Source organism: Daucus carota, chromosome 5 (assembly GCF_001625215.2).
Source record: "Daucus carota subsp. sativus chromosome 5, DH1 v3.0, whole genome shotgun sequence".
Classification (NCBI taxonomy): Eukaryota; Viridiplantae; Streptophyta; class Magnoliopsida; order Apiales; family Apiaceae; genus Daucus; species Daucus carota.
The window spans coordinates 14,037,594-14,181,772 of record NC_030385.2 but is presented as its reverse complement, the minus strand read 5'-3'; the positions used below and the strand labels follow the sequence as shown (position 1 = coordinate 14,181,772).

The 144,179-nt window shown below is 34.6% G+C and overlaps 10 protein-coding genes and 2 long non-coding RNA genes across 20 annotated transcripts; 7 read left to right on the top strand and 5 right to left on the bottom strand.

Annotated features, from left to right (window-relative positions):
• The first annotated feature begins 30,510 nt into the window (after positions 1–30,510).
• LOC108222847 (uncharacterized) lies at positions 30,511–36,182 on the top strand. 2 transcript variants are annotated; one of them, XM_064093722.1, is made up of 9 exons: positions 30,511–30,887; positions 30,972–31,067; positions 31,856–31,966; positions 32,227–32,536; positions 33,067–33,157; positions 34,105–34,432; positions 34,959–35,107; positions 35,423–35,956; positions 36,061–36,182. In XM_064093722.1, exons 1-8 carry the CDS (start codon positions 30,612–30,614, stop codon positions 35,931–35,933), a joined length of 1,872 nt encoding a protein of 623 aa, XP_063949792.1. In that variant the 5' UTR covers positions 30,511–30,611; the 3' UTR covers positions 35,934–35,956; positions 36,061–36,182. The 2 variants fall into 2 exon arrangements, with proteins under 2 accessions (XP_063949792.1, XP_017252270.1); XM_017396781.2 differs by having other exon boundaries at positions 35,423–36,182.
• A 662-nt stretch (positions 36,183–36,844) lies between these two features.
• LOC108222849 (zinc-finger homeodomain protein 6-like) lies at positions 36,845–37,984 on the bottom strand. The gene has a single exon (XM_017396786.2). It carries the CDS (start codon positions 37,876–37,878, stop codon positions 36,997–36,999), a length of 882 nt encoding a protein of 293 aa, XP_017252275.1. The 5' UTR covers positions 37,879–37,984; the 3' UTR covers positions 36,845–36,996.
• A 949-nt stretch (positions 37,985–38,933) lies between these two features.
• On the bottom strand, positions 38,934–51,752 carry LOC108222848 (alkylbase DNA glycosidase-like protein mag2). Of its 2 annotated transcripts, none has more exons than XM_017396783.2 (2): positions 50,534–51,752; positions 38,934–39,253 (listed from the first exon to the last, which is right to left on the bottom strand). In XM_017396783.2, exons 1-2 carry the CDS (start codon positions 51,643–51,645, stop codon positions 39,232–39,234), a joined length of 1,134 nt encoding a protein of 377 aa, XP_017252272.1. In that variant the 5' UTR covers positions 51,646–51,752; the 3' UTR covers positions 38,934–39,231. The 2 variants fall into 2 exon arrangements, with proteins under 2 accessions (XP_017252272.1, XP_017252273.1); XM_017396784.2 differs by lacking the exon at positions 38,934–39,253 and adding an exon at positions 39,809–39,955 and having other exon boundaries at positions 50,534–51,742.
• Positions 51,753–60,337: 8,585 nt separating this feature from the next.
• LOC108221380 (protein ALP1-like) lies at positions 60,338–61,849 on the bottom strand. Its single transcript, XM_064094797.1, has 3 exons — positions 61,359–61,849; positions 61,027–61,252; positions 60,338–60,937 (listed from the first exon to the last, which is right to left on the bottom strand). The coding sequence occupies exons 1-3, from the start codon at positions 61,812–61,814 to the stop codon at positions 60,417–60,419; spliced, it is 1,203 nt and encodes a 400-aa protein (XP_063950867.1). The 5' UTR covers positions 61,815–61,849; the 3' UTR covers positions 60,338–60,416.
• A 1,207-nt stretch (positions 61,850–63,056) lies between these two features.
• On the bottom strand, positions 63,057–65,898 carry LOC108220072 (uncharacterized). 4 transcript variants are annotated; one of them, XR_010292070.1, is made up of 6 exons: positions 65,554–65,898; positions 64,509–65,467; positions 64,244–64,326; positions 63,935–64,148; positions 63,607–63,684; positions 63,057–63,525 (listed from the first exon to the last, which is right to left on the bottom strand). It is a non-coding gene; the product is annotated as an uncharacterized LOC108220072 (long non-coding RNA). The 4 variants fall into 4 exon arrangements; XR_001806660.2 differs by lacking the exon at positions 63,935–64,148 and having other exon boundaries at positions 64,509–64,705; positions 64,889–65,467; positions 65,554–65,889; XR_001806661.2 differs by lacking the exon at positions 63,935–64,148 and having other exon boundaries at positions 64,513–65,467; positions 65,554–65,893.
• A 353-nt stretch (positions 65,899–66,251) lies between these two features.
• LOC108223413 (uncharacterized) lies at positions 66,252–77,370 on the top strand. The gene is made up of 26 exons (XM_064093360.1): positions 66,252–66,604; positions 66,692–66,853; positions 68,290–68,455; positions 68,570–68,686; positions 68,785–68,912; positions 68,999–69,158; positions 69,809–69,879; positions 70,297–70,392; positions 70,528–70,643; positions 71,444–71,618; positions 71,702–71,809; positions 71,888–71,966; positions 72,049–72,192; positions 72,306–72,419; positions 73,089–73,210; positions 73,280–73,362; positions 73,438–73,562; positions 73,641–73,761; positions 73,897–74,034; positions 75,198–75,294; positions 75,418–75,543; positions 75,873–75,965; positions 76,088–76,193; positions 76,297–76,439; positions 76,726–76,812; positions 76,908–77,370. Exons 1-26 carry the CDS (start codon positions 66,449–66,451, stop codon positions 77,028–77,030), a joined length of 3,156 nt encoding a protein of 1,051 aa, XP_063949430.1. The 5' UTR covers positions 66,252–66,448; the 3' UTR covers positions 77,031–77,370.
• A 379-nt stretch (positions 77,371–77,749) lies between these two features.
• On the top strand, positions 77,750–84,133 carry LOC108220788 (ADP-ribosylation factor-like protein 2). Its single transcript, XM_017394649.2, has 5 exons — positions 77,750–77,978; positions 78,059–78,169; positions 78,272–78,434; positions 82,076–82,156; positions 83,769–84,133. The coding sequence occupies exons 1-5, from the start codon at positions 77,914–77,916 to the stop codon at positions 83,904–83,906; spliced, it is 558 nt and encodes a 185-aa protein (XP_017250138.1). The 5' UTR covers positions 77,750–77,913; the 3' UTR covers positions 83,907–84,133.
• Positions 84,134–88,023: 3,890 nt separating this feature from the next.
• On the top strand, positions 88,024–98,009 carry LOC108223119 (vacuolar sorting protein 39). 2 transcript variants are annotated; one of them, XM_017397212.2, is made up of 13 exons: positions 88,094–88,645; positions 88,966–89,177; positions 89,761–89,892; positions 90,018–90,161; positions 90,244–90,356; positions 91,037–91,466; positions 93,144–93,473; positions 93,882–94,103; positions 94,222–94,464; positions 95,411–95,863; positions 96,583–96,681; positions 97,411–97,459; positions 97,567–98,009. In XM_017397212.2, exons 1-13 carry the CDS (start codon positions 88,204–88,206, stop codon positions 97,638–97,640), a joined length of 2,943 nt encoding a protein of 980 aa, XP_017252701.1. In that variant the 5' UTR covers positions 88,094–88,203; the 3' UTR covers positions 97,641–98,009. The 2 variants fall into 2 exon arrangements, with proteins under 2 accessions (XP_017252700.1, XP_017252701.1); XM_017397211.2 differs by having other exon boundaries at positions 88,024–88,645; positions 97,411–98,009.
• Positions 98,010–102,885: 4,876 nt separating this feature from the next.
• On the top strand, positions 102,886–104,410 carry LOC108222154 (uncharacterized). Of its 2 annotated transcripts, XR_010292075.1 has the most exons (3): positions 102,983–103,186; positions 103,699–103,764; positions 103,850–104,410. It is a non-coding gene; the product is annotated as an uncharacterized LOC108222154 (long non-coding RNA). The 2 variants fall into 2 exon arrangements; XR_001806913.2 differs by having other exon boundaries at positions 102,886–103,186; positions 103,699–104,410.
• A 1,034-nt stretch (positions 104,411–105,444) lies between these two features.
• On the bottom strand, positions 105,445–116,964 carry LOC108223370 (uncharacterized). 2 transcript variants are annotated; one of them, XM_017397578.2, is made up of 16 exons: positions 116,584–116,964; positions 116,175–116,336; positions 115,418–115,597; positions 115,188–115,245; positions 113,114–113,164; positions 111,936–112,018; positions 111,304–111,391; positions 108,929–108,970; positions 108,775–108,849; positions 108,597–108,665; positions 107,824–107,939; positions 107,348–107,460; positions 106,498–106,577; positions 106,188–106,308; positions 105,791–105,857; positions 105,445–105,702 (listed from the first exon to the last, which is right to left on the bottom strand). In XM_017397578.2, the coding sequence occupies exons 1-16, from the start codon at positions 116,823–116,825 to the stop codon at positions 105,573–105,575; spliced, it is 1,677 nt and encodes a 558-aa protein (XP_017253067.1). In that variant the 5' UTR covers positions 116,826–116,964; the 3' UTR covers positions 105,445–105,572. The 2 variants fall into 2 exon arrangements, with proteins under 2 accessions (XP_017253067.1, XP_017253068.1); XM_017397579.2 differs by having other exon boundaries at positions 116,175–116,380; positions 116,584–116,723.
• A 2,327-nt stretch (positions 116,965–119,291) lies between these two features.
• On the top strand, positions 119,292–121,743 carry LOC108221379 (uncharacterized). The gene is made up of 2 exons (XM_017395261.2): positions 119,292–121,490; positions 121,560–121,743. Exon 1 carries the CDS (start codon positions 119,582–119,584, stop codon positions 120,752–120,754), a length of 1,173 nt encoding a protein of 390 aa, XP_017250750.1. The 5' UTR covers positions 119,292–119,581; the 3' UTR covers positions 120,755–121,490; positions 121,560–121,743.
• On the top strand, positions 120,854–121,747 carry LOC135152749 (uncharacterized). The gene has a single exon (XM_064093838.1). The coding sequence runs from the start codon at positions 120,854–120,856 to the stop codon at positions 121,745–121,747; it is 894 nt and encodes a 297-aa protein (XP_063949908.1).
• The last annotated feature ends 22,432 nt before the right edge of the window (positions 121,748–144,179 follow it).

The following is a 144,179-nucleotide window of genomic DNA, read 5'->3' as shown; positions in this document are numbered from 1 at the left end:
ATGAGTAAACCACAAATTTGCATACAATATTCTTAACAAAACACCAAAATCCTCATGCTAGGGTTCCATAAAAATCCCAACTTTATACAATTAGTTCATACTCAAAATCTCAAAATCAACCAAATATAAAGAGAACATGTTCATGATAACAAGAGTTAAGGAGAGGATTCTAAACAAAGAGATGAAGAAACAAATCCACTGAATGTCTTCAATGGCTGAAATCTCTTCCGTCTCGCTTCTGCTTCCTCTTCTTGCTCGAGCCTCCACTCTCTATTTCGTACCGTGTCTCTCTCTAATTAGGTCTCAATATTAATCCCTAATATCTCTATTAAAAGTATTTTTTAATGAATTAATGAAAATACAAGGAGATTTCCGAATCAGAATAGAATTCCCAAAAGTGGAAATTCGCAGTTGACTTTTTGACTCTGATTCTGGGCTGATTAGACTGGGATAAAAATGCAAGTCCACCTCTGAATTAAAGGCCTTGTTCTAAGCTTCGCGTGGGCTCTTAAATCGCCTGATTTGGACTTCTAGAACTCTAGATATGGCCCAAACAGTGAATGCTGCGCAGCTAGCTTCAAAATCCGAATTTTATTCGAATTAATCACCAATTGTTGCCACTTAAACTCCAATCCATATTTATTTAGAATTCCTTGCATCCTACAATAAAACATTAATATTTATTAAATAAAAATCCAATTAAATACAAAATAACTAAAATACAGGGACAATATTAGGATAAAATGCACGCTTATCAGCAGTTATAAATGCTGATTACACGTTCTCCTATTAAAATGTTTTTGATGTAAACCCACTAACAATACACCCGTTTGGAATACTCCCTTCATATTCTCTGAATATTTGAACTCCTGAAATGTATAAGAGTTTAGAAAATCAAGATCAAATCCCTCGAATTTTAAACTCTGAGATTTAAATTAAAAAGAATAAATTCTAAATACCTCAGAATAAAGACATGATTTTTAGAAAATTCATCAAAAAATCAGAGTTTGTCATAGAATCCATAGCTCAATAATGTGTTTGTGAAATAATGTGTGTGATTGAACATATGAGATCAGAGACTTAAGAATTTCACAATTTCGTAATTATAAGGTAGACAAGAATAATTTATTTAAACTCTCAAGACATAGACAAAAGACATACTCTGATGGAGAAATATATAAAATAAACTAACCCCCCCCCCCCCTTTTTTTTTTTTTTCAAGGACGCTTTTCAGTGTAAATGAATCACGACCTTTAAATATTATTTTGCAACAGTATTTCTCCAGTAATCAGAGATTGTGACTGGTCACCATAGATAATAAAATCTTGGCAATCACTTAATACCAGTAAGTGTTTGGGTCTTCCCAGTCACTGTCATATAGACATCTAAGATCTCAAAGGAATACTATGCTTATTTGCAGGGGTATGTATATAGCATCAGAGTTTATAATCACTGTCTAATTTTCTGAGAGAAAATGCAAATTAGTTAGTCTCACTTATAATTAAGATATGTGAAGTAATAGAGTCTCAATGATATCAACATGCATATAGTGTAAAGTAGTAGCATAAAATTGAGATCAAGATTAAGGAACTGAACTGAGATTCATGATTACTAATTCATATCATGCTTCATAGTATCTTCACAGGTTTGTTTTCTCAGAGAAATAAAAATGAGATCATTAATCAAGATTCAGAGTTTACAAACATCAGAGAATATCGTCAGAGAATGACGATCAGAGAATATCATCAGAGTATAGCACACAGATCAGAGTATATCATGGCAAATTTGTGAGCAATACATATGGTAATTTGACAATTGAAATTTGAAAGATCTGACCAGTATGTTTACTCAGTTCCTGATATCATTCCTAGCTCATTCACCAGTCTAGTGAAGGTTGCTTCACTTAGTGGTTTGGTGAATATGTCTGCTAGCTGCTGTTCTGTGGGAACAAAGTGAAGTTCAATGGTTCCTTCCTCCACATGCTCCCTTATAAAATGATATCTTATACTGATGTGCTTTGTCAGAGAATGTTGAACTGGGTTTCCTGTCATAGCAATAGCACTTTGGTTATCACAATAAATAGGAATTTTAGAAAAGGATAACCCATAGTCCAACAGTTGATTCTTCATCCAAAGAATTTGAGCACAGCAGCTGCCTGCAGCTATATACTCTGACTCTGCTGTTGATGTTGAGATGGACTTCTGCTTCTTGCTGTACCAAGAAACAAGTCTTCCACCCAGAAATTGACAACTCCCACTTGTGCTTTTCCTGTCAATTTTGCAACCTGCAAAATCTGCATCAGAGTATCCAATTAGACTAAAATCTGATTCTCTAGGATACCATAATCCCAATGATGTGGTTCCCTTGAGATATCTGAATATCCTCTTCACTGCAATCAGATGAGGCTCTCTTGGATCTGCCTGAAATCTTGCACATAGACATGTGGCATACATGATGTCTGGTCTACTTGCAGTCAGATAAAGCAAAGATCCAATCATTCCTCTATAGTTTGTGATATCCACTGATGCACCAGTGTCTTTGTCTAGTTTGGTTGCTGTTGCCATAGGAGTAGTTGCAGCTGAACTGTCTTGCATACCAAATTTCTTCAAAAGATTTCTGGTATACTTGGCTTGATTTATAAAAATCCCATCTTCAGTCTGTTTAACTTGTAAACCCAGAAAATAACTGAGTTCCCCCATCATGCTCATTTGGTACCTAGACTGCATGAGCTTGGCAAATCTTTGACAGAGTTTAGCATTAGTGGAGCCAAAAATAATGTCATCAACATAGATTTGAACTAAAAGCAGATCATTACCATGATTCAAATAAAACAGGGTTTTATCTATGGTATCTCTAGTAAATCCACTTTCAAGAAGAAATTGAGCCAGAGTTTCATACCATGCCCTTGGAGCCTGCTTTAGTCCATAAAGTGCTTTGTCCAACCTGTAGACATAGTCTGGATGTTTTGGATCCACAAATCCTGGAGGTTGTTCAACATATACCTCTTCATCCAGTTTTCCATTCAGAAAAGCACTCTTGACATCCATCTGAAATACCTTGAATTTCTTGTGAGCAGCATAGGCCAGAAAGATTCTGATTGCCTCCAATCTTGCAACTGGGGCAAATGTCTCATCATAGTCAATACCTTCCTGTTGTGAGTACCCTTTTGCCACAAGCCTTGCTTTATTCCTTGTAATGACACCCTCACTGTCAGTTTTGTTTCTGAACACCCATTTTGTACCAACTATGGATCTGTCTTTAGGTCTTGGTACTAGGGTCCATACTTTGTTTCTCTCAAACTCATTTATCTCCTCTTGCATTGCTTGAATCCAGTCAGCATCTTGAAGAGCTTCCTCCACCTTTTTAGGTTCTGTTTGTGACAGAAAGCAATGATGTAAACATTCATTTGCTGTAGCTGTCCTTGTTTGCACACCTGCTTCTGGATCTCCAATTATTAAATCAGGTGTGTGAGATTTTGTCCACTTCCTAGCATGTGGAAGTTGACTATTTTCATCATTGGATCCTCCCCCTTGATCCATGCTCTCCTGATTCTGTTGATTATTCTCTGTAGCTCCCCCTGCATTTGTGCTATCAGAGTTTGAATCAGTATTCTCTGATGAGTTTGAGTTAGCATTCTCTGATGAGTCTTGGGTAGAGTCTGAAACATTCTGATGCTCCCCCTCAGCAAGTGCTTCATCATCATGAACTTGTAAATTTTCATCAGAGTTTGCTGTATTTTGTTCACAGTCAGAGTTTGACTGTTCATCAGAGTTTGTCGAATCAGAGAATATTTCTTCATTTTCAAAATGCAGTTTTTCATGATCATCCATATCTGTTAAGCCCATAATTCTTTTGTCATCAAATGACACATGGATGGATTCCATGATCACCTTGGTTCTTAGATTGTAGACTCTGAAGGCCTTTGTTATCAGAGGATAACCTACAAAAATGCCTTCATCAGCTTTTAAATCAAACTTGGTAAGCTGTTCTGGATGAGTCTTCAATACAAAGCATTTGCACCCAAATATATGAAAGTACTTCAGATTTGGCTTCTTTTTCCTCACCATCTCATATGGGGTCTTGCCATGCTTATTAATCAGTGTTGCATTTTGAGTGAAACAAGCTGTTTGAACAGCTTCTGCCCAGAAATAAGTAGGCAATTTAGCCTCATCAAGCATAGTTCTGGCAGCTTCTATAAGAGTCCTGTTTTTCCTCTCAACTACACCATTTTTCTGTGGTGTACCAGGTGCAGAAAATTGTTGCACTACACCTCTTTCTTTGCAGAACTCTTCCATTGTTGAATTTCTGAACTCAGTTCCATTATCACTTCTAATGATCTTCACTTTGTCTTCAGATCCATGATCCAGTTGTTTCACATGATCCATCAGATGCAAGGTTGTTTCATCTTTAGAGTGAAGAAAATATACCCAAGTGTATCTGGTATACTCATCAACAATGACAAGAGCATATTTCTTCCTTGCAATGGATGGTACATTAACTGGTCCAAATAGATCAACATGTAGAAGATGATATGGTTTCTTTATTGAGAATTCAGTCTTACTCTTGAAGGATGTCTTTCTCTGCTTGGCCTTTTGACATGAATCACATAATCCATCAGATGTGAGTAGTGATTCAGGGAGTCCTCTCACAAGCTTTTTCTTTATAAGCTCATTTATAGAGTTGAAATTCAGGTGTGAGAGCTTCTTGTGCCACTTCCAACTTTCTTCTGCAGAGATTCTTGTAGATAAGCAAATTGCTTTTCCTTCAGAGTTTGTAGGCAGGTGGATTTCATAAATATTTCCATGTCTGTGAGCAATCACTGCCACCTTGCCTGTTGACTTGCTTACTATCTCACTGTGTTCTCCATAGAAATCAACATGATATCCTCTGTCACAGATTTGACTGACAGAGAGTAAATTGTGTTTTAGCCCTTGAACAAGAGCTACATTTGATATGATGACATTTCCAAGATTGATGTTGCCATATCCCAGAGTCCTTCCTATGTTGCCATCTCCATAAGAAACACTTGGGCCAGCCTTTTCCACAAACTCTGACAGCAGGGACTTATTTCCAGTCATGTGTCCTGAACATCCACTGTCCAAGACTAGAATATTCTTCCTGTTGCCCTGCAATCACAAAGACCACTAATTGTTAGTTTTAAGGACCCAGACTTGCTTGGATCCCTTGGCCTTATTAAGTTTGTTAGCTTTTGCAGCGGAATATTTATTATTATCAGAGTTTGAGCTAACAGACTTTGCAACAGAGTTTGTACTAGAAACAGATTTTGTACTTGCAGAGCTTTTATTAAACTTCTTCAAAGAAGGTTTCAATTGATAATAATCATAATACAAACTATGATATTCTTTGCAAGTATAAATAGAATGCCATAAACTACCACAATGAAAACATGGATCCTGTGGTTTATATCTAATACTACTTTTTCTAACTCCAGACTTTGTAGGTAAGGAGTTAATGTCTTTGTTCTTCCTGCAAATATTAGCAAGATGATTAGTATTTCCACAGTTATGGCATGTCTTCCTAGGTGCATTTGGAACAGGCATGTAGTTATTACTCTTGTCTATTCCAACCTTGCCATTTCTATTTTTCCTAGGCTCCTTGTCTTTGCTATCAGACTTTACTTCTTTAAGCTTATGCTTAAGCTGTTTCTGAGTCATCAGTCCTATGTTAACCTGTTTGGGCTTATCAGATTTTAAATTGTTGTTAATCTCTGATTCTGGTCTAATCTGTTTAGACTTAGAGGATTCAGCAACAAATTTAACAGGCTTAACCTTAGGTTTTTGAGTTTTAACAACCTTTGCTTTTGATGACTCAGCTTCTGAGTTATCAGTGTAACCTAGTCCCTTCTTCCAGTTTCCACTACCTAAGATATCCTGAGTAGTTTTGCCTGAATTAGTCCATGTCTTAATGATCTCCCTTTCCTTAGCAAGTTCTGATTGAAGAGATGCATACCTCTTTAATAATTCATCTTTGACAATGACAGCATCATCTCTTTCTTTCTGAACTTCCAACATCTGAACTAATTCTTTTTCTAGATAATCATTCCTTTTCTTTACACTTAGAGTTTCAGATTTTAATCTTTCATTTTCTAAAGTCTGATCTCTAAAGCTGATATGCAAAGTTTTAAGAAACAATCTTAACTCAGTTATATCTTCAGTATCAAAGGCAAGAGTAGAATGAGGTACCTTTGCAGTAGATTCAGAGTTGTTGTCAGTGTTTGCCATCAGAGCATAATTGACTTCTTCTTCTGAATCAGATGTATCTGTCCAGTTTCCTTTCTTGGTGATAAAGGCTTTTTCTTTTTCCTTCTTGGCTTTCTTGCATTCAGATGCAAAGTGACCCTTTTCACCACAGTTGAAACAGGTATACTTGTCAGCTTTTCCAGCTTTCCCTTCCTTGCCCTCATTCTTCTTGAAGTTCTTCTTATCATAAACTCTGTCAGAGTTTCTGTCTTTCCTTGAAAAACTTTTGCCTTTGTTGAACTTTTTGTAGGCCAATTTCTTGAAGCTTTTCACCATCAATGCTGCTAACTGCATCATTTCACCATCACTGTCATCAGAGTCTGAGACATCAGAGTTTGAGTCATCAGAGTTTGATGACTCAGTGTCAGACTTTGTGACATGAGCTTTTCCTTTGCTCTTAGCAGCTTCCTCTTGAACTTTCAGAGCAACAGACTTTGATTTGCCTCCATGACGTTTGCTTCTTTGCTCCATCTCAAGTTCATGGGTCTTCAGTCTTCCAAAAACATCATCAAGAGACATTTCTCCAAGATCAAGATTGTCCCTTATTGTGGTGACTTTCAAATCCCACTTTTCAGGAAGAGCCAGAAGGAATTTGAGGTTTGAGTCTTCAAGATCATATTCCTTGTTCACCAGAGATAAGTCATTCAGCAGTTTGACAAATCTGTCATACAGATCTGTCAAGGACTCACCAGACTTTGAGTCAAAGTGCTCATACTCCTGTGTAAGGATTGTTTTTCTATTTTTCTTTATGGCCTGAGTTCCCTGACATCTGGTTTCCAGAGCATCCCAGATTTGTTAAGCAGTTTTGCACCCAATCACCCTATTAGACATTGCATTATCAAGGGCACTGTGCAGAAGGTGTTTCACCTTGGAGTCTTTACCAATTGACAGGATGTCCTCAGGGGTATAATCTTTCTTTTCTTTTGGAACCATCTTCTGAGGTTCATCAGCAAGCCCAACAGAGAGCTTGGTGGGCATATGTGGTCCATCAAAGATCCTGTCAAGGTATTCTGGATCAACAGAGTCTAAGAATATTATCATTCTCTCTTTCCAGACTGGATATTCAGATGCCTTAAGGATTGGAACTCTAAAGGATGAAGCTTGTGATTTTTCAGACATGATTGTGATTAAGATCTCACTGTAGTAATCTTAACAGAGCTGGCTCTGATACCACTTGTTGGGTCCTATTAACTCACTATATAATATGATATAGTGATCACAATCTGTAACACAGTATGACAATATGAGAGATTGAAAGTAGTAAACTGTTATATTCACAAAGCTTTGATGGTTACAAAAACTCTCTCAGTGATTTATATTGTATCACTAAGAGCTGCTAGGGTTCTTAACAATGTACTCGATAACTCAACCCATCTAGAGTAACCCTAATCTGTGTTTATATAGACACAGTTACAAAATCAATCTCTGATTGATATCCTATAAATCAGCTATGAATTCTATCAATCAAAGATTGCTCCAGTTTTCTGTTTAGTTTCCATAGCCAGTAAATCACTCCTCCGCTTCTATCCTTCCTTGAAGTATATCCGCTTCTGAGCTCTTTCCACGTGTAAACTCTGACGAGTCTTGACTATGTAAACTCTGATCAGACTTTATCAAACTCTGTCAGACTTTATCAAACTCTGTCAGACTTTACTAAACTCTGATCAGCTTCCAGATTAAACTCTGATGATTCCTGTTCTAAAACAAACTTTAAGAACATTAGTAATCATCAATTATATCTAACATACTATATATGACATATGTTAATAAATAATTAAAAAAATAGAGTGCGAATTGATTTTAGATGTGCTATACTTTAAAAAATGCATTACACATTTAAAACATATAAATCGTTATCATATTTACCAACTTTGACAATGTAAAACATATAATTTTATAAGAATCATACTAATAAATTTCAAATTAATAAAATCAATTAAAATTTGAAAAAATTTCTTTATTATTTGCATATGAGTTATAAACAGCCTAAATTCATGTATTTGAATATTTAAAAAGTCTGATATATAAAAACTTCTTAAATAGAAGTTAAAATTGTGGAGTGAAAAAAATACTTTACTAATCAAAAATAAAAACTGCACAATACGAAAAAAAATTGTAATAATATATGCTAAAATTAGTGAAAATCAAATTAAGTTTGATTACGTTTTCTTGTTTGCATATGTTTGCATATGAAAATAAACTTTTTTCAATGAAAGAATTTCCTTGTGGCAGCTATTGTATTCGATACAATTCATCTACATGTATGTAGACCCTGACAAAAAAAAATCCTTATCAAGAGATAAAATTGTGGAGTGAAAAAAGACTTCGTTAATTTGAAATTCTAACAAAAAATTTAGATCTGAAAAATAAATATAATGACTATGAAAACCACTACATATTATACAAAAAAAAGATTGTAATACTAAATGCCAAAATCTTTGAAAATTAAATATATTCTGACTACTTTTTCCTATTTACATATGATTTATAGTAGGCTAGATTCATGTATCTAGACGGAAATTGCGTCATATTTATTCTCGGGGACTCAAACAAATAATTGATAAATAGGTTAAGAAATAATTAACCTCAAAGAAATTCATCAATAAATGAATACATATGTAGTCATTATTCAGTTCCATTACTAAAATTATATGCTACACTTAGTGCTTATATTGAAAATTGATAATAAAAAGATATACGCGAAAGATATATATAACGGGATAGATTTTATATTGATTTTATAGCGGAAAATATTTTTCATTAGTATCATTAATATTATCAAATATTTAACATAATAATAAAAAATATTAGGTAATTTTTTTCTAAAATATTTATAAAAGTCATGAAAATAGTAATGATTATATAATTAAAATTTCTCGGCGTCGCCTCACGGTGACGCCTCGTATCTTAAATAAAATAACAAAAATTTATAATAAATTGTATGTAAAAATTTTTACTGTTAAGTTATTTAAATGAAAATACGCTCATTTATAATAATTTTATTTAAATAAAGATATGCTCATAGCATTTTGGCCCGTGCTACGCACACGGTACGATTTTTTTTTTTATCTAGATAACCTATATATTTTTTTTATTAACAAACAGTATGATGATATAAGTTTTGAAAAACAACGTATGTAAGATTCAAAATACTCAAGTTATGTTATTTGCGATCAGTACGTTGTAGATGTTAAAATGTAATATATATACAAATGTCGATTAAAAAAAATAAAATCACGTAACAAAAATTATAACGACGCGGACTATATAAATCTTTGTATTTATAAACATAAATAATTATAAACTTAACCAGATTATGCAGATTATAAAGCTTTCATCCATTCCTTAATTAAAGTGAATATGCTGATGATAGACTTTCCTTCCGACCTTAATAAAAATTGATAAATACATTAATAAATAATTAATCTTAAAAGAATTCATCAATAAAGGAATACATATGTAGTCATAATTCAGTTACATTATCGAAATTATATGCTACAATTATTGTCTATATTGAAAATTGATAATAAAAAGATATACGTGATAAATATCTATGATGGAATAGATTCTGTATTGATTTTTATAACAGAATAGATTTTTCATTAGTATCATTAATATTACCAAATATTTAATATCTATACTATACTATAAAAAGCCAACATAGGTATAATTTGTAGTCGTACAAAATTTTGGTTCGGTACTCTCCTCTAAAACTAAAAGTCTACAAGTAGATATCTATTAAACAGTTTCATATACTAAAAACACTCCTTATATATACTAATATCTTTTTAAATATAATTTATAATAATTAGTTAAAAAAAGGTGAAACTACTGTTAATAACATATATTAATATTAAAAATTACTTATGGATAAACGTATAACTAATTATAAATATACAATTTTGAATATCTTTTGTCTAAAATACATATAAACAATTAAAGACGCTACTTTTTAATTATAACGTATTCTACTCGAAATTTAACACTTACGTATTCTATTTCATTACAAACACGAGCCATTACGTAACATATGAAGATATATGAAATATGAAAAATTTGATTTAAATTGAATAATAAACTGTCACATATTAATATAGAAAAATATTTATAGATAGATAATAAACTGTGAAAGCTAAATTTCCGTTAGAAGATATAACGAGTTGGTTAATATAATTTAACTAAAATCCAATTTATTAATACTAAAATACTAATAAAATGGTGTTAAAAATTAAATTATAATTAATAAATTATGAATCATATACCCGCCCGTGCTTTGCACGGGGTTAAAGGCTAGTAATAATAATATTTCATGTTTCGAATAAAATTTATAAGTTTGTGGATCTATTATCAAATCATTATTTGTATAGTTAAAATAATAAAATATACTATGTAATTTTTTCTAAAATATATATAAAAGTCATGAAAATAGTAATGACTATATAACTAAAATTTCTCGACGTCGCCCCGTATCTTAAATAAAATAACAAAAATTTATAATAACCTGTATGTAAATAATTTTATAGTTAAGTTATTTAAATGAAAATATGCTCATTCATCAAATTTTTATTTAAATAAAAATATGCCCATTGCATTTTGGCCCGAGCTACGCACACGGGTATGATTTGTTTGAAAAATCTTGTATATGAAAACTTTCTTCTCAAAAGCTGAAATTATGGAGTGAGAAAGGACTCCATTAATTTGAAATTATAACTAAACTCTTGATTTGCTTATTGAATATAATGTATACGGAAGACAATACATTTTATATAAAAATGGATTGTAATAATAAATGCCAAAATCATTGAAAATCAAATAAACTTTGACTATGTTTCGTATTTTCATATAAGTTATAGCAAGCTAGATTCATGTATCTGAAAATTTAAAAGTCTAATATATAGAAACTTTCTTATCAAGATTTCTAATTGTGGTGTGAAAAATACTCCATTAATACGATATTATAACAAAAAGTCGATTTAAAATTGAATATAGTTAAAATAGAAACCGCACAAATTATAAGAAAAAATATTGTAGTAATAAATGCTAAAATAAGTGGAAATCAAAATATATGTAACTACATTTCCTTACTTGCTATGAGTTATAGCATATGCCCATGTATCGAAAAATATAAAAAATTTAATATATAAAAACTTCACTATCAAGAGTTAAAATTGTTGTGTTAAAAAGTGTTCCACTGATTTGGAATTATAACAAAAGTCTTGATTTGGAAATTAAATGTATTTAATTTGGAATTCAGTATATATTATACAATAAAGGATTATAATAATAACGGTCAAAATCAGTTAAATCAAATAAACTTTGATTATTTTTCCTTATTTACATATGGGACCCATGCATCCAAAAAATTTTAAAAATCGAATATATAAAAACTTTCTTATTAACAGCTAAGATTATGGAGTGAAAAAAATACTTTATTAATTAGAAATTATGACAAAAAGTCTTGATTTGAAAATTGAATATAATGAATATGGAAAAGACAAAAATTAAATGAAAAAACCTTTTGGTAATTAACGTCAAAATCAGTGTAAATCAAATAAAGTTTGACTTCCTTATTTGCATATGAGCTATAACAGTCTAGATCCATGTATCTGAATATATAAAAATCTAATATATAAAAACTATCTTGTCAAGAGTCAAAATTGTGGAGTGAAAAAAGACTCCTTTAATTTGAAATTATAACAAAAAATCTAGATTTGAAAATTGAATATAGTGAATATGAAAACCACTGCATATTATACAAAAAAAGATTGTAACAATAAATGCAAAATCATTTAAAATCAATTATATTATGACTACTCTAATAAAATATATTATGTATTTTTTCTAAAATATATATATATAAGTCATGAAAATAGTCATGAAAATAGTAATGACTATATAATTAAAATTTCTCGGCGTCACCGCCTATCTTAAATAAAATAACAAAAATTTATAATAACCTGTATGTAAATAATTTTATTGTTAAGGTATTTAAATTAAAATATGCTCATTTATCAAATTTTTATTTAAATAAAAATATGCTCATTGCATTTTGTCCCGTGCTACGCACACAAGTATGATTTTTTGAAAAATCTTGTATATGAAAACTTCCTTCTCAAAAGCTGAAATTATGGAGTGAGAAAGGACTCCATTAATTTAAAATTATAACAAAACTCTTGATTTGCTTATTGAATATAGTGTATACGGAAGACAATATATTTTATATAAAAATGGATTGTAATAATAAAGGCTAAAATCATTGAAAATCAAATAAACTTTGATTATGTTTCCTTATTTTCATATAAGTTATAGCAAGCTAGATTCATTTATTTGAAAATTTAAAAGTCTAATATATAGAAACTTCCTTAACAAGAGTTCAAATTGTGGAGTGGAAAATACTCCATTAATCGGAAATTATAACAAAAAGTCGATTTAAAATTGAATATAGTTAAAATAGAAACCGCACAAATTATAAGGAAAAATATTGTAGTAATAAATGCTATAATAACTGGAAATCAAAATATATTTGACTACATTTCCTTACTTGCTATGAGTTAGAGCATCTCCAACGGCGTTGGCTATAATCGTTGGCTAAATTGGACCTGTAAGACATTATGTAAAATTTGCTGAACCTGTAAGACATTTTGCTTTAATGGTATTGGCTATATTGGTTGGCTATAATTTAAAAATAGTATGTTATTAATATTTAGATTGTTATAAATAGAATATATCAGTTTAACATGGTAATAAATAATATGTAATCAGCGGGAAGTAGGAAAATAAATTGCGGGAGATGACGTGGAATTCGCTACAGATCTGTAGCGGATCGACAAATATAGCCATCCATAGGAGGATGGCTATAATTATACCTAAGGGCTTGTTGTGGTTGGAGTTACTTTTTTTGTGAATATTGGCTATAAAATTTAATTTTAGAAAGCCACGTGGACTTTTAGCTAAGGGCTTGGGAGGGTTGGAGATGCTCTTATAGGATATGCCCACGTATCGAAAAATATAAAAAATTTAATATATAAAAACTTCACTATCAAGAGCTAAAATTGTTGTGTTAAAAAGTGTTCCACTTATTAGCAATTATAACAAAAGTCTTGATTTGGAATTAACGGGGGTGTATTCGATTGGGATTTTAATGCATTGTTTTTAGTCTATGGATTTTAATGGATTGTATGGGATTTTGATTTTGTGCGGATTTTTGATGAAATGTCACAGAGTTGATAGGATTTAGGTACAATGCTTCAAAATCCCATTGAATTTGGTGGGATTTCAAAAAACTTAAAATACACTGAACAATGCCACAAAATCCATCGTTTTATGAAATGAAAAAAAATCCATCAGCATTTGAATACCATCAGATTTTAATGGATTTTAAACAATCCCAATTGAATACCATCGGATTTTAAAGCATAATTTGAAATCCCAATTGAATACCACCAGATTTTGTAGCATAATTTAAAATCCCAATTGAATACCTCAAGATTTTAATGGATTTCAAACAATCCCAATCGAATACCCTCGGATTTCATGAATGCAAAAAAATGCTTTAAAATCCCAATCCAATACACCCCTCTAAATGTATTTAATTTGGAATTCAGTATATATTATACAATAAAGGATTATAATAATAACGGTCAAAATCAGTTAATCAAATAAACTTTGACTATTTTTTCTTATTTACATATGGGTCTCATGCATCCAAAAAATTTAAAAAATCGAATATATAAAAACTTTCTTATCAATAGCTAAGATTATGGAGTGAAAAAAAAAATACTCTATTAATTAAAAATTATGACAAAAAGTCTTGATTTGAAAATTGAATATAATGAACACGGAAACGACAAAAATTAAATGAAAAAGCCTTTTAGTAATTAATGTCAAAATCAGTGGAAATCAAATAAAGTTTGACTTCGTTATTTGCATATGAGCTATAACAGTCTAGATCCATGTATCTGAATATATAAAAATCTAATATATAAAAACTATCTTGTCAAGAGTCAAAATTGTGGAGTGAAAAAAAACTCCTTTAATTTGAAATTATAAAAAAAATCTAGATTTGAAAATTGAATATAGTGAATATGGAAACCACTGCATATAATACAAAAAAGGATTGTAATAATAAATGCAAAAATCATTGAAAATCAATTATATTATGACTACTCTAATAAAATATATTATGTAATTTTTTGTAAAATACATATAAAAGTGATGAAAATAGTAATGACTATATGATTAAAATTTCTCTGCTCGCCGCATATCTTAAATAAAATAACAAAAATTTATAATAACCTGTATGTAAATAATTTTATTGTTAATTTATTTAAATTAAAATATGCTCATTTATCAAATTTTTATTTAAATATTAATATGCTCATTTCATTTTGGCCCGTGCTACGTACACGGGTATGATTTTTTGAAAAATTTTATATATGAAAACTTCCTTCTCAAAAGCTGAAATTATGGAGTGAGAAACGACTTCATTAATTTGAAATTATAACAAAACTCTTGATTTGATTATTGAATATAGTGTATACGGAAGACAATACATTTTATATAAAAATGGATTCTAATAATAAATGCCAAAGTCATTGAAAATCAAATAAACTTTGACTATGTTTCCTTATTTTCATATAAGTTATAGCAAGCTAGATTCATGTATCTGAAAATTTAAAAGTCTAATATACAGAAACTTTCTTATCAAGAGTTCTAATTGTGGAGTGAAAAATACTCCATGTTATTTTACACCAACTATGAGAAAGATTGTAGAAGGGGGGGGTTGAATACAATCTTTTACAAATTTAAAAGATTCAAGGATGATACACTAAAACACAGTAAACAGAAAAACACCAAGTATTAAAAATACGGGTGGATTGAATGATCCACCCGTGAGATTTTATATAGAAGAATCTGTGGATTGTTTACAATTCGCACAGCTGCTGGTTCATCACTCAACAAGTTCTAACTCTCAGATTTTTCTCTCAAGTAATTTGAACAAGTTCAACTGATGCTACTAACTTGGTTATATACTCCAAGTTTTACAAAGCTTCTAGCTAGAATACAAAATGCACTCTAATCTAAAAACAATGCTGCACAACTTTGTCTTATGCATGCTTTCTGAGATGTCTTCATCTTTGACCATCATCTTGATTTGATCCAGATTGCACTGCATGAGATAAGTATGTTTCTGCTTCTTCTTTATTTTCCTAATTAGGCTTCCATGTCTATTTTAGTGTAATTCGATCCATGTGATTTGTCAGACTTAAGCTCTAGTCACTTTCAACTGCTCTTTGCTTCATCAGTTGAAAGTTCTGGTTACTTTCAACTGCTCTTGACTTCATCAGTTGAATGCCCGGCTCATCAGTTGAATGAATTACAAACTTCATCAGTTGAATGCTGTTCCAGTCTCATCAGTTGAATTCCTCAGCATCATCAGTTGAACACTTTGTCTTCAGTTGAATGCTTGATTTTCATCAGTTGAAACATCATCCAGTCTTCATCAGTTGAATAGTTACATCTCATCAGTTGAATATCCTTCACTTAGATAAAATTACATGGCATTGGATATTTACAATTAGCCATCCTATTCTACCCATCCGTTGATAATTCCCAAAGACAAGAAACATAACAATTACAACTGAAATTTGATAAAGGTTCTAAGTAAGACATGTTACAAAATGTTTATGTTATCATCAAAAATTATTGATTCCTAACAATCTCCCCCAATTTATGACTGGAGAAGATGCAGACATAAATTCTACACTTGATGATAACAAAAACATTAATAAAATAAAATGCAGAATTTAAATACAAGAGTTAGAAAAGATTACAGATGATTATGCTCCTCTAGACTGAGCAGTTACTTGTTCCTAGAAGATCTTCTTCTTCTGGACTTAAGTTTTTCTTCAAGAATATTAATTTGCTTCTGAAAGATCCTGTAGAACCATTCTTCATCACTATCTTGTCTGTTGAGCTTGGATTGGAGAGTCTTCAGAGTATTCAAGCTAGCAACCTTGAGTTGATCTTTAGGTCTGAAAAATCTCCTAACACCTTGATTGTCCCTAAATTCCATAACTGGAGTAGGTTCATGATGAATTTTCTTTCCAGTGTAGGGAATTTTCAGCCTTCTTTGTAGACTAGCATCTGAGTTCCATTCCTTCCTGATCTCAAGGATTCTCTTTAGTACCATTTGCTTTGCAGGTGGTGTAAATCCTCCAGTCCTCTTCATAGATCCATATATTTTTGTTAGAGAACTGAATCCCTCAGAATTCAGAACTCTGTGAAGAGGCCAGATGACATCACCCTTGTTTTTGTAAGAGAATACCAATCTTTCAGGTAACTTTGAAGTTGCTTCTATTCCTCTTACTTCTTGAAGATCATCCAGCTCCAGATCCAACTCAGAAATTTCTTCAATGTTAGCAATGATGAGATAGTCATCAGGGTTCTCAGGTTCTTTTGGAGGTTTAGGAGGGTTAGCCATCCTTTTAGCCACAGATTTGACTTTCTTCTTTGGCTTGGAAGGTTCTTGAACAAGAAAAGCTGGAATTGGGATATCTTCCAAGTCAACTGGCTCCTCCTTTGGCATTATTGGCTCATCATGGAAGTTGACATCTGGATGTACCACTGTGGTGTCCTTGATTGGAGAAGAAGGCTTTGAGATAGGCTTTTCTGGCACTTCTTCTCTTCTCTTGGCTGCCTCAGGCATCTTAGTCTTAGATTTGACTCTCTTTTTCTTTGGAGAAGATTCAAGAGGCAATCTTTCCTCATTTAAAAGCTCAGCTGCCAACTCCTCTTCCAGCTCAATAGCATACCTTTCATCAACCTCTATTTGATTTAAAGTGAGTTGGGATTCAAACTCCTCTTTTTCACATTCTCTGGCCACCTCTTCAGCTTTTGCAAATGAGTAGTGAGGATGGCCAGTTCCAATAAACAGCTTCTGGCCTTCTCTATGGATGATGGCAAAATGAGCCTTTAAGGCCACATCTGCACAGTCTTTATAACTTTTGATTTCTTGGCCCAAAAGCTTGTATTCATTTTTGTCAGGCCTGGCTAGTGGAAAGTAGATTGAGCTTGAGTCTTTTCCAGGCCTGGAGTAACCACAATTGTTTGGAAACAGAATTGGCTTGAACTCATTCAAAAATGATGGCTCACCCTTTTCTGTCTTGGAGGGAATAACAATCTCAGGTGTGATTACCCTGAGAATTGTGGTTGTGGTTGGAAAAGAGATTTGAGCTGTGGTGGCTGTAGAAGATGTAGATGATTTCTTGCCCAATTGAGCCACTCTCTTTGCAATGGAGTCCAATTCTTTCATCCTTTCAATCTTTTGCTTTTCCCTTTCAGTGTGGAAAGGAGGAGGAATTTGACTGATCAATTCTGCAGGAGTTGGTAATTCTTTCTCCCCCTTTTTGTTAGCAGCAAGTGTAAGGGATGGACTGGGAAGAGAAGCACCAGAGGCAAGAAGAAGATGTTGAAGGAGTCCAGTCTGAATTCTTTGATGCTGCAACATCTCATCCATTCTAGAGTTTAAGATATAGACATTGCCTTCCAGAGCTTCTACTTGCTTTTCCAATTGCAGTTGTTTTTGCTCAGAACCAGAAATAGCTGATTTGACCTGAGCTGGAAGCTTTTCATCAATTTGTTTGGTCAGATCAGTCTTAACAGAGGCAATGAGACAATTGAGATGCTCTATCTCTTTCTGAAAGTGGAGAGATTGATATTTGTGAAGCTTGAGGTTTTCCAGAGCTTGACTGGCAATGGTGGCAGAGATGGCTTGAGAGGAGGATGAGCTTCCAGGTTGTGATTGAAGAAGAGTGGAGGCTTGCCTTTCCAGCTCCATGCTAACAACAATTGCATTGGCAGACTGCATGGAGAGCCATGAAGGCAGAGAAGTTGTAGGTTGTTCACCAAGAGATTCCTCAAGAGCATCATTGAGGTCTTCATCACTATCATCATACTGAAAATCATCTCCAGCATTGGCAGGCAGAGCTGTAAATGCCTCCTTTGCTCTAAGCATGGAAGATGTAGTGTGAATCAGATTAAGGTGCCTCTCAGCTGCTTGATTATCCAATCTTGCAAAATCTTGAATGGAAGACATTCCATGAGTAAAAGTCTCAGGGTCTAGTGAAACACTATCCAATATGGATCTATATTCAGCTTGAATCTCTTGTTCACTAAACCCTTCATTGACACCTGCATTTCTCTCATTATCTCTCTTTTCTTGCATCAAGGGCTCCCCTTGGCTCACCACACAACTCACCTCTCCCTCACTTACCCTTACTAAAGGGTCACTCATATCCTCTCCTTTTTCCTGGCTAGAAGAAAATGCCAGACTCTCCACACCCTCTCCTTTTGCCAGCTCACTAGGCTGCCTCTCCACTCCATAGCTCACTCCACTCAATCCTAAAAGTGTTTGTGCTACCATGTGATCAACTGCTGTAGAAGAAGGTAAAGTAATTGAAGTAGTAGCAGTTGTCAACTGATGAGAGACATCAGTTGAAACATGAGTAAAGGAGGCATTCAACTGATGAGAGCTGTTAAGCAGATCAGTTGAAGGACAAACACTTGTCAACTGATGAGAAAGATCAGTTGAAGAAAATGAAGAAATAGGTTTAGAGGCTGTGATAGTTGAGTCTGTGGTGATTGATTTTAATGGTATATCCACAGAGCACACTTTCACAAAAGAAGGAATTGGAAGAGAAAGATCCAACAAATCATCAAAGTGATGATGATCAATCTCAGAGGGGGACTTCTCCATGAAATCTAAAGATGGAGAATTTACAAGTGTGGTGTGAATCAATTCCACATCCACAGAAGAGGTTGGGGATTGTGTTTGAGTTGTAGAAATAGTAAGATCATGAATATGGGTAATTGGATTTACTGAAGAAGGGGGCTGTGACTCCACATTTATTGGAGTCACATCAATCTGAATTTGAGAAATGACAGGAATACATTCCTGTGTGTGTGCAGAGTGCTTTGATTCATCACTTCTTTTCTTCTTTCTCCCATAGGCTTTAACAGGTGAAGAAGTGGTGTCCCTCCCCCTTTTTGACTGTGTCCTTGGCTGAGGACTGTTTTCAATAACAACATCCTTTTGGGAGGATGCTGCTAGGGATGTGCTTAAATCCATATTAACATCTACAGTCTTTTGGGAGACTGCAGAGTGGCTAGGCTGGTTAGCACTCACCTCTCCATCCTTATCCTTAGGGTTTCTTTGATGATCACCCTTTCCCTCCCCCTTACTTCCTCCAATCACACTCCCCTCAGGCTTGTGTTTCTTAGTTTTTACAACAGATGCCTTTTGGGAGGCATCTGAGGTTGGTTTAGAAGACTTGGTTTTAGAGGGTTTTGCTACTTGTGTAGGCTGTTGATGGGCCTCTTCAACAGCCCTGATAGCAGAAAGCAAAGAAGTTGAGGGTTGAGAGAGAGTAGTAGGAAAGCCATGTACCTCTTTGTGCTTTCCAGCCTCCATTGTTGGCAGGTACACCACCTCCAAGGAGGGGTATAAATTCATCCTAAAGAGGTCTTTAAAGACTCTCTTTTCCTGCACAAAACTGGGAAGCTTGGCTTCCTTGTTAGTAATAACTAGCTTATCATTGAGATGATTAGCTAGCATCATAAGAAATCTGACATAATATATATTCCTAGGTCTATCAGTTTTATCACCTAGTTTCTCCCCAATTTCTTGGATCATCAAACCACCAAAGTTGAAATATTCATTAGTCAGGTACATGTAAAGCATTTGTAAGATCTGGGAAGTAAGAGCATTGAAATTACTAATCTTACCAGAAAATGCCTTAATAAAAGCATCACATAAATAACTCCATTCTCTCCTAAGACCCCTTCTTTCTATTTTACCTAAGGCATCAGTTGGCAAAACATAATTCATGGCATAAAGTAAATTAACCAACTGATTATCACTAGGCAAAGATAAAACAGTATTTTCAGGAATCTTAAAGCATGCTTTCATAACATCAGCATTAACAGAGTAAGATTTATTATTGACAGAGAAAGTTAGAGTTTCATGCTCACTATTAAACTCTGCAGAGGTCCACATTTCCTCAACTATTTCATGGTAGATGATGGGAGCTTCAGTCATAGCATAAGAGAGCTGGCTTGACTTGATGAACTCCATCATCCTGTGATACTCTTTCTCCTCCACAGCCTTGGTATCCACAAATGACGCAAAGTTGTTCTTCTCATAGATAAACCCACTTGGTGCAGTGTACTTCTTCATTGGTGCCATTGCAGTTACAGAGAAAGCTTGAAGAAGAATTAGAACTTGTTTTTGCACAGAGAGAGAAGAGAGCTTTGAGAATTCGAAAGAGTAAGATGAAAAGAAATGAAAATAGATTAAAACACTTAAATACTTTCTCAGAAAATTGCTGTGATTGGCTGAGAAATTACCGTTGAGAAGAAATTACTCTTATTGAACTCTACAAAAATTACACACACGATCGTGTGTATAAAGTAGGTGAGAGACAAAAGAAATTTCAACGGCTCAGATCTGATAATACTTTCAACGGATGAAATAAGCGCCTCTTTAAACTTCCTATTCAACTGATGAAGATCAGTTGAAGGCGTCTTCAACTGGTGTCATCAGTTGAATGAAAAACAGCGCAGGAGGATATTGTGTCAAACATCAGTTGAAACAATTTCACTAGTTCATCAGTTGAAATATTATAGATTTTATCCAGAATTATAATTAATTCAATTTTGATAAATCAAAATTAATCAAATTCTGGCTGCCAAATTACAGAAAAATTCACTCTAAATTAGGAGAAATTTAACATACCTAATTTACTCACCAACCTTGTGAATGTGGATTCATCAAGAGGCTTTGTGAAGATATCTGCAATTTGTTCTTCACTTGGAACAAAATGCATTTCAACAGTACCAGCCATCACATGTTCCCTTATGAAGTGGTATTTGATGTCAATGTGCTTGGTTCTTGAGTGTTGTACTGGATTTTCAGTTATAGCAATAGCACTGGTGTTGTCACAAAATATTGGGATTTTTGAGAGGTTTAATCCATAATCAAGTAATTGATTTCTCATCCACAATAATTGTGCACAACAGCTTCCAGCTGCAATGTACTCAGCCTCAGCTGTAGAGGTTGATACAGAATTTTGCTTTTTGCTAAACCAAGAAATCAGTCTGTCACCAAGAAATTGACATGTGCCTGTTGTACTTTTTCTATCAATTTTGCATCCTGCAAAATCAGCATCTGAATATCCAATTAGATCAAATCCAGAGTCTTTAGGGTACCAAATGCCAAGATTTGGTGTTCCCTTAAGATATCTGAATATTCTTTTTATAGCAATAAGATGTGATTCTTTAGGATCAGATTGAAATCTAGCACAGAGGCATGTAGAAAACATAATATCTGGTCTACTAGCTGTCAGATATAAAAGAGAACCAACCATGCCTCTATAATTAGAGATGTCCACAGATTTCTCATTAGGACTTAACTCTAATTTGGTGGCTGTTGGCATGGGAGTCTTAGCTTCTTTGCAATCCAATAAATCAAACTTTTTAAGTAGATCATAGATGTACTTAGTTTGATTTATGAATATACCTTCCTTTACTTGTTTAACTTGTAAACCAAGAAAGTAGGTGAGCTCTCCCATCATGCTCATTTCATACTGACTCTTCATAAGATTAGCAAACTTCTTGCAAAGTTTCTCATCTGTAGAACCAAAAATTATATCATCTACATAAATTTGAACCAGAATAAAGGCACCATTTACATTTCTGTAAAATAGTGTTTTATCCACAGTTCCTCTGGAAAAATGATTATCTAATAAGAATTGAGACAGAGTGTCATACCATGCCCTTGGTGCTTGCTTTAGTCCATAGAGTGCTTTTAATAAAAAGTAAACATACTCTGGAAATTCTGGATCTTCAAAACCAGGAGGCTGACTGACATATACCTCCTCTTCCAGTTCACCATTTAGAAAAGCACTCTTGACATCCATTTGATAAACTTTAAAGTTGGCATGAGCAGCATAAGCTAGGAACATTCTTATTGCTTCCAGTCTTGCAACTGGTGCAAAGGTCTCATCAAAATCAATTCCTTCAGATTGAGAGTATCCTTTAGCAACAAGTCTGGCCTTGTTCCTGGTGACAACTCCATTCTCATCCACCTTGTTTCTGAATACCCACCTTACTCCTACAATTGTTTTATTTTTAGGCTTAGGCACCAGCTTCCAAACATTGTTTCTCTCAAATTGATTTAATTCTTCTTGCATAGCAAGAACCCAATCAGCATCTTTGAGAGCATCTTCTATGACTTTAGGTTCATCCTGTGAAAGGAATGCACTGTACAAACACTCATCTTGAGTTGCTCTTCTTGTTTGTACAGATGCATTTGCATCTCCAATAATTAGCTCAAAAGGATGATCCCTTGTCCACTTTCTTTGTGGTGGAAGTGATTGTCTTGATGATGTGGCTTCATTGTTGAAGTTCAGGTTTCCATGTTGGAAAGCTCCCCCTAAATTTGACATCTCATTATTTCTAGACTGATTGAAACTTTGAGACATTCTTTCAACTGATGATCCTTGAGGTGTTTCAACTGATCCCTCCAATGTAGTTTCAACTGATGCTTCAGTTGAATTTCCAGTTGCAGTTGTTCCTTGCACTAGAGAGTCATCAGTTGGAATATTAATTCCAGGATTAATTCCAACATTTTGAATAATGTCATCATCATCATCACTGTCATACAGATCACCTTCACCTTCATTTTCAAATCTGAGATTATCATGAAATCCTTCATCTGAGAATCCTTGAATCTTCTTATCATCAAAAACCACATGGATTGATTCCATAACAATGTTGGTTCTCAGATTATATACTCTAAATGATTTTCCATCAGAGTATCCAACAAAAATAGCTTCATCTGCCTTGGCCTCAAATTTTCCAAGATTTTCACCTTGATTTCTTAGAACATAACACTTGCATCCAAATACATGAAGAAAGCTAGTTGTTGGCTTCTTTCCTTTGAAGAGTTGAAAGGGAGTTAGATTATGAGGTTTGGTAATTAGTGAAATGTTTTGAGTGAAGCAAGCAGTGTTCACAGCTTCAGCCCAAAAATAGGTTGGAAGTTGAGCTTCATTAATCATGGTTCTTGCAGCCTCAATAAGAGTTCTATTCTTCCTTTCAACAACACCATTTTGTTGTGGAGTTCTTGGTGCAGAGAACTCATGAATAATTCCTTCTCCTTCACAAAATTCTTTCATCACAGAATTCTTGAATTCTGTCCCATTGTCACTTCTTATCCTTCCAACTTTGACATCTGGATTGTTGTTTAATGCCTTGATATGATTGATGATGATTTTCCCAGCTTCATCCTTAGAATGCAAGAAGAAAGTCCAAGTGAATTTTGAAAAATCATCAACAATCACTAGGCAATATTTCTTCTTTGAAATAGACATGATGTTGACTGGTCCAAACAAATCCATATGCAAGAGCTGAAGGGGCTTCACAATTGATGAAAGAGTCTTGCTTTTGAAAGAGCTTCTCTTTTGCTTTCCTAGCTGACAGGCTCCACAAAGTCCATCTTTTGAGAATTCCAGCTTTGGTAGACCTCTTACCAAGTCCTTCTTTACTAACTCATTCAAGGTTTTGAAATTTAGATGAGACAATCTCTTATGCCATAGCCAACTGTCATCTGAGCTTGCTTTGCTGAGAAGGCAAGTGATAGATTCAGACTTGACAGAATTGAAGTCAGCTACATACACATTTCCTTTTCTTTGTCCAATCAGAACCACATTGTTGTCATCTCCTTTGGTGACAACACAGGCTGCAGGAGTGAAATTGACTTTGTAACCTTTGTCACAGAGCTGACTGATGCTAAGCAAGTTGTGCTTAAGACCAGACACCAATGCAACTTCATCAATGATGACATTCTCTTTAGCAATCAAGCCATATCCCATAGTATATCCTTTGCTGTCATCTCCAAAGGTAATGCTAGGGCCAGCTTTCTCCACAAACTTTGTGAGCAGGGAGGAATCACCAGTCATGTGCCTGGAGCATCCACTATCCAAGTACCACAAATTCTTCTTGTGGTTTCCCTGCACACATTTCACAAACAGATCAAGTTGATTTTGGTACCCAAATTGCTTTGGGTCCAGATTTGTTAGTCTTAGCAACCTTTTCCACCTTCTCAACCTTTTCCTTGGATTGAATAGGTTCAATCTTTGGTTTTGGTTGAGAAACTGGAATATCAACTTTGTTTTCAAACACAGGCCTTTGAGGCATGCATACATTGTTCATTCCATGCAAGTTTGAATGAAATTGAGGCATGTTAAAGGCATTGAAATAAGGATTGAACATATATGGCATGTTAGGCTGAGAATAAGGATTGTGAGGCAATAAACCAGGCATCATATTCATAGCAGATAAATTCATGTGAGGAACAGATGTCATAGGAATAGGCAAAGACAAATTAGGAGCAATCACAGTTTTACAATTAGCAGATAAATGATTTACACTACCACACTTACTGCAGGTTTTCCTAAGAGCACTAGCATGGGGAGTGTAATTGGTGTGCTTGTTAACTCCTATTTTGCCATTTCTATTTCCTTTCTTCTTTTTAGTCTCCTCAGATTTATGCTCACTAGTATCCAACTTCTTCTTGTTCTTGTTACTAGAATGAAGAGTGTTATTAACACTATCACTGGTCTCAGAAGAACTATTCTCACCTTTAACAAAATTCTTTTTAACAGGACCATATTTCTTGTTAAGCTTCTTGAGAACATTCTTGTCAACTGATGAGTTTTTGTTCAACTGATGACTCTCATCAGTTGAGACTTTGTTCTTCAACTGATGATCATCATCAGTATTCTCATCACCTGAACTGTTCTCAGATATCTTAAGCACTTTCTTATTCCTCTTCCATTCATTCTCCACAAAGGTTTCTCTGCCTTGCATGTTAATGATATTGGTGGAAACATCTCTACCAGATTTCCATTTGGCAATGATCTCTTGTTCCTTATCAAGCTGCTTTCTTATGACCTCTTCTCTCTTCAGAACAACCAAGAGATCATCCTTGGCTGTCTGACACTCAATCTTCAGCTTCTCAAATTCAATAAATTGAGCTTCTAAGGCACTGTTTCTATCACTAAGAAAGGTGTTAGCTTCCTTAATTCTACTGTTTTCCTTAGTAAGAGATTTTAAAGAAACATGCAAATGATACAGTTCAGTAGACATTTCATTAATGGTAGCATTGCATTCATCTTTAGTTAACTCAACTAGGTTTGTAGTGAATACCTGACTACTGCTTCCAGTGTTTTCTTCTTGATCTGTGGAGTTGGCCATTAGAGCTAGATTGACAAACTCCTCCTCTTCATCAGAATCATCTCCAGCTGCCCAATCATCCTTTGTGATGAATGCTCTTTCCTTTTGTTTGAGAAGTTCATAATATTTCTTTTTGTAGTCAATGTTTTCACTTGACTTCTTCTCAACTTTAGGCTTTCTGCACTCATTTGCAAAGTGACCTGCATTCCCACAGTTGAAGCACTTGAATTTTGATCTGTCTACCATGCTTCTATCAGACTTGGGATTGCCTTTAAAAGATTTTGCAGAATTAAAATTCTTTTTGAATTTCAGTTTGGAGAATCTTCTTGACAAGAAGGCTAGATGCTCATCAATTCCATCACTTTCTTCACCAGAGTCAGCTACTTCTTTCTCCTTTCTTCTTCCTTTGCTTGACTCTGAGCTCTCCTCTTTGACCAACTTCTCAGTTTCTTCAACTTGAGACTTTCCCTTGTCCTTGACAGTGTCCTCCAGAGATGCAACTAGAGCCACAGATGAATGCCCTTTCTTTTGGCTTTTCTCAATCTCTTCATCTTGTTCCATTTCAAGCTCATAAGTCTTTAAGGTTCCATACAGTCTCTCTAGAGTATAGTCTTTAAACTCTTGTGTGTTTCTGAGAGAGACTGTCATGGGTTTCCATTCTTTGGGAAGAGCTCTTAAGAATTTCAGGTTTGAATCCTTAACTTGATATACTCTTCCAAAGAGCTTTAGACCATTTAACAGTTTTTGAAATCTGTTAAATGTATCACTCAAACTTTCACCAGCCTTGAAATGGAATGACTCATATTGTTGAATCAGAAGCTGCATTTTGTTCTCTCTTACTTGCTCATTCCCTTCACAGATGGTCCTGATGGTGTCCCAAACTTCTTTGGCACTTGTGCAGCTAATAACACTATCAATCATTTCTTGATCCAAACCATTGAACAGAAGGTTCATGGTTTTCTTGTCCTTGTGCACCTCCTCAGTATCTTCTTGAGAATATTCATGGACAGGTTTTGGAATCATCTTACCTACCATGTCTTCACCATCAGCTCCCATGCTTGTGCAGACCTTCATGGGGACATGAGGTCCTTTTTCAATGCAGTTCACATAGCTTTCATCAATGGACAACAGATGCAGATGCATTCTCACTTTCCAGTGAAAATAGTTGTCTTTGTCAAGAACAGGAATCTTCACTCCAGCATCCTTCTTTCCCATCTTTCTCTAGCAGTGTTGATCTTTTTCCCTGTTTGTTGGGAACCTGGCTCTGATACCAATTGTTATTTTACACCAACTATGAGAAAGATTGTAGAAGGGGGGGGTTGAATACAATCTTTTACAAATTTAAAAGATTCAAGGATGATACACTAAAACACAGTAAACAGAAAAACACCAAGTATTAAAAATACGGGTGGATTGAATGATCCACCCGTGAGATTTTATATAGAAGAATCTGTGGATTGTTTACAATTCGCACAGCTGCTGGTTCATCACTCAACAAGTTCTAACTCTCAGATTTTTCTCTCAAGTAATTTGAACAAGTTCAACTGATGCTACTAACTTGGTTATATACTCCAAGTTTTACAAAGCTTCTAGCTAGAATACAAAATGCACTCTAATCTAAAAACAATGCTGCACAACTTTGTCTTATGCATGCTTTCTGAGATGTCTTCATCTTTGACCATCATCTTGATTTGATCCAGATTGCACTGCATGAGATAAGTATGTTTCTGCTTCTTCTTTATTTTCCTAATTAGGCTTCCATGTCTATTTTAGTGTAATTCGATCCATGTGATTTGTCAGACTTAAGCTCTAGTCACTTTCAACTGCTCTTTGCTTCATCAGTTGAAAGTTCTGGTTACTTTCAACTGCTCTTGACTTCATCAGTTGAATGCCCGGCTCATCAGTTGAATGAATTACAAACTTCATCAGTTGAATGCTGTTCCAGTCTCATCAGTTGAATTCCTCAGCATCATCAGTTGAACACTTTGTCTTCAGTTGAATGCTTGATTTTCATCAGTTGAAACATCATCCAGTCTTCATCAGTTGAATAGTTACATCTCATCAGTTGAATATCCTTCACTTAGATAAAATTACATGGCATTGGATATTTACAATTAGCCATCCTATTCTACCCATCCGTTGATAATTCCCAAAGACAAGAAACATAACAATTACAACTGAAATTTGATAAAGGTTCTAAGTAAGACATGTTACAAAATGTTTATGTTATCATCAAAAATTATTGATTCCTAACACTCCATTAATCTGAAATTATAACATAAAATCGATTTAAAATTGAATATAGTTAAATAGAAACCGCACAAATTAGAAGAAAAAATATTGTAGTAATAAATGCTAAAATAAGTGGAAATCAAAATATATTTGACTACATTTCCTTACTTGCTATGAGATATAGCATATGCCCATGTATCGAAAAATATAAAAAATTGAATATATAAAAACTTCACTATCAAGAGCTAAAATTGTTGTGTTAAAAAGTGTTCCACTGATTAGGAATTATAACAAAAGTCTTGATTTGGAAATTAAATGTATTTAATTTGGAATTCAGTATATATTATACAATAAAGGATTATAATAATAATGGCCAAAATCTTCACACGATGAGCATCCGACAGTGGCGTGGATGAAGCATCTCCATTCAGCAGCTGCAAGGAAAACTCAATAACAAAAAAAGCCTCAATAAATACAGTGCTGGAGAACATATATGCATCATAATCACTATCAATACGAAGGGAAATTATGCAAAAATAATGTCATAAAAATTTACAAATTATAATGTCATCTATACAATATAAAAAAACTCAAAAACTGGAGCAGGAATACAAAAAGGAGAACATAGACCAATGCTAAGCGACAATCCCATATGTGTAGGTCGATCGTATCCTTTCATCGGGTTTTCATTAGTTCTTTTTTCAAGTTCCTGGAAATTGAAATCAATAGAAATCGTGAGGACATATCTCTCAGCTTTTCTCTGTAGCAAATTATCAAACACGCTATATACAAAATCATGTATTGATTACGATACCTGCAGCGTTCAAACAACAAACTTCAGAACCTGTTCGAGATTGGAGCCAGGAAAAGTAACACTGCTTCAGAATCCGTCCGAGATCGGAGACGCGGTTGAAAAGCCATAAGACGCATAAGATTCAAAAAACGCCAAAAAGAACAGCATATACCGCTCTTCTAGTTTGAAAACCAGGATTCTTAAACTGATGTCGTGATCAAAGGCGTTAAAAATGGATTTGTGTTCATTCTTGATAGAATCAGTAAGAACACTAACTTTTTTTAACATTTGGTTTCCTTCCACAATCCTTTGATACCAAACCATGGATGTCGTCGAACAAACCATCAAATACATGGTGCATGTGCTTTCTTTTGATTCTTGAAAATTGTTTCAACACTTGAACCACATCCTTTCCTTTTCGCACCTGCAGAAACAAAATTTTACGATTATAATCGAGGATTTCGATACTGCAACATGACCTACCATAGAAAGGATTGCAAAACTTGTTGACGATGTTGAATCCGTCTTCATGCTAAAAAAACACGACCACCGTTATCACTACAATATAAAAAAAAAATGTTAGTACAAACACTCTGCAAATCGAGAGAGAAAAAATGATCAAATGATTACAGATGCAAGCAGATTATAAGAATTTCGAATTTTAAATTTTAAAAAAATAGCAGAGAGCATAATGGAGGAGGAAGAGATTGATTATGATAATTAAGCATGGATTTGTTATGATTAACTATCATGTTTGAATTTGAAATCAATCAGACGTAGTAATGAGTGCCATGATTGGAGGAACCGAATTTAATGCATTTTTCAAACTCTCATATGGTTGGAAGATACTATGAGATCCAACATTATCTGGGTCGGGTTACATGAATATCCGAAATTTGAAATTATAGTGTTAATTTGAATAAGGAAGATGCTGGGTCGATCCGGAGCTTAATGGGTTGATCCAAGAGAATGTGAAATTACTAAACCAGCCTTAAAAAATGACTCATGCTTTAAGAATTATATAGATGTAATAAGAGTTAATTGCAATTGGCACCCTTTTAATTTCAGCATAATGCACATTGCACCTAATAGTTTTGAAAAATACACTTTGCAACCCCAGACTTTTAACCCGTAGACACTTTGCATCCTTTCCGTTAATTTCTGCCGTTACCGTTAACTTTTGCAGGGGTATTTTGGGAAATTTAATTATATTTAATTAAAATTAGACCTTTATTTAAATTTTCTGACCATCTAAACAATATTTTTCGGAAAAGCTTAAAGAACGAAAATCGTAGAGAATAAAAAGATCTTCTTAGAACTATAAGGTTCAAAATTTTCGTAATTCTTTTTATAATTATTCTAAAAAAATTCAAAAATTAGCAATCTTGTAAAAATGAACAATCATTTTTAAATAATTATTTAAATTTTGAACCTTATTGTTCTAAAAAGATCTTTTTATTCTCTACAACTTTCGTTCTTTAAGTTTTTCCGAAAAATATCGCTTAGATGGTCAAAAAATTTAAATAAAGGTCTGATTTTAATTAAATATAATTAAATTTCCCAAAATGCCCCTGCAAAAGTTAACGGTAACGGTAGAAATTAACGGAAAGGGTGCAAAGTGTCTACGGGTTAAAAGTCTGGGGTTGCAAAGTGTATTTTCCAAAACTATTAGGTGCAATGTGCATTATGCTGAAACTAAAGGGGTGCCAATTGCAATTAACTCATGTAATAAATAACTAGGTATCACTTTTTATGTAAAGTTTTTTTTTTTTTTTTGTGTCACAGTAAAGTTTTGTTGTTAAAATACTCCAATTCAGAAATAAATACTGGGCCAACATTGATTGAAATCAAATTTACAAGGCCCAAATGAATAAGGTCCAAGCTAGTTGGGGTCACACTCACACCGTTACAGTAACCTTTCGCGCAAGCAAAGTAGCTAAACCCCTGCCCCTCAAAGCCCAAGGGTTTATACAATCTTCTATCAATGTCTCCAATTCTGAAGAATTAAACGAAATTAAAACACTCCATTAATGGCGGCCTCAAAGCTTTCTTCACTAGCTGCTATAGCTGCTGCAGCTACTTCCTATTCTTTATCATCATCATCATCATCGTCTAATCGTGCTTATGCCGACGGTCCGTTCCGATTCAATCCGTTTTCTTCTCCGCCGCCGCCGCCGCCGCCTGAAGCTTCCGATTCCGAGCCTAAGTCTGAAGTTGAGGTTTCCAAAGGCGGTTTCGATGCCGAGTCGCTGGAGAGAGGCGCTAAAGCTCTAAGAGAGATTAATAGCTCTCCCTATAAAAAACAGGTGAATTTGTTATTCCTGAAAATTAGATTGTTTTCAGTAATTAAGCTTAAGTGTACGTGTGTGTGTGTTTGTAATTGATGCCAGGTGTTTGAAGTGATGGGGAAACAGGAGCAATGTCGTCTCGCGGAATTGGAGGCCGAGAAGATTCATCACAATGCTATCCAGTCGTATGCTGATATTGTATGTACCTAGTTTTTTTAATATTGTTGAACTGCTCTGTTATTTGAAATATTTTATTTCTTAGCAGTTGTAGTTTAATTTTACCGAATTGGTATGTTTAGGACGGAAAAAAGTCTCATTTTAACTTGTTAGTAGCATCCATGTGTTTGCAGGGCCAGTTATTGACGATTGTATGGAGTTTAAGAAAGTTATTGACTAATTACGAGACAGTTATATTGTCACTACATGCTTGACAATGTAAAGCAGTTCTCTAATAAATAATAATCATTTAATTGATATGCCTTAATTAAATTCTATTGTGGAATCTATCATAATTCATAATCTTGTTTTACATGTACTACGGCCTACGGGGTAGCTTGGCATATCTTAACAAATTTATATCTGACTTGGAAGTTTCTTTCCTGACATATTAGTAGAAGCAATTTTTGTTTGTAAGTTATTGGGGATGCTTGGATACTTTAACTGACAAAGTACAATGTGCAAGTTGTAAAGGTCACTCAAAAAGTTCCTCTTTTCTGCTTCAAAGTTTATTACATTTAACACCAATCAGTTTGAAGTTGTAAATTCGACATACAGTTGCTAAATGCAGAAATGTAACTTTATCTTGTTTTTATTTTGAACTTATAAGTCAGCTAATAGTTAAACAAACAGGCCTGGGCACTCTTATATGTAATATATTACTTTTCTAACATTAGCTAATGATACGAGAACACCTTATTGACTAATATTATGGTTTCTTTGCAAGTTTCTATTTACTTCTTTATTCTGATTGGACATTGCAAATGCAGGAGAGGCAGAGAAAGCTGTCCGAAGAACAGAGGAACTTGGTACAACAACAATCTCAGAATAAGGCCCAAATGTTGCGGTATGAAGACGAATTGGCTAGAAAAAGAATGCAGGTCTTTTTTCCCTTTTTCCCATTGTTGTTGCCAATTTCCTATTTAAACTCGACTAGGAATCAGATAATTTAAAAACCAAATTACCAATTGTTTTTGACGGTTTTCATATTTGATATCTGTATCATACAGTAAATGCTGAAACTGGGGTCGTTTGTGTTAGAACCCCAAAATTTTGTAATGGATATTATTAGACTTCCTTGAACATTTTGAGTTTTACTTGGATAACTATCTAACTATTGCAAGGTGATGGCTGACTGCAGACAGATAATGAAGCTCAAAGACACCATAATGCTGAGTTAGTTAGAATGCAAGAACAGTCTTCTATACGAAAAGAACAAGCTAGACGAGCAACTGAAGAGCAAATTCAAGCTCGGCAAAGACAAACTGAGAAAGAGAGAGCTGAAATAGAACGAGAAACTATTAGAGTAAAGGCAATGGCTGAGGCCGAAGGTCGGGCTCATGAAGCTAAACTGACTGAAGACCATAATAGGAGGATGCTTCTTGAAAAGGTGAACGGCGAAAGAGAAAAGTGGCTTGCTGCAATCAACACAACTTTTAGTCACATTGAAGGTAGACACTAGTTAAGTAAATTTTGCAAATCTTTCGTGTTTGGGTAGCATGAACCTAGCTTTTATAGATATTGTGGTACAATCATTTGAACATCTAAACTGTGTGCAAGTTGACTTGGATACATCTTTGTTGAAAACATTTTTAAAATTTGTATCACATCAATCATTAATGTTTCTCTTCCAGAAAATAAAAATACAAGTACTAGCCAAACTTATGGACCATTACTAAGTGCTTCCATAAGCATTGAGTTGTCGATCACATAGGTTTTCCTTGCCAACTTGACAACTTCATGTGCTCTTCCCATCCTGCACTTGAATTAGTATTAATCTCTTGTCGATTGACATGATGTTTGCAGCGGCTTTGCTATATAAAACTGTTTAACTAGTTGATGCAGTCATTTTTGAATCTGAAAGGGTACTGCTGACAGCATTTATAAAGCTATGGTATTTTATAAATTTTTAAGTATGAACTTCTGAAGTCAAATTAAAGACGACATTCTGTGTGTAATTCTTGATCTTGTTAATATTCAGGGGGCTTCAAAGTCTTGCTCAACGATAGGAGTAAACTGATCATGACGGTCGGTGGTGCAACTGCATTGGCTGCAGGAGTTTATACAACAAGGTCTGAAGTATGACCACCTATTGCAATGAATTATTCGGAAACCTATCAAGATGCATGACCAACTAATCATTAAAACCTATTAAGAAGAAGATATTTTTATATTGAACACTTTGATACCTGGACACTTGTCAGACAATGTCATGGAAACTGTTTACTTGTGAGTTGGTCAATTAAATGATATTAACTTCTTTGTTATATACTAGAGTCAATCTGGTGATTGGTGATAGTCATTAGATTAACCTAGTAATTCTGAACTAGTTTTGTTTATGGCAGAAGTCTCAATACCATAAAAAGGAACTCAGTATCATAATATTGTCAGTCAGTATGGTTTCCGTTTTTTTGTTGTATTGCCCTGTCTGCAGCATTGAATTTGACTGGAACCACATACTAATGTGATGAATAAAAGAAAAGTCGGAATTAGGAATATAGATCTACACTGGAAGGCAAAATCATAGAAGAGGAAATAAAAAATAAAAAATATTCTTAGCCGGTTTGTAATTTCCCTGTTTACAGTTCCACTCCAGTAGATGTACATATAACCAAAATTAAGTATTCTATTGTCATGTTATTCAATGTACTTGATGAGGTAACAAAAAGCAGCAGAGTCTTCAGCAAAGAGCAATTATATGTTTAAAATATTTCTGATATGTTCCATGCTCCACCTTCATAATTATATAGATATTTGCCTGACCTATTAAGCTTCTCTGCCTAATCCACAAATTGTATATGGTTTTTGTTGCGTCACTTTGGCCAAGTAAATAGAAGCACTTTTGGGGTCTTCCCTCTGCCCCTTTGTTTGAGTCATTTATTTGGAAGATAATTAGGCATTCATTAATTTGGACAGTTTTGTTTTTGCTTATACACAATATTAACTTTCCTAAGTTAAGATACCAGGTTGAAGGTTGCCTTATGAATCTCACTGTTGTATATCTCAAATATATATGCAGGGAAGGAGCAAGAGTTACTTGGGGTTATATTAATCGGATACTTGGCCAGCCATCACTGATAAGAGAATCATCGATGACAAAATTTCCATGGTCAGGCACGGTATCCCAAGCAGCACGTAAAGTTTTTAAGAAAACAGCAACGCCTGGCGAAAACCAGTCTAAGTTTGGGAATATTATACTTCACCCTTCACTGCAAAGAAGAATACAACATCTTGCTCGAGCTACTGCAAATACCAAGTCTCACCAGGCACCTTTTCGTAACATGCTCTTTTACGGGCCTCCTGGTACGGGCAAAACAATGGTGGCTAGGGAGATTGCTCAAAAATCGGTATATAGATTAACTGTGATTTTTCTATGGTCTCCCCTTTAATTTTGTACACAATCAATTAACTCGTGATGAATAATTATAAAAATATATCCCTTAAAATTTATTTTTTAAATTCTATATTCTTTATTAGTATGAAATGTTAACATAAGTTATACTTGATTGTGTTACAACAACTCTTCTTTTATTAATAATGATTTTGGTTTATGAGGTAACATTCTGTTTAAGGTGTTTATGACATAGTACAAAATGAAGTTCTAAAAATTATATTTATTTTGGCTATGTAAACCCCATGTTAACCAGTCTATGAAAATTGCATGTTAATTAGGAATAATTTTATGGATTAAGTAATCTAAACTCTGGAACTAGAAATAATTACAGTAATATAAATTTGTGTAGTAAAATTACCTATTAATATAACCTTAATATATACCCCTAAGTGATCCCCTAAATGGAAACATATCTTCTCTTTCACTACGAACTATAGTATTCATTTCTGTGGGGTCACAACTTGCTGAAAAATCTGCAGGGTTTGGATTATGCTATGATGACAGGAGGAGATGTTGCTCCACTAGGTGCACAAGCTGTTACGAAGATCCATGAGATATTTGATTGGTCTAAAAAGTCGAACAAAGGTTTACTTCTTTTTATAGACGAGGCTGATGCATTCTTGTGCGAGTAAGTGTTCAGTCTTTTGATTGTCTACCTTACTTTTGTATACCTTTTTTAGAGCTTTATTATTATTATTATTATTGATTGCATTACTTTTTCCTATAAGCTTGTCTTTTGCTTTGTATGAGACCCAACATAACCTTTTTCCAGATTTCGTGAATGTGATTATACTACAACTTAGTCTCTTGAAGATGTATTTTAAACAGATTTCTGTAAAGCAGATTAATTTACTTTGAGTTATTTGGACATTTTTTATGTTATTGAAGTGTCACAGAAAAGTTTCCCCTTTCAAAAATGCTGATACATATGGTCTATCTATAGGCGTAACAGCATACATATGAGTGAAGCCCAGAGAAGTGCTCTCAATGCTTTACTTTTCCGAACTGGTGACCAGTCAAGAGACGTGGTCCTTGTACTTGCCACAAATAGACCAGGTGATCTTGATAGTGCAATCACGGATCGTATTGATGAAGTGATTGAGTTCCCACTTCCTCAGGAGGAGGAACGCTTCAAACTCTTGAATCTGTATTTGAACAAGTACCTATCCAGTGAAGATGTCTCAACGTCGAAGTGGGGTCCCATATTTAGGAAGCAATCTAAGAAGATTACTGTAAAGGATTTGTCTGAGGATATTATCAGAGAGGCTGCCAGGAAGACAGAAGGGTTCTCTGGTAGGGAAATAGCAAAATTAATGGCCAGCGTGCAAGCGGCTGTATATGGCCGCCCTGATTGTGTATTGGATTCAGAGCTGTTTAAGGAGATAGTGGACTACAAAGTTGCAGAACATCAACAGAGAATAGATCTTGCAGCTGAAGGTGGACTTCCGGTATAGAGTGAGGATCTGAAAAAGAGAAGGTTAGAGTAGTTACTGAAATTGAAATCTTAGAGAGCTCGTTTTCTTTGTTTTGGTAAATTAAGATGTTTAAAAATTATATAATGTGGTTCATTTTCTTCAAAAGGCGTATTACTTTGCGATATAAGGGACCTGATTCCTTCTTCAAATCATACTAAACTGGAATCTCTGCAAGTAGTCAATTATGACCTTTTCTTATTCATCAACGAAGTGGTATATTTTAGTGTATTTCTACCAATAAGTACTGATTGTACTGAAGGCGGATCTTCCTTTCCTGTTTTCTTGGAAGAATTTTTGAATCTTATCATCACAAAGAAAAATTCAAGTGGAAAGTTGACTGACAAATGAAGTGCAAAATTTTGTATGATAAAGCTTGTGAGGAAAATGATTAGTAAGGGAATGGAAATTGTATTTGTGTACTGCTGACACAAGTACCAATTTATTGTTATCCGCTGCTTTTATTTACTACACAGCTAAATACAACATGAGAGACTTCAACATAATATTACAGGTTTCAGAGTTTTGCTTTGTGTAAGCTTGCAGCTTTTTGAACATGTCTAAAAAGAAATTGACAGTTGAGGACTTCCTACTTACTTTATAGCTACAAAAAGAAGATTTCCCATTAATATCTTGGAAAACAGTACTAGTTGAATCACGATCATAGCTTGTACTTGGCTCACAGAAATTCCCCTTCAAAAATCTTGGGACACACAAAATTCATACCCTTTGCCGGTCTGAAACTACAAACCCATATTCAGAGTGAACTAGGTTACAAATTTTGAACACTATTTGAACCAATGAATATGCTTGTGTTGGGATATGAATAGTTGTAGAAACTTTCACGGTAAATATAGATCTGCTTAGTTGAAACATTTTTACTATTTTTGCTCCTGAGAATCGCACAGAATATAATATGTTAGCAACAGCCTCATTGGCACTGAGAATTAGAATGTGGATTTCGGAATACATATCACCTAAATAAGCTCTGAAGAGTTTATTACCCTAGTACCTGAGCTAGGACAAGATTTATCTGTCAACTTTATCATGGTGTTTGCTTCTGTTTATTGTTGTGCATCCAAACTTTGAACACTGATCTCTTTACCCCCAGTTCATGACACAGTTGTTCTACTTGTTCTTCATCTTCATTCCTATGAATCTTCCATCCCAATTCCTCTGCAAGTTGTTGCATTCTCACTTTCTGTTCCCTGCTAAATTTTGTCCTAAATCTCTTCTTAGACGATGGAGCCTTATCCGTCATTGTTTTCTCTCTACCTTTCACATTTACCCGAAACATATTCAGATCTTTGCTGGAAGAGTCTTTGGGCCCATGAAAAGCCATGATCCCTGGACCTCTATGTGAACCATGATGATGAGTCGGAAGCATTGATGGTTGATAAAATTGGGTTTTTCCTGATCCTCTAGTCCCGGTGTTAATCTCATTTCTGCTGGGATGCTGAGGATAGTTGTATTGGTTGTTTGCTAGGACTATCAACTGCTGTGAACAATCTGCGTCTTCAATGTCTCTCCTGTGGAAACTTCGATGGCATTGACAAGCTGCGCATTTAAGTGCTTGTGCAGTTCCTTCTTCCCCACTTGCCATGAACTCTCCGCACCCATCCACCACGTACCTTCCTATACTTGCCGCGTGATTCTTCTGGCATTCCCGATATACATGTCGAGACCACGATGCATCGCTTGCCAGTGGTGGTGCGTTGTTAGTCTTGGTTGCAGTAGTACTTTCCGATATATCCTGGTCGGATTTATCTCGTGTTAGCTGCCTATTTGATTGGTGATACTGATGATCTAGAGTTTCTGAAGGCCCGAGGATTAGTCCGCCACCTTGATTAGTACATATTGGCAGTTGCTTTGAAGATGCATGTTGTGGTTGGATTGAAATAGTGGTATAATCAATTGAGTTTGACATTATTGCAGTTTAGTTTGCTGCTAATCCCTCCCTAATCCAAATCAACTCCAGCTACAGGGTCTGATTTTATAACCCAAATCCTCACTTAAGCTAATAATGTAAGATGGTTAAGCATTTATTTACATAATTCTAATATTATGTAAACAATTTTCTCATTTTGCATAACAGATGGCTGTCTTTACTATTTATAAATCTTAAAAATTCATAAACATCACTTCGGAAGTTCTTGTAATTTAGTATATATGAATAATAATATGAATATAAATATATGAATTTAGTTTAATTAATCTAATTTATAACTCGATTCAACGGACCATCAAAATATCTGACTCAAGTTGTAACTTCGATGTCTTAATTCATGTAATTAGGACATCAGGTGGCAAATCACCCGCCACATATCAAGTCGACCATTCTCGAACATCGAATGTTTTTGACTTTAATTGAGTATATAAGCAACAAGTCAGGTCAAAAAAAGGGGGTGGAATAAGAAACCTGATCAGCATCCGTGCGTGTTTAAATTACAGACATAGAATAAATACATTATAATAACGTAAAATTATAGTTTTAGTTTTAATTGCATTTCTAGAGCTTGTGGTTTAAAATGATTTGTAATCCTGCCAGAGCTGGCCAAAAAACATGTATTGAAAAAACCTACAATAGATGTAGAACTGCTTGACAGAACAAACAGACAGCTATATCCTGTGATGCTTGTAATCCCAGAACTCCTCATAAAGAGCTCCATTTCCATATCATTGTATACTGCATAATTATTGTCTTGCTTGTCGACATAAACCTAACTTATCTTGAAATCCAATACATGATTTCACTGTCAGGAATATATAGTGCACAATGGCGCACTATCCACAAACATCTGGGGTTCCTACAGCCCCTCCAGGTTTCTGCAGCACACAGCACGACGAGCCTTGCTTAGACAACGAGGTCAAGACTATTACACCCAAGTCACAACTATAGCAACTCGCATCCTCACATAACTACTTGTGCCTTCAGTACAATGTGGCTATAGGAAAAAATGTAAATGAAAAACCAAGCAGAGGTTGAGAAGGGGTTCCAAACGCAGTCGAGCTTTATATAAGTTTAAATCCCTAAAGCCATGTTGCTTACTGGATACAAAAACCAGATAAATATCTTGATCAATTCCACAACATATATCTGTTACTACAAGTTTCATAGGTCTACTACTGAATATATAAGCCAGCCTAGTAATGACAAGGTACATAAAAAATTCTTCGCCTGAAATTTCATGAACATTTTGTTTCTCATGTAGTTAATTCTGCTTAGAGTACAGTACAGAAAGGACCAGGGGACTCCATGGAAGATCACTTCTCTGCCTGGTCATTGCCCCCATATGCAAGCCCTAAACACAAAATCTTAATTTCAGATCAATCATCTCACAAATATTTTAAATGTTACAGGATAAGATATATATGCAACAGTTCATGACAAAGAAAATACCAACGGTAATCAAGAACAGAAGCAACAAAATGTTAACTCCATTGAAATTAATCAAATACATAAACAGGAACATGATGTGATTAGACCACCTCAAATGCCTATATGTTGTTTAAGCAGAAGCAAAACATTACATGTACCAATCTTATGTACTCCAGGACTACAAATACTTTGCAACTGCTCAAATCGACAATGAGAGATGTCTTGTTTACATCCATGTAGGGATTATAACAAGCAACACACTCTTGCTTTCAAAAAGCATTAACGTCCTCACAGTACCATGCTATTTTCACAGCAAGATTATCATCAAAAGGAGGCAAGTCATTTTCACTTGCCTGTAATAATTGCATGGATTTAATACACTGTAATAATAACAGATATACACGGAGTTATAATGCCTGGATTATGTGCATTAACAATTTATCAATTTACAAGACAAGAAACCAAACACTCCAGACCTTTCTATAAAAACTAAACAATATTTTCTTTGTAATGTTATTAAATAGTTTATAAGTTGATCAGCAAAAGTGTCTCAGAAAAGAGAAGCTTCTACACCAAACCGACTATGGACCAGTACTGATGAATGGGCTAAGCACCAAATGGAATTCTGAAAAAGCAAAAAAAAAAAACTGGTGACACATCTTTTCGGTAAAACTTACAGATGTAATTATGACAGATACATGTTCATATATTCACCAAATTACACGATTAAGTCAACAGATCCGACTTCTGCGTCATTTTGTAATATATGGATTTGCTATATTATTCCTTTTCCTTGTCTATATATTGTCCAGGGAGAGTGTTCTACTGCACCATTGCATGCAGTGTCAACATACTGCCAACGACAAGGAAGTCAGGAGGCATTATACACTTGAAGATAATAGCTTTTAGTAAGTCTAGAATTGAGATGGGAAAGATATATAGAGAAAGCTGGAGTGGTTAACCCCAGAGGGAGCACGGATTTTCTTTTTTGGGGAGAAGGGTGGGAATATATTTTAGACATGGGGACACTGCATAAATCAAATTAATAAATTATCATTAATAAAATACTGAAATATATATGCACACACTTGCAAAATAAAATAACTTTAATACATGTTATTTTTAGGAATATCAAACTAAAAAATTGTAAATCACATATAATGAATTAGTTATTAGAAGGGGTGTTCAGGGAACATATTGGTTCGGATTCTTATTTTTTTTGGAACCAAACCAATATACATGTAAAAACAAACCATAAAATAGCGGTTTGATCCGGTTTGAACCACAACTTTAACTCCATAATTTATTTTTGTTAAATATTTCTTACACTTGAAATATAAATATGTTTTAAACAAATATAATTTAAATTTAATGTACAGAGTAGATCATGTATATGTATACATTATATTATCAAATCTATAAATTTACGTATTATGTTTATGTACTTTGATTTAATTCAAATGAATTTAAACTAAGCTAATTTAACGAAAAATTGTAACAAGTTGAACGTTGACTCGATATATTTAGAATTTATATATCAAATTATAAATTCTAGTCTCAATGTATAGTTATATATTACATATTTTTATGTATCAAATTATAAATTCTAGTCTCAATGTATAATTATATATTACATATTTTTATGTATCAAATTATAAATTCTAGTCTCAATGTATAATTATATATATTACATATTTTTATGTATTAATATGTAACGGTCCGGTTAGCTTTAACCCGTTTTCGTATATTAAAAACCATAACCAAACCATTTATAATTGAATGGTCTGGTTAACCGAATCATCAACAACGTTTCTAGCAGTTCCGGGTTTTTTTTGTTTGGATTGTTATGGTTCGGTTCGGGTGTGCGGTTTGACGGATATTTTGAACACCCCTAGTTATTACAATTGGAAAAATCGTCTAAAATGCCTATTTCCACCATCAAATAATCGTCTAGAATGCCTATTTCCACCATCAAATAACCATAGTACTTTTTCAAGGATACAACATTTTTTACCCACCAACTATGCATTAAGCATCACATATATGCATAGGTGAGCAGTGAGCCCGACTTGTCTAAAATAAATATTTCCACCATCAAATAACCATATTACTTTTTCAAGCGTACAGCCTCTTTTACCCACCAACTATGCATTATGCATCACATATATGCTTAGGTGAGCAGTAAGCCCGCTCGCAATATATTCCAATCAGATGTGTTACTTCCAATAATGGATTTCAAATAAATCACAAGATGAGGGCATAGGGTATATCAGACCGATGTATCTAAGCATAAAACTCTGGAGATAATATTCATTTTCCGATAATCAATACTTGCTGCAACTATCACCTCCCATAACCCTTCCATTCTCAAAGATCCAATAATTAAACTGCCCAACAAAGATCCAACCTTTTGTATCCAAAATTTTTAAACATAGTGTAATCACCTTTCTTAAAAAACACCTTTGAGAATATAGTGTATTTTGCTCTGATACCAAAATACCGAGAGGATAAAGGGGATCGTTTCTTATATCTAATAAACCCTAAAGAGGGTAGGCAATTAGAACTTACAACAAAAACAATCATGTTTTAAATAAAATCTACAATCTATAACTTCTAAACATTTTTCATCAATATCATGCATAACATGAATTATAGATATCATATAAAAATCCTATCTTATTTATCAAAATAAATCATACTATTTAAACAGATTGGCTCACCGGAGTCCCTGATCTCTGCTATGCCCTTTTATGACCTCCCGTCTAACAGGCTCTGCAACCAGGTTGCTCGACAGATATCCACCATCTCTGCTTTAAATGATATAACTTATGATGACAAATAGATAATATTTGTATATGATATCTTATTGATGAACATGTTTTTCTGTCGTAGATTGTAGGAGAAGAAGTTTAGTTTGCCATAAGAAGAGTAAGTGTAGAGAAATTTAAGATGTATTTCAAGAACTGATGATTTTCAATGTTACAATAAGGTCTCTTATATAGAGATCCCGGTTTTGATTACAGCCATACAATAGCCTTTCAATAATGTATTACAATAATGATACATGAATTATTTTCTGAGTGCAGTCTTTTCTATCTTTTTTAGATTCCTGCTGTCTCACTTTCTTCAAAAGCTTACAGATTTCCTGTCAACTCATATCTTCTCATATCTGCTTAAACTTTTCCTGCCACGTTCTCTTATCCGCTACTGATTTTCTTATCTTCTACTGATTTTCTTGTTCCTTTGCCATATCTTCTGTCTTCTGCTTCTGCACTGATATCCTGTATTTATTATTATTATTATTTTTTTTTTTTTAAGTCATGGAAATTTTGATATGTTGTAAGAGTAGTTACTACAATCACCAATATGTATCTTGGGACGTAAAATCATCAACTAATAAGATACAATCACCAAACTCATATTGGGTTGTAAAAATATTTTTATTATACTACAGTCACCAATTTCATATTGGGCTGTAATAATATTTGCTAATATTCTACTGTCACCAATTTCATATTGGCTGTAAAGACATCTTTATTATACTACAGTCACCAATTTCATATTGGGCTGTAAAGATATTTGCTAATATTCTACAGTCACCAATTTTATACTGGGCTGTAAAACATTTTAATTAAGTATGGTCACCAAACTAAAAGTTTGGGCCATACAAATATTCTCACATTTTATTCAAAAGGATTAGAACATCCTTCTTCTTTTGATGGGCTTTGCAGTGTTTACCGTCTTCGTCCTTTGGCTTGGTGTCATTTCCTTGTAAAGTTCCCTTGTCTTCATGGAATGATTATATTTTCCTTCTGTAACTCTTTTATACATTGTTGTTAACTCGGTTGTATCTGTTTTCAAAACATCATTATTATAATATAATGTTAGTATTTCTTCAACATCTCCTCCCATCCTGGTACCCAATACACATGCCTTCCTCCCTCTAATAAAATCTTCCAGTTTGGACTTTAGAACTGCTATTCCGATTGCTCTTTTGTTACATATCCAATCTTCAAATTCTTCTAGAGTACATGGCATGGGGGCTTTTAAACTAGTATTATCACCTTCTATTGCTGTGTTTCTGCCATATTTGAATATTTGACATATTAGTATTGGCTTCCCTGTCAAATCGGTACAGGCATCGAATACCTGTACTCCATAGATTCCTCCTGGTCCATATGATTGCATCATAGCCTGAACACTTTCTGCTATCAAGGATGGTAACATTGATATACTAGTTAATGTTTCATCAACCATTATCTTGTCAATGAAACCATACATTAATAAGCTCTTAACCAAACTTGGATCTGCATTTTCCTTACAAATATACCTTGGATATTTGCTAAACTTTCCATTTCTTAATATAGTGGAGTTTGATTTGTAATCATAAAATTTGGTTATTTTTTCAAAAGCTTCTATGTAATCCTTGGGATATTTAATTCTATCGGTCAGGTTGATAGAACTTAAGGATTTCAGGATAGAATTTCAGGATAGTAGTAATGAAACGGATAAAGAACAAATCGATAGTAGTAATACAGAAGAAGAGGAGATAAGGAAAATAATATGAAGCAACAAATGATACTAGGAAATAATTTTTTAGATTCTTTTAAAACCCAAGTAATAAAACAAGAAACAATAAGTCTATTAACTCCATGTGGAAAATGGATAGTACTAAAAAGAATAGTACCTGTAAAATCAATTAGTATTAATAATATAAGAACTGAGCGACAAACTAATTTAGAACTATTGAAACAAAAGTATCTAGAAGCATTAAAAATAAATTTTGGAGAGCATCCAATGAAATTATGGGAGAAGGAAAAAATATATGCCGAGATAAGATTAATAGATCCAAATGAGATAATAAGGAACCGACCAATTAGATATAGTCCAACAGATCAGAAGGAATTAGAAATTCAAATAAAGGAACTGTTAACTTTAGGATTAATAAAGGAAAGCAAAAGCCCACATAGTAGCCCAGCCTTTTTGGTAAGAAATCATAATGAAACAAAAAGAAGAAAAGCTAGAATGGTAATTGATTATAGAGAATTAAATAAAAAGACAATATTTGATGGATATTTCCTACCATATAAAAGGAATTTAATTAATAAAACAAGTAATAAAAGATGGTTTAGTAAATTTGATTGTAAGAGTGGATATTGGCAGATCAAATTGACGGAAGAATCCAGATGTTTAACTGCATTCAGTGTACCACAAGGACATTATGAATGGATGGTATTACCCTTTGGATTAAGAACAGCCCCTCAAATATTTCAGAGAAGAATGGATAAAATATTTAGAGAAATGAATGATTTTTGTTTAGTATATATAGATGATATATTAATATTTAGTGACAGTCTAACAGATCATATAAAACATCTAGAAGATTTTATTAAAACTATTAGGAAACATGGAATTCTATTATCAGAAAGGAAATCAGAAGTATTTAAAAATAAAATAGAATATTTAGGATATATTATAGATTCCGAAGGAGTCCAGTTACAAGATCATATATCAACAAAAATAAAAAAAATTTAAAGAAACATTAGAAAATAAGAAAGAAGTACAACAGTTTCTTGGAATAATAAATTATGCTTCAGACTATATAAAGGACTTACCAAAACTAAGAAAACCCCTTCAAGATTTAATAAAGAAAAATAAAATCTTTGAATGGACTGAGGAACATACTAATACTATAAAATTATTAAAAACTAAAGTAGAAAATTTGCCAAAACTGAGACTACCCAAAGATACTGACCAATTAGAATTATTTACAGATGCTAGTGATATAGGATGGGGAGCAGTATTAGTAGCTTTTGAAAAAGATGATATTGATAAAGAAAACCCTTTAATATGTGGATATGGAGCTGGAACATGGAAACCAAATGAGAAAAATTATCATATTAATGAAAAGGAATTGCTAGCTGTTAAATTAGGTATAAAAAGGTTTCATTACCATTTATTACCTGTAAAATTTATTGTAAGAACAGATAACACTCAAGTGAGATCATTTATATTTAATAAAATAGACCCTTTACCAGAATTAAATAAAAGAAGAAATTGGCAAGCATTTTTTAGTTGTTATGATTTTGTTATTAAAAATATATCAGGGACTAAAAATGTTCTTGCAGATTTTCTTAGCAGAGAAAATGGACAGGGATAATATGAATCGACAGGTGGAAGGAATAATAGCAGAAATCAAGAGGAAAAACCAGAAAATATCAGATTTAAATCATGAAATAGAAATTCTTGCCAAAAATCTCGAAGAAGCCCTGAAAATTCTCAAAATAGAATCCCCTCAAACTTTTGTATCCCGATTAGCCTCCACACCAGTTATAAACACTATTACCCAAACCGTACCAGAAATACCAAAATCCTTAAGTTCTATCAACCTGACCGATAAAATTAAATATCCCAAGGATTACATAGAAGCTTTTGAAAAAATAACCAAATTTTATGATTACAAATCAAACTCCACTATATTAAGATATGGAAAGTTTAGCAAATATCCAAGGTGTATTTGTAAGGAAAATGCAGATCCAAGTTTGGTTAAGAGCTTATTAATGTATGGTTTCATTGACAAGATAATGGTTGATGAAACATTAACTAGTATATCAATGTTACCATCCTTGATAGCAGAAAGTGTTCAGGCTATGATGCAATCATATGGACCAGGAGGAATCTATGGAGTACAGGTATTCGATGCCTGTACCGATTTGACAGGGAAGCCAATACTAATATGTCAAATATTCAAATATGGCAGAAACACAACAATAGAAGGTGATAATACTAGTTTAAAAGCCCCCATGCCATGTACTCTAGAAGAATTTGAAGATTGGATATGTAACAAAAGAGCAATCGGAATAGCAGTTCTAAAGTCCAAACTGGAAGATTTTATTAGAGGGAGGAAGGCATGTGTATTGGGTACCAGGATGGGAGGAGATGTTGAAGAAATACTAACATTATATTATAATAATGATGTTTTGAAAACAGATACAACCGAGTTAACAGCAATGTATAAAAGAGTTACAGAAGGAAAATATAATCATTCCATGAAGACAAGGGAACTTTACAAGGAAATGACACCAAGCCAAAGGACGAAGACGGTAAACACTGCAAAGCCCATCAAAAGAAGAAGGATGTTCTAATCCTTTTGAATAAAATGTGAGAATATTTGTATGGCCCAAACTTTTAGTTTGGTGACCATACTTAATTAAAATGTTTTACAGCCCAGTATAAAATTGGTGACTGTAGAATATTAGCAAATATCTTTACAGCCCAATATGAAATTGGTGACTGTAGTATAATAAAGATGTCTTTACAGCCCAATATGAAATTGGTGACAGTAGAATATTAGCAAATATTATTACAGCCCAATATGAAATTGGTGACTGTAGTATAATAAAAATATTTTTACAACCCAATATGAGTTTGGTGATTGTATCTTATTAGTTGATGATTTTACGTCCCAAGATACATATTGGTGATTGCAGTAACTACTCTTACAACATATCAAAATTTCCATGACTTAAAAAAAAAAAATAATAATAATAATAAATACAGGATATCAGTGCAGAAGCAGAAGACAGAAGATATGGCAAAGGAACAAGAAAATCAGTAGCAGATAAGAAAATCAGTAGCGGATAAGAGAACGTGGCAAGAAAAGTTTAAGCAGATATGAGAAGATATGAGTTGACAGGAAATCTGTAAGCTTTTGAAGAAAGTGAGACAGCAGGAATCTAAAAAAGATAGAAAAGACTGCACTCAGAAAATAATTCATGTATCATTATTGTAATAAATTATTGAAAGGCTATTGTATGGCTGTAATCAAAACCGGGATCTCTATATAAGAGACCTTATTGTAACATTGAAAATCATCAGTTCTTGAAATACATCTTAAATTTCTCTACACTTACTCTTCTTATGGCAAACTAAACTTCTTCTCCTACAATCTACGACAGAAAAACATGTTCATCAATAAGATATCATATACAAATATTATCTATTTGTCATCATAAGTTATATCATTTAAAGCAGAGATGGTGGATATCTGTCGAGCAACCTGGTTGCAGAGCCTGTTAGACGGGAGGTCATAAAAGGGCATAGCAGAGATCAGGGACTCCGGTGAGCCAATCTGTTTAAATAGTATGATTTATTTTGATAAATAAGATAGGATTTTTATATGATATCTATAATTCATGTTATGCATGATATTGATGAAAAATGTTTAGAAGTTATAGATTGTAGATTTTATTTAAAACATGATTGTTTTTGTTGTAAGTTCTAATTGCCTACCCTCTTTAGGGTTTATTAGATATAAGAAACGATCCCCTTTATCCTCTCGGTATTTTGGTATACATGTATAGATATACTCCCTCCATCCCACTTCTTTTGTCTTGTTTGACTTTTTATGGTCAAATTGACCAAACTTTGACCAATAATGAATAATTATTCTTACATGATCTCTGAATCTTGAAAAATACATCTTAAAGTACAATAAATGTAGATTCTATAATATGTTTTTTAAAAAAATTTCAATTATTTAATATATGTAAATTTCAGTCAAAGTTGAGTCAATTTGACCATAAAAAGTCAAACATGACAAAAGAATTGGACGGAGGGAGTAATAAATTTCTTGAATTAGCATAACAAGGTGTCTATAGCTAAGATTGCAAACCAACTTACTTAAACATTATACATATATAGATGTGTAAATCACTTCATGATACAAAAACTACCCATCCCGCACCCCACCCCCATAAGCACCCATGCCCAACTACTATCGAGAAATAGGGTCATACCCCCGTTAGCAAAGCAGTGCTTTAATTAGGGTGATGAATCCTTGCTTCCTAGGTGCCCACTCTATTATTAGCAAAAGCAAGATAAAGAGAAGAAATCAAATAAAGAATATAACGGATGGTACCTTTGAAGAGAACGCATTGATTCACAAATTACGGAGGGGGGTAGGGAGCTAAGCTAATTGAGAGAAACAAAAAAATAAGAGAAGCAAGAAGGTTAACAGAGTTAGCTTACAAGATGGCGTTCAGACATGCACTGCATAAAACTGCTGAGGATGATAACGGAGGGACATTACAATAGACGGTCGGAATTATGAGATGGAGTCTTGGAGATAGATATGAATACATGTAACTATTATGTGTATTCTTGCAAACGCGATTGTGTATAGATAATAGACGTGTCAAACTAGTTAGTCCTGCAACCTACCCAACGTATTCAGTGTGCTTATCGCCGTCTTCACATCTGGCTTATGCATATTCTAAGTAAATAAAAATCAGCTTCGCAGGGTACACAAACATAGAATGCGTAGTCACAGTCTATGCAAATGGTGGATGCGTATTCTGTGGGCATTAGGGGGTCGCGTTCCTGCCCAGGGAGCATAAAAGATTTTAGACAAGGAGACACCGAATAATTCAATTCTTTTTAAATCAATACATATCTTTTAAGGTATCTTACGGGGCAATTACTACTTACTGCAAAACTATCTCCTCCCATAATTCTTCCAATCTTAAGATTTTATAATCAAACTACCCAAATATAGAGGTAGTGTGTTTTGGGATACAGCTGCACATTTTTATTAACAATGAAAGATTTTTATTTTATTTTTGGTCAGGTTAATAGTGAAAGATTGTATATGCTATGCTAAATAGTGCAGATACCTCATACATCGGTTCACTCAATTATACACCATCATCTTCTCTTCTTCAACTTGGCGTCGTTTTCTTCACAATAGCACTAGCTTCTCCCTCTTCCTCTGTTCTGTTAATTATTCATATTACATTTATACAATAATCACGCTTTAACCTTGTTTCAAATTTGCTCAGTGCACTTAAAACTCTGCCAAAGAAGAAATGTCAGATTGCCAACCAACTTGTGTCGCGTCCCATGTCGACTCGGGTACGGCTGCTAGAATACCGTGTCAGGGCGACACAGCTATCAACAACTGTGTAGAGGTAGCAACTAGCATGCCATAAACAACTTCTTTTCCAGGGTATGGGATTTTCAGTAAAAGTGACTTGACTTCCATCAATCTCTCAATCATATAACATGAAACAAGGTTACCCTGCACGTCTATAATGTTTTATTTTCTTACTCAATCATCAGAACCCAAAAATGGAATATAGGCATCAGAAGGCATCTAAACTTGGTTTGTACTTCATAGAACCTCGAGGACATGGGTCGATGGCGAATTAAGAAAGTGGTAATCAAAATTTGGGTTGCAGTACCATAAACAACTTCTTTTCCAGGGTATGGGCTTTTCATTAAAAGTAACTTGACTTCCCATCAATCTCGCTATCATATAACATGAAACAAGGTTACCCTGCATGTCTATAATGTTTTATTTTCTTACTCAATGATCAGAACCCAAAATCGAATATAGGCATCCGAACGCATCTAAACTTGGTTTGTGCTTCATAAAACCTCGAGGACATGGGTCGATGCCGAATTGAAATAGTGGTAATCAAAATTTTGGTCGCATTATACCTTAGCAGCTAAAAGGTTCACACTCTAACAAATCCTAATTAAAAAGTAGAAAGCAACCAAGGAAATTTCGGAAACAGATATCTTGAACAATGAAGAATGTAATAGAGTTTGCAGGAAACATCGAAAGTAAAGGCTATGAAACTATAAACGCAATCAAAACCACAAGGGTAAAAAACCAGTATCTGACAAATCAAATCCAACCCATTTGGTGAAACTATGTAATAGAGACAAAACCTGGAAATGACATTAATGTCAATAACTATGTAACACGTTGGCTTGATTATTACAACCTTAGTACTTTAAGCTTATACTAGCCTAGAACCCGACTGCACGGATGATTTTTGATAGTTAATAATTTTCTTATGTGTGTTTAATTTGTTTTGATATGTAGTTGATGGGATCCAAACCCTAGACCTTTAGTAGCAAAAATATAGAAAAATTTAATCTAACGTTTCTAATTAATTTGATAAAGTGATCCGTACCAGACTACAAACCAACAACTGTTACTTTTTTAGCCTTAATAAAATAGTGTAGATGTTCATTTTTATTACATTTTAGTTAAATTTAGACCGATTCAAAATTGTCAGCACTAACTGTGACGTCAGGTTCAATCAGAAGTAGTGGGAAATATAAAAATAACATGATAAACAAAGAGGGAGCAATGAAGCTAAAATAGACAAGTACGCGAACAGGGAAGTGTTACCCAAGGTTTCCAATGCCATTAATGGGTTCCAAGAGCTGCAATTGATGTTGCTGCTGCTCCAATTGTTGCTGCTGATGAATCTCACCATCCACCGCCACGGTCAGCCTAGGAGACGGAGCACCTTTCGACTCAACAAACCGCCACATATACCAAGCTCCAACCGACCTATACGGACGCCATTTCTCACAGAGTTGCTCCATTTGAGACGGGCGCGGCAACTCCTCCAAACCAAACAACTGGTGTATCCCTTTCCTCACGCCCAAGTCACTAATAGGCAAAACATCCGGCCTATGCAACGAAAAAATCATAAACATATGCACAGACCACGAACCAATCCCCTTCACCATCGACAACATAGTAAACAAAGACTTATCATCCATTCTGACAACCGTCTCATCCGACAAAATCCCACTCTTATACTTACTAGCTAAGTCATACAAATAACTCGCTTTCCTTCCCGAAACACCAATTTGCTTAAGCTGCTGAGCTGTTAACGACAAAACAACATCAGGCAAAACCGCCTCCTCGCCACCACACAACTCAACAAAGCGGCTGTAAATAGAAGTCCCTGCCTTATAAGCAAGCTGCTGGTACAAAATGGACCTAGCCAGCGACAAAAACGGAGAATGATGAGACTCAAATGCAGGCGGAGGATGAGTGTCAATCAAATTAGCTAACAGTGGATCAGCATTACGAAGATGTCGCAAAGCGTTTTCGAGTTCACCCGGGGCAGTCAAGGGTTTAATAATTTGGGGATAATCCCTTGGCGCTTGTGACTGATTCTTCTCTTTACCTCTTCTTCCTCTACCTGTTGTTTGTTTTGTGGTTGTTATAGCCGTTGAGTTTGTTACAGTTGTGGTGGAGGTTGTTGAGTTTGTTATTTCTGTTGAGTTTGTTGAGGTGGGGTCAGGGGAGATGATTGTGGGCTGAGATGGGTCGGGTGAAGAGAGGCGACGGGCCTTGGGTGGGCGGATGGGGATTTTGGAGGGGTTAGAATGGTGTTTGAGATCTGGGATTGGGGGGAGATTCACGGGGATGGTTTGAATTGATCGGAGAGGAGTTGGGTTGGGGTGGAGCTGTGACAGGGAGTTGGGTTGGTTTTGATTCTCCATAGCGGTGATTGGCGGAGATTTGACGGAGAAGAGTGATAGGAATTGACGGGAGAGGGTATGGGATTGGGGCTAGTGGTGTTTGGTTTTTGTGGTGTTATTTGTCATTTTAGACCTCCGCTTTTATATATCGGATGTATTTCTTTTTATGTTTTTTGTTTTGTCGGTTTTACCTATTTTGCCCTTATTTAATCAATTTTACTTTAAATTTTTATCAGGTTCATAAAATTATTATTTTAATATATTAACAAATAATAATAATAATTTGTATATTAAATTAATTCTAATTGTACAGAGACTTTAAGATTATTGTGATAAAATCTTTAAAAATGATAGATGAAAAATCGTTCGATGTTTGTGTGAATAGGGATAGAGCGTAGATGAAGTGTTGCGTTGCAGGACACGTGATGATTCAAATTATTAGTCTATAATTGTCATCTTTTATTGAAGATTCAATAGATAATTATCTATTTTTCAATTAAATATTATATTTTGGCATGGATAGAGTTTCGATTTTAAATTTTTGTTTTGTTTTTCTACTATGTTTTATAAGCTTAAGTTCTGTGGAGACTACACAATTTTGGAGATTTGGAGACCAGCATCTAGATCATTAATCATATTATAATCCAACGGTTGTTATGAACTTAATTGAAAATTAAAATAAAATCTGTAAAACCGCACCATTCTATCCGTATAGCTTAATCTCTTTGTATCTTATACGACTTATATCCTTCAAAACCACCAGCAGTTACAGTAGTTGCGATCTTCCAGGATGATCATTTCTCCGCTAATCTCAATTCTCAACACAATTAATATATATACCCGCAAATTGTTCCCATGTTCTTCATCATGTTCTGCTTTATATCGTTGTCTGGGTTGTAAACTATCATTCTCTGAAGCTATTGTATTTACGCGGATTTGCAAAAGTTTGATCGAGAAGAACAAAGAAGATGAAAATAATCGCTAGACAAGCAGTTTTACTAGTTCCCATCCGAACTTGAAAGAGACTGACCTGAACTCATCCCGTTGTTTGGCAAAAATGCTTTGGGTAGGAGACACTTATTGGGACTCCTTCGTTGTTGTCCTGCAATCACTTCTCTCGGCAGTTTTCTTTATCTGAAATATCTGATTTGATTTAGTAGAGTGAAAGTAGGAGAACAATTAACAGTTACCTGTCAATTGAATGCCGTTTTATGCGGTTGTTTAATTTTGAAGACATATGGTATCTACGATAATCTAAACATAATTATCAAGTTTTTTTTAAAAAAAGTAAGATGCCACATGTCTTGCACATCTGCCGTCCAGTTCAATTTTAATCTAAATATCTTATATTAGTCCAAATACTCTAAGAAAAAAAATACTCCAAAGAGCCCAACTCATGTTTTATATTCGAAATCTTTCAACAATATCTATATCATGTCATAACGTTTCACATATATAAATGTCACATTCTCCTATAAGGATTTTCTTTATTCATTCATTTATATAACAGTATAGTCGTGATTCATTTTCTACATGGATTAAAAATGGTGCTCTTATTATTAAAAAGAGGGGAGTCAGTGGTGCTTTTTTTTTTTGCAAGCTTTTCTATTGTGTAGCTTGTTCTTTTTTTTTTCTTTTTTGTTATTGTGAACATGAACGGATACCTTATATAGGAATATGCTTATGTGTAAATTATTACCTTTAATTTGTTGCAAGGCTCTAGAGAAATTAAAACGTCTGCTGGCTGAAACTGAGGCTATTGTTAAGTCTCGCAAAAAATTTATTGAAGAAACTGGTGGACTGGTCATGGATGAATGAGTTAGTTTTAGTTGAATTTGAATCATAGCCATGTAGAAATTGCTTTCTGGATTGTTTCCTTAATGTTATTATTTTTCATTTTTTATAGAAATAAAGAAGATAAAGATGTCTTGCTCGACAGTAGGTGGAGAGAGTAGATTCAGTATAAATTGTTTGTTTACGGTGTTGCTTTGAGTGCCTATTGCTCTGTTGTAATATCATAGAAATGTATGATTCTCGGCCCTTAGTGTATTTTTATATCACTATAAAGGACTTTTTGTGCGTTTAAAGAAGTTCAAAAGAAGACATGAGGAATTTGGTTCGTAACTTGAGCCACTATTTATCTTTCTTGTCAACTGCTTTAAACATGTAGACAATGTATTGCATGTTTTTTTTCTTTAGAAATTGAATTTTTAATTTTAGTTGCATCATCTCCATGAACAATTGGCATAAACCAATATGACATTTAGGGACTGACTTTTGAGTTTTGTTTTGTCGCATTTTCACTTTACATAGTGGGAAAATCGGAAACCTGATGCATATTTTATTTACTAACATAGTGGAAAACTAGGAATCATGTTGCATGTTTTATTTACTCAATGCAGCTAACCCGGGACTTAACTGCTTGTATAAATCAAACAGTAAGCACTTTTTGGGCTTCGAAATCATGGTAGAGATGCGATTACTGCTATTGTCGAAATTCTAGGTGTAAATCGTGCTCTTCTTCAACAAGAGTCTGATGTAAGTAAACAGTTAGCCCAGTCATAGTTAAAGGCACCCTCTATATCTGTCAGATAGGAAGTTTAGTTAACTATAATAATAATATAATAGCAGGTTGGATATGCTATGAACTTATGACACAACTCTAGAAAAGTGTGTACTATAAAGACAATATATGTTTTGGTATATTGTTCTGAATATTGATTCCTTGCTTTGTAGGTTGCTTACGTCTTGGGCTAACCAAAAAATAGAATTGCTACAAATGTGCTTTCCGGTGTACTTAAAAATAAAAATGCTACAGATTCGCTATCCGGTGTACTTAAGGATGTTAATGAGCATCCAATGGTTAGACATCAACCGGCTGAAGCTCTTGGTTCTATAGTAGGTTTGATCCTTAGTGTATCTGTGCTACGTGATGATTGCAGTTCATATTTCAGAACTATATACTATAATTTATTTATATGGTCAATATAAAGCTCTTTTAGAGAAATTTCAAAAAGATTCAGAGCCTAGTGTTTCAAAGAGCTCTGAAGTTGCTCTAAAAATGATCATATATAATAGCATGACTCAGGTGGGGTGAATGCAATGTACAGGACTCAACCCACAATGACAAAATAACCTAAACTGAGTTGTGTTAGTAATTTGTGAACAAGAGTGTCATAAAATTAACTTCCCATTTGTTATGGAGTGAGAAAGGTACTTGTTTTCCCTAAAATAAAAAACATAACATTTAGGAGCTTAAAACAATGAAATTTTGTTTCTTTAATTAATATAACATATGATTGTTGGGAAGAATATTTATAATTTATACGGTTTTGTACATGTTGATCTCTAGTTTTTACTATGAACCATCACCATTTACATGTCAAGTTCATTTTTCTTATTGATGAGGGGTGTTAGTAAAAAAACCTGTAAATATTTCAGGTAACATATCCCTATTTCACAGCGTAAGATCCGGACTGCAGCTATTAGAATCCAATTTATAACGCCTTACTTCAAAACCCTTATAACTGATTTAAGTACAGTTATTTCAATATATGTCATGCATGTATACCTAAACAAAAGATTTGAAGATTTGAGGTGGGAAGACTATCAGTTCATTAATGCAGGTGTATCGATATCTAAATTTTCCTCTTTTTATATTCTAGGTTTTAAAATGTATTATGTTATGGTTTTCAGGATGTTGTCTTACTATTTGTGTGTTATTGTAATGTCAAAATTTTTTTATGATTGAGGTGAATACACTTGCCGATTTGCAACATCCTTCTATATCCAAATTATTTGATTTTCATGCCCAAGAGGATTCTGGATGCATGATGCTATTGTATGAGAGGTTATATCATGGAAGATTAGACCGTCTTTTGTATGGAAAATCTGGTGAACATTTGTTGGATTGGAATGAGAAGTCTGACTTTTCTGCATGCTGAAGGGCCTTAATAGGTAATTAGACTTTTTTCTTTAAATTGTAACTTATATAATGTGGTTGAGATAAGAATTCTATGGACACAATATTTTCTTGCACAATGACCTATTCCTCAAATGTATAAATCATGTTTTATGAATTATGACAGACAAAGTTTCATGAATTTTCGAATCCAAATATACAAATAGACAAAGATACCGGTGCAAAACTATCTGGATATATGAATATATGTTTTTATTGATCTGGTTTAAGTGGATGCAAATGAGCTTCCTTTTTTCATGAATTAAATTTCTATGCTATGCACTATCTTCAGGCACAAACTCTTAAAGGTAGGAGAAATCTTGACATCCACCAAGCCAAGGAGGATATGTACTTAGTTATTGAAGCTGACCATATTAATCAGATGATGGTAGGACTAATTGTGGACATTTAGAAGAAAAAAAACTAGTTTTAATTTCTTCAACATCTTTCTGAGTCATATTTTGAGAAGGAAAGGAAAAGAAATTTTAAGAGTTGAAAAAGAATCTCTTATATATTATATTCAACAAAATTTCTACCCACTTTTGAAAAAGATTTGAAGAGAAAAGAAAATGATCAATTTTTCATAATTTTTTTCTCTTTCTTGAACTCGAAACACAACGTAAGTGTGGTAATATCGAGATAAATGGTTTGAAATTTTAGGGTTTTTGATGTTGAATACTGGCTTTTTTATGAAGTTTCTATTTAGTGATTTCTATCAAAATTTTTCTTTATGCATTTGTAAATTGGTTGGCGACTTGAATAATGTTATCTATTACGGCATGTATATCATTTTTTTTATACTAAAACCAAGTTTTTGAAGTTCTATGTGAAACTCTGATCTTGTACTATTTGTTTTTATAGTTCTATTCTTGCGATTTATTCCATTGAAGATAGAACTACACTAAAAAAGAGGTATGTGGTCATTACAAATTAAAAGGGCACTTTATTGTTTACTCACCTGCAGCTGATATGATCCCTTGATAGTCCACTGTAATCATAGTCATGCAAGTGGTTTTGTGGGTTGGGACACCATGTGTACATACCTCATGCTAGCCAGAAATCCACCTACCATAGCCAATTTTAATTAGTTAAACAAGTATCAAGTTATGCATGTAACTTTAAGTCTTAGGAAGCTTGTGTGTAGGTATCATGTATTTTTTTTACAGGCACTGTAATTAAAGGTCACACCAACAATGTTGGTCAACAAATTTTGAATTAAAATAAGCAAAAAGAATAGCTCGCTCTATCTTTTCTCATTAGTCAATGTGGTGGACATGAAGACAAATTGAATATGTTCATGTTAAGATTATTAACTACACTTTACTAATTAGGCAGGCAATTGGGAAGATCAACCAGGGAAAGAGCTGGACAAAAGGAGCTTCTGTTGCTTCGACTGTTAAATGTTAATCCATAATGACAGCAGATGGCTTTTTCCAAGAGTAGATATAGTAGTAACATAGGTTTTTATTTCATCCTTGCTTACAATTGCAGAGCTACTTACTCTCAAAAGTTCGCTATGCAGGACAAGTCTGGATATTTGGCCGGCTAGCAACATGTGAATATAGATCAAAAGTGTTCATGCGTAATTTATTTAAGCTTGCTTCTTTTTCACTATTTCTTCTCCAAGTGTAAAATTCCATGATCTTACTAACCTCGCTTTCGTAACAAACTTAGAAATGTATAGGTAATGTAAAAATTATGAAATAAAATAGTGGTCATGTTGAAATAAATAGAGGCCCGTGTCTTGCACGGGCTTTTACGCTAGTTATGAAATAGTTTTTTTAAAAAAGTAAGATGCCACATGTCTTGCACATCTGCCGTCCAGTTCAATTTTAATCTAATGATCTTATAGTTAGTCCAAATACTGTAAGTAAAAAAATACCAAGGAGACCAACTCATGTTTTATATTTGAAATCCTCCAACAATATCTATATCATGTCAGAATGTGTCACATATATAAATGTCAAATTCCCTCATTTATTTTACTTACCTCTTCATTTCACCATTTTTTGTATATTCAAGTTTTAACAACAAGAAAAAGAATAAAGAGCACATTTATTAATATAGGTCGTGATGGAGGGCATATACATTTGTTTAATAGCTTATTTTCTAAACAATTATATTTTTCATTAATTTTATAAAAGTTTCAGAATGCATCGAATATTTAATATTATTTTATAAAAATCATTATTTTTGAAAATATTTTTTATCTAAAAATATTTTTAGTAACTTGGGTTGTTGAGAAAAGTCCTTAATAATATTATAATTTTTATATATTAATAAATAATAATATGTACATTGTAGTTTATTAAAATTACTTTTTTTTGAACGAACTTTAGAATTGTTGAGATAAAATCTTCAAAAATTGATGTGAATTATATAGAATTTAGGTAAGTATTCAAGTTTCAAAGACATTCCTAAGTTCATGAACAATTTTTAAAAAAATTATTGTATTTCATCCTTTTATAAAACTAGTTGATAAGTCGTGATTGACGGATATAATATTTTCTTTAAATTATGCACAAACAAATTAATATTATATTATATTTTTCAAATATATATATTAGAAAGTTGATCATCATTATTCACATAATCACACAAATACATCACACATGCTGCTTCGTGTAGCATTTTGTTGAGGTTAGAAGAACAAAACGCTACATCATGTAGCGTTTTGCTGGGGTCAAAAATACAGAACGCTACTTCGTGTAACGTTTTGCTGAGGTTAAAATAGCAAAATGCTACACGATCTAGCATTTTCTTCCAAAATTGAAAACGCCAGATTATTGGTCGGGCATCAATAACTGGTATTTAGAGCCTTCTCATGCCTTTTTTCAACATATGTGAACTCCAAGATTCCAATAAAAACGAGGACTCCGGTCTCCATAGATTTTAACTCATTTTATATATTTTTTTAAATATTTAATACACTAAATATTAAATACTTCACTTAACTAAATAATTTCGTAATAGAGTAAAGAAGATTTATCGTGAGGATTGTATCGAAGAAATTTGTTAAATAGATCCTCCCTCTAGTTTTTATTATCTTTTGACAAAATTCATATATATATATATTTAATTATAATAAATAATAACATTACTTTTTTTAAGGAAAGAAATAATAACATTATTATAAAGTATATATTTATATTTTAGAAAAATTAACAAATTTAATATATAATTAGCGTTTTTGTTTTGACGAACAATAAGATTTTATTGAAAATAAAATACTGGAACACAGCCGGGACAAATTTCCAAACTGACAACTACAACCTAACTCTGAAACAAGAAACAAGCTAAGAAAATAGCCGCTTTGTTTTCAGATTACTTAATCGATAAAATACATAAATATTCTTGATAACAAAAATGATTACAATGGTTTCTCAAACAATCCGGTCGACACCAACAACCCTGAAAATAGTAGAATCGCAATTGACCTGCGCACGTAAGATTCCGGTGATTGCCCAGTGTTCATGCCCAATAGTTACACCTAGGGCAGAGCATTCGATCGGTTCGGTCCAGTACCGAATCGAAAGAACCGAAAACCGAAATTCTGTTTTTTTGGAAATCGAACCAGACCGAAATTGTCATATGGACTGAACCGAAATAATTTGGTTCGGTTCTTTCCTTACGAACCGAAATTTTTCGGCAGAAAATATGAAAAGAGTTCATAGCATTAAGGGTAGTAATTTCAGAAGGGGGATATATAGTTCTTTTTCTATAGAGCTGCACTATTTTTATGATTCAACTAAGCTCTAGACAAAAACTCTACGAGAAGCAACATACCCAGGTTTATAGTCTTCCCATCAACAACAACATTTGCACTCAATTTGAATCTCTGATTATAGATTCTCGTCTCTAGACTTTGATTGTGATTACTGATTCAAATCTTTGAAATTTAGGGTTTATGGCTGAATCGCGTCTCTGAATCAACAACCCAAAAGGATGGGTACGACAACGAGATCACTCCCAGAAAGAATTAGATCTTGATTTTATTAAAAAAAACCAATAAATAGAAATTAAAGATTCTAAAACGGAGGAAATGGGATGGGAGGATGGTTGGGGCGGATGAGGCGGTGACGGATGGATGAAATTTATAGATGACGACCAACTCTCATTGGTAGGGTTTCTCTCAAAACACTTTTTAGATGATAGGATGAATTTGTTGGGTATAAAATTAGCGTTTTAGTTTAACATGAACAATTTTTCTGAGACTAGTAATATTTGTGTTGTTAAAAATTTTTGATCCATTTAATTAAAGGGGGTGTTTGGATCGCACATGGGAATGGGAATGGGGAGTAAGAATGGAGGGTATGGGAATGGGGGGAAACGGGATTGGGAATGAGGTTACCGATGTTGTTTGGATCATGCTGGAATAGGAATGAGTGCCAACATAAGCTGTTTGGTTTACATTGGAATGGGAATCGGAATACTTTTTCTCTAAAACGAAAAATTATTTATAATTTATTTTACAAAAGGCTATAGAAGAGTTGCGACAAAAGAACGCTCTTACTGGGATTTCTATTTCGCTGTCATTTTTTCCAAGTGTTTTATAGTCCAGGAAAATAATCCTGTCAGATTATTCTACATTATTATCTTGTACTAACTATAAATTAAAGACAGAGAGGACCCTTCTTATTTACCACTTGGTTTTACCACTGTTTAAGATAGTGCATATTGAAAGCAATAAGAAAAGACACAATCTTTATAGCAGAATAAGAGAATAAGAGAGACATGAAGCGTGCCATCTAGTGTATCAGAATAAGAGAATAAGAGAATAACAGAGCAGTCAATAAGAGGTATGAATGAGTAACAGATATTTACCTGACTTCTAACTTCTATTTCTCCACTCATTGTACATCCCCAAAGCAAGTTGATTTCTATAATTGGTCCAAAAATGAGATGTCTGAATTGTTCTAACAACTTCAATATATCGAGGATCATCTTCGAAATCCTCCTCCTCCGCATCATCATCATCATCATCATCATCATCATCATCATCATCATCATCATCATCATCATCATCATCTTCATCATCATCATTAGTCTTTTTTCTACTTGGCATGTATCTTCGAATAAGATTATGTAGTAAGCAACATGCCATTACAATTCTACCTTGAGTGCGAATCGGATAAAACGAAGGACTCCGAAGGATTCCCCAACTTCCTTTAAGCACACCAAAGCACCTTTCTACAACATTTTTAGCTTTTGAATGTCTCATGTTGAAATATTCTTCACTAGATCGAGGTACACGGCCTTCCTTCCATTCATTAAGATGGTAACGTTGTCCTCTATATGGAGCGAGAAATCCATCACTATTAGCATAACCGGCATCAACCAAATGGTAACAACCTACATTTTTAGAGCAATAAACATAAAAAGTTATTTTCATTACGTATGCAATTTAAAACATCTTTCGGCTACAAATTTAGTTAGCATACCTTGGGGAATTCTCAAACCATGAGGTCTAGATATAGCATCACGAAGGACACAACCATCATGTGTTGAACCCTCCCAACCAGGTAAGACATATATAAACTGCATATCCGGTGAACAAACACCCAAAACATTCATTGCAAGATGACCCTTTCTAGTACGATACCTTTCCCTATCTTTAGAAGGCACTTGAACACTCACATAAGTACCATCTAAGGCTCCAAGACAATTCTACATCAAAATATTATATAAATTCACATAAGTACCATCTAAGGCTCCAAGATAATTTTACATCAATATTAAAAATAATCAATGAACCAAAGTGATATTATATTACCTTAAAATATTTCCACCTTCTATCTTTACATCCTTCGGTTATTGGTGAAGGTTTCTTGAGCAAATGGACATGTAACTTCAAGACAGCTAGAAGGCAACGATTAAATTGTCTACTTATGGTTTCCCCACTCCTCACAAAATAATTTTCAATTGTTCTATTCTTCTTGTGATGAGCTAAAATGTACAAAAATATTGCAATCGTCTCGTTTAAGCTCGTCCTTTTAGTTTCTCTTAAATCTCCGATATCCCTAAGCATCTCACAAAGCACATTAAATGTGGACCTATTCATACGAAGTTCATTTATACATCCAATATCACTATCTTTTATCAGGCTATTTAGATTAGCAAGTCTATGAATCATTTTATCCCTCGTCCTCTTACGGAAATATGATTCACTCAATAGTGTTATACCCATCAAATACCAAGGAACAAATATAACAAAAAACTTGATTATCATTATGTTAACTTGAAGCTTTAATAATACTCTGCTTCTCCGTGTCACTCCCAAATGAGCCATTACTACAAAATGCATATGCAGACAATACATCACTATAAAAACCTTAATACAGAGTATATGACAACAAATACACCACATAAGATAAAATGGGTTAACGTCTAACCTTAACTGTTCAAGTTGGGCAGGTGAAGGATTTCTTTAGGTGATACTCTCTGTGAATCGTAGTATAATTAAGCCTAGCTTAGCAGTGTCCGAGGGAAATGTACATATCTGCACAGTACAATACGAATTGAATGAAAAAAGATTAAAACTTTGAATTCTGCTCAGTGGGCATTAAATCAAACATGTTACTATTAAAACCTTTTGATGTATAATTGACATGACTGTGAGCAAAAATACACAATGCATATAGTGAGAATTATACGGAAAGTGTTACCTTTAAAGGAGACTTGATTACCGAGTTATATGACTGAGAGAGGTGGGGAGGGAGATTGGGAAGGAGCTAGAGAGAGGCGAGATCGACAGATATGGAGGGGGAGAGATTCATTGAGAGACGCGATATAAAGAGACGATGGATAGCGAGTCAATTGGGAAAGAGTTCGAGAGAGAGGCGAGATCGACAGAGATGGAGGGGGTGAGATTCCAGCGAGAGAGACGCAATATAGACGGAGGCGAGAGAGTCGGGGGAAGAGGGAGAGAAATCGAGATTGAAAAATAAAAGGGAGGAGCGGCGATGATTTTGGTAACCCGGCACTGCGCCATATTTGGCCTATCGCAAGCCCCAAAAAATGTTGCGTAGGCCTAAAAGTATTACAATAGAGTCTATTGCAACATTTGACCAAAAATTAGGGCTTGCGTTTGCGGCCGTTGCAATAGATCATCAAATGTAACACTTTTACTTGTATTGCAACACTTCTAAAGGTCTTGCATTAGCCTGATATTGCAACATCTTTAGCCCTTTGAGTAACACTTTTTAAATGTTACAATAGCCTATTGTAACATTTTGTTGCAACGCTTTATTTAATTTTTTACAATGTCTCATAGGTTTGCAACACTTTTGTGCAACACTTATTTGATTTTTTTAATTAGCATTTTTTTTTCAACAATAGTTTATGTTCAGTTTAATATTTTTATATTAATGAATTGCAAGATTTAGGTACAACATTTTAAAGTCTATTGTAATATATATATATATATATATATATATATATATATATATATGTATTAGTTTTTTCGACAGCATTTTATATGTATTACAAACCCTTCTATTCCCACAATCAATTAGTAAAAGTTAAAATACTAAAGAACAAGTCAAAACATCCCACCAAGATCAACTTTAAAGACAAAAACTTATATATCATACAATCATCAAAAGTCAAAATACACAACCAAATCTTGTTGGTTCATGGACGACTAGATTTTCATTTTTGTGTCTTCTTGCTTTCTGCACTGTTTTTTTACCGCAGAAACACCATCTTCAACCACATTTGATGTTGTTTGTATGCCAAGTGATGAAATGTGTTGTTACCTATACGTCGATAAAAATTCTTTGACACGAACACTAGTTTCAGTAATACCAAGACAAACTGCTATCGTTTTGTGAGCATATTCAGGGCACTGACTTGAACTGTGCACTTCTAAGCAGTTGTCCTCGTCTAGGATAGCAAGGGCAGTTTGCAATTCCATATAAAAGTATTATTGTGACGGAAGCCTGATATGTATTTCAAGAGTTAATTCATCATATTATTACATGAAAAGATAGCTGAAGGACCAAATTTTACAGAGGTAAAACCTGTTTTAACCAGACAAGCTACTGCACTAGCGTCCTACTACTCTCTGCTGCCCTCACTTGCAAGAAATATTGATGTCCCTATGCACAAATTACCCAAGTATTATGATATAAAGGATAACAACTGAAGTTTCACTACTAAACAAAAAACGAGTATCGTCACCTCAGTAGAGTATAAGAAAGCATACATAGGATCTTGTATATTTTAAAAAGAAACTATTTCATTAAATGACCTAGCTATTCGAGTGATACAGAAAGACCTCTCTAACAAAATCTATGCTAATTATCATGATTTTTTACCACATATGAGCCACAATAATTTTGTTTACACCTGTGTCATGGAGGAAGTCGGACCTATCCTCTAAACACCATGACGATGAGATTTATTTCATCCCTTGAGTGTTTGACCCAATTCTAAATTTTTATACACAATAATCGACCGGGAAGCTCCAGGTCACATATGTTCAACTGGATTCCAACACCAGACCAAGATATCTCAACATATAAAACTGATAGTGCTCCTAACTGTCACTGCAACAGCAGTGCTGGCAATTACAAAAATAAGGCATTAGAACCTGATACCTAATGCTGAACTTTTAAAGAAACATACAGAAAAAAATGCATCAGATAGAAACATTACTTTAAGGTATAAGCACCGCATGCTTTGAATTTGCCACAATCTTTGCATCCCCAGATGCCCACAGCCTTTCTCTTCACAACATACTGTGCAATAGAAACCCAAATTAGTATATTACTGAGTTTTCATATTTTGTATTTTTAACATGCATTTTAAAATGATAAACACTTTTTGACTATATTTGATTATAGTATATAATAACAAATTTTAAGCTACTTTCTATTTGATTATAGCATATAAAACTCTGTTTCAGAGGCGTAGTTAATACCTACATAATCACATATCTGTAGCAGACAAATTCTGTTGCAGAAATCTTCTCATGAATTTCTCAAAACTATGCAAATTATAAATTTGAAATGACTAAACAAATGATATGTTGATGATCACTGCCATCTTATCCGATTAGGCCATGTAGAAAAAATCTACATATATAGTAGAAAGAAAGTAAGCGGCAGCTGATTACCTCTGCAAATAAATAAAGAAAAGACTTGTGGTCAGTGAATTCATCTACATCAAAGTCTTAACTAATTTCAGATAAATAGTGGCCAATAATTTTTTTATAATACTAAAATCATAAGAGGCAGTACCATTGTTACTAAAACAGCAATACATATGTTAATTTTTCAGGAATGGGACTAAAAGGCATACCAGATCTCTTATTAACAGATGAAGTAGTAACCAGACCAAGTTAATATCGATTGCAGTTCTTTCCTGATGCTGATGGTCTACATTAGCTCCTATAATAACCACTTGGTTTTGCAAAAGATATGTAGATTGGCCGACCTCTAGCTCGCTAACTACAGTAAACAACCATGACAAAGTGGCACTGAGCAACTTAACCATACTTCTGCTAAAATCCTTACCACATTGCCACACAAACCTAATATAATAAGATCCAAACCTTTCCACATGAATCCAATACTACGCACACAAAGCATTAAATATATAAAATAGTAAACAGAAAGATTTACCACATCATTTAAACTTTAATTACTATCCATTCACACTTTCATAGTCAAATACTACTAACAATTATATCCGAATACCAAATCAAATACAGAAATAAACAGAAATTTAAACAAAAAGTAGAGCTAATTTAATGTGCGGATAAACAGAATGGCAGGAATGAGAAGGTTCCAAGTCTTCTGGAATTTAGGAATCACACAAAGAGCAATAGTACCAGGATTGAATCTGTGGAGCTTTCACTGTTGTTGGCATCTGCCTCTCCTATATCAACGAAACCAGTTTCATTTGGCTAACAAAAAATTGAATCCCTAACTTGAATAATACAAAGATTCTAAAGATAAACTCACTCCAATTTCAGAAAGATACAGAGATCCCTAACCAGAGTAATTCAATCAAGTGAAGTAGATAGTAACCAATGGAAGGGAGTGTGAGCAATGGAGTGGAGTGCAGTGGGTTCGATACAGGATGCTTGAGATAGATAAACGAAACAAGAGATATGAGAGAGAGATGGAGAAATAATAGAGATACTTGGGAGAGAGACGATTGAAATGATGAAATGAAAGAAATGAGGGAGTTTTGCTGTTAGAAACAATTTGGTACTAAAAACCACCCGCTCAGTGAAAAATCAAAACCCCCGCTTGATTAATTCGGTCAAGTTGACCAAAGTGTACACTCTCTTGCAACCTTTTTCTTAAAGTATTGCAATTGCCTATGGTTTTGTAATTTGTTAAAAAGATGTATAATCGGTGCAACATTTTTTTTGTTTGTTGCAACACATCATAAACTGTTACAATAGATTTGAAAATTTTTAGTCTATAGCAACACTTTATGCAATATTAATCGTCTGAGGCTTGCAATAGGCCAAATATGACGTAGTGCGGGGTCCATGTAAGGTTTGTATAAACCGGCTGGTGGTGTACATGTTCCTATTCCCGTTTATTAAAACTTTAAACCAAACAGCTATTAGGGATTGAGCTTCTCATTCCTGTTTACCCGCCCCATTAACCCGACCAAACACCCCCAGAATATGGAAATTACTATTTGCACTTGCGCCAAGCCCATAAGCCCAAATAACAAACATACAGGCTAACCTCCTCAGTCTTCGGTCGGCTTATATTCGCTGGCCGCTACTCTCTTCTAATTTGCTGCCTCCCGCCACTCAGACTCGCATAAACAAACTCAGAGTTTTTTGCTTTTGTGCCCTAATAAATCTTCTCTCTGCTTCTTCTGAATCATCACAGCATGGCTAGAGAAGCTTTCACAGACTCCATGAACCTAAAAGTTCAAGAGCTCTTAAAGGAGGTTAAGTTAAACTACTCTCCGGCCACTACTAAGCACGTCGACGACGTCGTTTCATCCATTCGACAAGTCATTGATAAAATCCCCGATGATATTCAGGTCCTTCTCTTGTCAACCTAGAATTTCTTAAAGAGTTAGTCACACATATATTGTTTGAATTGAATTTGGATTCAATTTGTTTTGTAGGTTACTGCTGACCTGGCACCAGGTTTTGTTAAAGACATTCGTGCTGATAAAGTGAATTTCAAGTTTAAGAAGCCGAAATCGATTGAAATTACTGGCAGTTATTCGTACAAATGTATTGCGAGACCTGATGTGAATGTTGATGTTTTCGTTCAATTGCCTAAGGTATTCATTTCGTTCCTTTAGGTGTATTGGTTTATATATATGCATTCGATGAAAACAATCCTTAATATCCCCCCTTCGGAACTGAATGGCTAACAGTCTGTCTGTAATTGTTTATGAAATTTAAAAATATATAAGAATTTGTTTTTAGAATGTCGGTCAGGAATTTACAAGTCTTTTGTTAAGCTTTTTTCAAATTACTTAATCATAATTCTGTTGATTAAAAGAGAAAAATAGAGATAATAAATAAAATGTGAAGGGTGTGCAGTTTTTCTATGGGAAATAAATATTCTGATTGCTATAACCTGCTTTTGAATCTCGTCTCTCCCGTGATTGTGACTAAATCTCTACATATGGCATTAAATAAAATATCTTAGACAAGTTATTCTATTTTGGATGCTGTTGACTGGCAGCTTCTGTGCAAAAGAATTTTTGAGCTAAGTGCTGTTCTGTATGATTCTGTACATATATGTATGTACGTGTGCGCTTGCACTGTGCAAGCATCTAGGGCTGCTTGGTGACTGAAGGGGTTGCTGACGGTTATTAATACTTTTTTTTGAGTGCCGCAAAGTTACAATTTTGATTTGGGTTGTAAAAATTGAAAAGATATGGTCTTCAGAGGGTTAGGAATTTAGGAAGAATGAGAGTAACTAGAGGAGGTTATAAAACTCTAAATTTTGAAGTCCTCGACACCAGAAGACTGGGCAAGGTCAATACAGGAGCATACATAGATGTATGGATCCATTTTGTGTGTGATCCTCAAGAGGACTGTGCTTTTTGTGTGCTTGCTACCATTAAGTAGTTGGGAAACTAGAAAAAATTATGTCAAATGTGTATGAGTTGGGATTTTTTAGAATTGTAGATAGGTTAGTCGAATTCGAGTCAATTTGGGACATCGACAAGGTAAAGAGTGCCCTTAATTCTTAAGTTTTTGGTTTATTTCAGGTGCCATGATGACAAAGCTTTTTGTAGACCTACACTCAATATTGCAAGAAACAGCATTTGTTAATGATCAACTTGACCCCCATCCCTGCCCCAAAAAAAAAATTAAAATAAAAACAAATTACTCCCGCTGTTTTTTAATATATGACGTTTGACTTTTTGGCACACACTTTTAAGTGCTTTGACCGGATAGTTAAAATTTTTAATTTTTGAATTTTCTTTTTCTGAATAAAAATATGTAATCAAAATTTTATTTCACAAAAAAAATCAAATAAAAATAATAATTTTTATCATCCGGTCAATCCACCTAAAGATACGTGGCCAAGTCAAAAGTGACATATAAAAAAAAACAGAGGGAGTAGAAACTAACCACAAGGTATCGGTTTTGTGTATAATTAACTTTGCAAGTTTTTTAAAGTGATGTTATATTTTTAGGAAGATTTTGTGAATTTTATTCGCTTGGTTTAGTCTTTATCTGATTATTTATTCTTCTGTAGGAATGTTTCCATGAGAAAGACTATTTGAATTATCGATACCATGCCAAAAGGTGCCTATATCTTTGTCTGATTAAAAAATATTTGAAGCGTTCTTCACTATTTCAAAAAGTTGAAATGTCTGCCTTTCAGAACGAGGCTCGAAAACCTGTACTTGTTCTGTATCCAGGTTAGCATTATACAGGAACATTATATTTTTTTTATTGTATTCTTTTAATTCATCCTACCTGTCAATTTCTCTGGCTAGAATTCTGTATAAATATTAATATCTTGGGATTTGTAGCTGAAAACTTTGGTGAAACTCCATTGACTTCAATAAGGCTGATTCCCACCGTAACATCTCTCTTTAACGTTTCTAAGCTTAACATGCAACGCAATAATATCCGTGCATCGAACCAAGGTAACCATTACTGTATTTTTAGCAACTTCTGTAAGCTTTTGAGTATTTCTTATAATGCCTTGCAGTAATGTATTTTGTTTCCTTGTAATTTGTATTAGCTGTTGATGCTACACCTATGTACAATAGCAGTATTTTAGAAGATATGGCGTTGGAAGAGAATGCAAACTTTATCAGCAGTACATTTCATGAATGGAAGGAATTAGGCGAGGCCCTAGTTTTGTTAAAGGTACACACTTAGTCCCTGACCATCTGCTTATTGAGCTCTTAATAGTGTATGTATTTAGTTTCTGGCACTTTGTTAATATGGTGCAGGTCTGGGCTCGGCAGAGAAGTTCTATATATTCTCATGATTGCATAAGTGGGTACCTGTTATCTACTATTATGGCATATCTTGCAACAGTTTCTGGTAAAAATCGCATCAGCAAGTCAATGAACACGATTCAGATATGTCGTCATACATTGGATTTCATTGGTATGTCGTAAATTGTTACTTTGCTCTGCGGCCATTAATAGTTTAGAGTTCTGCTGTCATTTACTATTTATCCAACATATACAAATATTTAATACTAGTCATGACTCATAAATGTATTGCTTCGCATAAATCATTGACAATCGAGTATGCTACTTGACTAATATTAAATCTGCTACATGTGTAACTTAATGTGTTCCCTGGGGTACTTTTAGTTTTATATTCAAGTGAATTAAGGAACTTCACTTCTTTTTTTCCCTCCAAAAACTAGCACTTCCGGAGTTCCAGTGATATGATATATTTGTTGCTAATTTCTCGAAAGTTAGCTAATTCATGTGCACCCACTGAAAGCACTCTTTGCTCACATTTGTGATTCTACTAGTGGCTGTAAAGTCTACCAAGAGTTTGACCAAATCTTTTGTCTGTTCTGATACTAGTTTATATATATAATATATATTTAGGTAACATGCAGTAACTGACAAGCACAACGAGTTTGGACTCTTTTGTTGCAAATATGTTTCTTGTGTGATATTCTACTCCCATTTAATTATCTGTGCTAAGTTTCTGTGTGAATAACTTATTTTATGCATTTACCGTAAATGTAATAAATGCTACCTTTCATGTCTCAACCGTGTCGTGAAAATTTTATGCAGCCAATTCAGGTGTATGGAAAAAGGGTATTTTTTTCAAACACAAGGTGGAAAACAATATACTAACGGAGGAGGTTTGTCCCAGTACAACTTATAACTTCAGTATGCAAATCATACATATATAAATATTTTCTTAGGATAAATGGTTAGCTCTTGGTGAACTTATTTTTGTCTAGTTTGGTACTCATCATTATGGTTTTGGATCTAATGTACGGAGCAAATTGTAGGAGAGGAACCCATAACAGATTTGGGCACAAGTTAAAATTAATCTTACTTGTCATGAGTTCCCTGTTTATACTTTATACACTATAGTCTATGCAACTGTAATAAGATGATATAGACTGTAGCAGACATATATTGGAGCTCACCAAGTTTTTGTTTCTATGTACGAGTGATTGTATACCTATTGTTTATATATATTTTATTAGACTTGGTTTAAGTGTTTCACTTTGTAGCTTGTATCTGTACCTCTAATCATCAACACTGTACAGGAAAGGGAGATATATTTGCAGTCATTTCCCGCAGTTCTCTGTCATTCCTCACAATTTAATGTTGCATTCAGAATGTCAAAAAGTGGTTTGCAAGAGGTACCTGCATTACAGAAATTTCAAATATTTTGTTTTCGTTATCACCTTGTAGTCAATATCCCTCTTTGTTATATGAGCCTTTGCTTGCTGCATTAATTCTCCCTGAATCTTGTATTTAATTTTTTATAATTGCAGCTTCAAGATGAGGCTTCTCTGGCAAGAAATTGCTTGGATAAGTGCAGGGATGGTGGATTTGATGAATTGTTTATTACCAGCATTGACTTTGCTGTTAAATTTGATCACTGCATTAGGTACGTAGTAGATATGTTATGCTTGTCTTTTCTGAACAACTGTGAGATGACCAACTATATAAACTTAGTGTGTTACAGAAAGCCACTAAATGATCATTAAATTTAACTTCCCCCTCCCACCTTACTTGGAAGCGTGTTAAGTGCAAAGCTTGGGTTTTAATAAGAAAGCCACTTAAAGGTGACTACTGACTGAAAGGGGCCCATATTGAATCTTTAGAATGTTGGGGTATGAGGATTTGAATTCGAAACCTCTCCAAAACATAACTCTAACACTATGTTAGAGGACCAATACTTCCAAAACCTGAAGGGGTTAAGGAAGCATTTAATTGATTGTTCATATATAACTGCTATACTTGTCTTGTTATTTAACTATAACTGGATATAAGTTAAAGCTAAGTCTGTTCCCGTTTTCACTTTCATAGTTGAATTGCTGACAAAAGCTCCTTTTTGATAATTTACTAAGTACTATGCAGATTGTAGTTTCAGTTACTGACAAAAGTTTTATTCAACATTCGACTTCCAAGTATTATATGGCTTGTAAAATTTATAATTAGGTGGGTATAAGTTGACAACTCTAATATCAATGAACTCATTAACTGTTAGAACTACTTGATATGTTGATCAAGGATCGTATGATGTGGGTGATGAATCCAACACTGGTGAAAAAAAAATCTTTTTTCTATGTATATTGCTCAAATGATAGAATTATTGAAATATTAATTTGTAGACAATCTTTACAATATATGGGGGTTCTTGCTTCACCATTTTCATGTTTTTCTTCTGACATTTGTACTCTTTAGATTAAACTTGAAGGTAAATGTACAAGATGATGCGCCTGGATTTTCTCTGGACAACGAGTGTTGGAGAACTTATGAGCATAAGGTACATTCATTGATGCAAGAAGCATTAGGAGAAAGAGTGAAGTTGGTGCGAGTTATCTGGAGAAACATGGCATCAGAGTGCAATTTTGAAAATGTACGGGAACATGCACTAAAGCCTAACCTTCCAATATATAGCATTGTTTTCATTTATATCTGTCTAATTATTTTTCATTGTAGGGTTTATCAACGTTTGATAGAGAGGCACTGAAAATTGGAATTTTACTCAATAAAGATGAAGCTTTTAATATGGTTGTCAAGGGTCCCAATTCTGAAAACGAAGACGAGGTATTGCTTCCATAAATTGTTCTAGTTAAGAATTTATAGGCCAATATTGATGTATTAATATTATTAGCACCATCTTAGGTTCAAAAGTTCTGTAGATTTTGGGGAAATAAGGCAGAACTTCGAATTTTTAAAGATACTGGAATCAGATATTGTGCTGGTGAGTCATTAAACAACTGTATTTGCTGCTAAATTTGTATTATTATGTTTAGTTCTATATAATTTCCTTTTATTTATATTAGCTTGGGAATGCAAGCCATCCGAATTGCATCTTGTTATGAAACGGATTACGGAGCATATATTGGTGAAGCATCTATCACTGTTAAGAGAAAACATCACTTACATTGTGGATCAGCTTGATTTTTCTTTGGTACTGGGGAATGAAGGTAGTTTACTGCTTTTATACAACTATATTCTTTTCTTGTTTTCATTTGGTTATATTTTTCTCTTCATTAGAAGAAAGTTTCATAATGACATGTTTAAATTCATGCCATCTCAGATCCAACATGTTATAATGGACATTTGCTTGAAGCATTTAACAAACTTTCAAAGCACTTGCGTGAGCTCAATGACATTCCTTTAACAATATCTAGTGTGCAGCCTCTCGATCCAGGTACTTATTTTTGTTTAGACATGCAAATTTCTTGGACAATATGCGTCTTATATCTGTTAATCAACACCCAAAGTTTGTGGATTATGTGGTGATTGCATGTTTGCGGATTAGACCTTGGACTAGGATTAATATTTCTGCTTATTTTTTGTCTGTTCTTATCTGGCGTGAGATGCATCTGGGTTCTGTAAGCCTGATCAGCTGCTCTTTGTAGCTCCAGCAAAATCAACTCTTTGCACTTGATATGTGGAATATGTTTAGAGATCCCTGCACTTGTGATGAGGAATCATTGTATAACCTTTGAGTAATGTATAATGTTGTTTATTCGTATAATTATGTGAAATTTCTTTAGAAGTTCAAATTATATGTATTACGTTGTTGTCCTTTAATTTTATTGTGCCAGTGGAATTCTAAAAGTGTTTCAGCTATTCGAATGGCAATATTGAAAATGTGGTTCATATTTCCTACACGCCATCACAGTTTAATTAATAAATTGACAACTAGAGGTGAATGTGAAGTGAAAACTAAAGAGATGATTATGGAAGCCTAAATGACTTTCCAATATTGGGGTAGTATCTTCTTTTATTAGACTGGGGCAGTAATTTTTATTCTAATTGTTTTTATAAATTGAATCAATTTTGATATAAGATCTGTGCCGACTATTTTATGCAGCTTTCAGGGGCACATCTGTCTGCCCGCGGCAGCCTCATCCATTAGCTTCTAAAGATTATGTCAATAGGAAAAAGATAAAATTTAGTCCAACTTGTATACAACCAGTGGAAGTTCTTATCCAGGTAACCTGCCATTATTGCTAATTTAATACTGGTAATTTTTTTGATTAGTAATTTTTTGAAATGGTGCAGTTGGAAGGTTCTGGGAATTGGCCAGTAGATGATGTTGCTATTGAAAAGACCAAATCTGCTTTTATTCTGAAAATAGGGGAGAGGTGGGTTATGTTCCACTTCGATGCGTTTGAGTAGCCTTTTCTTTTTATCACTTTCTGATTCTTATGTTGTAACAGTCTCCAAAAGAATTTTAATATGAGATTTACTGCTACTGAGGATGATGTGGATGTTCTCTTTTCCGGATATGCATTCCGTCTGAAAATACTGCATCAGAAAGGCCTGAACTTGGTGAACAGACAATGTAACACTTTTCTATGTTCCTTGATAAGTTAGGTCTTACCGTATAAAGTATAAAACTTATCTGGCCCTCCTATTGCAGCCAAAATTGATCAAAACAAAAGGATCTCTTCCACGGACAGGAAACTTTTTCTTCTCAGCCAGCACGCTAGCATGATTAATGGTTTACGGGGCCGGTATCCTATATTTGAGCCTGTTGTTCGGTAAGCAATTATATACCTTTCTCTCTCTACCCCCCCCCCCCCCCCCCCCCCCCCCCCCCCCCACCCCAAAAAAAAAAAAAAAAAAAAAACACACACACTGTCTAACCCTACAAATTGTGTTGTATGTTTAAAAAGGCTCGCTAAGCGTTGGGTTTCTGCGCACCTCTTCTCGGCTGTTTTAGCAGACGAGGCAGTTGAGCTACTAGCTGCATATCTATTTACCAATCCTCTGCCGTATTCTGTTCCATGTTCACGGATTACTGGATTTTTAAGGTTAAGCTATGCATTTTCTTGATCAGCTAAAAGTTATTAATCTCTTCTCCTTGAATCTCTAATACAATATGGGCAGTGTTTTTTACAGTTGGTGAATATTGAATCTGTATGCATTTTTTTTTTTTATTTGGTTTCGGTAAATGCAAAAAGTTAAACACTTGCATGCACAGGGCTTCATTGAGCCTTGAACTTTCGACCTCTTATTACCAAGTGGAGAGGGATGTCTGCTAGGCTATGCCTGTTGGATCATATTCGTAATGTTTGAGGAGACTCTGAAACTTTCTCGTTTCCTTCTCTTCATCTTATTGGTTGTGAGGGTGTTGTTGGTGTGGTAGTACCCTGCCTTGAGAACTGTGATGGATCTAAGGATGTATTTCTGTTAGCACACTTTAATCGACGGGGTTGGTGATTTGAAAGAAGCAACCTATGGTGCAGAAGGGGGAATTTTGCAGGTGGCTGAATATATAGGGTCAGCAAGCGTGTCTCTATAGAGAACCTTACGAGGTACTGAAGATCACGAGAATAGATTTGGAGGTGACTGTTAAATACTAAAAATTAGGTAATGTATTGAATGAAGCTTGGTAAAGAAGTTGAGTTTGGATTTGATTCGGAGGAAAATGATAATTAATTTAAAGCTTGGGCTTAGCACTTGTGTTTTTGATGTTAAACAATTTTAATCTTTTGATAGTAGATTGATCGGACTTGAGAATACGTCAAAATATGGGTTATGGATGGGATATTGGTATACCCCTCGGAAAAATAGAAAAGAATTCACATATGTATATGGGGCACGAAAAGGGGAAGAAAATTTACACAGCCTAGAATTGTATTGAGGTCCAGCCTAGATTTGATCATTGTGAGAATATTTGGGGGGTCCTATCGAGGACTTCTCAGTAGACCAAGCCTTTTTATCATGTTAAGCTGACCAACTTTTTTAAATTATAAGAATTGATATTATCCACTCAATGTTCATTCCTTAAAGATACTGTTATGCGCTTGTTTCTAGTTCGGGAAACTTTTATTCAGTCGGATAAATGTATATGTATAGGTTGTTTAATCTATAAGCTCCGGCATCTTTTCCATCAATGGTTTTAACATATTCCTTTTCCATCAATGGTTTCTAACATATTCCTTTTCCATTTGCATATGAACTTGGTTAGCAGATTTCTGCGTCTACTCTCAGAGTACGATTGGACTTTTTCTCCTTTGGTTGTTGACATAAATGGTGATCTTAATCCAGATGATATGAAGGAGATAAATGTAAGTTCAGTAAATTGGATAATTGTTAACTCCTTACTGTCTCTATCGTCTTAAATTTGTAGATGATTTTAGGGGTGCTACAATACTTATATATATGAAAATGGGATCTACTTTATTGAATAGGAGAAATTCAATTTAAGTAGAGACACATCTGGAGAAGAAACGAGAAGTACACATTCTGCCATGTTTTTGGCAACAACTTATGATAAGTTCTCTGAAGCATGGAGCACATCATCTCCGAGCTCAATGGTAAGTGTTGTCCTGCTGTCTGTGAAGCTAATTATAGCATAATTATAGAGCATTGCTTTTTCAGTTGGTCTTAAAATATCTCTTTATATCCTGTTTTCCATGCCACATTTTCCTTGTATTTATGATTGAGACAGGTGAAATGATAAAATGCTTAAATTAGTAAAAAATATACCAAGTGGTGCAGGTTATGCTATAAAAGAACACAAAGAGCTAATAAATTCTAAAAACCACATTTCTTCTTTTTCTTTATATACGCGGTTGCTCTGTATATATATCCAAGGTGTTTCAAATATTTATCGGTTTGAATTTTTTTTTAATTCTGGAAAAAGGAGCTCAAAAGACTGGCGGCATATGCAAGAAGCAGTTCAAATCTGTTGACCAAGTTAGTATTGCAGGATCAACTTGATTCTTATGGCTGGGAGGTGAATGAGTGAAATATTGCAAGTTTTTCCTTGGTTTCTGAATTATGTGTTTACCTAGAAATTAGTTTTTCTATTTTTGCTAAGCAGCCATTGAATAGTTTTTTTTGTTCTGTTTACATCAGTGCATTCTTCGTACTCCTTTGAACAACTACGATGCGGTTATTCTGCTCCACAGAGACAAGTTGCCTTACCCTGAGCGCCTTCTCTTCCCATCTGAAGTCAATCAAGGTATATGTTTGATTGTAGTCTTTAGCTTGCTATATCTCTCTTCGTTTATAACTTTTATACAATACTGCAAGCATTGTAAGTCGTAATGCGCAAATATGTATAGGGAAACTAGTGGTCCAAGCTAAAGCAAGTAAGCTATTTCAACCGTTCATTTCTTCTGTGGATACGAAAGTGAACATAGAAGAACTCCAAAGAAAGCTGATGGTAGATTTTGATCCATCAAGGTGTTTAATTGAAGATCTGGAGGTAAATTCTGATATGCTTACTTATATTTGGACTATTTTGTCGAGTTATTCTTTATGGTATGAATGTTAAAGTAAATAAATCTTACAAACTAATTTAAGCAGTTACCTCATAAGCTATGAGCCTCTGGGAAAGTACATATACTATATTATTGCAGAGGGGTGTTTGTTTCCATCAGTCGAAAAACGCAGCCACTATTTATAATGTTGGACATGTTCCAAGCATTACTCATATATACTATGTATGGATTTATGTATCCACTGCTTTAATTATTACACTATATTTCCAGAGGAGATTCCCCGATTGCTTTAAGGTGTGGTATGATTCCTTAGGAGGTGATGCAATTGGTGTTACGTGGAATCAAGAGGGTTTAAAGGTATCTGTTTTTTTTTTTTGGCTTACTATCTTGTCGTGAGATGGGAAAGCATCGGTTTGTCAGACTTGCAGCTCAATAATAGGTTATTGTTTCAGAAACGCGGACGAGATGCTGGAAAGGAAGAAATAAACCTACTCGATGAACTAAAGGCCGTTGGTCATGTTGGGAAAGGTTTTGTGAGGAAAATCTACTCTCTAAAAGCACCTAGGCTTAATTAGTTATGATAATCTCAAAAAGTTGCGGAGTTGATGCACAGTTATATATTTTTTGTACGACCATTGGTGATGTGCTGTGGATCCTTCTCAAAAAGTTGCAGAGCTGATGCACGTCCATATATTTTCGTAAGACCCCTGGATGATGTAGCTGGATTTCCACAGCTCTGTGTCGCTGAATTTTTGGAAAGAAGTTTTCTTTTGTCATATGTAATATGTTTTCATTGTAGACAAGGTATACATAGATGAAGAACTAAAGATGATTGCTTATCGATACAAGTGGAGTCCATAAATTTTTGTTCTTCGCGTGTATTTCTTTTATCTGGAAATATTGGTTATTCCCCAACTATATTCCTTCTTTACTATTCCCTGACGTACGTACATCATTAATGTATTCTGAATTTCTGATCCTCTGAAATTTGAATTATTAGACGCAAAAAACAAATATAGTAAACAAGAATTTCTTTATTAAAATATATATTTTAATATTGCTAAAAAAAATAATATAATATTAATAATCAAATCCAAACCTAACGTTAGTGGCTAAAAAAAATTCTAATCTAATATTAGAGATAAAAAGAAAAAATTATTATAATATAATGATAGGTTCTAAATACAAAATAAGTTGAGTCACGAATAAATCTATTTTTTCAAATATAAAATCCGTACCATAACTGACTGGCTTAAATATATATACTGTTAGGAATTTAAATTTCTTAAAACCTGCTACGAGTCTACCATCTTACATCCTCCGACCACCGGAAGATAACAAAATAGCAACCCGACCCGACCGACCCGTTCAGCTAGCTCGTCGGGGGTCCAATTAGAACCATTCTCGTAGAAGGTCGTTGGCTCGTTTAATCACAATCACGAGATCTACATACCTCCAATGGGGCTCCTCAGTATTATTCGCAAGATCAAGAAAAAAGAAAAGGAAATGCGTATACTCATGGTGTACGTCTTCACCCCAAATGCTAATTTGTGTATATATGTGTGTGTATTCATTTGTAATTCAGTATGTTTATATAATGCAGAGGGCTAGATAACTCAGGGAAAACAACGATTGTTCTGAAGCTTAATGGTGAAGACACAAGTGTTATTAGCCCTACTCTTGGGTTCAATATCAAGACTATTACTTATAGCAAGTATGTTGTTGTTTTTCTCTCAGACACCTTATCGAACATGTGGTGGGCATTGTTTTATTTTTGAAATTTGGGTTGTGTTATGATCTGGTTTGGTGTTTGTAGGTATGTGCTTAATATATGGGATGTTGGGGGGCAGAAGACTATACGGTCTTACTGGAGGAATTACTTTGAGCAGACGGATGGCTTGGTGTGGGTTGTTGATAGTTCGGATCTTAGACGACTTGATGATTGTAAATTTGAACTCGATAATCTGTTGAAGGAGGAGGTATGTTTTAGTTAGGAGGAATGATTTTAAAACTTTGCAATTTCTTACTTGTTGCTAGTGCCGATTGTTGTCTTTTGTTTTCCGGTGACATATATACGACATTCTCTGACTAAAAATCTGCTTTACCTTTTTTACATAATCTAGAATGTGGGTGGTTTGCAGTATTAACTTAAGAGCAAGTCCAACAGTGTCTTAGTGGAAGCCCTATATATATAATAAAATATAATGTCCTAGTGATTTAGGACATTATACACATACATCTATTCCAACAATATGCCTTATCTTCATGTCTTAATATTAAAATATTAATATATTTGAAAACAACTATATATAAGTCAAGTATTAAAAGGTGTGAAAAGAGAGAGAAAGTGAATATTTTATGAATTAAAATGATTTAGGACAAGTGTGGTAGTGCCTTATAAATAAGGCACATGTAGTGTGTCCTAGTGTTTTAAGGCACCACTAGGACTTTGTTGGATTACATCTTTGTCTTAAATGCCTTAAATTTTAACTTAGGACACTATTATAGGGCACTGTTGGACTTGCTCTAATAAGAGCAAGTCCAACAATGTCCTAAATTCATATCTTAAGTTAAAATTTAAGGCATTTGGATGAGAAGCGTGCTCCAACAATGTCCTAGTGGTGCCTTAAATTACTAGGACATCCAACAAGTGCCTCTTTTTTGAGGCTCTACTAAGCTTGTCCTAAACCAATTTTCTCAATAAAATATTAACTTTCCATCATTTCAATGCATCTCTCTCCTCTTACTTTTTCACTTCCCTCCAATATTATTTCAAATAAATTATTAATTTAATAAAAAGGCACAATTATGAGGCATGTTGTTGGAGTTCATGTATCAAAAGAATGTCCTAAATCACTAAGACACTATTTTTTATTATATTTATAGGGCACTTACTAAGACATTGTTGGACTTGCTCTAATGTGTCTGGTTAGTAGTGCAGTGTGGGTATTTCTATAATGTAATCTGTAGTGTCTGGTTAGTAGTGCAGTGAGGGTATTTTGCAATATTAACTTAGTAATTAAATTAGAGTTTACTGCACTTTATATCTTAGAACTATGTTTGAGAAACATTTTGGTGTAGATATTATAAAGCGAAATACTTTGCAACCCAGAAAACTTTCAGGTTGCACTTTTCCCGTCAAAACTAACAGTTAGCATTACTTTGCTGAAGGGTAATTGGGGGGAGAGGAATGATGGTTATTTCACCCATTATTCCACTATACAAGTATCTATGCTATATGTGCACATAAGAATCCTCTACTTATCTTCTTCCATCTCTCTCCTTTATCAGATTAGATACATGGATGAGAAGTGGTTATGTAAATTAGGTCATAGAATTACATCTTGGATTTGCCAGCAATCACTAAAGTGGTACATTACGTAACATCCTTTTATTCTTTTAAGCTATTATAAATAGCAAAACGCCAAGGATTTAGAAACAACATAAATGGATGCAGGTTCTAAATTGTTCAACAAAATTAACCGACGACGGTCTCAAATTGTTCTTACCATTACATATGACCATTCAAAATAATGAGTAACATTACTATAATTTGTTCCGCCTGATAATAACAATGCCAAAAAATTAATAGGAACTCATACAAAATGACCAATAATGGTTCCACCTGATTGCTTCCACGGCTTCTTGTAAGGTTGTTATGTTTCCATTTTCATTCGAGCTTCCTTCAGCTTTTTCATGGAGGCAGTGTTATTAAATGCGATATGCGCACTGAAGCGCAAAGGGCCTCCTGGCGCATAAGCGCAACGCGCAATGCGAGATGCGCGCTTTTTGAAACAAAGCGTAAATAATTATAAAAAAATGCATAACAATTAAATTTAACAAGTAATAAGCATATTAGATTGTCATAGAACATGTTTATGATAATCAGGTTCAAAGTTAGGGCACAAATAGATAATCTAAAATCCTAGTAGTTGATAATTTGACATAAACTAAAATTCATCATCATCATCGTCAAGCTCTTCTTGAAGATTTTCGAAATCTTCATTTTCAAGATGCTTATTCCCTACGGTAAATTCAATTTCATCTTCCTCGTCTTCACTTTCATCAATTAAACGCCTTTTAGATGATGAATCAGTGGTATTTTTTCCCTTTTTGTTGCCTCGGGTGGTAGTTGACCTATATGGTAATCGATCGCCTATGTATGTGTATGTACGTGTTGTATGGTATCAAAGATGCGTGTCTGTCTGTTTTAGGGTTTTATGACCCTTTTCTTTTAAAAAGACCCAGTTAATGGCCCAGTCAACAGCCCAGTCAAAAAATAAAAAAAGCGAGCTTTTCCTGCGCTTCTCGCATCTCGCTTATGCTCTTCATGCGCAGAAAAGCGTGCGCATCTCTAACCTCGCATCGCATAATCAGAACAATGCGCATTTACCTTGCATCGCATCGCATCGCATCTCGCACATGCGAGCTTTTAATAACACTGCATGGAGGTAAAATTTCCAATTCCAGAAGTGTAATTTTCAGGTTCAGTACCTAAGGGCACTTTCTTTGCATTGTGAGCTGGTGGCTTTAAATTCCTAATTATGACTGAATGTGAGTAGGGGCTGACTTATCTATTTTCACAGGACTTCTTTTAATGACTTGCTTCTCTTGATTTGAATGTGTGTCTTCTTTAACTGCTTCCCTTTCTTGCATTATTTTGTCAGCAATCAGAAAAAATAATGCCTTTTTTGTTCTAAGCTCCTCCATTGTTAATTATTCTTTGAACACATAACAAGTAATCAAACCAAATAAATGTGTATGTGTTATATTTCAAATTGTGTTATCTTTTAATTGTATAAATATTACTCCCTCCGTCCCAAAAAGAGTGAACTGGTTTGACTTTCAAGGAGATTAAGAAAAATGTAGTAAGTTTAGTTGAAAAGTAGGTAAAGTGGTGGGACCTACCAATATTTAATAATAGATTTGAGATAGTGGAGGAAGATAGTGGGTGTAATAGTGTTTATATTATTATAGAATGAAGATAGTGGAAGAAAGTAGTGGGTGTAATAGTGAAAAGTAGTGTTCAAAAATAGTAAGTATGGTAGGTTCATTCTTTTTGGGACGTCCCAAAAAGGAATAAGGGTCACATAAAATGGGACGGAGGGAGTATGAAATTACATAAATATCCCTCCAATCTAATGTTAACAAAAGATGCTTAACAGCTGTTGTGTAACTAAAGAGGTGCAATTTGAAAGCTTGTTATATTTTATGGGTTTCAAACCGTTTTTAATTTGTTATATTGGCACCGAAGTGTTTCCGAACACAGTTTTAGGCTGTAAAGTGTAATAAACTTTTTAATTTTTAGGTTTATGTATCAGTTGCAATAGTAAAACCTTGATCAAGTAAATTTGAATGGAGGAGAAATTTCATTACTTAATAGTTTGTAATATAGAGGATATTAAGTTATCAATTAAGAAGTGTAGTGCATGTAACCCCATCAATCTTCAGTATTGTGTATTTCTTTTGTTCAGATATGCACAATAACTTTACAAATCCGGACATGTCTGAACATTATTGGCTTCCGAAATTCAGCATTCATAATTGTAACTTAATATTCAAATCAAGGTTTAAAATTTCCGCCTAGACATGTTTTTTTTACTTTCTGTTTGTGTAACAGAGGCTATCTGGATCATCACTACTCATTTTGGCGAATAAGCAGGACATACAAGGTGCTCTCTCCCCAGAAGAAATAGCTAAAGTAAGCCATATTTTTAAGTTCACATTACAGAAGTTGACATGCTCCTACAGTTTCAGATCTTCATGTTTTGTGTGCACTGATAATTGATAAGTGAAAATTATGCTCGAAAGATAGTTTTGTATTGGCATTACATTTACTTGTAGTTAGATACGCGAGTCGCGACTTCTTATAAGCATTAAAAATAACTAGCTTATAGCCCGTGCAAGGCACGGGAGCTTTTTAATTATTTATAAACTTTTTAAATATATTGTAAATGGTGTGAAAGAATTTAATTTATAAATAATAAATTAAAATTTTCAAATAAATAAAATTTGAAATTATGATTTGTTTTTAAGTCAGAATTATTGTAAAAATATATAGGTTCTACTTTTCAGACTTGTTTCTGTAAAAAAAAAAAACTGGTCACACATGTTGGATCATCCGACAGTGGCGATGCAGTATAAAATATACTGTCACAGCCATTAATGGCTTCAAATAAACTATTGTAATCGATCCATTCCTTTTCTCCTATGTATCATGCCAAAGTATTAAATTTTTTCTATCAAATTTTAATATATATTGAGTAGAATATGTGACATCAACTTTCATTAGATTATATATATAAATATATTTTATATTAGAATTATTATAATATGATTGGCTTACTAATTTTAAAATATATTAGATAAAAATAATTTTGTGACGGGGCGATTTATATGATTCTACAATTAAAACTGGTAGGAAATATTTATTTTGATCCGACTTATTAATTTTAAAATATATTAGATAAAAATAATTTTGTGACGGTGCGATTTATATGATTATACAATTAAAGCCGGTAGGAAATATTTATTTTGAATTAAAGAATTCATAAACATGTGAAAGACAGAATTTGTTTTGGATTCAGAAAAAAAATTATAAACATGCAGGTAGATATCAGTTGCCTTATAGAATTAGAAGTTAATTTTGTTTAAATCTAACGGTGCTTATTTGTTCAATATACGATCCACGGATGATAAAGTTTTAGACCATGTGACCATGCGACCAAATTATCTTCCTTACGCTTATTATATATAAGTATATAATATTAATATGATATATATTATTGCTTTCATTGATTTCAAATATGATGATGTGATTATAGCTGCACACTTGCACTTGTATGCTATAAGATAGTTGCATTTTGCTTTTTGAGTTTCGTAGTTGAAGCGAGTAGCTTCTTTAAAGGCTTTTATTTTTGTCTTTTAGAGAGTTGGCTTTGTTTTTTTTCATTTTCCTGCAGTTTGAAGTGTGATGATTAGGTAGAGCATATATTTTGGTGAAATTTCATGATGGTTAGACATCAGTTTTTAATTATGCTGCTCAAAGCAGATTCCCTCATGCACCTCTTTAGCAATCCACACAATCATGTTATTATTATTTTATATTTGGAAAGAACAATCTGAATGGAATATAGAAGAAACTTGGTAAAACTTAGTTTATAAGAAATTATTACATCTTTTACTGCAAAATGCTTTTTACAAACTCTTATCCGCATCAAGAAAGAAGAATTCTTTAGGGTCTCTGAATCAAGCATAATATTTGAAGTATTAATTCTAGTGCATCTATGCTTATATCATATATTTATATGCAGGTCCTTAATTTGGAAGCCATGGATAAGACCAGACACTGGAAAATTGTAGGATGTAGTGCTTACACCGGAATGGGCCTGCTAGAAGGATTTGATTGGTTGGTTCAGGACATCGCTTCTCGAATTTATGTACTTGACTGAATCTTTTTCAAATATGTATTATACTTGCGCATGTACAGACATGTATATTAACTTATTCGATATTGAAGATAATTTGCTTGTTGTGGTTAGGCTCCCTATTACTTTGGTTGGAGGTATTTGGGATGCCTTCACAAGGGAGATAGATAAGTTGTATGAATTTCAAATCTTGTATGCATGGCTTTCCAAAATTCATATATTGAGCAAGAAATAGATGCAAATTTATATTTCTGTTTCTTCTAGTATTAGAGAGAGAATACTATTCTAGAGACTCAGAGAGCTGTTCTCCAAATAATGAAGTACAGCAACCCCAATATAAATGGTTGTCCTCCTATATGGTTAAAGTAGCTAGGTGCAAAGAAGTTCAAACAAATCAATAGATACAAATACAATAGTGCTTCAATAACTGAATGGATAACAGTCGTCAGCCGGTGCCACACAAAGTAGAGGCCGATTAACCCCACCTAGGTAATCCTCCAAAGACTAACTTGCAAAGTGGTTGATACTTGATAATTGACAACAATTCAACACTTCTTTTTTGTCTAAATCAATCCAACACTTTTTGTTGTAAGAGCAGATGCCAGCACATATAGGATTTCACGGCTCGGTAAGTAAATGCTTTTTATTATAAATCGTTTCTTCAAGTTAAAAAAACCTTGTGGGTGTATATAGTCAAAACCAGTATTAAAACAAATAACATAACCGTACAAGTGAGAAAATATAATCTAATTAATATTTTCTTAATATGCGTAAATTTTACAAAAAAGACTTGTATTGTTGGACGAAGGGAGAATAACACATTGTAACTTTCTCAAGTGCAAGGTCAATGTTCTATAAATGTAAGGTGAATCGCATTGTAAGAGCACCCCGCCCATTTTCCATTTTTCCCGACCCCACTGCTTGCCACGTACACTAAACCAGGCAGTGAAAGGACATTGACCAGGTCTGTGCAATGCTACGCCCATTTACCAATTATGCTGGACCCATTATTTCCTTATTATATTTATAATAGAATAGTAATTTATAATAAAAAAAATATGCACCATAATTAATCATATTATTAAAAAGACAAATACAAGGAAAACCATTACACTAAAAAAAGACACGAGAAAGCGTTGAATTAAAAATATTACAATAAAAAAAAATTAACGATTAATATGAAATTGCGAGATATGCTCAACCAAGTCATTTTATAGCTGACGATGTGCCCGTTTTATCACGCATCTGTATAGTTTTTTGAATATACGTTTCATACGCGACAAAAGGTTCTTCGCCTAAGTTTAGTTGCGATATATCATTTGTTGCATCATCATAACTTGGCAGGGGACCAAATTGAGTGGCATACGTGTCTCTCTCGTCTTCAACAATCATATTATGTATTATGATGTATGCTCTCAAGATTCTCCCAAGATCGTCTTTGTACCAAAAGCGTGTCGGACCACGTACAATTACGAAATGGGATTGTAAGCCACCGAATGCTCGTTCAACATCTTTTCGCTGGCTTTCTTGATATTTTGAATATAATTTTCTTTACTCACCTTGTGGACGTGGTATCGTTTTAACGAATGTTGCCCATTCAGGATGGATTCCATCTGTTAAGTAATACCCCACATTATAATTATTTACATTGATAGTATAATTTACCTCTGGAGCACGACCTTGTAGCACTTAATCAAATATTAGTGACCGATCTAAAACATTTATGTCATTGTTTGATCCAGCAATTCCAAAAAATGCATGCCATATCATTGTTGCAACTCCTTTGTGACCACAACATTTCCTTCCATGCTTTTGGACTAGCTTCCAACGGCTAGTTTACAAAGAAATAAAAACAAACAAGAAACCCTGACCAAAAAAAAGACAAACAAGAAAAGACAAGCACTAGCTTCCAACGGCTAGTTTAGAAACAAATAAAAACAAACAACAAAAGACAAACACTAGTTTCCAACGGCTAGTTTCTTGCCATAATTTTCTCAAGCATTTTTGCATGAATCCTCCGTTGAGCATCATTCATTTTAGTATTATCCGCCAAAACGACTTGTAAATCGAGCTCAATTTGCTTCGTCTCAAGCACTCTTTGTCGAGTCTCAATTTCTTTTTGCTTCATTTCATTTATTGTATCCATTATTTTCATTTTTCTCAAGTCATTCACTTGAATAGCTTCATATTCTTCAATTTCCGCAGTTGTTGCCTTTTCATTGCCCTTCCTTTTAGCCGCTTTTGTACCTTTTGGATGAATCAGTTCAAATTCCTCAGATGTTGGCGTATCGTTATTTCCCTCAGATGAGTAAGTTCCAGAATTACTTAATTTAGTTCTTTTAGAACTTGCACTAGTTTTAGGAGTTCTTCACTTGGTCTGTCTACGAAACTCACGCCAATGATTATCAAAATTCGTTTTTTTCTTGCATTAAGCGAAATGGAGTTCATGAGCTTTCTCAATTATGTTATCCAAGTTTGAACCACTCCCAATCATTCGTCGTGCCTCATCATAACATGACCCAAATTTCTGAGCACCTTCATTTATTCTTTGTCACTTTTTTCTCATAGCAACAACTCCTCTTTTGATGAAGCCGGGATTGTCTTCTTCACAATATTTCTTAATTCTGTCCCAAAATGCTTCGGTTTTTTGATCAGTACCGATTAGTGGATCAATTGACACATTCAACCATGCACTTATTAAGAGCTTATCTTCAACCCACGTCCAGTGGCCAGTATTTTCACGTACATCTTCCGTTTTCTCATAATCATCATTTAGATCAACAAAGTTTGTGTTACCAAAGGCCGGCACTTGCGAATCTGGAGAATTTTGGATATTGATAGGTGATTGTTGGGTTTCAAATTGTGAATTTGAAAAGGGAGGAATTGGGAACGGATAAGGAGAATTTTGAGGATACATAAATGGAAATTGAGAAACTTGAAAATGTGAAAATGGGGTTGAGAATTTGGGCTTTGAGTAGTAAAATTAAAATTTTTTGGATTTGGAAAATAAGAATTTGGATATGGATATTGAAGTTGAGGGTTTGGATTTTGAGAATTTGGAAGAGGGGGATTATTTGGATTCATTTTTTCAGAGATCAAAATTAAAATTTCTGTGAAGTAGAAAATATGAATAATCAGGTGATTATATATAGAAGTAAAAATATAGCCGTTAAAATATATACGTTATCTTTTTATAAGTAACGTTCATATGACCGTTCATATAGTGCAGGCAGTAGTGAAAAGAAATAAAAAGTAACAATAAATTAATGAAAGTAGGGTAATTGGCCATGGCCAGCTTACTGGGCACGCCCACTTTCTTTATTGTGTTCCAGCGCTTGGTTTTGAATATGGCAAGGCCATCTTGACTTTCTCGTGGACCGAGACACTCAAACGGGTAACGTTAAAGCTGCTCTAGGTTCCTCCATCAAGTGTCAAGTCAATGTTTCACAAATGTAAGAGGGCAAGTTGGAAAGTGAAGTTACTATACGCCAAAACCATAGAGAAACATCAACTGGATGTGAATGCAGGAATTTACAGGTTGACGGGACTCTTACGGAGATCGATAAAATCGATAAAATCTGTCTAAAAGGCGAGTGATAAAGAGTAGTGTGAGGTGCACAAAATTGTGTACATAAAATTTGTACATAATGATGTGACAATTGATGTTGTGAGTTTTAATTGGAATTGTTGATGTAAATACATAACTGTTCCAATTAAAACCCACCAGATTTTACAAAATTCTGCACGGTATACCAAATATTTTTCGGTGATAACACCTTATTTATGTCATTATGCGGTAACTAACCCTGTTCCATTCTATTCTAAACATAATAAGAGCAGACATACTTCCTTTCATTACGTGTCAAGAAATATTTTAAATTTTTCAATGATAATAATATATAAATTGATTATACTCTCTCGGTCCCATTTTAGTTGTCACATTTTTATTTTTGTTGGTCAAATTGACTAATTTTTGACCAAAGATTATAAGTAACTCTTTCATTATTTTAGAAAACTGAAAATTACATATTAAAGTAGATTAAAAGTTATTTCCAGTGATATAAAACCAAATGTAACAATTAAAATGACACGGGACGGAGGGAGTATATTATATTATTTAATTGTTGTATTGATATTTCGGAATCGAACTAAAAAAATTGTCACTGAATGCGGGACACGTTTAGGATACAAATACGGAACTTGTCCGTACCCGACGAGGATAAATGAAAACTTGAAATAGCGGCAGCTCTGTTAATCAGTTTCTTCATTTATAGTAACTGGCAACACTGCAAGAGTGAAAAGCAGTAGAGTAAGAAAAACCATGGTGCACACAGCCTACGATTCGTACCAACTCATCACCAATTGCCCCACCAAAATCGACGCCATCGGATCCTACAATCTCAATCTCTACGTCAGCTGTTCCGACGGTTGTCTCCGCATCTACGCGCCGCAGTCGTCCGGCGCCGATCGATCCCCGCCGTCCGATCGGCTTCTCCAAACCCTAGAACTCAAAAAAGAGGCCTACGTGCTTGAACGCACTGTCAATGGATTCTCCAAGAGGCCTATGGTGGCGATGGAAGTGATTGCGTCGAGAGAGCTGCTGGTTTCGCTTTCCGAGTCGATTGCGTTTCATAGGCTTCCTAATTTGGAGACGGTTGCGGTGATTCCCAAGGCGAAAGGAGCGAATGCGTATGCGTGGGATGATCGGAGAGGGTTTTTGTGCTTTGCGAGGCAGAGGAGAGTTTGTATTTATAGACATGATGGTAATTGCCTTTTATTTGCCTTTTATTCATATTTTGCGGGATTGAAATCGGATGTTTAAGTTTTTATTTTAAAAATGTGAGTTAGTTTGATGCTTCGGTTAATTTAAATTCATTTCATATTTGTGAAATTGAGATGTGCATTGAGTTTGAGAAACTTCATTTGATGCTTGAAATACTGAAGAATTGATTAATCACTTTATTTAGTTGCGGATTTTGTGATTTGACTTGGTTTGTGATTTGACGTGGGAGGACTCGGTTTCAAGTTGGATATATGAAGTTGTTTTTGTTGTGTTTTTTGAGTAATTATGTATACTTTGCAGGAGGGAGAGGATTTGTGGAGGTGAAGGAATTTGGTGTACCAGATACGGTTAAGTCGATGTCTTGGTGTGGGGAGAACATATGTTTGGGAATTAAAAGGGAATACACCATATTGAATTCTACTAACGGGGCTTTGACTGAGGTATTTCCATCTGGGAGGATTGCTCCACCTTTAGTAGTGTCTCTTCCATCAGGAGAACTTCTATTAGGGAAGGTACCCGCGATCTTCTACTATGCATGAAAATTTGTATTTTATACATTTTACCATTACTTTTTTGGGAAAGCATTGTACATTCTTACTAGTAGCAGACTTTTGTCATCGTTTTTGTTAATTGTATATATGCTTTATGGTGGATATGATCAGACCATGTTGTTGTCAAATAGTAGTATTCTCTCATCTCACTGTAAGCAAAGCTACTTTCCTGTTACGCTGTGTATACTCATTTATTTTTTCTCCATACTCATCAGTTTCAGATCCAAACCTTTACACACAATTGTATCACCATATTTTATCTTATGAACATGTTATAATTGGTGAATAGTCACCCAACTTTCAACTTCACATTATGTCACAGTCGCTGTTGCGCCACAAAAAACATTCGCCTCTAGTTTTTGGATGTGAACGCACCAAACCTGTCTATGTATTTAATTATACATTATACCATAAAGATGAGATTTGCATGTTCTTTAACATTTATGCACACTCAGCTTTAAGTATATAAATTATCCTTCAACCTCTTTTGCCCTGGCATAAATTTTGACTTGCCATTAGCTGGACTTCTGTTTTCTGATACCAGGACCAGATCGGAATGTTTGTGGACCAGAATGGGAAGCTTCTTCAAGAAGGCAGGATTTCTTGGTCTGAAGCCCCTGCAGTTGTTGTGATTCAGAAGCCATATGCAATCGGTCTCTTGCCAAGACATATTGAGGTAGTCTAAATAAATTGCATTAAATAATATGTTTTTTTCATAAATAAAACTTGTAGTTTGCATACTTAATGTTATTTTAATAAATAAAATTGTATTTTGCATCACTTGCTGCTTGAAATGTGCAGATACGGTTTCTACGAGCTCCGTATCCATTGATACAAACAATTGTTCTTCGTAATGTTCATTGTCTTGTACATAGTAGTAATACAATCATTGTTGCACTTGAAAACTCTATTCATGGATTCTTTCCTGTACCTCTTGGTGCACAGGTAAATATTGACTTTCCAGTGTCTTTATTTTGCTCCTAATAACCAACACAGTTTGACATCATCAATTGTATCTGCAATGCAGATTGTACAATTAACAGCATCTGGAGATTTTGAGGAAGCTTTGTCCTTGTGTAAGCTACTCCCACCAGAAGATTCAAACCTCCGAGCCGCAAAGGAGCAATCTATCCAGATAAGGTGAATATATTTGTCCATCAATTCATGAGTAACACATTCTTATCATTTCTAGGCTCATTTGCATAAATTATAAAATTTATTATTCAATTTACCAAATTATTGCCGTTTTACGCACACATATATTCTGAACTTGCTATTATTGCTGTTTTATGCTGAGATGGCATATAGTTATCATTTGTTATGGTTTTTGAATAATTCTGGAAAGAGGAAATAACTTCCATACCTGTTCTTTCCTTCCTTCCATATAGGCTAAAACAATATCTAGAAACCAGGTCATGTCGATCCTTGCTTTACTATTTCTTTTATCTTTTTCCTTATGACAACTAAAGCTTTAGTTGTTGAACATTGAGATGCATCATTCTATAAAATATCCACTATCCAGTATATTGTGTTTGGGGTGTGTTCATGCATTCCTTTTTTAATATCAGTAGCATAATATCTTTAATATATTATCTGATTTTTATGAAGGTGAATAATAAATCTTTACATAATAGGTAGCAATATATCTAAATGAATGCAAGGATATTAAGATGCAACTTTAGTTTATTGCATAGTATCTCATCCAGGAATTTTTAATTGTTTTGATTTCCAGCAAATTTCTAAGGTTCATGAGCAACCATATGCTGATGTATCATATGTTATGGAATAATAAAAGCTAATTATAGTGCTGCTTGATTCAGATATGCTCATCATTTATTTGAAAATGGGAGCTATGAGGAGGCTATGGAACATTTTTTGGAATCTCAAGTTGAGATGACCTATGTGCTTTCTCTATATCCGTCAATTACTATTCCCAAAACTTCGATCCTTTCTGTAACTGAAGGGTTCATGGACATCACAGGGGATGCTTCAGATCTATCTAGAGGTTCCTCTGGTATCTCAGATGATTTAGACTCTGTACCTCAGTTATCAGAATCTGATGAAAGTGCAGCTCTCGAGTCCAAGAAAATGAGCCACAATACACTGATGGCTCTTATCAAATTTTTGCAAAAGAAGAGGTTCAGTGTTGTTGACAAGGCCACTGCTGAAGGAACTGAGGAGGTTGTTTCAGATGCCGTGGGACGTCATTATAAATCTTATGAAACAAGTAGGCATAATAAATCGAATAAGGTAAATTTCAATCTTTTATGCCTAACTGTCTATATCATTTTTTGTCTTTTTAAGAGTTTGTACATATATATATTATTCTCCACAAATGTCTTATTTTCTAAACATAAAAAAGAAAGAACAGAAACTTCGTGTTTGACCACATGATAAGCAATATCATTATTTATCTGTTGTTTGGTCAGTTGAAGAAGAGATTGGACATGAACTTTTTCCGAGAGGCAGGACATGAACCTGTTTCACACTCGCTCTTTATAAAATTAGACACTGAAATCATTGTAATTCATCAAGTTTTAAAGATAACCTTCTAATTTGACAATCTACTCAGAACTATATATGCACAAGTAATCTTCACATTGACATGTTCCTGTGTTGTATACTTAATTTTAAGAGTATACGTTGTTGATGATCCTGTTAGCTGGTTCACTGAAAATTTTTAGGTGGCCTGATAATTTTATATGCCTGCATTCTTTGCATTTTGTTCTTCATATAGTACTTCTGTCAAATAAAATATATGTGCTGACATTTAAGGTCATATAAAGTGAGATACTTTAGTAAATATAGATATTAATACTTGAATTTTGGTGTTTGATGATATCTGTAATTTAAGGTTGATATAGCTGACATTGTGGATGTTACCTGTTTTTTTTTTTTTTTTTTTTTTTTTTTTTTTTTTAATACCATGGTTGTAATATACTAATATATTATTGAAATCACTTCAATAGGTATGAGCTTTATATTGCTGTGTTGCCACTCACTTGTTAAGTATAACTGATGACGATTTAAACTGTTGAAGTTCATTTTCCCTCTCCCATTTATCATCTGATTAGAGATCTGAAATAGTCTGATACAAAAAAGACTTGAAGTATGTTAGGAATCAGCTAAGCAGGAGTCTAGAGTAGTATCGGGTCACGGTATTAGCAAGGGCAATAGAGTGTCATTTACTATTCTGGAGTTAGTTACAGAGTTCATGGTCTATAAATACTTGTTAAGTCCTGTACTTTCAGTGTATGCATTATGATTGGAATATGTGAAAATGGGACTATGTTCCATCAAAACACACACTTTCTCTAGTCTCTACTATTCTGGAGTTAGTTACAGAATTCATAATCTATAAATACCTGTTAAGTCATGTACTTTCAGTGTATGCATTATGATTGGAATATGTGAAAATGGGACTATGTTCCACAAAACACTCTCTCTCTAGTCTCTACTGTTTATCTATAAAACTATGTCTTTCTCTACAAGTTTTTTAAGTGAATTCTCTTATCTTTCTGCATTTCTGATCTATGCTTCTCTGTTTCTTCATCTAAACACTTGAATCTGTCCCTATATTCTAATTTTTTGGGCTTGTTCTTACTCTAAATTGTAGAATAGCACTAAATTACACTGAAAACTGTCTTAGGAATCATTGATTCCAGACAAAGTAATTCTTTAAACTTGGATTGGCCTGAGTAGGAGACGAAATTCCTATCTTTTAGGCTTTAATACACTCTGTTCCTTTTCTCTGGCTTATGGTGAAATATAAAATATATTGAACTTCCACCTTTCTTTCTTACTATTTCTGAAAATCCCAAGTTATATGTCTTGTTTCTGTAGGTTACTCATACATATTTGGCTCTATATATTTGGTATAGAAGTGTATCCGATTTCATGCACTGATTGCAATTTGTTGGCTTACAGGGAAGGCTTAATATCCCCATTAACTCAGGTGCCAGAGAGATGGCAGCCATATTGGACACTGCACTTCTTCAAGCTCTGATTTTAACTGGGCAGCCTTCTTCTGCTTTGGAACTGCTCAAAGGACTTAACTATTGTGATTTGAAAATAAGTGAGGAATTTCTGCACAAAAGGAATCAATATGTCTGCCTTCTAGAAATCTACAGATGCAATGCAATGCATCATGAAGCTCTAAAACTTCTTCATCGATTAATAGAAGATTCAAAGACAGACAAACATCAGATTGAGATTACCCAGAAGTTCAAGCCTGAAATGATTATTGAATATCTTAAAGTAAGTCTACTACTGTAGTACGGTACAATGTCAGTTCTGGTTGCAGTCTAATAAATTGAATTTGGATAGCATTAATACATAACTTTTTGTTGCATGGTACTGTCACACAGCTTCAAAACTAAAATAATTTCGTAATCAAAAACACGAACACACACGCCAGACATACACATATGCTAGTAAATTATTTAGCCTCTTCTCTACAGGATTACCACTATTTAAATATAGACACCTGCAGAACAGTCACGTTTCTCGCATACTCTTTCTTGTTTTATCTAAACCTGACTGGTGCATGATTTCCTATTGCTTGCTCTATACTGAAACTGCATTAACGTGTGTAAGTTCTCTGGGTGCTAAATCTGTTCATTTGTTATTTGAAAAATCTCTTGCCTCGTGTGAATTCTTATGCAGCCTCTCTGTGGTACTGATCCTATGATTGTCCTGGAGTATTCAATGCTTGTTCTTGAAAGCTGCCCGTCGCAAACTATTGAGCTCTTTTTGTCTGGAAACATTCCTGCAGATTTGGTCAACTCTTATTTAAAGCAGCATGCTCCGAACATGCAAGCCACATATTTAGAACTAATGCTTGCAATGAATGAACATGGGATTTCAGGAAATCTCCAGAACGAAATGGTAACAATTTTTCTTTTTAATTCCTGCTTGATCTAAAAGTAATGGCAATCCATATATTGACTACTTTTGAGGTAATAGAAGACATTCTTTATTAATAGTAAGGTAATTGCTTTAACAGGTTCAAATTTATCTCTCTGAAGTGCTTGATTGGTACACTGATCTCAGTTCTAAGGAGAATTGGGATGAGAAAGCTTCTTGCCCATCAAGGAAGAAGCTATTGTCTTCCTTGGAGGGTATCTCAGGTTATAACCCGGAGGTTTTGTTAAAGAGACTTCCACAAAATGCTTTGTATGAAGAGCGAGCACTTCTGTTGGGAAAGATGAACCAACACGAGCTTGCGTTGTCCATATATGTTCACAAGGTATATATGTTAAACTCTCTAATTTCAAGGTGATTGAATTACTTTTAGGTAATTAAGTATTTTGCTGTTTATTCATAACCCTGCCTCAAGATTTGAGGTTTGTAGTCTATGAGACCAATTCAGGCTTAATCATGCTGGGTCATCCAGATGTTATGGCGGTAAGTCAGACTTGTGTTGTCCGGCTGGGCGACTAATCGACTAATTAACCATAATATATTATATAATAAACGATTATATATATCTATTATATATCGTTTCTCACAACAAAAGTTTGACACTCACACACACACACACACATATATATTATTTACAATCTAGATACTAATTAAACACATCTATATATCTCCCTTTCCATCCACACACACACAGACAGACATATATGCCGACTATACATACAAATATGACATATATGTACACATTATGCACTCACTACACATACTTTTATATGCATATAATTTTTTTAATTTATTTAAGCTATTATATTAATTTTGAAAAAATATGTTGTGATTAATCGGAATGATTAATTAGGGCATTAATAATAAAATAATATTTAATTTATTTAAGCTATTATATTAATTTTGAAAAAATATGTTGTGATTAATCGGATTTTAAAAATCGAATCGGTAGAATACCTAGTAGCGATTAATCGGTTAAATCCCCGATTTTTAGAACTGTGAATTATTTATACACACATATATAAATATATATCAGTTTCAATTAAAAAGGTGTATGTTGTTGCTGGTAATTAGAATTTTTTTTTTCCATTTTATTCTATGTTGACCAACTAGTCAATAAGTCACACCATACTAGTCGACAAGTCGCGCCTAGTCAACAGGCATTCTAACAAGCATCAGATCGAGCTTCTTTGAAAGAACAGAAATATATATGTAATAAGTACTGTCATTGGCAACTTCAATGATTCACCCTTTAATGTTTGAACTTGCAGCTTCATGTTCCTGAACTCGCGCTATCTTACTGTGATCGGGTTTATGAGTCTGGACTTCATCAGCAATCTGTGAACACTTATAACAATATATACCTCACTCTACTACAAATTTACTTGAATCCTAAAAAAACAATCAAAAATTTTGAAAAACGAATCACTAATCTGGTGTCATCTCAAAGTAATAGCACTCCGAAACTCAGTACATGGACTGCAGTTAAAACAAAAGGCGGTCGATTATCCAAGAAGATTGCAGAGATTGAAGGAGCAGAGGTCATGCGAATCAGCCCAAGTAGCACTGATAGTGGGAGAAGTGATGGTGATGCAGATGATCATGGTGAGGAAGAAGGTTCCAGTATCATGTTAGAAGAGGTCCTTCATCTGTTGGGCCAGAGGTGGGACCGTATTCATGGAGCACAGGCTCTAAAGCTTTTACCAAGAGAGACCAAGCTACAGGTAATGTCAGTCACTTCAATTTATTTAGATATCTATGATTGTTAAGATGAGAAAAAGGGGTATCACATATGAATGATCATATGATGCAAGCTGCAAGCTCCGCATTTTTTCTTTAAATCTGATGCAAGCTGCGGATTTTTGCGTGTATAAATGATTGCTAGCACATATAAATAAGTTGGGGGTGTGGGATGCTTGTCAAGTTTAGATTGTCTCCTGATTTAGGGGCTCATGTTTTGTTGTGTGCTGCATGGATGATGAGACACTACAGTTCATTAGTAAAGCTGCGATGTGCATCTTGAACCAGTCTTGACTTGTGATTACGTGAACTGTCTTCAAAGTGTGCCCTGTTGGCTGTGGGCATGTGGGTATTTACATTTTTTAAGTGTAAAGGAAAATAAATGTGATATTTGAACTTATCCTTAAGATACCTCCCGAAGGATATCGATATATGTTATCAGCTTCTAGTGCCTTTACATAGTTGCATGTTTCTCAAGCATAAGGGTGATGAACAATCTTTTGCAGACTACTCATTAGGATTGATATTTCTCTTCCCAGTAAATAAGGACTTTGAGCATTTAATCATGTTCCTTAAGCTATTTGAATATATGATGTTATCAAAATATGTTATCTATCACCCTTACTTGTCAAAGAAGCATCACATAATTTATTTATATCTGCATGGAAATGATAAGTACTGAAATTGTTTGTGTGATTTTCAGAATTTGCTTCCTTTTCTTGGACCTCTTTTGAGAAAATCTAGTGAAGCATACCGGAATTTGTCGGTTATAAAAAGATTACGAGAGAGTGAAAACCTCCAGGTACTTTCTATTAGTAAACTTATGTGTTGTGGTTTAAAATGAGAATATTTTTGCACAAAGCAGTTGTTCCTGTAAACTTTATAACTTTGTGATTATACTAAATTAACCGGGAATAACAGTTGAACCATATATATATGATCCTGTCCCTTCTTTCTATATACTTGTATACTGGAGCCTTTGATAGCTCTCGTCCAACATTTAACCATAACCCCTTTAACTGTTGCGCACATTGACTTGCTAGACTTCTAGATTTCTGCAAATTATTAAGGTTTGATCTGGCTCTATATCTGATTAGCGCACCTGCAAAAGAACTGACTAGCAAATCTGGAGGCTTGCGACATTTTAACTGTCATCAGTACTCATGATAGCCTCTCATGAGTAGTATTTCACTCATGCTAACCAAAATAATTAAATTAGTTAGGATGTCTCACATCACAACACTTGAGTGATTATTTAGCGGAAACCTGCACCCTCATATTCCTGGAGCAGTTTTTGGTGTGTTGCCCGTTCTAAAATCCAATCAATAAATCTAATTGAATCTCCTGGTCTGCTGCTAAGGTCTGCATATATTTCTAAAATATGAGTGGATAGCTCGATTATTGCCTCACATATTTATCTTAATACATCATCTAGTTCCTCCATTCAAACAGGTAACTTGACATGTTCCAAAATATTACCTAAGAACATTTTGCTTGCAATAACATAACCTTGGTAAATGGTGTTGAACAGGTAAAAGATGAATTGTATGACCAACGGAAAACAGTTGTGAAGATCACAGGTGATAGTATATGTTCTCTTTGCAACAAGAAGATAGGGACTAGTGTGTTTGCTGTCTATCCAAACGGTAAGACAATTGTACACTTCGTTTGCTTTCGAGATTCACAGGGTATGAAGGCTGTGGCAAAGAAAGGAACACCTCTTCGGAAACGATTGTAGAGATGCGGATGCCTGCGGTTTGAAGTAAATTATTTGCTACTGTATTGACCTATCAAATATGGTAGGAAGTTGGGAAGATATTTATTGGGGGTCCACAATGCTTGGCTTTCTGTGTCGTACTAAATTTGCCTGCTTGCGAAAGAATGACAGCATTATTAGTATAAGATTGGTTTTGGAGATACAGGACATAGCATGGAAGTAAGTTTGCTGTATTGTTTCCGGGTGATGATTGCACTGCGGGTAGTGCCTTGTATTTTTTTTGGTGTGACATACAAATTTGGAAGCTTTCACGGGTAGCTAGTATACTACCTCCGTTTGGAAATCTCCACCCTTCTGTTGTAAATGTAAATAGGAAGTACTACACATATTTAGTAATGGTTTGGATTTATCTATATTCTTTGCAAAACAGCTAGTTAAGATTGTTACTCTTAAGGTCAAATTGTCAATTCAAAATAGCTGGCTAGAAACCGGTCATGTTTGGAAGTAAAAGGTGGGAGAAAATTAAAAAGTTGGTTCATATCACATGTTTGATCATGCGATCTCATTTAATCTAATACTAGTGTTTGGTGTTTGGTAGCTAACAATTTGAAATAGTTTTTTAGACTCAAATTCTAATTTTGATAAGTCACCGCGAGGAGGTTTTTCAATTAAGGGCTTATTATGTACTTATTTAAAATAAAAATAATTAATTAAATAACTATTTATCAAATATTTCATGCAAAATAGATATTCCGGTCTGTTAATTAAAACAGCTGGTCAAAACTGCTAATACTATTAATTATCAAATAGATGCAATTCTAGTATCTCTTCTTAAAAGAATCTAGGGGCTGTTTGGGAATTGGAAGTGATTTCTGCTTCTGACTTCTGCTTTTCTTGACTCGTTTGTGTAAAGAAGTAGAAGCACTTTTAAGAAGTTGGGAATGCTAGCTTTTGTCTCACAGCTTCTGCTTTTTTTCCAAACACTTTATTAACTTATTTACCTCTCACTTCTATTCCACTTCTCTACTTTAAGCATGGAATCACTTTTTTTAAGCTTGGCCAAACGGAATGTCACTGTCTTATTTGTTCTTTTTTGTATAGTACTCTTGTCTTATTGGTTTTTTTTACATGGCAGTTGACGGTTAATGAGACCCGGATCGGAATCCAGGAGGCGTTCGTGTGTTGTTGATTTTTCGTTGACTTGAAAATTTATTGATGTTTTGTTGAGTTGGAAATTTAGTTTGTTGGAATGACAAATGACAACATTCTCTAACTGTGTTTTAAAATTTCAAGTCATTGTTATATCCTATTTTACGTACTCTTCGTTAGACCTGACAATTTGGTACACGACACGAAAACACGACATGAAAAGTTCGGGTTTGATTTTTAATATTCGGTACACGAACACGAAAATATACGTTGAGTTTAGTGTCGGGTTTGGGTTTTTATTTTATATACACGGAAGTACACGATATAAATATATTTTTAAAAAATAAGTATATTTTAATGTAAAAATAAATAAATTTATATATGTAATATATATACATGTACAAATTTGTACACAATTGTATACATATATAAAGATTTAATATATATTTCATTATATAATACATAAAAAATGCATATATTTCATTATATAATATATAAAAAATGTACTGTCTTTAAACATTTCAATTAAATTTAATTATTATATTTATATTAAATGTACACGAAAACTACATGAAAAGTACACGACACGTTTCAAAACGGGGTTGGATTTGAGATTAGGTACACGAATCTGAAACGGGTCTGAAATGAGTTTCACCTTCAAGTACACACAAACGTGAAAGTACATGATGACACGAAATGAGTGCCAAGTCTACTCTTCGTTATCATCGCTGACATTCACGTTCAATCATAAATCTGTTAGATACTTATTATTATACCTAAAATTTGACATGGACTTTATTTATGGGCTAGACCTGTATAGAAGATGAAGATATAGACTAACAAATTCAAAATTGGGCTTGGCAATATGTGGGCGCGGCCACATATCTGAACTCACCCAGAAGAACCTTTATGAGGGCGTGCCCTGATTGGAGGGAGAAGACACATCTTAGCTTTATAAACAAATGATTTATATGAAGACCAACTTTGTGAGCCAGGCCCATGAAGTGGACATACTGAAGACTGGACTTTGCAAATATGTGGGTGCGCCCACATATCTGACCGCGTCTAGAAGCCTCCAATCAGGGCGCCCCTTATTGGTAGGAAGAAGACATATTCGACTGATCCTACATGAACACGCTCTACACGAAGATAAGAAGGGCAGGAAGGAACATATTGTGTTCAGGGGGACGCTCTTAAGCATTTATGGGACCTACTGTTGATTATACAAAGCACTACTTTGTAGTTTGAGGAGTTGTCTTTCTTGGGAGGTAGAAGATGAAAACTAGAGGAGACTGAAGGAACAATCGGATCTTGGCCCTGCGTTTTATGATACTATTAAAAGTTCGAACAGAATATTAACCTTAATCGCTACGGCGCAAGCGATTCAAATCCACGACTTCTACTGTATTCCTTGATTCTCCTTGGACGAAGTGTGGCCTTCGATCTCCCAAGGTGTGCCTCTCCTTAAAGCTTCGAAAACCCAAAACCCTAGCTGTCTCCTTGAGAAAAACGTCTGCCTCTCTCTGACTCTAGGATTAATTCATTTTGGTGTGTCTTTCAGCTTTAGGAGAACGAGAATATATATAGGCTACAGCAGGGATCATGGATCATTAGGTCAGGCCTTCCAATGACATTCCGGGCCAGGCCCAATGTCATTAAATATTAATTCTATCCACTAAAGAACTAATATTTGCACTACCTTTCCTAATTCCGTAAATTAATTATTTAATTCGGCTCCCATGTTAATTGCTTATAAATTCCCCATGCTTAAGATATCGCATGTCCATTAATTAAATTAATTTCTGACAATTAATTTAATCAATATCTTTTATCCTTGATCATCCACTCAACCTTATAATTATGCAAGAACAAATCTGCCTGCAGGACTAAAGCATAATTATCTTTATGAGCTTTCAAGAGGACATCATCACCCGAATATATTTTTCGGACACGGTTTCCTTCTATAGTCAATATCTCACTCTGTATATAATGTCATTGCCCAATACATAAATTCGTAATTTTAAAATAAATTACTTAATTTATGAGTCAAGGCATGTGCATTAAATACAAGTGTCAATCACTATATCCGGATTAAGAACTTAAGCATTAATAACATCATAGAATCTTAGTTCTTTATTGTCAGAATTAAAGAGACAATTATTCTACTATTTTGATCCCGTTCAATATACACAAAGTATACAAGTATTATTCAATAGTCAAGATAAACTATTTCCAAATAATACTTCAGCCATTCCAGTGGTTTGTCTAACACCACCTCGACTGTGAACCCTTATTATATTATATAAGGAGTCTGACAATCTAATCTTCTGCTATCCCATTTGATACTAGATTGTCTACAATATATAATATAGAGACAATGTGAAAACATGCATTCAAGATCCTCAAATAATTGTTATATACTTCAAACGAATATTTCAGTATAACCCTAACAGAGACCTTACTCTATAGTCTGGCGAGTTGTCCTTGTCGGGGAGCTTGTGGAACCTTCTCAAAGATATACCCTGGAAGGCTCTATCTCTGTAGTCTGGCGGGTTGTCCCTGTCGGGGAGTAGAGAAGCGCTCTTGCATTTGGAGTAAGCCTTGGGCGGTCGAGAGTCTACAACGCCCAAGGCTAGGCCTCATCGTATTGGGTCCTTTTCAGGAGGAAGACAGCAGAAAGGGGAGTCTAAACTAATTAGGAATCTTAGGAGAAAAGGACTACGTACCGGTTTGATCCGCTATAAAAAAGAGTACGTAGGTACGTAGGCGCATTGTATGTATGGGCAATTCTTGGGAACAAGAGGCCGATAGTTTTCTTCGCGATCTTAAACCCTATGCCTACGATTTCAGCCACACCTATTTACATTACCACCACTCTCCGGTACGAGTTCAGGGAGCGGCCACTGTTCATATCTTAGCTTATCACCAAACAGATAAAATTTTGAAACCGCATGTTCGCTTATGAGCCACATTAATTTGCTCGTTTGACAAAAAGTAAAAAAGAAAAAAGGGAAAAAATCTAGACCCAAGGCAACGGGACATAAAAGCTAATTTTGAATAGACTGTGTGCCTATTTAGCGATCGATAAGAAGCGCTTCTTTTTCAAAGAAGTTGTCTTCTACTTTTTTTGACCCGTTTGTGTAAAAAAGTAGAATCACTTTTTGAAAGTTACAAATGCAGTGGCGGAGGGAGATAAGTGCAGGTGGGGGCACTGGACCACACTAGGTTTTATAATTTTCGATTTAATATATTTATATACAATATATATACACAAAAATATAGTTGTTGACTTTCGTAAAAGGGGCTTTCTTTTTTAGTATTTTAACGGGGGTGTATTCGATTGGGATTTTAATGGATTGTTTTTAGTATATGGATTTTAATGGATTGTGTGTGATTTTAATTTTGTGCGGATTCTTGATAAAATGTCGCAGAGTTTATAGGATTTAGAGGGGTGTATTGGATTGGGATTTTAAAGCATTTTTTTGCATTCATTAAATCCGAGGGTATTCGATTGGGATTGTTTGAAATCCATTAAAATTTTGAGGTATTCAATTGGGATTTTAAATTATGCTACAAAATCTGGTGGTATTCAATTGAGATTTTGAATTATGCTTTAAAATCCGATGGTATTCAATTGGGATTCTTTAAAATCCATTAAAATCTGATGGTATTCAAATGTTGATGGATTTTTTTGCATTTCATAAAATGATGGATTTTGTGGCATTCTTCAGTTTATTTTAAGTTTTTTGAAATCCCACCAAAATCAATGAGATTTTGAAGCATTGTGCTTAAATCCTATAAACTCTGCGACATTTTATCAAGAATCCGCACAAAATCAAAATCACACACAATCCATTAAAATCCATAGACTAAAAACAATCCATTAAAATCCCAATTGAATACACCCCCGTTAAGCACAATGCTTCAAAATCTCATTGATTTTGGTGGGATTACACTGAAGAATGCCACAAAATCCATCATTTTATGAAATGCAAAAAAATCCATCAGCATTTGAATACCATCATATTTTATTGGATTTTAAACAATCCCAAATGAATACCATCGGATTTTAAAGCATAATTTAAAACCCCAATTGAATACCACCGGATTTTGTAGCATAATTTAAAATCCCAATTGAATACCTCAAGATTTTAATGGATTTCAAACAATCCCAATTGAATATCCTCGGATTTCATGAATGCAAAAAAATGATTTAAAATCCCAATCCAATACACACCTCTAAATTGAGAACCTGGCTCTCGGGACAAAAATATAAAACAGAGAGACGAGAGGGAGTTTGGGAGATTAGGAGTGGAGCTCTGGACTTCTGGGGAGATTGATAATCACAGCTGTCGCATCAATCATCAATTCATCATCCAATTTTCTTCTATCTAAGATTCTTCTGGGCTTACTTTCTTTCTACTAAAAAAAAATAATACAGGTATGTTTTTCATCCTTTTCTTCAGAATCTCAGAATTTGACATGGGTATTTAAATTCATATGTGGGATAATTGCTTCTCTGTTTTTATGCTATTGAACACTTAAATAGTTGAATTTGTTGTTGTTCTTATGCTCCACTTATGTAGATAAAACCTAATTTTTGGATGATCTAAATTATCAAATCAAATTAATGTAACTATGTATTATAAATTAGGCATGATAAATTTGTGATAAGAACAAATCGTGCACGAGTCGAAACTCAGTCTAGTAATGCTCAGAAAACTCATCAAAATCAGAATCCTACACATTCACCAATGGAAGTCATTCAAGAAGATATTCCAATTGTTAATAATGATGTTGATTCTGATCAAATAATAGCAGACCCTGGATTACGGCCTTCTATGTCTGTAATTGGTTTTAATTCCGTGGAGCGTGAAAGAATTCGTAGAGCTTATTTGACTAAAGGCCCTTGTCAACCGAGACTAATAAATTATCCTGTTACTTTATTTTCAGGAAAGCCTCACAAGTTTAATCCGGATTGGTCTGGAGAATTTCATGATTGGTTGGAGTATAGTGAAAGTAAAGATGCTGTCTTTTGTCTATTTTGTTACTTTTTTAATATCGAATTAGGTGATCATAGATTTAATCATGACTCATTTGTTAGGGAAGGCTTTCGAAATTGGAAAAAGAAAGATAGGCTTAAAAAGCATATTGATGAACATCATAGTAGTCACAGGAAATGCAAGAAAGCTTGTGAGGATTTACTAAAACAAAAACAACATGTTGATATTATGATAGCCGGAATTTCAGCTCAAGCTAAGGCTAACTACCGAACTCGGCTTAATGCATCAATGGAATGTGTAAGATTGCTTTTAATGCAAGCATTGCCATTTCGTGGTCATGATGAGTCGGAGGATTCAAAAAATCAAGAAGCATTGCCATTGGTTTTAATTTCTCAAGGCACTTTGGAAACCGGAAGAGGCATGAATCAAGAAGTTACTTTAAAACGTCCGGGAGAAATACGTTGGAGTTCACACTATAATACTATTATTAGTGTGATTTCTCTTTTTTCTTCTACACTTGAAGTGCTGGAAGAAATGAAAAAAATTGCCATCATTTGCAATTCACAAAGGTGAAATAAGTCGCCTTATTGAAATTATGGGTGAATATGAATTTGCATTCTTGCTCTTTTTTATGAGAAATGTGTTGGCAATTACTAATGATCTATCACAAGCATTGCAAAGAAAGGACCAACCTTCCAAATGCTACATGTTTGTTTAAAGTGGCTAAAAAAAGGTTACAAGAACTAAGAGAAAATGGTTGGGATAATTTGTTAGTAGATGTAAGTAGTTTTTGTGAAAAGAATGAGATTGATATTCTTGACATGAATGAGCCATATGTCCCTCATGAAAGATCAAAGCGTAACACTCACAAGGTTACAAATCATCACCATTACAAAACACAATTACATGTGGCGGTAGTTGATTTTCAACTTAAGGAGATGGATGAACGTTTTGATAATATGAATATCGAGCTACTTACATGTATATCATGTCTTGACCCGCATGATTCATTCATAGCTTTTGATAAACAAAGATTAGTCCAATTTGCTAGATTTTATCCTCTTGAATTTGATGAAATAGATCTTTTGACACTTGAGGATCAACTTGAAAATTATGTTGAAGACTTGAGAGGTGATGAAGATTTTAAAGATCTAAAAGGGGTTGGAGAACTTGCTCAGAATGGTTCAGAAGAAGATGAATATTGGGTTTCCTTTGGTATACATGTTGATTAAGTTAGCTTTGATATCGCCCGTTGCAATCGCCACCGTGAAAAGAGATTTTTCAGCTATGAATCTTATTAAAAGTATACTTCGAAACGCAATGGGAAATGCTTGGTTAAATGACTGTCTTGTGACATACATCGAAAGGGACATTTTCGAGACTATAAGTAATGAAGCAATCATGCAGAGATTTCAAGACATGAAGAATTAAAAAATGCTACTGTGAATTGTACAAATGCTAACTTTTCTCTCACATCTTCTACTTCTTTTCCAAACACTTTAATCACTTATAAAGTCTTAACTTGCTTCCAACTTCTACTTCACTTTTTTATTTTAATCAAGAAGTACTTATTTTAAGCTCACCCAAACGGCCCCTGTGAATTGTCTTCTTTTTTTCTAAACACTACTCGAGACAAGTGTTCGGATCTTGAAGTTATGTGCCTAACATATACATGATAGTACAGACACGAACGAAGTAATGCAACAACTAAAATATACATCAAACTCTGTCAACAAATTAGAAGCATTGAATTCTTTTTGCCAAAAAGATAAACTAAGAAAAAAAGTGTTCACATGACAGTACAGACATAATAGAGGCATTGCTTCAAAAGGTTTTGATGTCTTGAATAACCACCCGTGCAGAGTTCCGTCCTGGTGCACCCATTACGCCACCTCCGGGATGTGATCCACTTCCACACAAATATAATCCGCGCAACGGAGTCTTGTAATTTGACCTGTACCCATAATCCAGATAGTCTATATTATTCTCCACCAAGGAGTATCTGAAACTCTGTCAGTTAAAATCTCATGCAAGAGCATTACCATCCTTTGACAGGCCGCATCAGAAAGAGAGAATCTAGTCCCATGGCACCATGGAAGATATTTCCTCCTGTCAAATAGTATTCACGAGGACATGGTATATTTTTTAGTTAAACCAGAATTTACCGACTAATAAGACGTTTCATGCCTACAATATGGCAACAGAATATCTGAAGTAAAAACCGCTCCAGTATGCTAATTTAACAACACTACACCCTTCACGAGCACACACAAATGATAAGAAGAGAAAGAGGGCATCAAAGATGATTTACTGCTGGAATGAGGAACGCCAACTCTGGTAAATGTTGCATACCGACTTTATCACAACCCCAATAATGATTTTTCGACTTCTATTGGTTCCTTTTTGAGTGTTTGTTCTCAGGAAGTAAAATTACTATACCTGTCAAGCCTATCTCCCTTTCAAGGTCTGGTGGAGTCAACATATCATAGCCAATCACCGATGAACTGAAACCAGGGGCATACTCGTCAATTAAAGTGAAACATCGTTGTGCAAATGATTCCTGCAGCAAAACAAGCAGTTATTCATCTATGATCTTATCCAGCCACCAGCATAACCATACATGATCACAACTTATTTTTCTGACAATATCAGCGAGCAATATAAAATATGTCAATCCTTAATATTTGATATGCTAAAGAAGTGGTACAATATTTAATCTTGGAATTTTAATTTCACAAAATATACTCACCCTGTATGCAGGGTCTTCCCAACTGCCATCGAAAGGCTTATATGGTGTGTACTGAACAAACAAGTTAATCACATGCTTTCCTATGAAGAAACAGGTGAATTGATTTGTAATAGCCAATATCAATACAGTTATCCGAACACAACATTATGCAACTGTGAACGAATTTAAAATGTGGGATACTGGTTATGAACTATTATTATAGAATATGAAATTACTCCCGACTCCTGAATCAACTAATAGTGAGCAAGCCATACAAACCACATACTAGGTATCGTGGTGTGTCAGTTTGAGTTGTGCAGCAAACATGATCTTTTATACTTATAGTGTATTCCATCATACTGTCGTTAGTGAAAATGACATTTATTTCGCTATTTAATGCCTTTCTAGCTTTTTCTGAAAAACCATCTTTTTTGACATGTCTAAAAGAAAAATAATTCGACACAATTAAAGAAAATTAACATTCTCAAGGTTTTGTTGAGGTTTTACAGAAAGAAGCTGTTTGCTCCTAGAAACAAGGGTATTGTAACATACCGGGTATATTTAGTTTGATTTAGTACAATATGATCTAGAATAATGACATTGCTACATTTTCAGTATCTCAATTACACGTGAGTAAGGTTCACACCAGACCCCATTCTTTATCGACAGCGAAGCATCATAATGAGTATCATTTTCCAAAAGGGTTACAAGCCAATAGTGTGCAGCTGACACAGGACACTGTTAGCAGGACTTCAAGTCTTACATGAAGAGAAAAGAAAGGGATATTATTCAGCCTAGACTCTAGAGAAACAAATTTAATTGTGTACATGGAAAAATATGTAAACTACACTATGGAAAAGGACTGAAGTACCTGGGGGAGAAATAGTCTTGTCCAAGACAGAAGGAATTGTCATCTCAATAACAGGCCTCCTGGATGGTAAACCATTTACGGCATCTTGACAGGCAGAGTCAATATCTTCCATACTAATGAGTAACACATGAATTAGAAGTAAAGTCTTAGCTCAACTTGATAAAGGACAGAACATAAAAGCACATACATTGTTCATAATAGAATTGTGAACAATTAAGACTTCTATACACATATGGCTTATGCTTGTACAACTTTGGTTGACAAACTGAGCATTTAGACTTCACCAATGAAATTGCATGCTCAAGAAAGAAATTGCATATTAAATATGTGAACTAAAGAGTTCTAGCCACGAGGAACTACAAGGCTGAGTTCCAATATAAGAAGATATTGAGAGAAAAACAACAATAATTAGTGATTTAATTTCCATACTTGAATGCAAAAAGTTATATTGAACACAAACAAAAAATGTCGCAAACCTCTCAGATCCAATGTGTATTGTTCCCACATGTTGAGGACCAGAACTGGGATCACCCAACTTGCAACACTTAAACTTTGGCAATTTGTCAACAGCTACATTGATTTTGGTAGTTGCCTGTTCCAGTAAATGCAGAACCAGCAAATACCTTTGATGTCAGATTACTCGTATAAAGTATCACGGGCACCAAAGATATATACATGGATACCAATTCATTAACGTCAGTTATGTCACAATAATATTAATCCAGATATCTATCTGGTGTTGTATATATTTCACTATATTGAAGTACAAAAGTGAAAGTCTCAGGGCTTGAGGTTTTAATGCTGTTTAACCTCTAAAGCAGTAATGATGATATATAACCTCGTGATCATGCGTGCTAAACTGTAAGTTGGAATAATAAGACTACACCATCTCAAATGACAGGCAGAAGTTTTTCTTTAATTTTTTTGAACTGACAAAGTTAAGTCTGAGTACGCTAATACTCAGATTTGCAGGCACATCTTCATTTAAGGATAATGGGATAGAGGGTGTAGTATAATAGGTCAATTCTAATAATTAGGAGTAACATATAGCTTAGAATCAATAAGTGAAAACTACACTGTAACAAGATCCACGGAATGCAATGTACTAATCACATTGAAGTAGATCTCCATGCTGCCATGCATAGCAAAGTTACTATTGCACCATGGCATATGACTTATTGGAATATAGACACACTCTGACATATTTATAGTGAAAGGAAATTTGGACGTAACAGTCTTAGTATCTTACAGAGCTATAATCAGTGTTACTGATAGCAGAAGCGAATTCATCAGGAAGAATGCTTTTAGGTACTAGTTCCTGTTACATAAAAAGGCCATTTACCCATTACAATACTGTTAAAAATTCAGGCCAAATGCAGATACTATTTTACTAAGTCACCTGTTAAAAAATAATATTATATTTATACCATGAAAGTTTTGTAAGGTGTTGCGTTTGACAAAACAACCGAAGAACGCACTTGTGTTCCATCAGACAGCAGAACCTGTAAATCCCATGCATTGTTTGATTTGATGCAGATCATGTGATATATCACATAGGAAATCTATGGAAAAGAAGCTAACCCCGTTTACTGTGCCAGAATCCTCAATTATCAACTCCGAGACCTGATCAACATTTTAAATTTTAAAGATGAAGCAGGAGGTATTCAACAATAATGAAGTCAAAGCTTATTTTACATCTTCCAGTATATTTTACCACCTCACTTATCAAACGGAACAGCACAAACAGATAATTACAGTCATCTGAGTCTGCTTAAGAAGTGAGCCAACTTAAGCAGGGCCAATTCCTATGAAAACTGCATACATTGCATTAGCCAGTGTTATCGAAAGCATTAAGCGCACTGAGGCGCAAAACTCTCTGGAGCCTAGGCGCAAAGCGCAAAAGTGAGGCGCGCGCTTCTTTGAAGCTAGGCGCATGTTTTACAAAAAAAATTATTTATTATTTAGGATATATGTATATAGGTTTATAACATAATTTATACTTCATAATATATTAAATCACACTTTAAGCCAAAAATAACTTAATTTATCCTTTATAATATATTAAACAATACTTTTAGAGGGAAAAAAAATCTTAAAATTAAATATTAAAATTCGAAATTTATGTTTCATAGGCAGAATTTCAGGCTTCCAGCTCCCAACGGGTAGATATTTTATCAATCATCTTCACCAAAGTCATCCTCATCGAAGTCTTCATCTTCAAAATCCTGATCTTACTCTTCATGTATAAAAGTGTTCTCTTCAAATTCAAATTCCTGTTCTTCTTCTTCGTCCTCATCTATTAAACGTCGAGGCCTCTTACCTCTGCTCTGTTTTGAACTAAGGATTGGGGTTATTTTGAACGGCTAGGGTTTCCCCTTTTAAAGTTGTTGAAAGCTAGAGCCTGATTTAGCCTTTTTATTTGGGCCTAAAATTCTTTTTTTTGTTATGGGTCAGTACTTTTGGGCCTTAAAAGTGACCCAAAATTCTTTTTTTGGTTCCCAATAATATTAAATATCTTATTATGCGCTTAGCTTCGCTAAAGCGCGCTTTTCTACCGCTTCGTGCTTAAGCGCGCTTTGTGCTTCAAGGCTAAAAGCGTGCGCTTCATTGAAGTTGCTTCGCCTCGACATATATGAGACGCTAAGGGTGCGCTTTGCTTCGCTTTGCGCCTAGGCGCGCTTTTCACAACACTGGCATTAGCTTAAGCCGCAATAGAAATTACATAGTTTCTTATCTTTATCCAACAATTATAGGTTTTGAAGTTGGAGTTTGTATGTAAATTACCGTCATATCATGCAAGTGATAAAAACAGAAATCTATTTGAACAGCAACAAGATACTCCCTCCGTCCCTATTTAGTTGTCCACTTTGTAAGAAAAAATTGTCCCTAAATAGTTGTCTCATTTGGAATTTCAAAGCATTTTTTAACACATTTTTGCTAACTTACCCCTAGATTCCAAGTTTCAATGTTCGACTTTGCAATTACTCCCACCAATCTATGCAATAATTATGAACAAAGGCGAAAACAAATTTTATCATTTAATGCTCCTTAATATGTGTGTTTTTTGCAAAGTGGACAACTAAAAAGGGACGGAGGGAGTATATTGTAGGAAAAATCTTAGAGCAGATGATAATTCAGATTAAACAGGAGTACAACAGCAAAGAGGTGACAAAACCAACAACATCAAGAAAATTTAACATAGATACTTTTCCGTCATGGAAACCAGACTAAAGAATGATCATCTGTTAGAGTGAGGTTGAACAGTATTCTAGACAGGCCGTTCACATGGTCTTGAAGATTCCAATTTAAAGCAATCTGAAAAGATTTTTAAATTTTTAATTCCTATATAAATTCAGAACCCCATAAGAGAAAATCTGGTATGCTGCGTGAAATATTAACTTGGCGAATATGCTCCAGTTATGAGGTAAAAATTTGATTTTAGGTTATATTACACTTGCTTACAAGAAATTGATGTCCGTAATTTGCCTCATAAGTCTCCAGCTCTAGCTTCTTAGTCCGCAAAAGAAATACCAAGGCTAGTTTTCACCGTAACTTATGCCTGATTATGAATCAAGTCATGAACACATATTTCTCCTCCTACTAGGAAAGTATCTTACGGAAACTAAAAGTAACTGAAAGCTTTTTTAATGAAACAAGATAACATACAACTTCTACCCAAATTTAGTGAAAGAGATACAAGTGTACCACATTATAGGGTCTTAATGTTTTTTAGCACCTTTATCTCAATAATAAAAAACATAGCTGTTATAGTAATAATGTACATGTGTGCCTCTGTAAAACTCCATATATAATTTTAGAAGATCCAACATAAAAGTTATATACTTTCTTTTTCTCGATGGAGAAGATGAAATACATCAAACAAGCAAGGTGCACAAATTAGTTTAACTACCAAATAGAAGAAATCTTGACGCTAAAATTAACTTCATTTAGAATACCTCAGCATTGGTCACTATAGTAGCCCCAGCTTCACTGGCAGCCCTACCAATGGCCTGAGATATTGAGCCCATTCCACCTTCAACATACCTACAAATTACGATAGTTGTTAATATTGCCTGTTTAAAGAGCATGCCAGATAAACCAACAAATATACATTTATTTAATTCACAATAATAGGCAGCATTAGATGAATGGCGAAAGGCACAATTCAGTGGGATCTGTAAGAAAATTAATCCAAGTATAATGTGAAAAGTTAGAGTGAAGAAAATAAATTACGATGATAAATGGACATCGAAAGTTCACCTAGATTTACAAGCATTAAATCCTTTTAAAAAGAAAAATAAAGATAAAGACTTGTGCTACACATTCACAGTAGAACAATATAAAAAAAATTCAATAATAACATTGTTTCTCTCTTTGCATTATTCTTGATATATATTGACTAAACAAACATTAAGTTCTAAAGCTTTAGGCATGAGAGGTAAAAACTATTCAGAAGCAACAAAAAAAAGGAGATAATTTAAAAGCTCCTAACAGGAATCTTCCACATTAAAAAACCGAAAAGGCTTGTTCTGTGAGCTCAAATGGGATCAAGTAAACACAGCCTACATGTTGTAAATGAAATACATACGACCAAATTCCCTTATCACCGTCGGTTTCTCCCATCATGTGATGCAGTAGAACATATCCACTCCCAGATGCATGGACACTTGACTGCAAGACAAAAAAGTAGGGAAAAAAGAACATGCCAAACTAGCAGGATCACTATTAAGGTGCAGAAGTATTTACATTAACTAAGTAGTTAGAATGTTAAACTATTTCAGGCACTTAATTGTACTTGAGATAATCCAACTAAAAAATGGTTCTGGGAAGGTCTCAAGCGGATCTGAGGTGTTTTTACACCCAGGCCTTATTCAAGGGGCAAGATGTTGGGACAAAAGTACTCTGGTAAACTGAGAAAACCATATAATTTAGATTAAGAAGCCCAAACAGAAAAGAAAAACAAAATCGGAAGTAGTCACAGATAGTTGACAAGTGCAAACATGGTTGTATTGTATGATAGTGAGAACTGAGAGGAATTAAAAAAAAAAAAAAAAAAGAAGCCAAAATATAGCACAGACCAAAATCCCTATAGAGACACCTGATATTATTCTTTTGAATAAAGATGCAACAAGATAAAAGAAAGTCAAAACAAGATTAACCAGATATTTTGGCTAATCTGTCACGTAACTTAAAAGCAGGAAAATGTACGGCACTGCGATCCTTCTAAGAATGTTAGTTGAAAGAACGGGAAAGCAATTGCATTCATCTGTATCACTAAGTGCGTTCCTATATAACTATCTATAGGATTTATGTAATGTAGTGGTTTCGATCTAATTGATAAAAAAAATAAAATCTCAGGTTAAAACAAACTAGCAAAATCTGATCTGTCTCTCTGGAATTGTGATGTTTCTTTTCCTAGCTATTGTCGGAAGTCCTCTCTGAATTCTATCCTTTCTACTCAATTCCCTTCTCATCTTTTCTTCTTTCAATGTTCTATCTTCCAAATTTTGTTACAATTATACAATCTAGCATTGGCTTAGAAAATCTACACATGATCTAAATTCTACGCATGATGTTAAAAATTTATAGATGGCCCAACAAATGATTGAACTGGGACTTATCAGAGGGCATATAAACTCTTGCAGCCAAATGAAGTTGAAACACAGAGAAACACATGATTGCATAGATAGAAGTGCATAACATAGAGAGAAGAAACTGACTTATTTTAAGTAATGAATATATATGTACTGATAATGTAATTCATACCACAGTTCCTATCACAGCATCAGTTGCAAGCGTTGCCTTCAGAACATCAGTCTGCACATATTAAGTTGAGAAAGAGGAGCATGAGAGGCAATAATGACTGGATCAAAGGAGCATTTGAAGCAGGAATAAAATGGTTTTCTCCATAAAGAATAATCATTTAAAAAAGCAATTTATTGAACTGTTTATTGTTTCAGGTTTTATATCAAAGCGACCATCGTTCTCGTCAAAATATCTCACCTAGCTACCCGATCTCCTCGGGGACTCATATTAAACACTGAAATCATTATAAATATCACTAGGTTAGATCTAGAAAATTTATTGATACAAATCTTGACGGAATCCTAGTCACAAGATGAAATGTACTACACGTGACTCATATAATAAAAATAAATCACAATTATACATGCAGAGGCACGTTAAAACACATATATGCACATAGACAATATGTTTTTTCATCAACCTTAATTTGTTCTTGTACATGATTTTTAGTGATCAAAGCATTAAAAAACCCAATTGCCTATGTCTAAAACTAATCTATTGGTAAAGTAGTATTGCAATCTATAATGATCTTTGTAATACATCCATAAACAAGTTGGCTGCTGATTTGTAAAACTGAGATGGCCGATTTGTAGTATTGTGACAGTAATCTAACGAACTGTGACCAGTAGTTTGTACTATGTGAACGTTGATCCGTAGATGATTCACCAGGCTAAAATTGCTGTAGGAAGACTAACATATATCACACATTACAAAACTTTGCAGTTTGAAGATTTCCAAAATTTAACAGATGTAATATATATATATATATATATATATATATATATATATATATATATATATATATATATATATATATAGGGTAGCACTCCATAGCATACCCTCTTATATGGAGTTACGTAGCACACCATTATAAATATATACATAATATATATTCTATTATATTTTTTATGAAATATAATTGCAAATTTTGATTATTAAACCGAAAACGAAGTTATACAATTTTTTTATTCCAAAGATCATCTAAAATTATGAAATATCTCAACATGATTCTATAACAGAATAATAATTATCCAGAATTATCCTGTTGTAGAATCAGTTTCAAAAATATACTTTTTTAATCAAATTTTAAGTGTTAAATTACTTAAAATAGATTTATTTTATAGTATTTTATATTAGAATCACGTTTTATATGTATTCTATAACAGAATTTATAATAAAATTGATGATTTATAGTGGCGCACTATGTAACTCCATATAAGGAGTCCCTCTCTTGAATGTTGCCCATATATATATATATATATATATATATATAGTCATTTGATAGTGCTTTAAATGAGTCCCACGGTGATCGGGTAGCTGAGTGAAATTTTGACGAGAATGGTGGCCACTTTGATACACAACCCTTATTGTTTCTGGCAATGAGCCCAGCCAGGCGGCAACTATATGACATGTGAGTTCTTCCAGAAGTTGCAGATACAAATCCTCTAATTTCTTAATGAATAATTGTATAAGCCCTTTAATTCCATAACAAAGAATTGTATGTTCAGATAAGCTTCTAGGTTGAAACGAAATTTTATATATTTTTAATCATTCCTAGCATGCATCTAATCTCTTCAACAGTATTAACTTTCACAAAAGCATTATTCATTAATATTATTTCAGAACTGAACACAAATTATTTGAACTTTAGCTTATAGCTTTGAAGACTACAGAAAATTTAAGGTTCACTATTTAATAGGACATTAAGCAAAGAAGAAGTTTTAGTCCGCACTTGTTAGAAACAATTCCTTTTTTTTTCTCACAAATTTTAAGCTTAATTACATTATCAAAAATGCATACTTCCTAAAAACAAAGAATTTCTTTGCAAAAGCTCATATGAACAGGAAGCTTAACACATTGAGCATTTTTCACATGCAAGCACCCAAATGCACACATGTGTGAAGAGCATACAGTCACAGAAAAGAGTCATTAATTTCATGGTTGACATAATAAAGTTCTTGATTTTATTAATTTGCATACGTGATACATCACGAAGTAGAAGTAGATACAGCGGCAAGCAAAATTGTGCAACAACCTCAAACCAGTTATTTAAAACCTTCGAAGCTGGTGCTACTAGAAAGTCCATGAAATCTCTGTAAAAAAATCAAACTAAGACGGTAAAACTCCAGCGTAAAATTAATAGCTTAAGCAAGATAATCAGTCAGCTAATTTAGGTTAAATTATATATAAAGAGAGATACAAGATGGCGAACCAAAACAGTTGAAAATAGAGTGCACCTAATACTACTTCAGAATGAAGTCTTACACCATTTCTTTTTGTCCCAAGGAAAGAGAGCGGCGCATAAAGTGAGCCCAGAAATCCGACTTATGTAATTTATTCTTCATCCGTGAACTAAATGATGAGTCACCTTGCAGAGTTTCAGGAGTAGATGAATCTAAGAGTGGATCTATAAACTTGCAGAAACTCTCTACTTGATTCTCATACCTACATACATAATCAGATACGTGTTAGTGTTACTCTCCAGATATTCAATGTCCTTACACAAAAATCAGATTATTAATCATTCAGATGGACCAAACTATCAATTTTACCTTATATCATTATAAACAATGGATGGAATCCGGAGGACCAACTCCTGTGTGGAAATTTAGAAATGTCGGGATGCAAAATAAAAATAAATCAAAGTAAGAAGATTTGGCTAATTTGTATTACAAAAGATTTGGCCAATTTCTCGTTACAAAAGATTTGGGTAATTCTTCTTCTTTCATTAGTCACATGATTGCAAAATAGAATCAGTATATATCACTACAATACATGCCTACAGCGTATATAATATATATGACATTAAGTCTCTGCTGAAAAGACAATGCTGAAAATCTCTAGAATAGTATAAGTGAAACTATCACCTATGCATATATTCAGCAAAAAGAACACTCCTATCATTAAAATTCGAACTATCACATTTCAGATTTTAGATTCCATCCCAGCGCACGTTACACACACATATCATGCACTATAAAAAAAATAACAGAATTAGCAATACAAACTGAAGATAGAGGACCTTGGATAGGCTTCGGCATCGCGCAGAGAGAACTTGGAAATTTCAGAATGATTAAGTTTCTTATCAGAACCTAAAAGGAGATATCGTCCATCGAGACAAGGCGTAAATGACGAGGGATTTCTTTTCAACAGCTTCAGTCCATGTCTCCCCAACTCTAATTCACTTGTCATTCACATCGAACCAAACAATCAATAAAAGCGTCGAAACTCCAAATCATGTCACAATAAATAACTAATATTAGCAAATTTATATCATCCAAATTTAGCCTAATTTACATATACGTAACAGCAATTACTACTATACAGGAGGATCATAACAATATAAGCTGGTCAAATCGTATCTCCCTGGCTCAGCTTAACGGACGTTGAGTGTTCGAATTTGTGAAAATCCTATAAATGAGAATTAGTACCTGATGATTGAAGGACGGAGGAGACTTTGAAGGTAGCTACAACGCGAGAATTTGAAGCCAGGTATTATTTCCTCCGTCACGGCGGCACCGCCGATGATGTGGCGGCGCTCGAGGACGGCGACGGAAAGACCGGAGCGAGCGAGATACGCGGCGGCGACGAGGCCGTTGTGGCCACCACCGATCACAAGGGCGTCCCATTTCTTGTCCGTCAACGCGGTGGTGCTCAAACTTCGACGCCACATTTCAGTATGTGTTATGTGCGTGTGGGGTGCCAGGGTGGGTAAGTGAGGAGCCACTTGGATTGCCTTTTCTTCTGCGAGTCAAATGCTCACTATGTCCCCTGCGAGAGCATCTCCCTATCAGAGCATATCCACAAACTCACTTGTTTTTTTTAAAAATAAATTAACTCACTTGTTAAATGTTGTTAAATTTTATTTAATAGTATAATAATAAGATATTATTTCTTACTCTTCTAACATTTAAATATTGTCGAGTACAAGAGTATCTCCATAGACTACTAGAGCATCTCCAACGGCTTAGTTAGAGCATCTCCAATAAGCTCATTTTGAGCTCCAAGAGACTCTTAGAGGCTCTTTAAAAACTTAAGAGCCTATTCTCTCTCCTCAATTGTAGGAGCCCCTAGATAGCTCTTAACTAATATTTTATTATAATTTTGTTCCACTTACTCTCTTTCTTTCCACTTTCTTTTGTCTTTTTATGAGTTCAATGTATTTTAAATTTTTAATAATATAAAAATAAATAAAGACTTGATATAAAGAACATTGTTGGAGTACATGTACACTAAATTGCTAAGAGCTAATAATTTATATTATATTTAAGAGTGATTCTAAGAGTCTATTGGAGATGCTCTTATATGATATCCTAAGCTAAAATTTTGAAGAATATGGACAAAAGTTCATTCCATGAGAGTCAACTCATTTGCTAAACTTTAGGATCCACTTTTCATTCCTCATAAATAGGTAACTCCTAACTCATTCCTCATTTGGTTTTTTAATGTTTAAATATTCAACTCTCACTTTTTGCACACTCTTTTCCACATTTTCATTATCTTTTTGTTAAAAAAATTTGAATTTAATATTATAATAATGATAGGGAACACAAATAAGGATTATTGTTGGAGTAGTCAATCAATATAGAGTCCCTACTTTCTAGAATTTGAATTGTTTATCATACTCCCTCCGTTTCAAATTAGATGTCCACTTTCAAAAAATCACATAGTTTAAGAAAAGTGGTTGTTCACAAATTAATTGCATTAAATGAGCATAATATGTGGTGTGAGATTAATCTAGGAAATATAAATAAGAGATATGTGGAAGAGAATTAATTTAGGAAATATGATTTTGCATTGAAAGTTGAAGTGGACAAGTAATTTGAAACAAAAAAATTTCTTGAAAGTGGACATGTAAATTGAAACGGAGGGAGTATATTTAAGGAACCTAGTCAGGACAGTGCTGGAGATGCTCTTAATTCACTCTTAAATATATTATAAAATATTGAAACCTAGTAGGTTAATGTGAGGTCATCTCCAACAATACTCTTCATATATTGTTCAAAAAAAAAAAACAATACTCTTCATATTCACTCCTTATCCATTTTTCAATTATTAAAAATAGTATGCAATCATAAGAGTACAAAAATAAAGTGGTGAGAGAAAGAGAATATATCCTATAATATTCTCATGTTTTCAAATACTTGACGTTTGACTTTTTGGCACACAATTTTAAGTTTTTGATTGCATACTTAAAATTATTATTTTTAAAATTTATTTTTAGAATAATATTAAATTTATACTTTAATTCCAATGCACTTAAAAATGTGTGCACAAAAGTCATACGTCAAGTATTTGAAAACAAAGAGAGTCTTAGTTAAGAGTCTTTAAGAACTCTTCAAAAGAGAGGAGAGAGGAGAGACTCTTAGTAATTTAAAGAGTCACTAAAAGCCTCTTGTAGCAAATTTTTTTCACTTGTTTTTTAAATTTCAAGTTAAGAGTTCATATAAAGAGACTATTGGAGATGCTTAAATCATCAAATTTTAATCATCAAATTTTAAACGATTGCTCACCGTGAATCTAATACCACCTCAATGTTAACTAATATGATGGCCATTTTAGAATTTTAATATATGTCTTCATTAAATTTTATATCCATATAATATTTTTATGTAAAGTTGGATATATATTATAAGATTTCTCATATATATAGAGTACTACTCAAATATAAACCATCCTATTCTACAAACTAAATACCCAACTGCAATATCAATAAATTGTAAACACAATACCACTAAATCTTTGAACAACCCCGCCTCCACCTCCACCTTTTCCAGCTCCGCCTCCATTTCCGGCAACACCTTGTCTGCCGCTCCATCCACATTTGTCAACCCTGCCGCCCCGTTCACGTCATTCATGCCTCCATTCAGGGGCGGAACCAGCCCATGGCTGGGGTGGGCTGTAGCCCGGCCCAAATTTTTTTTTTTATAAACTATGCTGTAGTTCATTTTGAAAAAACAGAGCATATTTTAGATAATACAGCTTATCAAATATTAATTGGATAATGTGGACGATTCTGACTGTTAGCTGCTACTTCTGTTTTTGTTTTAGCAAATAGCAAGCATATTACTTTGAAACTTTCAGAGCTCGCATAGTCACATTAATGATTCATTGCTTGTTTAATTTATTACAGGAGTCAGGATCGAAAGAGAACAAAAACATTGTTTTCATTTTTTAAGTCAAAGAATGATCAGGCTCAGCCAAGTCATGTTACTCCGGATACACCTACGTCGTCAACAAATGAGCAAGACACAAGTAATGTTGGAAGTAATAATCAACAAACTCCGGATGCTCAACGAATTGAAGTGGATATTACATCTCTTGAACGAGATCCGGGATTACATATCCCAATTTGGAAATATCCTTACAATGATCGTGATGAGATTAAGCGTGCATACATAAAGTTAATTGGGACCATTTCAACCTACAATGGACAAAGAAAGGTATCCATGTACTGTGTTTGGAAGTCAACGTCGGCGATTTCAATGCACTTGGTTCAAGCAATTTTCATGGTTGGAATATTCAGTTTCGACAGATGCGGCCTTTTGTTTTCCATGCTTCTTATTTGAAAAAGATACTGCCACACAACATGCTTTTACCATTGATGGGTTTAGGAGTTGGAAAAGAGTTAATGATGGTGAAAGATGTGCATTTTTGATTCATGTTGGAAGTTGTTCTTCGCCATATAATAAAGCAATGAGTGCTCTGCATAATTTCAGGAATGTTACTGGACATATTGATAAGGTCATGAATGCTCAAATTATGGAAGAGGTAAAGAAGAACAGATTGCGCTTAAAATCAACTATTGAGGCTGTCCGATGGTTAAGTTTGCAAGCTTGTGCATTACGGGGTCATAATGAGTCAACAACTTCTCACAACAGAGGTAATCTTATTGAGAAGATCAAACTTATGGCTAGAATGAATGTTGATATTGCAAATGTTGTTTTGGATAATGCACCACAAAATGCTATTTATACTTCACCCTTAGTACAAAACGATGTTTTGCATATCCTTGCTTTTAGAGTTCGAAGTGAAATCCGTGATGAAGTGGGAAATTCTAAATTCTGCATTTTAGTTGATGAAGCGAAAGATGCATCTAACAAAGAACAAATGGCTATTGTTATTAGGTTTGTTAATGTTCATGGTGTCTTGCGTGAGCGTTTTTTTGATATTGTGAGTGTAAGTGATACAACATCATCAACGCTTAAAAAGAAAATATCTGATGCTCTTACACATTATAACTTGAGCATTCAAAATATGCGAGGTCAAGGATATGATGGTGCAAGTAATATGAGGGGTGAATTTAATGGTTTGCAAGCTTTGTTTCTTGAAGAGTGTCAATATGCTTATTATGTTCATTGTTTTGCACACCGTTTACAACTAGCATTAGTTGGGGCTGCTCAAAAGCAAGAATATTTCTGGGATTTCTTTTCAATGTTAAACAATATTGCGAACATTGTTAGTGCTTCTGCTAAACGCCATTCAGAGTTACACATTGCACATGGTATTGAGATTGAACAATCTATTGCTAGTGGAGAACGTGAGACGGGTAGAGGAGCTAATCAGGTTGGAACCTTACAAAGAGCTGCAAATACTAGGTGAGGATCTCACTTTAATAGTATTTGTAGTATGATTGATAAATATGGTCCAATAATAACTGTGTTAGAAGGAATTAGCATTTGTGGCACTGCTTCGGTATCCATGCGTGGGGAAGCTAGAGGTTCTTTAAAAGCATTGAAGTCATTTAAGTTTTTATTTGTTCTTCACTTCATGCATAAGATTATGGGCATTACAGATTTACTTTGTTGGGAATTACAAACTAAATCAATTGACATTTTGAATGCCATGGATTTAGTTGCAACAACAAAAGAATTGCTTCATTCTTTGAGAGATAGTGGCTTTGATGTTATCCTTTATTCTGTCCAGTCAGTTTGTAAGAAATTTGGCATTGATTTCCCAGATATGAGTGTTCGATATATGGATGATTTTCGGTATGTTCGACAAAGGGATGATTCGTCAGTTGAACATCATTATCATTATGATGTGTTTAACTCTGCAACTGATTTTCAATTAGAAGAGTTAAACTATAAATTTGATGATGTTGCAGTAGAACTTTTAAAGTTAAGTTCATCTTTAGAACTGAAGAACAGTTTCAGATTGTTTGATATTGAGAAAATTTGCACCCTTGCTAGCAAATTTAATCCTGCTGATTTTAATCAACAAGAGTTGTACCACTTACGGCTACAACTTGAGTTTTACAAGGTTGATGTTATTAGGTATGAGAAGTTTCAGAATTTGTCGACTCTCAGTGATTTATGTCTTCAGCTAGTTGACACAAGTAAGTCGGAACATTACAGTATGATCTACAGGTTGATTTGTCTTGTGTTGACTCTCCCGGTTTCTACAGCTACCACGGAGCGAGCATTTTCAGCTATGAAACTAGTTAAGACCATTCTTCGAAATAAAATGGAAGATGAGTATTTGAGAGATACTATGGTTCTCAACATTAAAAGAGAGTATGCTGAAGAGATCGATCCTAAAGGAGTAATCGACGAATTCTATTCTAAAAAAAATCGACGAGTTCAACTTAAATAATGTGAGTACACTTGGTTTTTTTTAATTCAAAACCAGAAATTGATTACATTTGTTTTGTTCAATAAATTGATTGTATATTATATTGTTTGTATGTGTTGTTTGACAAGAATGGAGTCACTTTTCTGCCTTGACTAAACAGCTTTACTCGCTTTTGCATTGTTGAGGTTTGTTTTTCTTTAGTTTTTTCCGCATTGTTTAGTTTTATTTAGTGCTTGTACTTGAGAGTTTCTTCATGAATATATTAGTGTATGACTTTGCAAAAAAAATTATGTTATACATAGGTATTGGGTGGTGAATTTTTTTACTGTCTATTTCGCCCAGCCCAGGCGGAACCTAAATCCTGGTTCCGCCCCTGCCTCCAGTCCTCCTCTACCGTCTCTACCACCAACGTCCACCCCACCTCCACCTTTTCCACCACCTTCATCTCAATCTCTGCCATCATCACCTGCACCTCGACTTCTACCACCACCACCTCACCTCCGTGCGCTATCTCAGCCCCTAATTCTGCCATAACTCCACCTCGACCTCTACATCCGCCATCTCAACCCCCACCCCAGCATCCTCCATGCCCCCGCCCCCTCCATGTCCACCGCTTCCATCTCCACCATTGCCATCACTGCTAGAATCAACAAACAAGAACAAATCTGGAGGTTTGCATCAATTTCTAGAGATTTTCACGAATATCACTAATTTCTGCAGCGAATATCACTAATTTCTAAAATGATTATCACTAAAATATATACCTGATATCACTAAATCGTCCATCAAAATATCACCGATTTATGTAAACATATCGGCGGCAGGTGGTAGAGGTGGTGATGAGGATGGTGAAATCGGAAACATTAACATGGGTGACAGTGTTGGTAGGAGTGTGTGGGCAGGGATGTGGTAGTAGAGGTGGAGGGAGAGGGGAGAGATGAAGTGGGGTTGATAAAAGAGATAAAGTGGAGTTGTTGGGTAGTATAAAAGAAGAGGTTTTTAGTTTGTATTTAGTGGATGGTTTGTATTTGATCATGAACATATAGACACACACACAACACACACACACACACACACACACACACACACACATATATATATATATATATATATATATATATATATATGTACATGTGTGTGTGTGTGTGTGTGTAGAGAGAGAGAGATGGGCTCTATGGACACCCACTACTAGTGGAGTCCTTGGAGACCACATCTCTTGCCATCAATTTATAGACAATCTAACGACTGCAGTTTTCTAAAATTTATACACGCAAAATTCAAACAACTAGATTTGTGTACTAACTGTCCTGCATATATAGCACTAATGGTACGTATTTTAACACAAACGTATATCATTGGTAGAAAAATTCCGTAATCCTTTCACTAGCAGTTACAAATCAAACAATATACAATAAAAATTCAAAACTGAAGAACAACATGATGATCGTGTGGAAATTGAAGAACAATTACATTGAGGTTGTTTCGTTTATTTTATTTAAAAATTATTTAAGTTATAAATTTGAGCATGTGTTGTCGTTATTCTAATTTTAAAATATAATTATAATATCAAAAGTGCAGATTCAAACAAATTCTAATAATTTGTTAATACAGATTTTTTTACAGGACGACGTTGATTATCGGACGATGTTGATGTGCAAGGCACCTAGTTTATGTTGATTTAGGAGGACAACTTGTATTAAATTTTCATTTAAAAAAGAAAATTTTAAAAATAAGTTATATAACTATATTTTATAGAAGTATTAAAGTGTGTGCCAAATAGTGAACGTATAAAATTTAGAGGGACGGAGAGAGTATATAATTTTTGAGAAAATTGTAGCACAACTGCATCGAGATTGTCACTCACTTTCTACTTGATAAATATATGTATAAGATAATGTTTTGTATTTATTTTGGAATGCATGACAAATAGATGTTTAATGAAAAAATAATACTTAATTACATGAAATCAGAATATCGATTCGAGCAAAATGTGTGAAATAGTGTCAGCAAGTATATTCAAATGATTTTTCTCGACGTACACCATGTAGAGTTGATTAAGGCAAGAAGAAACCACAGTACACATTGAAGAATAGCGATAAAAATGCAGAGCACAATCCATTGAATAATCTTTGAAACTGATAGTCTTGTAACTGTCATGCTAAAATACCGCACCCAGAAAATATCTACGTATACATGTATATAACCAACTAAAAGATACGTCTGTGTATGTGTATTGTATTTACTAATAAAAAAAATAAGAATTCCCTGCTTTTAATATGTACCATTGGATTAGAAATAGATGAACGGTTATGATATTGGACTTTAAACTCAACCAAAATCATGGACTCCAAGGAACTTTATCCAACACACACACACACACACACACACACACACACACACACACACTTAAAATACAATTTTATTTATTAAAATGATAACAAGGATAAAAAGAGGCATATAAGAGTTTTCAAATTACACATATAGTCACGACGAATCCGAAATAACAATTGTGACGCCCCCGGCCCGGGATGACCTCAGCAACCCGACCCGGGGGTGCCATTCTACTGAACACAACGAAATATAGCTACATAATCTTAAACTTGATATAACTTAAAGCCATATTTTACCTTACTGAAAGGCATATGTTCAGCCTATTTGTATTTAAAGAGCTACAGCTCAACTCAGATAAGAAAGCTTCGTAAATAGCAATTCATCGGAATCCGTACGAAGAACGTCAAATGATTTATGGGAATTATATGTCAGATAAGTTCCAGGATGCTGCTGCACGCCACTGAAAGAAGTTCATTAATATGTTCAAGCCTCAGTGCACAAATAATCTTTTGTGGCACGTCCAGGAGTTCCGAAGACATAAAGTTTTTATACTTTATTTTATCAGAAGATTCCATTTAATGAAGAAGTACTTACAAGACGAAGACTCGACGAATAAATCAAATTCTTATTGTTTATTTGACGAAGAATATTTGATTTAACTAGATACAGATGAACCAGATCTGTGTATCAGTTGTTCAAATTAAATATTTGAAGTCAAGCAGAAGTGGTAGTTCGTTCGTTCGACAAATCAAGAAGACGTTATTAAAGTTTAAAGAAGACATGAAGCAGTTCTACTGAAGATTGGGTGATTAAATATTTAATAGACTATTATTTCACTTCTCAAATAATTATATTAATTATGTAATTTATTTATTAAATTAATTCACTCTCGAATTAATTTAATTTATGAATTTATATGATTAACTTAATTAAGTGAATAATTTTCTATTTTATATATTCTACAATATTACATTCTTTATCACCAAAACAGCCCAGCAAGACAATCTGTGATTGTCTTACTGAACTGACCACCTGGGATGAAGTCAGTGTGCAAGACAATTCAATTGTCTTGTCTTGCCGTGTGATTCAATGGTGTGCAAGACAATTCAACTGAATTGTCTTGCCGAATGACTTAGTGTGGCAGCAAGACAATTGGTTTGTCTTGCCGAGAGTTTCTTCTCTGCCAAGACAATCCTTTTGTCTTGCCGAATGACTTGATGGTGTGCAAGACAATCCTCAATTGTCTTGCCGATTGTAGTGTTTGTCTTTCTGTCAATAAGATTGTCATACCTTCCCTTCTGATTGTCTTTCTGACTTGGTTAAAGCTTGGTAGACAATCTGTAATTGTCTTTCCTTGCCTTGATTTGTCTTGCCCAAGCCTAGATTGTCATACCCTCTTTGTATTTGTCTTTCCTAGCTTGTAATTGTCTTGTCTAGTGATTGTCTTTCATGTACAAAGCTTTGCCTATAAATATGGCTTAGTTTCTTCATTTGAAAGTGTTCATCACTTTGATATTCAAAGCATTTGTAAAGCTTTCAAGTTGTTCGTAACTTGCTTGATCGTTATATCCACAGTTTTCTGTGCTTTGATAACCCGGTTGTTTTAATCACTAAATCTAGAATATATCCTGTCGAATTTTATTCTACGAACTTTAGTGGACATTAAAACTGAACCATATTAATTATATAACGACTTCAAACATTGTTATATTAATTAATTATAATCTGATTAACAAGTTATATTCAATCAGATTCACTTCCGCGATTATTTTGTATCGATTGTATTCAACCCCCCTTCTACAATCGTATCTGGACCTAACACTTACATCAGAATCTTACATCACTCTTCTAAAAGTTCATAAATATTTCTTTCAATTACATAATACTTCTACTAAACTTCAACTTGCAAATCCAACCAAGTCTAGCACTTCGGTTCATCACACTTTTACCCTTGCCTGAATATTTTTTTCCAGAATTCTTCCCTGTAAGGTTCGTACATAAAAAGGGATGAGCTTATAAAGCTCAGTAAGCATATACGTACATTTCAACTGAGTTTTATTTCACAAAAGTTGGTGAACCATATCAATATTTCATCAGAGTCATCAAAACCGGTTCACACATCAAGATGAGTATGAGTATTCAAACACGTTCAAAGTTCACATGTTCTACTGTTGGGGATCCCGGCCAGCTAAACAATTGGTTTAGCTTTCCTTCCCGAAGGAAGTATCATACTTTACTTCACAAAGGAAGCATCACACACAGAACAAATGTAAGAATACTCATTCCTCATCAGAATCAACAAAATGTTCACCAAAACATCATCAAATATCACAGTGAAGGGTGCAGTATATACTTACAATGCACCACGTTCCAATTTATGTTGAATAACCAAGCTCGTCTTCTACATAATCAATCTTCTATGTCACAAAATAATAAATTTAGAATTTTATCTTAAAATGACGATCTCGTAAAATCCACTTATAATTCCTCATTTAGATCGTTTCTCATTTATTCTTCTCTTATTATCGATTTAAGTAAAATATTCCTTACTTACTCATGTTATTATCCTAAAAATCTCACTTTTTATAAATTACTCCTTTTTATTCATTTACTAACTAAATCCACCAATTAAACTAATTATTTATTAAATCACCCTAGTTATAAATTTATTTAATATCGCTCGAACCCAAAATTAGGCTTCACCATCAAATCCGAAAAATTATTTAAATTAGGCTTCACCATTAAATCCGAAAAATTATTTACTTAAACTTTTATGTTTTACACTTTTACTAATTCCCTCATTTAATCCCTCAAATTAATTAAACACTAATTTTCAATATTCTAACCAATCAGAAGACACCACGTCATCATCTTCTCCAACATATCCATCTACTTTCTCTATCTCCGAAGTCAACACCCATGGCCAAACTTTGACCAAGCATTACTCCCTCATTTTTGATCCAAATCATGTGATTGAAGAGTCCATTCTATCTATTTTTTCACAAGGAATCCAAATATGAATTTTATTTTACAATATGACATCAATTTATTGCCCAGCGAATTATTTATCAGAAATCATTTTAATTAAATTACCAAACTGCCCCAACACTCATCTCCCTCATCTCTCCACCTCCACTGACCTCGCCGGCCGGAGTGCCGCTCCGGCAGCTTGCTGCCGCCACCAACCCAGCCCCCTCCCTTCTTCTCTCTCTCTCTCTCTCTCTCTCTCTCTCTCTCTCTCTCTCTCTCTCTCTCTCTCTCTCTCTCTCTCTCTCTCTCTCTCTCTCTCTCTCTCTCTCTCTCTCTCTCTCTCTCTCTCTCTCTCTCTCTCTCTCTCTCTCTCTCTCTCTCTCTCTCTCTCTCTCTCTCTCTCTCTCTCTCTCTCTCTCTCTCTCTCTCTCTCTCTCTCTCTCTCTCTCTGTCCAGCCATCACTGCCACACACACACCTTACACCCAACCCATACACAGCAACACACACACCCGGTCTTCACTCCCTCAGCCGCTCCCCTACACTCGCCGCCGTCGCGAGCCGTAGCGCCGCGACGGGCTCCGGCCCTCCCTTCATCCTTTCATACTTCCCAGCCAATGCTCTCTCTCAACAAATCAAATCTACCCCTCAATTAATTCAATCAACAACAATCAATCAAAAGCTCCAAATTCTGGCCATGAACCCTAACCCTAATATATATGGGTTAGGGTGAAACACAAAGCTCCGCATCAATAAAATAGGTGCTCTCATTTTATTATGTATAAAGTTGCTAATTTGTTTATAAAACCAGTAGTGTAAAGATGTAGAGGAAGGGTCCATATATAAATGAGCTATCACCATTAAAAGTAACCAAAAATAAAACTCAAATTCCTATTTGAGGGAGATGATAAATTTATAACTTACTCACCTTTTTATGCTAGGCTTTTGCGACAAAGCTTCCTTCTTTTGATTGTTTGCTAATGTCTTATACAGCTTTCTCACTTTCTGTGTATATTGAAAATGGAAATCAAATGAATTTTTAAGCTTTTTATAGCCTACTACTAATTACAATTAATCTTTTAATGATTGGTTAATTTAATCTTAATTACAAGATTACTTGGGCCCCAAGTTGGATTACTTGGGCGCCAAGTAACGCTACGAGCTCTTGTAGATTGTTTCGTTTATTTGCTATTATTCTCGTGCCGGTTCTAATTAGCGTGAATATAAAATAATTAAATATCATACAAATTAATTTATTAAATATATTATTAGCTATTTTAAATATTTTCTGACCAATCCCCAAATTTATAAAATAATAAAGATAAATAATTGATTCGGCTTGAACATGATAATTATTCATGAGTCGTTAAGTAGAATATTCACGTCTACTTATTATTTTGTATAAACGTGGCTTAAGTGTTAATCTACAATTTAATGAAAAGACTGGCTCACACAAAATAATATTACGAGATTTTCTAGAATTCGCTACAGCTATCACATTTTCTAATTAATACTACTCCGTATTATAAATTTAAATATGAGACTAATAAAATAGTCTTTCTGCCAAATAAATAACTAAATCAAATAATCATATTTTAATGTACTTGTAAATTTCACGGATGTTACATTCTTCCCTCCTTAAAGGATTCCGTCCTCGGAATCCCGATTGGTGCTGATGTTACATTCTTCCCTCCTTAAAGGATTCCGTCCTCGGAATCCCGATTGGTGCTGAACAACTCTGGGTAGCTTTCTCCCATTACATCTTTTAATTCCCACGTAGCTTTTTTATAGTAATTCTGGTTGCACTAACATCTCATAACTCCTTCCCTCCTTATGCTCTGAATCCATAATCACCAACTCTAGGTTTTTCATCTTCTTTGTCACATATTCAACCCCTTCTGGGTAAATAAGTTATTTAAACTCTTATGATCCGTAAATATCTCACACTTTTTACCACACCAGTAATGTCGCCAAATTTTTCTAAAGCAGGTACTATAGCAGTTAATTTTAGGTCCTGGATAGGATATCTCAATTCGTGGTCCTTAAGTTGTCTACAAGGATATGCTATCACTTTTTCATGTTATATAAGAACACATCCTGTTCATAAGATCTATAAATACTATAGGTGCATTAATCAATCCAAAAAGCATCTCTTAAGAATTCACAATGTTCATGTCACCGTCTTAGGTACATTTTTAGGCCTGATCCTTAATTGATGGTATTCAGATCTAAAGTCTATCTTAGAAAAAGTAAGATGCTTCCTTCAATTGGTCAAACAAATCATCAAATCTAGGTAAAGGGTCATCTTATTTAATTCTCGATCATCGATGTGGCATCCTTCAAATCCGGGGGTCTGGATCTGACGTCACCATACAACACCTTCTTAAAACACTTTTCCAAAGTAAACTGTATTTTTAAAAAGAACAAAATCAAAGGATTTGAAATCCGAACATTTTGAAAAGAACTCAAAGGAAATAAGAATTTTAAAATATTCTTGGATATATAGAAGTCTTTCACAATGGTAATCACCAATCAATGAGTTTTCAAAATAGCTTTCATTTGAAATAAAAGGATGATTGGGAGACCAATATGATCAAATGAACTAAGTGTTGCGTGTCCAAATTAAGACACTACTAAAGGTTGTTAACCTTCTTGTATTCACAACACACACAAGTGATGGCGTCCCATCCAACTCCTATCACACAGATAGGTATACCTTGTGTCCCCTATAATTAGGGTTCATCCCAATCGGAGTGAAGAAAAATATCAAAGAAATAAGATTTATCTCAAAATTTTGTTTTTGAACGATTATCTTACAACATGGACAAATTTGACCTACCGTCATCATTTCCTGGTCAATTAATTCTATGTTCATCGCTTCCTCTAAGGGTATTGACTTTCTTTACAATTCGAGGCACAGATCTCATACTCCAACAACGGGGGTCTCACTTGTAACACATTCGCGGTCTGTGAAGATTCAAACCTTTGATTTCTTTCTACATTACCTATATTCTCTGCTCGCGGCATCTCTTACTTCCCTGAAGGTTTCTTCATACTAGGATTTCAAGGTTTCTTTCCAACATTTTGATTATTTTGCGGGGGTTTCCGCTTCCTATCGACTTTCTCTTTGTTAAACAACTTACAACTTGACTCCACGATATTAGTTTTGCGCGGTAACATCGCATAACTAGCAATCTCGAGAATAACAACCCTATTCTGAATTCAGGGCTTTAAGCCCGACGAAAAAGTCTAGCTTTCTTTTCATCCGTATATATTTAATGCGGAATCAATCTCGAAAGTTCGGGACTTAGCTTCGTACTCAGCTACTAACACATTCTCTTGCTTAAGCTCTAGAATTTTGAGCTCTATTTGATTCTCTAGGTTTTTAAAAAAATACTTTTCTAGTAATAACTTTGTCAGCCTAGTTCATGATATCACACTAGACTCTTCTAGAACTTGCTTAGCTTCCCACCGATAAGTAGCTTCCCAATTAAGCATATATGCATCAAAGATAGTTTTCTTATCCTCTTTTACACCAACTAATTCAAGAGTCTACTTTATTTCTCTTAGCCATATCTCGGCCTCAATGGGATCTACAGTCCCTTTAACTCTGAGGATTCTAACTATAATAAGTACTAAACCCATAGTTTATTCCACACGTTTACAACTAAGATCCGTATATCCCCTAGACCTCTTTTCTAACTTACAATTACACTAGTCCAAAATCTTAATCCTACTTTCGCCGATTCTCGAACCTACACCTCTGATACCACCTGTGACGCCCCCGGCCCGGGATGACCTCAGCAACCCGACCCGGGGGTGCCATTCTACTGAACACACCGAAATATAGCTACATAATCTTAAACTTGATATAACTTAAAGTCATATTTTACCTTACATCAGAATCTTACATCACTCTTCTAAAAGTTCACAAATATTTCTTTCGATTACATAATACTTCTACTAAACTTTAGCTTGCAAATCCAACCAAGTCTAGCACTTCGGTTCATCACACTTTTACCCTTGCCTGAATATTCTTTTCCAGAATTCTTCCCTGTAAGGTTAGTACATAAAAAGGGATGAGCTTATAAAACTCAGTAAGCATATACGTACATTTCAACTGAGTTTTATTTCACAAAAGTTGGTGAACCATATCATCTGAGTCATCAAAACAGGTTCACACATCAAGATGAGTATGAGTATTCAAACACGTTCAAAGTTCACACGTTCTACTGTTGGTGATCCCGGCTAGCTAAACAATTGGTTTAGCTTTCCTTCCCGAAGGAAGTATCATACTTTACTTCACAAAGGAAGCATCACACACAGAACAAATGTAAGAATACTCATTCCTCATCAAAAAATCATCAACAAAATGTTCACCAAAACATCATCAAATATCACAGTGAAGGGTACAGTATATACTTACAATGCACCACATTCCAATTTATGTTAAATAACCAAGCTCGTCTTCCAGATAATCAATCTTCTATATCACAAAATAATAAATTTAGAATCTTATCTTAAAATGACGATCTCGTAAAATCTACTTATAATTCCTAATTTAGATCGTTTCTCATTTATTCTTCTCTTATTATCGATTTAAGTAAAATATTCCTTACTTACTCATGTTATTATCCTAAAAATCTCACTTTTTATAAATTACTCCTTTTTATTCATTTACTAACTAAATCCACCAATTAAACTAATTATTTATTAAATCACCCTAGTTATAAATTTATTTAATATCTCTCGAACCCAAAATTAGGCTTCACCATTAAATCCGAAAAATTATTTACTTAAACTTTTATGTTTTACACTTTTACTAATTCCCTCATTTAATCCCTCAAATTAATTAAACACTAATTTTCAATATGCTAACCAATCAGAAGATACCACATCATAGGGGTGTGCATGGTGCGGTTTGGTGCGGTTCCGGACATTAACTGTAACCAAACCGTTAAATGCGGTTCGGTTTGGTTAATTATCATTAACCGTAACCACACCAATTAAAACGGTTTTTCGGTTGCGGTTAACCATTAGTCGGTTGCGGTTTTTTTCCGGTTTTTCTACTGTTGTCTATAATAATTTTTTTTAAAAATATATAAAATTTTCATAAACATGTACAGTATGTTCGGTCACTCATATTTCCATATATGGGAATTGAGGATATAGGAAACATTACATACTTTCATCTAAAAAAACTTAATACACAGTAAAAACTTAATTCAAATAAAAGGTCTTCAAAAAGTACATAAATAAAAAGAGTAGAATAGGTTTCATACTAAAATTTGATTAGCAGATTAACAACATAAATATTTCTGCTCTGTGGCAAACTACAGTAGTCCTAGTCTTCGAGTAAACGATCCCCCAAATATTTGGGTGCCCTTTTAGTTATTTAAGTGACTCAACAAGTGAGTGTCTCTGGACAGGAATCCTCGATATAAAATAGGATGTGAAGTGTAAAAATGATTGAGGTGATTTATTACTATTATTAATATATATAGAGTGGAGTTCTGTGGGACACAAATTTTTTTACTACATTGGAGTCCCTAAGATCTACCGTTGATTTTTAAAAAGATCAAAGGGCTGAGATTTAATTGGGGGAAAAAAAACGGCTGCCGGTTATTCATTAATTTGAAACTCTATTAACACGCACGTCTCTCCCAGGATCATCCCGCAGCAGCCGGTGTAGGACACAGCAAAGATATCAGTAAGCCCTCATTTTCGTTGAAGGCATAACGCTAATTGTAGGACGAAGGGAACCCAGACTAACAAACGGCGAGTATTGTCCAGAAGAAAGGAAATTTGGGCGAAAATGAGCTCTGGTATGTCATCGATTTTCTCATTATGTCCTTCAAATTGGATGCATGTCCTGTTAAGCACAATAGATACTCTGATTTGATGACTTGCGGGGTCTAGTGGCTTGAGTGTCCTGCAATCGCATTGTCGGAGGGTTTCGTGTTTTAGGGCTTTGATAATGTCTTGCGTTTGTGTGTGTTGTAAATGGGTATTTTGATATTCACTATAAGGACAGTGACTGGTGTGCTTATTTTTGGGTATTTTTTGATGTCCTTGGTGTGTGAAGTTTTATAGTGAGTTGTATTTACAATGATTCATTTAGTTAAGCATCTGATCAAGCATTTGTAACTTGTTGGTTCCTCAATTGAGGGTATGTATGTTGTTTTGTTGTCCTGCAGTTGCATCCTCGGATGGTTTCGTGTTTGAGAGCTTTTTTAATGTCTTGAGTTTGTGTGTGTTACAACTGGTTATTTTGCTATTAACTGGAAGGACAATGACTGCTGTGCTTGTTTTTGGGTATTTTTTGATGTCGGTGTGTGAATTTGTATAGTGAGTGGTATTTACAGTGATTCATTTTGGTATTCATCTGATCAAGCTGAAAGGCATATGTTCAGCCTATTTGTATTTAAAGAGGTACAACTCAACTCAGATCAGAAAGCTCAGTAAAATAGCAAGTCATCGGAATCAGTACGAAGAACGTCAAATGATTTATGGAAATCATATGTCAGATAAGTTCCAGGATGCTGCTGCACGCCACTGAAAGAAGTTCATTAATATGTTCAAGCCTCAGTGCACAAATAATCTTTTGTGGCACGTCCAGGAATTCAGAAGACATAAAGTTTCTATACTTTATTTCATCAGAAGATTCCATTTAATAAAGATGTACGTACAAGACGAAGACTCGACGAACTAACCAATTTCTTATTGTTTATTTGACGAAGAATATTTGATTTAACTAGATACAGATGAACCAGACAGTACATCTGTGTATCAGTTATTCAAATTAAATATTCGAAGTCAAGCAGAAGTGGTAGTTCGTTCGTTCGACAAATCAAGAAGAAGTTATTCAAGTTTAAAGAAGACCGGAAGCTGTTCTACTGAAGATTGTGTGATTAAATATTTTAATAGACTATTATTTCACTTCTCAAATAATTATATTAATTATGTAATTTATTTATTAAATTAATTCACTCTCGAATTAATTTAATTTATGAATTTATATGATTAAATTAATTAAGTGAATAATTTTCTATTTTAATATACTATTTTATTTCTTTATTTAATCACAAAAACCACCTCAGCAAGACAATTCTGGATTGTCTTGCCGAGTGGAGTCATTTAGCTTCCAAGACAATTCTCCATTGTCTGCCTAGGGTCTTGGTTGAATCAGCAAGACAATTTCTAATTGTCTTGCCGATTCATTTCAGTGCTTCAATGGTGTGCAAGACAATTCTTGTGAATTGTCTTGCCGAAGGCATGTGTAAGACAGCAAGACAATCTCTTTGTCTTGTCTTGACGAGTCAAGTGGATGGTGTGCAAGACAATCCTGGATTGTCTTGCCGATTCTTGCAATTGTCTTACTGGCAGTGCAATTGTCTTCCCTTCCCTTTGATTGTCTTTCTGACTTGGTTAAAGCTTGGTAGACAATCTGAGATTGTCTTCCCTTGCCCCTTTTTGTCTTGCCCAAGCCTAGATTGTCTTACCCTTCTTGTAATTGTCTTTGCTAGCTTGTAATTGTCTTGTCTAGTGATTGTCTTGCATGTACAATGCTTTGCCTATAAATATGGCATCCATTCTTCATTTTCAAGTGTTCATTCTCTTTGATTTCAAAGCATTGTTAAGCTTTCAAGTTGTTCGTAACTTGCTTGTTATATCCACAGTTTTCTGTGCTTTGATCACTCGGTTGTTTTAATCACTAAATCTAGAATATACCCTGTCGAATTTATTCTATGAACTTTAGTGGACATTAAAACTGAACCATTTTAATTATATAACGACTTCAAACATTGTTATATTAATTAATTATAATCTGATTAACAAATCATATTCAATCAGATTCACTTCCGCGAAGATTTGGTACTGATTGTATTCAACCCCCCCCTTCTACAATCATATCCGGACCTAACAATTGGCATCAGAGCGGTTGATACCATTTTTCCGTATCAGATCCTATACACACTCTGTAACGTCCAAATATTTTTTATTCGAATTAATTTTATTCCAAAAATTAATTCTGATTAAAAATATTTTTCTTTCAAAAATCTAAATCTCTCCAAACACTATTCACTTTAAATTCCTAAAAAAAAAAAAAATGAGTACGCAAAAGATCAGTAGCATTAAAATCCCACCGTTCAGCCAGGAACACTTTGGCCTATGGAAAAGGCACATGTTCCTATTCCTTCGAACAGCGAACAGAAAATACATTGGGATTTTAGACAAAGGTGTTACTACTCCGATGAAGGTCATATTAGCACACGAAGAGGATGGTGTGTTGATAACTCATCAGGTCATTCCGAAAGAACTTTCTGAGTACACAGATGAAGAGAGTGAACAGATGAACTTAGATGATGCTCTTCAACTAATCTTGGTTGAATCTCTAAATCCAGTGATGTACAATGCTGTTGTAAATTGTACGAACGCCAAGCAAATCTGGGATACATTAGAGATTATCAATGAAGGCTCAGAGGAAGTTAGGGAAAACAAGAAAGAGATACTGATGGCTCAGTATGAACAGTTTGGTTCCCATCCCGGTGAAGGGATTTCAGAAGTATTTATCAGACTTAATAATTTGATAAATAATTTAAATCTGAATGGGAAATTCTACGACAAGAAAGAGGTCAACATGAAGTTTCTCTTAACCCTTCCTGAACATCTGGAACACAGAATCACTGCCATCAGGGAAAGCAGAGATCTGAATGAGATTTCTCTGGAAAGACTCTACGGAGTTTTGAAAACTTATGAACTGGAGCAAGTTCAGAGTAAACAGAGATATGGCTGGGGTAAAACACAGAACCATTCGAGAGCTCTAGTTGTTGAGTCACCTGTACTGGAAGAAAAGAAGAAGGATGTTGTTGTTCCTTCTAAGACTACTCAGGAATTTGTTGTACCTGAGATGGGTCAGACTGCTTCTACCAGTGGTGACGAAGAGTTCTATACAATGGAAGAGCTTGAACAGTTAGAAGATCAATCTCTATCACTGTTTGCCAAGAAGTTTGGAAACATGAGATTCCGGAAGAACCCTTCCTATAAATACAAACCTACTGTTAGTAAGTTTCAGAAGGGAGGCTATTCATCTTCTACAAGCAAAGGAGGATACAAGACTGGGATGGTGGACAGAAGCAAGTTCAAATGCTTCAATTGTGGTGAACCTGGACACTTTGCAACTGAATGCAAACAGCCCAAGGTTCAAGGAAAAAGAAAAGATTCGTATGATGAGCTGAAGCAGAAGTATGATGCACTGGTTAGAAAGCATCATGGTACTTCTGGAAGTCAAAGTTTCAAAAGCAAATCTTATCTGGCAGAAGGCAAAAGCTGGGATGATACAGATAGTGATGAAGAGGAGCAGCTAGGGAATGTTGCTTTCATGGCTACTACTGGATCATCTTCACCTCCTCCTGCTGGAAGCTTTCAGGGTGCCAGTGGAGTTGTTCGTGTTACCTGGGTGCTTGACAGTGGAGCGTCAATGCACATGACTGGCAATAAATCCCTGCTGGAGGACATAAGAGAAGGAGCTGGCCCTACAGTCAGTTTTGCTGATAATAGCAAAGGTCGTACTGTGGGATATGGCAAGTACAAAATTGGAAGGATCATCATAGAAGATATTGCAATAGTTGAAGGACTTCAACATAATCTCCTGAGTGTCAGTCAATTCTGTGACAAAGGTTATTATGTTCATTTTGAAAAAGAGATATGTATCATTAAACATATCAAGGATAAGCGTCCTTCACTATGTGGCATAAGGAAAGGCAATATATTCGTAGCTGATTTGTCTTCAGGACCAGGAAACGAAGTTCACTGTTTCTACGCCAAAGCGTCAGCTGAAGATAGTTGGTTATGGCATAAGAAGCTCTCACACCTCAACTTCAAAACCATGAACTCTCTAGTCAAGAGAGATCTAGTGAGAGGGTTGCCTTCCCTGGAATTCTCAACTGATGATCTTTGTGAAGCTTGTCAGAAAGGAAAAGCGAAGAGAGCATCTCACAAAGGCAAAACCATCAATACCATTACAGATCCACTTCATTTATTGCATATGGATTTGTTTGGCCCAGTGAATGTTGCATCTATTGATGGAGGAAGATATGCCTTAGTCATTGTGGATGACTTCTCGAAATTTACTTGGGTTTACTTCCTGTCTTCTAAGGATGAAACTCCCCTGACAGTAATTGATCATATCAAGTTGGTTGAGTTGGAAAAAGGTGTTCCTGTAAAAGCTGTAAGATCAGACAATGGAACTGAGTTTAAAAATCAAACTCTAATCAACTTTTACTCTGAAAAGGGAATTAGAAGGCAGTATTCAGCACCAAGGACTCCTCAGCAGAATGGAGTCGTCGAAAGAAAGAATCGTACACTGATCGAAGCTGCAAGGACTATGATTGCTGAAGCAAAGCTTCCTCTGTACTTTTGGGCTGAAGCTGTGTCTACTGCCTGCTATACCCAGAATAGAACTTTGATCAACAAGGATCATATGAAAACTCCATTTCATCTGTATAACAACAAGAAACCTTATGTCAAACATCTTCATGTCTTTGGAGCCAAGTGTTATGTTCTCAAGGATGGTGAAGAGAACTTGAACAAGTTTGAGCCAAAGGCTTCTGAAGCAATTTTTGTTGGTTATACAAATAATGCTTATAAAGTTTTTATAATTGATACTCTGTCAGTGAAAGTTAGTGTCAATGTTACATTTGATGACACTAAACTTCCAAGTATACAATCTGCTGATCCATCTGAGTCTCTGAAGTTTGACAACTATCCAGACTCTGATTCAGATGATGATATTCCACCTGAGGTTGCAACAGGAGATGACAACAATGATAATGATCCAGGCAATGGTGGAGGAAATGGCAATAATGCTGGAGATTCCACTGATGCCAGTGGTGGATCATCAAGTCAACCTGGCAACAACTCAGGGGGAGCTGATGGATCAACTAGTCACACATTTCAGCTTAATGATAATACTGCTGAATCATCAAGGACACATCTTCCAAGGGAAAGGATTTGGAGCAGAGATCATCCCTTTGATTTAATTATTGGTGATCCTGATGTTGGTGTCAGGACTAGAAGTGCTACGACAAATGAATGCCTATTCTCTGGGTTTCTATCTCAACTAGAACCAAAGAAAATAGAAGAAGCACTTGCTGATCCTGATTGGGTTCTTGCCATGCAAGAAGAACTCAATCAATTTGAGAGACAAGAAGTCTGGGCCCTGGTTCCAAGACCAAAAGGAAAATCTACCATTGGAGCTAGATGGGTCTTCCGTAACAAGTTAGATGGTGATGGCATTGTTGTAAGAAACAAAGCCAGACTGGTTGCAAAAGGTTATTCACAAGAAGAAGGAATTGATTACGATGAAACCTATGCTCCAGTTGCTCGTCTTGAAGCCATCAGAATATTTCTTGCATTTGCTGCACATTCCAACTTCAAGGTATATCAAATGGATGTGAAAAGTGCATTTCTGAATGGAAAGCTAGAAGAAGAAGTATATCTGGAACAGCCCCATGGTTTTGAAAATCCAGAGTTTGCTGATTTTGTATACTTCCTATTCAAAGCTGTCTATGGACTCAAGCAGTCACCAAGGACATGGTATGACACTCTCTCTGAGTTTTTAATAGAAAACAACTTTACTAGAGGTGTCATAGACAAAACTCTTTTTTACAAATTGCATGATAAGGATATGATATTTGTACAAATATATGTTGATGATATTATATTTGGTTCTACTAACGATAACTTGTGCAAGAGATTTGCTAAGTTGATGCAGAGTAACTATGATATGAGTATGATGGGTGAGCTGTCCTACTTCCTTGGTCTTCAAGTAAGCCAAAAGGATGATGGAATATTTATTTGCCAATCCAAGTATGTCAGAGATCTTCTTCGAAAGTTCAATCTAGAAGACTCTTCACCGGCAAAGACACCCATGGCCACTGCCACAAAGCTTGACCAGGATAAATCTGGTAAGAAAGTTGATATCACAAGCTATCGTGGTATGATTGGCTCTTTACTTTATCTTACTGCAAGTAGACCAGATATCATGTTTGCAACATGTTTATGTGCTAGGTTTCAAGCTGATCCTAAAGAATCACATCTTATAGCCGTCAAAAGAATCTTTAGATATCTTAAGGGTACACCTGGTTTAGGTATTTGGTACCCTAAGAATACTGGTTTTGACTTAACCGGCTATACAGATTCTGATTATGCAGGATGCAGGATTGATAGGAAAAGTACGTCTGGAAGCTGTCAATTTCTAGGACGTCGGTTGGTTTCCTGGTATAGCAAGAAGCAGCACTCAGTGTCTACCTCTACTGCTGAAGCTGAGTATATAGCTGCTGGTAGCTGCTGTGCTCAGATCTTGTGGATCAAGAATCAACTGAATGATTATGGTGTTGTAGTAAACAAAATTCCTATATTTTGTGATAATACAAGTGCCATAGCCATTTCCAACAATCCGGTTCAACACTCAAGAACCAAGCACATTGATATCAGGTATCATTTCATACGAGAACATGTCATGAATGGTACAGTGGTGTTACATTTTGTACCCACGACTGAGCAAATTGCTGACATCTTCACGAAACCACTGGATGAATCCACTTTCTCTAAGCTGGTTTGTGAGTTAGGGATGTTAAATATGACATAGTTCTCTTGTATATATTTTTCATATGTATTATATGTGTTAGTATATTTTTTGTGAATTTTCTGTGTAATTATATCTATATTATTAGATTTTATATGATTTCCTGTATATTATCGGATAATATTCTAAGTAATTATGCATGCTTGTAAATTAGTAAATGATTTTCTAAGTGCTCATATACTCCCCTGTAATATTCTCTAGGCATTTAGATAATTATTTGTAATTATTTTGTATTTTTCAAAATTAATTAAGCATAAATATTTGATTTTAAGTTAATTCATTTTATTGAATTAAAGTTAAAGTCGTAAATATTTATATTTAACTAAAATTGAAATTTACAAAATATTCGTGTATTATATACTATTGTTTTTATTATAGATTTTTGATTTTAATTGCAAAATGTTTTATCTTTTAATATAATCAAAAATCATATTATTATTAATTGTTTTTCTGCAAGACAATGTAATTGTCTACAATTAGGCTCGGCAAGACAATTAAATTGTCTTGCTGAACCGGTTTTTCGCCGTTTTTCAATCAACTCGGCAAGACAATCTCATTGTCTTACCGAGTCTGCCAATAGTCATGTTATGTATCAGTAAGACAATTCAATTGTCTTACTGACACAGCCGTTTGTCTACAATACTCGGTCTCGGCAAGACAATTTTGAATTGTCTTACCGAGACTACTCTCCTCGTTGTCTTACTACGTTTATATATATATCTGAAAGACAATCGTGCAAGACAATTCGATTGTCTTGCTGATCTTACTTCATCTTCTTCAACTGCCCACTCCCACACACGATTTCCGACCTCTGGTTTTCAAGTTTCACCACGAAACCTTGCTGGTTTAAATCTTATCAAGCGTTTGCTTGCTGGTTTGGTTCAAATCGCCGGATTTCAGCCGAACCTCTGCCGGATTTTCGTCGGAATCTCGTCGGTTTTTAGTCGGTTTTCAAGATTTTTCGACTGGGTTTGCGTTGTGACTAGCCTTGGGTTCGAGTACTCTGTGTTGATTGTGTGTTCTTCGAACTGAGTTAATTGAATTTGGAGTTAGGGTTTGTGTTGATTTTGGGGCTTTTGAAATTAAGGACTCGTTTGGCTTGTGATATTTGAAGTGGATTAATTGACTAAGTACCATTTTAATTAATTAACTTTTAATTCGAGATTATTCTAATATTTCGAATTAATAATTAATTAATCAAGTTTAATTATTAATTGAACTTTGCGAGATAATTGAGAATTAATCTTTTATTTGAAAATTTCTCGCTTAATTCAATTTTTAATTACTAAAAATGGCCGGAGAATTTGAGATTGCTGAGACCAACTATTGTGCTAACCTGAACTTCGAGGATTGTTCTGATCGTTTCAAGAAGTGGATCCGCTTTCTGACTCAACAAAGTCTTGTCAGTACTGCACTAACCGCTGATGTTCCTATACAAGTGCAACCACTCTTCAACTTCTACAAGATTATCAATCATCCAGCCAATCCTCACATTACTCTCCCTACAACCCTCCTTACAATTCACCACAACAATCACCTCACCAATCATCATACAATTCTCCTCACCAATCTCAACACCAATCCCCTCCACAATACAACTTCTTCCCAGACCAACAAGCCTCCATTCTTCCCTCTCAATCTGAACCAACACCTTCACCTACACATACACATACCATTCCTCCACCACAATCCACCTCTCAGCCTCTGCCTGCTGATTCTGCTATCAATCCAGAGCTACAGGACTTCAGGACGGATTTACAGGTAGCTCAGGTACTTTCTAATCTCACTGATACCTTTAATATTGATATTGCAGATTTTGATTGTGATATTGGATTTGATTTCCAGACTCCCAGCATTGAACCTGTAAACACCCAGGTTCATAACCAAGCTGACGTTTTCGTTTCAACAACTGATTCTTCGTCAAACACATCAACCGACACTACTCAAACACCAGTTGTTCGAAAGGTAGCCCGGAAACGGAGTGGTAGTGCAATTCTGAGAGAACCCGCAGCTCTGTCTCATAAGAAGCAAAGGGTGGCAGAACCGGAGACAACTGCAGCCGCATCCATTTCCTCCCAAAAGGATTTGGACACTGACATGGTACATATACAGTCTCTAGATTCATTCTCTCCACATAATGCATTTATTGAAATTGGCCGTCCGACCGCGGTATCCTGTAAAGAGTCAAGCACACAACTAGCACTCACGCTAGTTGAACCTTTGTCTTTTGATTCTTCACTTAGAGAGAGCACAGATATTCAAAAATTGTCATATGAAAAACTTTCTGATCACTCTTTCTTTTTGGATCAGGCTATACTTGGCAACCTGCAAGTACATCAGCCTTCACAGGCATCTGAAGGACAATTTGTTCCTTCACAACCTACAGTTCCATCTTATGGTACTATGGTTGTCTATACAGGTACTGGTGACGGTGTGACAAACACGAGTGAAATCAGGCAAACACCGAGCGAAACACATGCACGAGAGGATAGTGATAAATCTTTGAGTGTTCGTGAGGTGAGTGCACACACCAACACTGATCTGTTACAGGAACAATTGGCTGCTCTGAAAGCTGAGATTTCAAGGTTGAATGCTGAGAATGCCAGATTCAGAAGTGGAGAGTTGGTGACTCTACAGGAAAAGGTTGTTGATCCTTCATATTCTTCTCTCAAACAGGAATTAGATGCTCATGTCAAAGGTATTCACTCTCGGATGGACAAGTTTGATCAATCTCAGGAGCTCTGTCTGACAAAGCTTGGAAACTTGGAGCAAACTCTGGCTCAAGTTATTCATCACTTAAAGCTAAATCCGTCAACAGCTCAGTCTACTCCAGAGGATCCCTCAACTAAGGGGGAGAAGGATAAGGATGACAAAGATGATCACAGCAATGCTGGTGCTGGTGATAGGAGTAATAAGGATGATGCTGACAGGAGTGACAAGGGTGGAGAAAGAGCAAGTGGCAAAGAATCTTCTGAAGCTGATAAAAGCTATAAAAGGTCTAAAGGCAAAGAACCACTACATCAATCTGAAAATGTCTTCAACACTGACAATTATGATGATTATCCCAAAGACATGGATGATGATGACGTATTCGATGCTACCTATCGTCAGGCTGAAGAAGAAGGTAAATTTGATGAAAGCTATATGTTTCAGGAAGAACCTGTCGATCCTGAACACGAGGAGAATGTCAGGAAGTTCAAAGCAGAAAATGAAGCCAGGAAGCGTAAGCTTCGTGATTATCAGAAACTTCTGGAAGACAAGTTGATCACAGAGGAACAAATCAAGATTGAAAAGCAGAAAATCTATGATGCTGCGATCAAGCAGAAGAATCTTGAAATTAAAAGAAAAGAAGGAAAAGGCTGGGACATTGCTAGGAGAATATTCAATGGACCTCAAAGGGAAACTTTCGATGATAAGAAGTTCTTATCTCTGATATATGATCTTCGAGAGGTGAACCCTGATGAGGATGTGTTTATGCATGCCTTTGCCTTAGAACTGGAATATGTAACTGTTGCTGTTAGGGGACTGCTAGAAGAATGGGAGCTGATTGTCTACACACAGAGAAATGGTTCATTCAGACTATCTGTCGAATTTCTCAAATCATTCTCTGTATCTGAGCTCTGGGTACTTCGCAACAAAGTCAAGCGTTGCTCAAACTTGAATGAACTTCTTCGTGACAAACTGTTGGATTGTGCTGTTTTCAACAGTCCTCAGGTTGTTAAGAACCCATACTGTGTCAAGTTTGTTCACTTGGAAATCCTCTGCACTGTCTATCTAAATGAAGAGGCTTTGCCAAAGTACCCTGCCAAACGTCTGGCTCTAGCATCCACCTTACTAAGGACCAAGGGCTTCGCATCTAAAGCCAAGTCTGATGCTGATGATGTAATCTCATCCTACTGCACTCGAAGAAACATTTCTCAATACTTTCGGAGGATGAAGGGTGTAACAAAATCTCAGCCATCTGACTTCCGTGAAGACCCTGTGGATCTGGAAGTACTTCACCAGCTAGCTCTAGCTCGTGAAAGAAAGAAGCGTGGAGAATCCACTGCTGCTGAAGAGCCCACTCAGAATGAGCCTTCTACTCCAATTATTCACTACTCTGATGCTGAAGAAGGAGAAGTCACTCGTTCTGAGTGAATAGATTGATTAGGATATTTGTTAGATATGTTCAAGGAACATCCTTTTGTAATCTATTTATGATCATGGTTTAATGTTTAATGCAAGCCATAAACTTTTGCTATTTAAATTCTTTTGTTTAAATCTTTGTCTTATCTGTTAGTTGAGTTATCCTCTAAGGAAATTTGCATGTTATGTTAACAAACAAATAGGGGGAGATTGAAAGGCATATGTTCAGCCTATTTGTATTTAAAGAGGTACAACTCAACTCAGATCAGAAAGCTCAGTAAAATAGCAAGTCATCGGAATCAGTACGAAGAACGTCAAATGATTTATGGAAATCATATGTCAGATAAGTTCCAGGATGCTGCTGCACGCCACTGAAAGA

What these genes read in the sequence shown, in the direction of transcription:
- LOC108222847 (XM_064093722.1), top strand. Translation starts at nt 30,612, where the DNA reads ATGGCGGCCTCAAAGCTTTCTTCACTAGCTGCTATAGCTGCTGCAGCT. An exon ending in GGGAGATTGCTCAAAAATCG is followed by an intron (nt 34,433 to 34,958) that starts GTATATAGATTA and finishes AAAAATCTGCAG; the next exon opens with GGTTTGGATTATGCTATGAT. An exon ending in GCTGATGCATTCTTGTGCGA is followed by an intron (nt 35,108 to 35,422) that starts GTAAGTGTTCAG and finishes GTCTATCTATAG; the next exon opens with GCGTAACAGCATACATATGA.
- LOC108222849 (XM_017396786.2), bottom strand. Translation starts at nt 37,878, where the DNA reads ATGTCAAACTCAATTGATTATACCACTATTTCAATCCAACCACAACAT.
- LOC108222848 (XM_017396783.2), bottom strand. Translation starts at nt 51,645, where the DNA reads ATGGAGAATCAAAACCAACCCAACTCCCTGTCACAGCTCCACCCCAAC. An exon ending in AATGGCATTGGAAACCTTGG is followed by an intron (nt 39,254 to 50,533) that starts GTAACACTTCCC and finishes TTTTGTGTTTAG; the next exon opens with GGCTTGCATATGGGGGCAAT.
- LOC108221380 (XM_064094797.1), bottom strand. Translation starts at nt 61,814, where the DNA reads ATGATAATCAAGTTTTTTGTTATATTTGTTCCTTGGTATTTGATGGGT. An exon ending in GAAGGTGGAAATATTTTAAG is followed by an intron (nt 61,253 to 61,358) that starts GTAATATAATAT and finishes ATTTTGATGTAG; the next exon opens with AATTGTCTTGGAGCCTTAGA. An exon ending in TGGTTTGAGAATTCCCCAAG is followed by an intron (nt 60,938 to 61,026) that starts GTATGCTAACTA and finishes CTAAAAATGTAG; the next exon opens with GTTGTTACCATTTGGTTGAT.
- LOC108223413 (XM_064093360.1), top strand. Translation starts at nt 66,449, where the DNA reads ATGGCTAGAGAAGCTTTCACAGACTCCATGAACCTAAAAGTTCAAGAG. An exon ending in TGTGCAGCCTCTCGATCCAG is followed by an intron (nt 72,420 to 73,088) that starts GTACTTATTTTT and finishes TATTTTATGCAG; the next exon opens with CTTTCAGGGGCACATCTGTC. An exon ending in ATTCTGAAAATAGGGGAGAG is followed by an intron (nt 73,363 to 73,437) that starts GTGGGTTATGTT and finishes ATGTTGTAACAG; the next exon opens with TCTCCAAAAGAATTTTAATA.
- LOC108220788 (XM_017394649.2), top strand. Translation starts at nt 77,914, where the DNA reads ATGGGGCTCCTCAGTATTATTCGCAAGATCAAGAAAAAAGAAAAGGAA. An exon ending in AAGACTATTACTTATAGCAA is followed by an intron (nt 78,170 to 78,271) that starts GTATGTTGTTGT and finishes TGGTGTTTGTAG; the next exon opens with GTATGTGCTTAATATATGGG. An exon ending in CCCCAGAAGAAATAGCTAAA is followed by an intron (nt 82,157 to 83,768) that starts GTAAGCCATATT and finishes ATTTATATGCAG; the next exon opens with GTCCTTAATTTGGAAGCCAT.
- LOC108223119 (XM_017397211.2), top strand. Translation starts at nt 88,204, where the DNA reads ATGGTGCACACAGCCTACGATTCGTACCAACTCATCACCAATTGCCCC. An exon ending in CTGTACCTCTTGGTGCACAG is followed by an intron (nt 90,162 to 90,243) that starts GTAAATATTGAC and finishes TCTGCAATGCAG; the next exon opens with ATTGTACAATTAACAGCATC. An exon ending in GAGAGAGTGAAAACCTCCAG is followed by an intron (nt 96,682 to 97,410) that starts GTACTTTCTATT and finishes GGTGTTGAACAG; the next exon opens with GTAAAAGATGAATTGTATGA.
- LOC108223370 (XM_017397578.2), bottom strand. Translation starts at nt 116,825, where the DNA reads ATGTGGCGTCGAAGTTTGAGCACCACCGCGTTGACGGACAAGAAATGG. An exon ending in TTGGGACAAAAAGAAATGGT is followed by an intron (nt 115,246 to 115,417) that starts GTAAGACTTCAT and finishes ATTTTTTTACAG; the next exon opens with AGATTTCATGGACTTTCTAG. An exon ending in CACCTTACAAAACTTTCATG is followed by an intron (nt 108,666 to 108,774) that starts GTATAAATATAA and finishes TTTATGTAACAG; the next exon opens with GAACTAGTACCTAAAAGCAT.
- LOC108221379 (XM_017395261.2), top strand. Translation starts at nt 119,582, where the DNA reads ATGGACAAAGAAAGGTATCCATGTACTGTGTTTGGAAGTCAACGTCGG.
- LOC135152749 (XM_064093838.1), top strand. Translation starts at nt 120,854, where the DNA reads ATGCGTGGGGAAGCTAGAGGTTCTTTAAAAGCATTGAAGTCATTTAAG.